Below are 115,557 nucleotides of genomic sequence, written 5' to 3'. Positions count from 1 at the left end.
GTGGTTATGGATATGGATTTGTCCCTTGTATTTGTGGTTATGGAAAGGGATTTGTCCCTTGTATTTGTGGTTATGAAAAGGGTTTTGTCCCTTGTATTTGTGGTTATGGAAAGGGTTTTGTCCCTTGTATTTGTGGTTATGGAAAGGGTTTTGTCCCTTGTATTTGTGGTATTGGAAAGGGCTTTGTCCCTTGTATTTGTGGTTATGGATATGGATTTGTCCCTTGTATTTGTGGTTATGGATAGGGATTTGTCGCTTGTATTTGTGGTTATGGAAAGGGATTTGTCCCTTGTATTTGTGGTTATGGATAGGGTTTTGTCCCTTGTATTTGTGGTTATCGAAAGGGTTTTGTCCCTTGTATTTGTGGTTATGGATAGGGTTTTGTCCCTTGTATTTGTGGTTATCGAAAGGGTTTTGTCCCTTGTATTTGTGGTTATGGATAGGGTTTTGTCCCTTGTATTTGTGGTTATGGAAAGTGTTTTGTCCCTTGTATTTGTGGTTTTGGAAAGGGATTTGTCGCTTGTATTTGTGGTTATGGAAAGGGTTTTGTCCCTTGTATTTGTGGTTATGGAAAGGGTTTTGTCCCTTGTATTTGTGGTTATGGATAGGTATTTGTCACTTGTATTTGTGGTTATGGAAAGGGTTTTGTCCCTTGTATTTGTGGTTATGGAAAGGGTTTTGTCCCTTGTATTTGTGGTTATGGATAGGTATTTGTCGCTTGTATTTGTGGTTATGGAAAGGGTTTTGTCCCTTGTATTTGTGGTTATGGAAAGGGTTTTGTCGCTTGTATTTGTGGTTATGGAAAGGGTTTTGTCCCTTGTATTTGTGGTTATGGAAAGGGTTTTGTCCCTTGTATTTGTGGTTATGGATAGGTATTTGTCACTTGTATTTGTGGTTATGGAAAGGGTTTTGTCCCTTGTATTTGTGGTTATGGAAAGGGTTTTGTCCCTTGTATTTGTGGTTATGGATAGGTATTTGTCGCTTGTATTTGTGGTTATGGAAAGGGTTTTGTCCCTTGTATTTGTGGTTATGGAAAGGGTTTTGTCGCTTGTATTTGTGGTTATGGAAAGGGTTTTGTCCCTTGTATTTGTGGTTATGGATCGGTATTTGTCGCTTGTATTTGTGGTTATGGAAAGGGTTTTGTCCCTTGTATTTGTGGTTATGGATAGGGTTTTGTCCCTTGTATTTGTGGTTATGGAAAGGGTTTTGTCCCTTGTATTTGTGGTTATGGATAGGGTTTTGTCCCTTGTATTCGTGGTTATGGATATGGATTTGTCCCTTGTATTTGTGGTTATGGATAGGGATTTGTCGCTTGTATTTGTGGTTATGGAAAGGGATTTGTCCCTTGTATTTGAGGTTATGGAAAGGGATTTGTCGCTTGTATTTGTGGTTATGGAAAGGGTTTTGTCCCTTGTATTTGTGGTTATCGAAAGGGATTTGTCCCTTGTATTTGTGGTTATGGAAAGGGTTTTGTCCCTTGTATTTGTGGTTATGGAAAGGGATTTGTCCCTTGTATTTGTGGTTATGGAAAGGGTTTTGTCCCTTGTATTTGTGGTTATGGATAGGGATTTGTCGCTTGTATTTGTGGTTATGGATAGGGATTTGTCCGTTATATTTGTGGTTATGGACAGGGATTTGTCCGTTGTATTTGTGGTTATGGATAGGGATTTGTCGCTTGTATTTGTGGTTATGGATAGGGATTTGTCCGTTGTATTAGTGGTTATGGACAGGGATTTGTCCGTTGTATTTGTGGTTATGGACAGGGATTTGTCCGTTGTATTTGTGGTTATGGAAAGGGATTTGTCGCTTGTATTTGTGGTTATGGATAGGGATTTGTCCCTTGTATTTGTGGTTATGGATATGGATTTGTCCCTTGTATTTGTGGTTATGGAAAGGGATTTGTCCCTTGTATTTGTGGTTATGAAAAGGGTTTTGTCCCTTGTATTTGTGGTTATGGAAAGGGTTTTGTCCCTTGTATTTGTGGTTATGGACAGGGTTTTGTCCCTTGTATTTGTGGTATTGGAAAGGGCTTTGTCCCTTGTATTTGTTGTTATGGATATGGATTTGTCCCTTGTATTTGTGGTTATGGATAGGGATTTGTCGCTTGTATTTGTGGTTATGGAAAGGGATTTGTCCCTTGTATTTGAGGTTATGGAAAGGGATTTGTCGCTTGTATTTGTGGTTATGGAAAGGGTTTTGTCCCTTGTATTTGTGGTTATCGAAAGGGATTTGTCCCTTGTATTTGTGGTTATGGAAAGGGTTTTGTCCCTTGTATTTGTGGTTATGGAAAGGGATTTGTCCCTTGTATTTGTGGTTATCGAAAGGGTTTTGTCCCTTGTATTTGTGGTTATGGATAGGGATTTGTCGCTTGTATTTGTGGTTATGGATAGGGATTTGTCCGTTGTATTTGTGGTTATGGACAGGGATTTGTCCGTTGTATTTGTGGTTATGGATAGGGATTTGTCGCTTGTATTTGTGGTTATGGATAGGGATTTGTCCGTTGTATTAGTGGTTATGGACAGGGATTTGTCCGTTGTATTTGTGGTTATGGACAGGGATTTGTCCGTTGTATTCGTGGTTATGGAAAGGGATTTGTCGCTTGTATTTGTGGTTATGGATAGGGATTTGTCCCTTGTATTTGTGGTTATGGATATGGATTTGTCCCTTGTATTTGTGGTTATGGAAAGGGATTTGTCCCTTGTATTTGTGGTTATGAAAAGGGTTTTGTCCCTTGTATTTGTGGTTATGGAAAGGGTTTTGTCCCTTGTATTTGTGGTTATGGAAAGGGTTTTGTCCCTTGTATTTGTGGTATTGGAAAGGGCTTTGTCCCTTGTATTTGTGGTTATGGATATGGATTTGTCCCTTGTATTTGTGGTTATGGATAGGGATTTGTCGCTTGTATTTGTGGTTATGGAAAGGGATTTGTCCCTTGTATTTGTGGTTATGGATAGGGTTTTGTCCCTTGTATTTGTGGTTATCGAAAGGGTTTTGTCCCTTGTATTTGTGGTTATGGATAGGGTTTTGTCCCTTGTATTTGTGGTTATCGAAAGGGTTTTGTCCCTTGTATTTGTGGTTATGGATAGGGTTTTGTCCCTTGTATTTGTGGTTATGGAAAGTGTTTTGTCCCTTGTATTTGTGGTTTTGGAAAGGGATTTGTCGCTTGTATTTGTGGTTATGGAAAGGGTTTTGTCCCTTGTATTTGTGGTTATGGAAAGGGTTTTGTCCCTTGTATTTGTGGTTATGGATAGGTATTTGTCACTTGTATTTGTGGTTATGGAAAGGGTTTTGTCCCTTGTATTTGTGGTTATGGAAAGGGTTTTGTCCCTTGTATTTGTGGTTATGGATAGGTATTTGTCGCTTGTATTTGTGGTTATGGAAAGGGTTTTGTCCCTTGTATTTGTGGTTATGGAAAGGGTTTTGTCGCTTGTATTTGTGGTTATGGAAAGGGTTTTGTCCCTTGTATTTGTGGTTATGGAAAGGGTTTTGTCCCTTGTATTTGTGGTTATGGATAGGTATTTGTCACTTGTATTTGTGGTTATGGAAAGGGTTTTGTCCCTTGTATTTGTGGTTATGGAAAGGGTTTTGTCCCTTGTATTTGTGGTTATGGATAGGTATTTGTCGCTTGTATTTGTGGTTATGGAAAGGGTTTTGTCCCTTGTATTTGTGGTTATGGAAAGGGTTTTGTCGCTTGTATTTGTGGTTATGGAAAGGGTTTTGTCCCTTGTATTTGTGGTTATGGATCGGTATTTGTCGCTTGTATTTGTGGTTATGGAAAGGGTTTTGTCCCTTGTATTTGTGGTTATGGAAAGGGTTTTGTCGCTTGTATTTGTGGTTATGGAAATGGTTTTGTCCCTTGTATTTGTGGTTATGGATAGGTATTTGTCACTTGTATTTGTGGTTATGGAAAGGGTTTTGTCCCTTGTATTTGTGGTTATGGAAAGTGTTTTGTCCCTTGTATTTGTGGTTTTGGAAAGGGATTTGTCGCTTGTATTTGTGGTTATGGAAAGGGTTTTGTCGCTTGTATTTGTGGTTATGGAAATGGTTTTGTCCCTTGTATTTGTGGTTATGGATAGGTATTTGTCACTTGTATTTGTGGTTATGGAAAGGGTTTTGTCCCTTGTATTTGTGGTTATGGAAAGGGTTTTGTCCCTTGTATTTGTGGTTATGGATAGGTATTTGTATTTGTCAGGTATTCAGGCTTGTAGTGCTTGAGTACCAGGTATTCAGGGTTGTAATACTAGAGTACCAGGTATTCAGGCTTGTAGTGCTAGCGTACCAGGTATTCAGACTTGCTGTGCTAGAGTATCAGGTATTCAGGCTTGTAGTGTCAGGTTTCGAGGTATTCAGGCTTGTAGTGCTAGAGTACCAGGTATTCAGACTTGTTGTGCTAGAGTTTCGGGTATTCAGGCTTGTAGTGGTAGAGTACCAGGTATTCAGACTTGTTGTGCTAGAGTATCAGGTATTCAGGCTTGTAGTGTTAGGTTTCAAGGTATTCAGGCTTGTAGTGCTAGAGTACCAGGTATTCAGGCTTGTAGTGCTTGAGTATCAGGCATTCAGGCTTGTAGTGCTGGAGTATCAGGTATTCAGACTTTTTGTGCTAGAGTATTAGGTATTCAGGCTTGTAGTGCTAGAGTATCGGGTATTCAGGCTTGTAGTGCTTGAGTACCAGGTATTCAGGCTTGTAATACTAGAGTACTAGGTATTCAGGCTTGTTGTGCTAGAGTATCAGGTATTTAGGCTTGTAGTGTTAGGTTTCGAGGTATTCAGGCTTGTTGTGCTAGAGTACCAGGTATTCAGGCTTGTAGTGCTAGAGTACGAGGTATTCAGGCTTGTAGTGCTAGCGTACCAGGTATTCATGCTTGTAGTGCTAGAGTATTAGGTATTAAGGCGTGGAGTGCTAGAGTACCAGGTATTCAGGCCTGTAGTGTTAGGGTACCAGGTATTCAGGCTTGTAATACTAGAGTACCATATATTCAGGCTTGTAGTGCTAGCGTACCAGGTATTCAGGCTTGTAGTGCTAGGCTATCAGGTATTCAGGCTTCTAGTGTTAGCGTACCAGGTATTCAGGCTTGTAGTGTTAGAGTACCAGGTATTCAGGCTTGTAGTGCTAGTAGAGTATCAGGTATTCAGGCTTGTAGTGCTAGAGTACCAGGTATTCAGGCTTGTAGTGCTTGAGTACCAGGTATTCAGGCTTGTAGTGCTAGGCTATCAGGTATTCAGGCTTGTAGTGCTAGGCTATCAGGTATTCAGGCTTCTAGTGGTAGAGTACCAGGTATTCAGGCTTGTAATACTAGGGTACCAGGTATTCAGGGTTGTAGTGCTAGAGTACTAGGTATTCAGGCTTGTAGTGCTAGGCTATCAGGTATTCAGGCTTGTAGTGCTAGGCTATCAGGTATTCAGGCTTCTAGTGTTAGCGTAACAGGTATTCAGGCTTGTAATACTAGGGTACCAGGTATTCAGGCTTATAGTGCAAGTAGAGTATCAGGTATTCAGGCTTGTAGTGCTAGAGTACCAGGTATTCGGGCTTGTAGTGCTAGAGTACTCTAGCACTACAAGCCTGACTACCTGATACTCTAGCACAACAAGTCTGAATACCTGGAACCCTATCGGCCCAGACTCGGTTTTTCAAAGAGAGGCTATCTGAACGACTACTGCATCGAGAGATGTGCAGTGTGTTGAGAAGATCAGCAACCCTAGAGAGTCCTTCATTGAATAAGGTCGGCTGGCCTGAAAAGTGAAACAGAAGGCTTTCTGTTTGCTGCTCAGAACCAGTCACTTCCAACACGAAACCGTCAATGTGTGATTTTGCATCAACATGTAAATATGAAATGTAGATTATGTAATTAATTTAATGAGACTGTCCAACTCATGGTCAGTGGATGCCCAGGGTTGGCACAAACACAGTATCGTAAGCGACATGATGGAGTGGCTCGATCGTTTTATTACCGTCTTCGCCATGATTGCGGTTTTGACACAGAGGTCCATCCATGGTACGACCCTGATTATGTAGAGGGCGTCATGGAAAATTATAAATACAAAAGTCTTTTGAATAGGCCCGTATACGCCTCAGACGTATCCAGGCCAACAAACCTGATCTTGTCCTTTTTGATTAAGCCAATGAAAATCATTTATATTATTGAATTTTCTGTTCCTTTTGACGCCAATGTGATTGAGGTGTCACAAGGTTGAGGAATACCATGGCAAATATGCGGACTTCGCTTTCGAAATGTCAAGCTTGCATCCCAAGTTCCAAGTTGTCCGACTCCCCATTGTTCTCGGTGCCTTAGGTTTGGTACCTCCCAATCTGTTGACTGACACTGGGAGAGTACCCGGGTCTGCTACCAGGAATACATCCTTATGACATTCTAGGTAATGCAGAAGGCTGCAGTGTTGGGGAGTCTTCACATTCTCCGAAAAATTCTGGGTGGATTTGACTAGGCAGCGCTTCCTGGACAGTCCCATTTGCTGTCTGGGCTGCGTGTAGAGGGGGCAAGGTCCTTGAGCTGACTGTGCCAGGATCCCCCAAACCCTCTTTGCTGCATTTGTTATTTTAATCTGTACAACAACAACAACAACAACAACAACAACAATAATAATAATAAAGCATTATAAAGCCTGAACAGAATATATTTCAGAGCAGCTTTAAATGTTGTTATAGAGAGATTGCTTGTTGACCATAGGGAGAAAATTCTGCAGTTTGTGATTAGACATCAGGTCCTTTACTTAATTACTTGGATTATTAGATGGGATTTGTTTCAATCTGGGCCGAGCCACTACTCTGACACAACGAAAAATTTAACTAGCCCTTAATGTACATGGAATACAGAGAATCATGTCCATGCTTGCTTGAACACTCTTGTGGAATTTCATTTGCAAGTGTAATCGCCTACACCTATCACACACATCCTCAAGAATGTTTGTTTGAAGTGAGTTGTGCAATATCTCTGATTTGGAAGTGTGGCCATTCCGATATAACGGACCCCTTCCTTGCCCCAGCATGTGAGTTTCCGTTTGACACAATGTTGGATTTGAGATCAGTTCACGTATCTTCAGATGTGAATTCACAAGGAAGTTCTAAATATGACACATTCACGAAACACACGTACATGGCAAATATTCACCAAGCCATGTTATACTAATAGGAATGTGTGTAATACCTTAGTGTGGGTTTCAATCATTAGATATATCATCACAGGATAATCGTTCGCATAATGCGCACACCCCCTTCCTAAAATATATTTAAATATAACCTCACTCAGTTAATTATTTCTAAGAGTCGTAATTATAACACACATATTGTTCGGCTTTTCTTTGTGGTACCCGGTAGATAATTATTTTGAGAAAAAAACAACAACAACATATGGTTGTGAAGTTGCTTGAATTTTTATTTCGATCTCGGACCATACAGTTTCAGAAAAAAAAATATCTGTAAATCTCGTATATTTAAAAACGAAACGTGCAATGTAATTAAAAGTTTAACAAGTTCTCCATCCTCGATATTTCGGTGGCTTGTAAGTTATAAATGTAGCGGCCATAAAATTTCCGAGTCCCGTGATGGGATTCGAACCACGGACCTTCTGATCAGAGGTCAGACGCTTTGTCCACATGACCAAAGAGGTTAACCCCGTCAGCAAGCTGACAAGGTAAGGATGTCATCTGTGGGATGACTCCACGCCCTGCTACATAAAGGCCTTTGCATGGAGAAAGGAGAAACTAATACTTAAAGTTCTGTAAAATAATTGAATTAATTTGCTCGTCATTGTTTGTTGATATTATGCGATTCCGATTTCTGAAGATGCATAGTGTTTTATACAGAGTGACACGTGAACTTTCCCCATGTCCATGCTGTTTGTCATATTTACTCCTGGAAAATGTTAAGCACTGCTACGTCGTTATTTTATACATCCCGAACTTCCTGGTCCCTTTTGGAAATATCTACATAGGACAGCGACCCCATTTTGATAATGTTTAAGCTATCTCCGATGAAACCAAACGTTGGTACAAGAATACTGTCCGTCTCTCCAAATGGTCGCACGAGTCATATCATTGACTGAACCAAAATTGCAAGTGAACATGAATTCTTTTCTTGATATTATTTTTGTAGTGAAATCTGAGATAACACCGATACCTGATGAAAAGATGATATAAGAGCACAATATGAGTCTCATCATATGCTGAACAAAAAAAACATTAGGGCTCAAAATTCTAGTGAAAACTGAGCACACAATTTCTAAAAAAATATCACAAAAAATCTCCATGATCAATGACTGTATTTGTTGAGTATATGATTCACAACAGCGGAGGGAGTGACTGAGGAAATGAATGAAGCATGGTCATGGAATAGTCACTTCAGTTTGTGTATTTCTGGATCAGTATGTAAATAATGTAAATAAATAAATGTTTTTCGTCAGAAAATAAATAGGAGGATACGTTTAGAAATTGCTATATATATGAGTATATGGAACTGTTTAGTTAGCGGCGCTTTATTGTTTTCAAGGTGCATAAGTGTTGGTGATTCAACATCAGTATGACACATTGTAAATAAAAATAATAAAAGGCTAGTTTATGTGGAAGTGTATAGTTAGCGGTGCCCTTTTTCCAGGTGCGTATGTGTTGACGAATCATGTGATAATTAAAGCTCCCCGTGTGTTAAGTCATCCGACACTCCAAATAATAAATTGTCATTAACAATGTCCACATGCGTGAATATGTTATTTGCACGCATACGTGTTTCTAGTCATGGGGGATAAACGTATGTCTGATTATTATTATCATCTTTATTCCTCCATAGGAGAGTTACATGCAATTCATTACGGTTATACAGATATTAACAAGAGAAATAACAAGATTAGGTTAAGGGTCAGGATATAGTGTCAAACACAGTTGGTGTATGTTCTGGATCACAGTTCTTGCAAACAGCTCATTGTCTTCTTCACTCGCTTGTACAGGAGGTGTGCATGACAACAGACTGCACACTAGGTCAACGTCACACATGGAGTGTAAGGTAACAGTTGACAATTTCACACCACATACGATCCCTGATAAATTCTGATGCTCTGCAGTGGCATGTCACATGGACCAGAAGATCATTATAACCTTTGTCACAACGTTCGCAGTGACCATGTACTTTGCCTGGCCGCCAGAGTGCGCACATGTCCACATCAAATTTGCAGGAGTCTTTTAGTAAGGGCCAATGCTTAACAACTTTCCATGCTTTGTGAGGTTTGATTTTGTTGTGTATTTTTGAAAAATGGTGTATGTCCGGGTCTGTTTGTAGACGCTGTTGCCACTCCGAGTCATGATGTTCTTCGATTTGCTTCTTGACCTTTTTCTTCCAGACTGATGGTTTGCAAAACTGCCCTGTGTCCATGAATGCTGTTGGATGCTCAAACATGTTGTACTTCTGTAGAATCTGAACAATGTTTGGTACAAAGCCACGAGACCTTTTGGAACATCCATTTCTTAGCAGGAATAAGCGTGTGGTGTCGGCTGGGTTATTACACCGTTGTCCCAGAAACAGCAACTTTTTAGCATCGATGTAAGATTCAATTGGATAGAATCCTATCCGAGCGTTACAGATATCTGTTCGCGTTGTTTTAGGTAGGCCTTGAACAAGTTTTACAGAGAATCTCTGAGCACGTTCTAGAGCAATTAATTCCGTTTTCTTTAAATCTGACCAGAGCTCGCATCCAAACATAGATTTGGGTAAGGACACCATTTTTAACAATTTCGAACTTGTCAGCGGATTGAGGCCTTTACAGTCACAACCTAGTCGCTGAAGGGCCATGGTGCTTGCTTTCAATTTGGAACAGGCATTTATGGTTCTGTCCCAAGAATTCATATTGTGATCCAGTTCTATTCCAACATGTTTGGCACAAGGTACCTCGGGTATATCTTTGCCGTATAGTGAAAGATGACAAGGGCCCATTGATTTAGAACTTGAGAATGTCATTCCTAAAATATATTTAAATATAACCTCACTCAGTTAATTATTTCTAAGAGTCGTAATTATAACACACATATTGTTCGGCTTTTCTTTGTGGTACCCGGTAGATAATTATTTTGAGAAAAAAACAACAACATATGGTTGTGAAGTTGCTTGAATTTTTATTTCGATCTCGGACAATACAGTTTCAGAAAAAAATATATCTGTAAATCTCGTATATTTAAAAACGAAACGTGCAATGTAATTAAAATTGGAAATTGGGATGGACGCGCTACCTACGTTTACTGCGCCCCCGATGCCCCGAAATTAACTATGCTAGGAGGGGGTAGTTGCAACAATTACTTGAAACAGGCTGACTGATGGGGGATAGACGGTGAATAAAAAAGAACAACTTGTTTCTTTGCTATCATCAGTTGTTATACAATGCGAATGGCCGAACATGTTTTAACACGTAGCCTTACAATTGGTTCCCTGTGGCCGAGTACGAAATCGCCGACTTGCGTCCTTCAGGCGAGCCAGAAACTTCTGACCGAGAGTCGGAATCCCAGAATCGCCCTGGTTATGTTTTTAAATTGTCAGCGCCTTATCGTCCTTGTGGGTATCCAGCCCAGTGCATGTTTGAAGCGTTCTCTCGTCACGCCGATGCCCGTTTTGGATTTCACGATTACAGCGTGTGAAACGCATTCTTGGTGATCCTGCAGTGTCGCCCCTTAAGCATGCCAGAAACCTATGATCCTGGGTTCGACTCCCGGTTTTCCCTGATTTTCTAAGTTGACAGCACAATACCCGTGCTCGTTGGTTTCACCAAAGTGGTAAACGTCTGAGACCAGCATCACTTCGGGATTACCTCCCACAACAACCGGACACGCCGTGATACAACTGAAATCCTTTCCAAAGCCACGTAAACCAAACAACATTACTTTCATCTGTAGGTCTTAAGCAACCCACGCTTGCTGTAAAAAGCGACTCTGCTTGTCGTAAGAGCATTGAAAATAATCGAGTCTGGACCAGACAATCCAGTGGTTGACATCATGAGCCTCGATCCACGCAATTGGGATCAATACAACCTGATTCAAAGAGCCTGACCACCCGATCCCGTTAGTCGCCTCTTACGACAAGCATAGTCGCCTTTTACGACAAGCATAGTCCCCTTTTACGGCAAGCATGGGTTGCTTAAGACCTATTCTACCCGGATCTTCACGGGCCGCGACTAAAGGGATCGGATCGGATGCTCGCTGACTTGGTTGATGTATGTCATCGTATCCCATTTGCATCGATCGATGCTCATGATGTTAATCACTGGATGGTCTCTATTATTTACAGAGCGCCGTCATACAGCTGGAATATTGCAACAATATTGTTGTTAAACAACAATTCTACCATTAATTTGGAAAATACTCGATTTTGATTGGTCAATCAGAAGTATCAATTGGGAGATAAACATACTGTGTAGAGCTGGGTTTTCTGTATATTTAAATTGAATTGAATATTTTAAAATTGAATTTGGAACCGAACGCGCAGTCAGAGGTATCAAATCACACAAAAAAATCTGATTGAAACAGCCGATTTGACGGCCGTATCACCACGAAAGCTAATATCCATAGAATAGTTCTTTTTTTATAGTCATTGTCGGTAGGCATGTTTAAATAGTTATATCTACAATTATACGTTACAAGATGCAAAGTTGCAGTTACTACAATATTCAAAGGATGTGTGGCAATACATTTCGTGCAAAAAAAACAACACACGATAGAAATCTACAAAGAGAATTACCTTTGGGGACAATTTATGTACTTCTTTCGAGGCTAAATGGCAAATTGGGACGTTCTCTTGTCATACCGTAGGCTTTCCAGTCACTGAAGGTCTTGTGTAATGCTTCCTAAAAGTCAGTCCCTGTTTGTAGTGTGAGTAAATCTGGTTTATCGCAGTTTTGAAATGTATATCAGTTATTTCACTGCGTGTTAGGTTGATGTGGAAGGAAGGAACGAAGTGATGCATGTCTTCGACTTCTTTGATGAAGCCAGCGGACACGGGTAATGTGACTTAAAATCATATAGGTTTCTGCACCCTGGAATGAAACTCTGTGAGAAAGTAAATGAAAAACATAAAAAGATATATACCTCAGTCAAATGCACCCAATGGTGCCATTGTTCAAAACAACCTTAGCGCTACGGCTGTCGTAAGTGTATGTTAAGGTATGGGAGGTACGATCACCTAAGCGTTTAATACGGCACCCCGGCACCCATGTCTCTGTTGCTGTACATTTTAAATCCATACAACACAGAGAGTATAAAGTGAGTGATTGGTTTTTACCCACGGTCATTCGGTGATTTGAAGGTGAGGGATAGTCTGTCATACAGACCCTGAAGTAGTCCTTCACCATGACTGTGGAATATATTTATTTTATTAAAAAAATAAATCTATAAATGTACACAAAAGCAAGTCTAGCCAGCTCTAGCTAGCACTATTCTTATGTAATCAGCAACGGGGAAAATTATTTGTTTAATTTAAGAGTCGAGAAGGATATTGTGTAATATAAGATTTCAAAGACTAAATGTTAGTCTAACCCTGAAAGACATATATTCAATACAGCCCTTGCAAGCCTATACTATTTGCCAAGTCTAGATTACTGCAGACCCTGAAAATGAAGAAACGTCTCTTGGCTCCATTTTATTATATTTTATTAAGATAATTTAACATCTGTATTTTCTGTAATAAAAGTTCATTTCAGAGACTTGAGGTCGGGGACACGGAATCGGTTTCACACAACGTGATGAATAAGAAAACGTGGCTGGCACTGACACTAGGCTAGATGATGATGATGATGATGAGAGCGCCAACAAGCACTGTAGGTAAAGCAGATCTTGAACAGAAACCACTTTGGTAAAACCCAGGTGAACGGAGGTGTGGTGAGGTGAATTGGGTTTAACGTCGCGTCCAAGATTATTGCACTTATATAGAGACGTGCATGCACGTGTGTGTGTGTGTTTGTTGCTTCTTGTACTAGTCCGGACTGATGCCGATTTATAGTGCTAGCCCACTGAGATACCATGCCGCAGTTTAACATGAATACCCCACTCAGACACAGTATACTGACTCCGAGCCAACCAGTCCTCGTTTTAGCCCCTTAATGCCGAGCGCCAGACAGAGTAACAACAAGTACAATCTTTTAACGTCTTTTTGTATGACGCGGCCGGGGATCGAACCCCGGACCTTCCGCTCTCCGGGAGGACGCTCTACCACAAGACCACGGAGGCGGCCTAGGTGAACGGATAGAATGTTGACAAACCTATAAAACATCATCAGGGACGATATTCCGACCCTCGAAAAGAGTTAGTTTCTTTTTCTCTAAAAATTTAGTTTTTAAAACGATATGAGAGTGACTTAATCTAGACATGTTTTAACCAATCACCTGTCACATTCTGTGACTTAGTCATCTTCGTTATGTAGATAATCCATGCAATTTGTCCATTTTGTTTTAAAAAGAGTTAAAAATGTTAAGAGGAAATATATCTCCTTTCGCTAAGTTAACTGGTCTTTATTTTGTAAGAATAAACTATTGCGCGTTGAGCGATTAATTCCTTTAGCTTTAACTGTAGTATAGAGCATTATCACGAACTGGCTTTGCAGTGCTGTACATTGTATCTTATTGAAGCTGTATCACTGAAAGTGAGTGATTATCTCCCTTACCCGAATAGCTCTATGGCGCACAACCTTTGCAATGTATCGTCTGTTATTCAGGCAACCAGCGAGAAAGGTTCCAGGGAGGAATTCAGGTCAAACATGTAACGCACACTCAATCTTTCTCCCTTCACACTGCTATTGCAACTTATTATTCAACACGAATAAATACCAGGCTTCTTCTATAAAGCATGGCTTTGTTAGAAAAAAAAAAAACACATGTGAAACAAAGGGTTTGATATGAGAGATTTGTAATCGGTTGTTTTCATAATCACATGTATGGTGCTTGCTGTGCTTAGCTGAGCACAGTATTGTTTCAAGTAGTTCATTGTTTGTAATGTATGACTCATACCGTTTCATGCGGCGGTTTACGGTTCTGCATGGTTTTTTTTGCATTGACAGTTTGTTTTTACTTCCGGCAGAGATTACAAACCCGTAATGTTCTTTGCTTCTGGATTCATTGGAAATCAACAGGTTGGTCTGTTGTTTGCAATTATTGTCCTAAAAAATAATACGGTTGCATGATATATTCCTGATGTTTGGGTTGAACATGGTAACATTCTTCTTAACATACATCAAATCTAAACCGGAAGTAATCACAACACAAAGCAAGATAACCAAACGGAACCATACACAAGAGTAATGAGTGAGTGAATGAGTTGGGTTTAACGCCGCTTTGAATTGTATTCCACCTATATCACGGAGTATCAGCTTGTTGTGGAGGAATGTCCGAAGTGATGCAGGTTTTAGACGTTCACCACTTTTGTATAGTGCTGATAATATAATCGGGGCTAACCGGGATTCGAACACACTGTCATAGGTTCCTGGCGTGCCCAGGGGACACAACTATTACAAACTATCATACAACAAAGATGTTTTAGAAGAGATATGTATTGCGTAACATTCCATGAAGAACCAGTGGCAATATTACACAATCACAAACTACAAAATATACTCAACAACAAAAGTTCCTGTGACACCAATATTTTAGTGTATTTTTCAAACAAGTAAAGTTTGGTTTTCAATATTGTAGTACATGTATGGAATCAAGTCAGAAAAACGCAACTGCTACAGAAAAGCATGCATTCCATGCAAAAGTGGACTTTTATGCAAGCTTCTTGCATTTCACTACCCAAGAATGGGTATTTAAAAAATGTGCGTTAACGGGACTCCATATGCATCGTTTAGCATCGTGCTGACAACAACCACTCAGAAAATCAACAAAATTACGCAATTAATCAACGTTACGAAATGCCACGCCTGTCCCAAAATGTGTGTCTGCGAGCCATTGGTATGCTTGAAGCAGGATCGAGTCAACGTGATGTTGCAAGACAATTTAACGTTCACAGAAACACCATTTGGTGTTTATGGCAACGTTGGCAACAGACGAATGCAGTCAGAGACCATCCTCGGAGTGGCAGGCCACGGGTAACCAATAATCGACAAGACAACTGGATTCGAACAACACACCTACGAAATCGATTCCAGCCGGCAACAGTGACTGCAAGAAGTATCCCTGGCCTTCGACGAATATCTTCACAAACCGTACGTCACCGCCTCAGATGTGCAGGGATTGTCGCCAGAAGACCCACCAGACGTCCCATTTTGACAGGAAACCACCGCCAAGCACGTCTACAGTGGTGCAGACAGCGTCTACTCTGGACGGCCATGCAGTGGGGACAAGTTCTATTCACTGACGAGTCTCGTTTTCACCTCAGCCACAGCGATGGACGGATTCGAGTGTACCGGCGTTACGAGGTGAACGTTACGTCAATCATTGTGTCATGGAAGAAGATCGGTTCGGGGGCGGCAGCGTTATGGTATGGGGTGGGATTACAGCAAGACAGAGGACCCGTTTGATAGTGGTAGAGGGAAATCTCAATGGACAGCGCTACCGCGACGAGATCATCGGCCCTGTTGTTCTACCGTTTTTGCGTCGTCATGGCCAAGGCATTACCTTTCAACATGACAACCCCCGGCCTCATATTGCTCGACTTGTTCAGGATTCTCTTCAACAAAACAACGTGAATGTCATCCCCTGGCCGGCTGGCTCCCCTGACCTCTCACCAATCGAGCACATGTGGGCCTTCGAAGTCAACGACCTGTTCCACAGACACTCCAGGAACTTCGAAACATGCTCCAGCAGATATGGACAGATATCCCACAGGACTTTGTGCGACGCCTGGTCCATTACATGGGACGAAGATGTGTAGCTTGCATCGCAACCAGAGGTGGACACACACGCTATTGATTTGTAAATTGATATTTTGGCATGTTTTTTTTATGAAATCACGCATTTACTAAAGTCAGTATGGCAAATTAAACCATTTGAACACTTACAGGAGTCTTTTATCTGTTGCAAACCGAAATTGTTTCAGATTTGGTAAAAAATATAGCTTTGCATTAAATATTATTCAATGTCACAGGAACTTTTGTTGTTCAGTATATATAGACAATAAAATGTGCATAATGCTCTTCATCTTCAAGACAACACATGTTTCACAGAGACGTTGTTCCAATGGGGTTGGTGTTTTGTATTTTTAGTTTAAGTTTTTAGTTTTGATTGTATTTAGTTTTGATTGTTCAATTTTGAACATTTTCAGAAATGTGACCTGTGAGCTTTGTTTTTACAATGTGTAAGATAATTCTCAATATTTATAGATAACTTGACCAACCTGTATATTCTTTACTTGCTGTTGGATAAATGGGAATCCCTTAATGAATGCGTCAACATATTTTTACATTTGGACTGATGTTTATTTACAGTGAATTCATTACATTTGTTTTGTGTTTACTATTTCAAAAGTTTGTTTTATTTAACCAAGCCAACATTTGTACCAGAAAGATTGATATTTGCTACCAAAGCATGTTTAAGAATAACATTTGTTGTGTTGTCTATATAGGACTTGTAATCAATAATAGTGGGTATATGTGGAGAATCATACCAAGGTGTCTTTTGATATCAAATATATCTACACGAGAAGATAAAAGTTTAAAACTCCGAGGCTTGCCGAGGAGTTTGAAACTTTTTTCGACGAGTGTGTCAAAAGACACAAGGGGGAGATTCTATTTATCATGCAACATCATTCTTCCAACTTTTTCAGTTTGCAGACAGTAATAAGCAGTGTCCTTGGTAAAATATACTACTAACAGCTTCAGTGGCAGAGCCATTAGAGTCATTTGATTGTGATTGCAATTTCATTGCAGCGATATCTATAATGTAGATATCGATTGTTCTCATCCAGTTATCTGTTTTCTTGCCTTGGTGTTCCTTGTGTTGATCATTTAAAGACATTGTTTCTTTTGTTGTGCTTTCCAAAGATAACTACATTGATAACAACCAATTTGTACTTTACATCAAACCTCTCCTCCCATTGCTTACACTTCCTTCCTCTGCATATGACATTATATGGCGGGGAACAATTGATGCACTGCAGCAATCTCTACTTAATCTCGCTAATTAACCTGGGTTATCAGTACATCCGCCTCAGTTAAGGATGTAATCATGTGTCTTTGAAAATTACGCTCTGTCTGTGTTGAAGGCAATGTTTCAAGAAATATCTAAAGAACCCCCATCCCCCGACCCCCCACGCCCCTCGAAATAACCACCTCCTCCAACTCGGCTCCCTCCCATCTGCACTCTCAGCCTCCAATGCATCCGTGTTTATCCAGCCAATCAGCGATGACCCAGTTCCGTTACTTGACCCGGAGATAAACTCAGACTCACTGGTATATACACGTCAACTCTGTTTATATTCAATTCGCTGTGCCAGACTACGCAGTATCCCATGTGCAGCTCGTGCCCGTCCAAGATGTGGGGCGCGAAAGCTTTCTTGGTGTTTTGCGTTCTCGGACACATTGGAATAACGAGGTAGGTAGATCTGATATCGCAACATGTATTTAGTAATCATAGCTGGATCATTTGAATTAACGATTATGATATTATTTTTCGGCTCCTCACACTATACAATATACCATTTTTATGTGAAATATAAATTATTGTTGTACATCACTACCGCTCTAATGTTAGCTTTAGAATTATCTATTAGAATATTATTTTTCGTTCCACTACAAATTAATGTACATGACTCCATTTTCATATGAAATATATCATTTATTGTTGAAATCATCGCAACATGACCACTCTCTTTTTGGAAGTGTGAAATCGTATCATCATCCGTCAAAAAATATATATGATAAACAAGTGTGATGTTTGCTGTGTATGAGAACAAGATGCAGGCGAGTATCCATTCTTTAACTTTAACGGTAATTGATCTACATTCTACAATGTTGAATGGCCAAAAATATCAGGTTGACAGTGTGTTTCGTTGTATACACGACATGCACTGTCATAATTGGTTATTGGTTTGACAACTAAACAGACCGGACGCATGTTAACTGACATGCCGAAGACAGGAATAAAGTCAAAGTTTAAAGCTAGTGGTAATATTTACTGTATATATTTTCATAATCTTAAACGATGTTTTTTTTCATTTCGCGTTTAAAGACTCACATAGTATATTCTATACAACAAAATTAAATATAATATTGTAGAATTGATCAAGTACTTTTACAGTTTATACCATGGGTGGTATACTTATCTGAGATAAGCATCACATACGCCTCACCTTATCTTGAGATGAATGCAAACAATAATCGCCATGTTTTGAAAACGGCAGAGAAGACGAAAACCAGCTGGTGTGGGTTATTCAGGTCAGTCCTGTAAAACCTACTTTGTGAGTGTTTCTCATGTTTCGCCCGTCCTAAATTACCATACCGCCTTACAATATTGCTTTTATATTCACCCATTCATGCGTTTGAATATATGTTATTGTGCCCCGTAATTTCTTTCAACGAATTTCACGATTCATAAAAAGTATTATTGCGTGTAGATATGAAGTTTCCCCTGTATTTTAGCCTTCCGACTTTCCGTCTTTAAGCTCCCCACAACCTAATAATTAGTCCATGAAAACGTTTCTAAGTAATCTATTTTTTCCAAAATAACCCTTCTTCGTCTGTTTTCGGATGGATTCAGGGAAACTAGATTTGGTTTCGTTTGATCTAGACTTGCCTTGGCTTTTAGCAAAAGATAATTGTTAAAATATAAATTCCACAGTCATGGATTACGATATCGAACCTAGTTCTTTATTTCGAATTGAGGTGAGGTGAGGTGAAAAGGGGTTTAACGTCACGTCCAAGATTATTGCACTTATGTAGCGACGTGCATGCGTGTGTGTGGCTGCTTGTATCGGACTGATGCCGATTTATAGTGCTAGTCCACTGAGATACCATGCCGCAGTTGAACATGAATACCCCACTCAGACACAGTATACTGAATCCGAGCCGACCAGTCCTTGTTTTAGCCCCTTAATGCCGACATCTTTTAACATCTTTTGGTATGACGCGGCCGGGGATCGAACCCCGGACCTTCCGCTCTCCGGGCGGACGCTCTACCACAAGACAACGGAGGCGGTCTTATTTCGAATTTAAAGTAATTATTTCTGTTTCTGAAATTTCTGTAATTATTTGCAAAACTGATTTACACAATAAACAAGAGGTGTCAGAGTGAAAAAAATGGTTTTTTTTGGCGGATCTGCATCAAACTTGCCATTTTGGCCGTGTCGAAGAGGTCTCTGAGTGCACATAAACTGTGACGTCACGATATTTCGTCCATGATAGTGTTGGCATATTCAGTGTTAGATTAAACATACTTTGGGATAGCAAAGTAAAATAGCAATCACCTTGGTATGCGTGAGATTAATTAGGTATTCATTAAAATAGTCCAAAATAGTCCAAAGATATATTTTCATGTACAACAGTGGCATCTATTTCTTTAAAGGTAAAGCCGCACTTTGTATTTTATGGTCACGCTTTCTTGCTACCCAATTAGTCGAGGTTAGAAAACCCTTCAATAAATCAGTATTTATATATATATATATATATATATATATATATATATATATATATATCTATATATATATATAGGTATTAAGTTGTTTGATAGCGTCAGTGAAGTTATAAAAATGACAATACCATTGTTCCCATTTTGACATTTTGCACATCCAACTTAACCTCGAAACAGGTGTGATGGGAAGTAATTAACAGTTACTGAATCATGAAGTACATGTATGTGTATTAAAACAGTCGTCTTATGGAAAGAAACCTCTGTGAGGCGCTGGGGTTAACTTTCACATGACCATCTCATCCTACCGGGTATCTATTTACTGCTGTGTGAACAGAGGCATATTTCAAACAAAGTCACTTGCCCGAGATGTGGGGTAGGACCCAAGAAGCTCTCAGGAGCCAAGCTGCCGAACAGAGTCAACCATCCAATGCTCTCCGCGCTGTTTTACTACACCGGGTTTGGTGCAGTGTACGTGTATTTCTATATGCGATAATTACATAGAATATAGGAACAACAGATGGAAACAATGATTGACTTCTTGTCAAACTAATCACGATGTTGTGCAAGCAGTGTTAACCCTTTCATTGTTAGTTACGAGAATAAGATTGGCCATGGAAGCTATCTATACATATTGTGCAATAGTGTAGATAATTAACGGAATCAGCCTAAACCCGACTGGCAATTGTTCTTTGTGAATTGCATAACTGTACCTATGGCTTTTTGCAACCGACCCGTGATGACCCGGGGTAGAATAGGTCTTCAGCAACCCATGCTTGCCGTGACAGGCGACTATGCTTGTCGTAAGAGGCGATCGGGTGGTCAGGCTCGCTGACTTTGTTGATGCATGTCATCAATCCTAATTGTGTCGATCGATGCTAATGATATCAATCACTGGATTGTCTCATCCAGACTCAGTTATTTACAGACCGCCGTCATATAGCTGGAATATTACTGAGTGAGGCGTTAAACAACAAACCAACCAAATAACTTTTGGCAACCATCGAGCGGTACCTTAAGACCTAAAGTAACACGTGACCGAAGTACGTCACAATGAAGTTCCCTTTGTTAGACAATAGTGTTAAAACTATACCAGTTAGGAATGTGTAGAAAAAAGTTCTATGCTGCCAAAACATGAGGGCTTGACCCTTGTAACCTTCACCTTTAAAGGAGGCGAGGGGCTAGCTAGTAGTTAAAGCCTTCGCTCGGACCGCGGCCCGGTTTCCATTCCCCTCATGGGTACAATGTATGAAGCCAACTCCCGGCGTCCCCACTGTGAAACTGCTGGAAAATTGACCAAACACTCACACTCTTTCAGTTAACACCTGGGCCCCTTCCATCATGCGAGCTGAGGGCTCAGACAAGTTTAATGCATGGGAGTTAAGAGCGTCGTAACGCTTGGATCATTTTGTTAAACGGGATCCTGAATGTTCTACGTAAGAAATAGTGTCATTAATGGTAAATAGTATTCACACATGTAGACGCATCCACGCGGAGTTGCGTCCTTTGCGGGTCTGTGCTAGCTTCAGAGTCTGGCTCGAATACCCGATTATGAGCCCTGCAGTGTTTTAGTGAGTGAGGGAACTATATTCCAAACCGAACTCAACAAAATGTCATTGATACCGCGGATTGTCACGTTATGGAGGAGAGCAAGTGTTGGTGTTAGACGTTTGCCAGTTGGGTGAAATCCATGGGCGCGAGTAAGGTCATGACCAACCAGCAATCAGGGCTAATATTGAATTCGAACGCACGATAACAGAGTCGTGAAACATCTAAGGGACGCAACTCTGCACAGCGAATTGCAGTGCCTCAGACGACTTGGTCACCCGTGTTGAAAGTGGGTCAAGATGTCAATCATCGGTCAGCTGGTAGAGATCTGGAGTTGGCTTCTTGTCAGTACTTCCCGTGAAAGAAACTACACCAATTTGACGTGGCTAGTATCTATCTTGATCATGCATTTTCATTGCTGAAGTGTTTATGTTCCGCTGCCCGAAGTAACAGGTCTCAAAATCGCAAGATAAGTATTCTGCCACTGCTGTTCGTATTCTTCCACAATTATTCCTTTTGTAACCTACATTGTACGTCAAAGATGAAGATCAGATTTGTAAGCAATTGATATACCAGTTACATTTCAGGAATGATTAACTAGTCTGTTAAATATTAAAAATCAACTCATTTACTTGTTTTGAAAGACAGCTATATACGCCCTATCTAGACTAGTTACAGTGACCGGAATGACATGTGTTTTCTATGACATTTTTTAATTACCGTTAGAACAGTACAACAACATCTGGGTGTGCAACTTTCTTTATGTTCTACTTTCTTTAATTTCAGCTTATTATTGCCATGGAGAAGCCAAATGAATAATCATAAACATTATAAAGTCACAAACAATTCATAAGGTACAATACTGTTACAAACTGGTTTCAGGGCGTTTGTCGGAGTTATCGCCCCTGGAAAAATTCGCCTTGGAACGAATCAGAAGATATTTATTCTAGGAATCGGTCTGAATGACAACGAGCTGGAGTATAGGGTGAAACTTAACCCTGGAAGCCCTACCCATACGTTCTACAGCCAAACACACACAATTGAGAATGGTGAGAAAACCTACACACTATATTCTAGAGATTTTATAGGCGCTTCTAGCTGATGCTTAATTTAGACAGACAGGATGCTGCTTTGTCACTTGAAATATTTGAACAATACATTTTCTATGGGTTGGTCATTTTAGGGCTGTCGCTAAGGAAGTTTATCGTGTCACTTTGCACCTCTAAGATATCCTTGTCATCATGTAGGTGTGTTAACGCCAATCGACATCATGGTCAATCCTAGCGACATCGTCCCCGACACGTCAAGTGAGGTAACTCTCATGGTGTTATCCACGCGACGAGGAGGGTTTAACAGAGAGGTTGGTATCGAGATCGACAGAAGTCCTGGCTATTTGTTCGTTCAGCTGGATAAGCCCATCTACACTTCCAGACAAAAAGGTGACATTTGTTTTTTTTTGTGTATGTTGTTTAACGCCGCACTATTTCAGCTGCATGACGGCGGTCTGGATCGGACAATCCAGTGATTGACATCATGAGCGTCGATCCACGCAATTGGTATACGATGACATGCATCAACCAAGTCAGCGAGCCTGACCATCCGATATCATGACTCGCCTCTAAAGACAAGACTGGGTTGCTGAAGACCAATTCTAACCGATTTAAGAGGGGAACAGAATCTCAATTTAGTTGATTTTTGTTAGTATTTTGCTTCCCTCCCGAGTTCAGTTTTCGATGGAAAACATATGTCGTCATACATTTTTCAGTCAGGCGTTACGTCATGTACATGTATGTCTCACATCGAAGTACATGTACAAAGATACTTCTGGGGAAGAACTGTAGTATTGTGTACATAAAAGGTCGATACACATAATGTGGTTTCAGATTTGAGGATTTTTTGGGAGGCTGAAATTATAACATTTGAAACCTCCGGCTTTAGTCATCTTTTCCAAATTCCTGGCATCAAATACTCAATAACACCCGACAATCTGAAAACACGTGATTTTGATCTCCAAATTGAATCACGATTGCAGTGAAGTACCGAGTGATGGCCGTGGACGAGGACCTGAGATGGGCGCCATGGCAGGTTCAAGTCAGCCTACTGGTCAGCAGCTTCTTGTGGTTGTGGTCAGGAAGTGAACTGGATGTTTTGTTTGTTTTTTAACGCCGCACTTAGCAATTTTCAAGCTATATGACGGCGGTCTTTAAATAATCGAGTCTGGACCAGACAGTCCAGTTATTAACACCATGATTATCGATCCACGCACTTGGGATCGATGACATGCATCAAACCAAGTAAGCGAGCCTGACCACCCGATCCCGTTAGTCGCTGAACTGGTTGTGGTGGAGGGTATTTTGTGGAATGATACTAGTGTATGGGTGGCGTTAGTGTTTGTTTGTTTGTTGTTTAACGCCGCACCCGGCAATATTCCAGCTATATGACGACGGTCTGTAAATAATCGAGTCTGGACCAGACAATCAAGTGATTGACACCATGAGCATCGATCCGCGCATTTGAGATCGATTACATGCAATCAACCAAGTAAGCGAGCCTTCACGACCTCCCGGCCCCGTTAATCGCCTTTTACGCCAAACATGGGAGGCTGAAGACCGAGGCTCGCTTGTGATCTGTGGCCGTTGCGTGGCGCAGTGGTGGTGTGTGGTTGTGTGGCGGGATGGTGTTTTGTGGTGGTTGTTGTGTGTGGTAGTTGCGTGGTCGTTGTTCTGTGGCGGGATGGTGTTTTGTGGTGGTTGTAGTGTGGTGTGTGGTAGTTGTGTGGCGGGATGGTGGTTCGTGGTGGTTGTGGTGTGTGGTAGTTGCGTGGTTGTGGTTATGTGGCGGGATGGTGTTTTATGGTGGTTGTGGTGTGGTGTGTGGTAGTTGTGTGGTTGTGGTCGTGTGGCGGGATGGTGTTTTGTGGTGGTTGTGGTGTGGTGTGTGGTAGTTGTGTGGTTGTGGTCGTGTGGCGGGATGGTGTTTTGTGGTGGTTGTTGTGTGTGGTAAGCGCGTGGTTGTGGTTGTGTGGCGGGATGGTGTTTTGTGGTGTGTAGAAGTTGCGTGGTTGTGGTTGTGTGGCGGGATGGTGTTTTGTGGTGTGTAGAAGTTGCGTGGTTGTGGTTGTGTGGCGGGATGGTGTTTTGTGGTGGTTGTGGTGTGGTGTGTGGTAGTTGTATGGTTGTGGTCGTGTGGCGGGATGGTGTTTTGTGGTGGTTGTGGTATGGTGTGTGGTAGTTGCGTGGTTGTGGTCGTGTGGCGGGATGGTGTTTTGTGGTGGTTGTTGTGTTTGGTAGTTGCGTGGTTGTGGTTATGTGGCGGGATGGTGTTTTGTGGTGGTTGTGGTGTGTGGTAGTTGCGTGGTCGTTGTTGTGTGGCGGGATGGTGTTTTGTGGTGGTTGTGGTGTGTGGTAGTTGCGTGGTCGTTGTTGTGTGGCGGGATGGTGTTTTGTGGTGGTTGTGGTGTGTGGTAGTTGCGTGGTTGTGGTCGTGTGGCGGGATGGTGTTTTGTGGTGTGTAGAAGTTGCGTGGTTGTGGTTGTGTGGCGGGATGGTGCTTTGTGGTGTGTGGTAGTTGTGTGGTTGTGGTCGTGTGGCGGGATGGTGTTTTGTGGTGGTTGTGGTGTGTGGTAGTTGCGTGGTTGTTGTTGTGTAGCGGGATGGTGTTTTGTGGTGTGTAGAAGTTGCGTGGTTGTGGTTGTGTGGCGGGATGGTGGTTCGTGGTGGTTGTGGTGTGTGGTAAGCGCGTGGTTGTGGTTGTGTGGCGGGATGGTGTTTTGTGGTGGTTGTGGTGTGTGGTAGTTGCGTGGTTGTGGTTATGTGGCGGGATGGTGTTTTGTGGTGGTTGTTGTGTGTGGTAAGCGCGTGGTTGTGGTTGTGTGGCGGGATGGTGTTTTGTGGTGTGTAGAAGTTGCGTGGTTGTGGTTGTGTGGCGGGATGGTGTTTTGTGGTGGTTGTTGTGTGTGGTAGTTGCGTGGTCGTTGTTGTGTGGCGGGATGGTGTTTTGTGGTGGTTGTGGTGTGTGGTAGTTGCGTGGTCGTTGTTGTGTGGCGGGATGGTGGTTCGTGGTGGTTGTGGTGTGTGGTAGTTGCGTGGTCGTTGTTGTGTGGCGGGATGGTGTTTTGTGGTGGTTGTTGTGTGTGGTAGTTGCGTGGTTGTTGTTGTGTGGCGGGATGGTGTTTTGTGGTGGTTGTGGTGTGTGGTAGTTGCGTGGTTGTGGTCGTGTGGCGGGATGGTGTTTTGTGGTGGTTGCGGTGTGTGGTAGTTGCGTGGTCGTTGTTGTGTGGCGGGATGGTGTTTTGTGGTGGTTGTGGTGTGTGGTAGTTGCGTGGTCGTTGTTGTGTGGCGGGATGGTGGTTCGTGGTGGTAGTGGTGTGTGGTAGTTGCGTGGTCGTTGTTGTGTGGCGGGATGGTGGTTCGTGGTGGTTGTGGTGTGTGGTAGTTGCGTGGTCGTTGTTGTGTGGCGGGATGGTGTTTTGTGGTGGTTGTGGTGTGTGGTAGTTGCGTTGTTGTGGTTGTGTGGCGGGATGGTGGTTCGTGGTGGTTGTGGTGTGTGGTAGTTGCGTGGTTGTGGTTGTGTGGCGGGATGGTGTTTTGTGGTGGTTGTTGTGTGTGGTAAGCGCGTGGTTGTGGTTGTGTGGCGGGATGGTGTTTTGTGGTGGTTGTGGTGTGTGGTAGTTGCGTGGTTGTGGTTGTGTGGCGGGATGGTGTTTTGTGGTGGTTGTTGTGTTTGGTAGTTGCGTGGTTGTGGTTGTGTGGCGGGATGGTGTTTTGTGGTGTGTGGTAGTTGTGTGGTTGTGGTCGTGTGGCGGGATGGTGTTTTGTGGTGGTTGTGGTGTGTGGTGGTTGCGTGGTTGTGGTTGTGTGGCGGGATGGTGTTTTGTGGTGGTTGTTGTGTGTGGTAATTGCGTGGTTGTGGTTGTGTGGCGGGATGGTGTTTTGTGGTGGTTGTTGTGTTTGGTAGTTGCATGGTTGTGGTTATGTGGCGGGATGGTGTTTTGTGGTGGTTGTTGTGTGTGGTAAGCGCGTGGTTGTGGTTGTGTGGCGGGATGGTGTTTTGTGGTGTGTAGAAGTTGCGTGGTTGTGGTTGTGTGGCGGGATGGTGGTTCGTGGTGGTTGTGGTGTGTGGTAGTTGCGTGGTTGTGGTTGTGTGGCGGGATGGTGTTTTGTGGTGGTAGTAGTGTTGTGTGTGGTAGTTGCTTGGTTGTGGTTGTGTGGCGGGATGGTGTTTTGTGGTGGTTGTTGTGTGTGGTAGTTGCGTGGTTGTGGTTGTGTGGCGGGATGGTGTTTTGTGGTGTGTACAAGGTGCGTGGTTGTGGTCGTGTGGCGGGATGGTGGTTCGTGGTGGTTGTGGTGTGTGGTAGTTGCGTGGTCGTTGTTGTGTGGCGGGATGGTGTTTTGTGGTGTGTAGAAGTTGCGTTGTTGTGGTTGTGTGGCGGGATGGTGTTTTGTGGTGGTTGTTGTGTGTGGTAGTTGCGTGGTTGTGGTTGTGTGGCGGGATGGTGTTTTGTGGTGGTTGTTGTGTTTGGTAGTTGCGTGGTTGTGGTTGTGTGGCGGGATGGTGTTTTGTGGTGTGTAGAAGTTGCGTGGTTGTGGTTGTGTGGCGGGATGGTGGTTCGTGGTGGTTGTCGTGTGTGGTAGTTGCGTGGTTGTGTGGCGGGATGGTGTTTTGTGGTGGTTGTTGTGTGTGGTAGTTGCGTGGTTGTGGTTGTGCGGCGGGATGGTGTTTTGTGGTGTGTAGAAGTTGCGTGGTTGTGGTTGTGTGGCGGGATGGTGTTTTGTGGTGGTTGTGGTGTGTGGTAGTTGCGTGGTTGTGGTTGTGTGGCGGGATGGTGTTTTGTGGTGGTCGTGGTGTGTGGTAGTTGCGTGGTTGTGTGGCGGGATGGTGTTTTGTGGTGTGTAGAAGTTGCGTGGTTGTGGTTGTGTGGCGGGATGGTGGTTCGTGGTGGTTGTGGTGTGTGGTAGTTGCGTGGTTGTGTGGCGGGATGGTGTTTTGTGGTGGTTGTTGTGTGTGGTAGTTGCGTGGTTGTGGTTGTGCGACGGGATGGTGTTTTGTGGTGTGTAGAAGTTGCGTGGTTGTGGTTGTGTGGCGGGATGGTGTTTTGTGGTGGTTGTGGTGTGTGGTAGTTGCGTGGTTGTGGTTGTGTGGCGGGATGGTGTTTTGTGGTGGTTGTGGTATGTGGTAGTTACGTCGTCTGGTGGTTGTGCTGTGTAGTGGTTATGTGGCATGGGAGTTTGTGATGCTTGAATGTCGTGGTGGTATGTGGTGTTTGAATTGCACAGTGGTGTGTGGATTTTGAATGGCGTGTTGGTGTGTGGTGGTTGTATGCCGTGGTGGCCCTTGTACTTTAATAACTTTGTTATTGTCATCCACAGAATCCCAGAGGCCATCTCATAGACAGAGTGACGACCAATGCATCTGAAGCTTTCACTGGCTCGGAATTCCCCTTGTCCAAAAACCCAATGAAAGGAATATGGAGATTAAGGGCTTCTTACACAAATGTAAGTACGGGGCTCTCCTATTGCAGGGTGCAGTAAAATGATTATAATTGTTTAATCATTGCGCGAAGAAAACATTGGTTTATGTATTGACATAGTGCAGCGGGCGTCATAATTTGTTGTGCAGAGTTGTGTCCCTAAGGCGTGTCATATGATCGTGGGTTAGAATCCCAGATTGGTTTGTTGGCACAATACCCGTCCTCGTGGGGTTCACGTGAAAACGCCTAGAACCTCTTCAACTTCGTATGCAGGGGCACGGGTGTCACAGTCGTCTATGCGCCTCGACTCGCTGTGCAGAGTTGCGTCCCTTGGGCACGCTAGAAACCTATGATTGTGGGTTCGAATCCCGGCTCGCCCCGATTATGTTTCTAAGTTTGTCAGTACCGTACCCGTGCTCGTGTGTTTTCACCGATGTGGTAAACGTCAGATACCTGCATCACTTCGGGCTTCCCTCCCACATTAAGCTGACACGCCGCGATATAACTGGAATACTGTTAAACATGTTAAAAGCGGCGTTAAACCCAACTCACTCACTCACTCGCTTTCAACATTCAGTGAAATGCTATGACACGAAGCAATAACATTCCAACTAAAAAAACCACTCACCCAGTGATGTTATCTCCCATGATTGTTATCTGTACAACCGCAACGTTCTGTGTTAGGAATTATGGTCTTATAAAACTTGATCAACATTTACACGAGTGGGTGAGTGGGTGTGTAGGGTTCCACACCGCATCGAAAAGTATGTTAGTTGCTAGTAAATCACGTCCTGACAGCTCAATGTGCGATGAAAGCCCGAAGTGGGGATACGTTCTAAGATTATATTTGAGACTTTAAACTAACCATTCCATAAATAAAACTATTTGTTTGTTTTGATTGTTGTTTAAGGAGGCACTCGGCAATATTCCAGGTGTAAGGTTGCGGCGTGAAAGTCTCGGCCAGACAATCCAGTGACTGATAATATTCGCAATTATCGCCGCGTGAGACACTTTGACACGCAGTCAACCCATTTAGTGAGTTTGACCACCCGTTCCCGTTAGTCGCCTCTTATGAAGACGAATTCTACCCCGGATTTTCACGGTAGTATGTTCAGTGAGGAGGTCAGTCAGGAAGCCACCCGTGAGAACTCCAGGTTATAATTGCCCACAGCGATCTACGCTCCTCGCCAGAAGCGACTTTAATGACCGGGTGGTCAGACTCGGCGACTTGGTTGATTGCGTGTCACAGTCCCCCACGCGGCGATAGTTACGTATATTCTCAATCACCGAATTACCTGGTCCAGACAAAATTATTTACAGGCCGCTGTCATATTGCTGCACCATTGCTAAAAACAACAAACACATTTATCCAAAAGATTGTATAATATATGTAAACTCTGATGCTTTTCAGGTTTCTACCGTTTCTGAAGCCACATTTGAAGTGAAAGATTATGGTAGGTGCTTGGTTTGCTTTGACATTATCCATTGATCGTCATGACTACAAGTATGTTACCGTGAATATAGTACACATGATCAAGCCCTCCTTTTCTTTCCTTTTGATATTATTTTCCTTTTTAAGCCCATGGGATTATATTAAATTTAACATTTTGGGTGGCCGGATCCTAGGTTTTGGGCTCGCCAGAGGAACACATCAAGAACGCAGGATTTTATCAAGATCACGCGTACCAATCAGATCTGACATGGATGTATGATAACCCCCATGTTACTCAAACGTCTCTTCCTGGCGGTGTAACTTAATTTCTTTAGAGTTAAAGGGTCGTTCTTTCATGGGTTACATCCTCGAAATGTTTGTTTTTAGGCCCAGGGCTTGAATTTAAATAAAAATAATGCTCATTAATAAAACACCGTAATTAATCAGTGGGCTTAAACATGTAAATGGGCGGTATTGTATACTCGGAGTGAGTAGTGAGGGAGTTGGGTTTGACAACGTTTTGAACGGTATAGTTACACTCCTTCCTTGTTATTGTTATTTGAAAATTAAGACATTCCATAAATAAGTTACCAAAAATTTACACAGTACAATTGATAAGAAACGTATGTATACACCAATTCAACTTATTCAATTGGATTATTATTAATATATGAAACCTTTGTCTTGCTTTGAATTTCTCAGTTTTGCCTCGGTTTGGAGTTCGAGTCAAGTCGAACCAGACAAGCATGGTCTGGGACAACACCTCGCCTCTCCTGCTGTCCATCAAAGCCGAGTAAGTCAGTAAAATCTTCGGTTATGTATATAATATCTTCAATTTATTACGTGCTCACGCAGAGACAGAAGCGAAATATGCCCCGAAACGAAACCATGATGGTATTTTGGTCCAGGGTACTTTCTTTCACAACGCAGTCATACATTTACGTGCTCGTAAAGTTTACTTCACAGTCTAAGAATTTGCACAAAGCTACACAAAAACTGACGTTAACCGCAACCACATCACACGCCCCAGAAAAAATATGAACTGGAGCTCATTCCGTTTTTGATGTAGGAACATCATTTAGAGTTATCTGCCGTGGCAGGAGCAGACGACTAAGCGCAGTTGAATGGAGGACGAACGCTCGAGCCAACATACTATTTTTGCTACCTCACACCCGCATTTAGCTCGAGCACTGTCTTTATCCCCGGCTTAAATGTTTTCATGAACGCGAGACTACAGTTGGTATTTCCAAGTTACCACAGTTTCACCCACTTAGACTGCTTTGAAACAGTACCCTGGGGAATGTATCATAATAGAATGGAGATAAATACACTTGATCATCGAGGATGGTATTCAGTAAATACCCATACTCATCAGGTATTTTATCCATCTAATCCCCAGGATATTGTATATGTGACAAATGCTATATTTGGGATTACGTTTTCTAACTAAAATACAAATTCTAGTACTTTTGGAGGTTGAGTCCCATCCCGGGTTTGAACCCACACTCTCAAGAGTGAGGTACCTAATCACAAGCACACAAAAGTCAGTGATCTAATCCACTCACCTACCGAGGCTTCCACAAAAGTGGAAGTCCGACAACTGGTAGTCTAGATCACGTACTTTGTGTACCCCTCTGATATTTGTCTGCAACAAACATCAACAGTGGAAACAATATATCTGATACACAATGAACAGTTTTTAATGTATTATCATGTTTTCAAGCATCAGATGAGATGTAGTTTGTGCTCAAGTCCATCACGAACGATGAGGATGTTTTTCATTATCTTATGCCTAAATTAGACAGAACAAAAGTATATATTTTTTGTGGCTATTTTGCCAAATATTGCAGTGTGTCAGTGTATTTTGTGGAACCTGCATATTGGTTGTTTCCATGAAGTTGTTGGAATTAGTGATTAAAATGAATATTTATATTAACAATAATAGAATGAATGAAATTAAAATGTGCTACTTTCTGCACAACTATTTCAGATACACATATGGCAAACCAACTCGTGGACGAGTGTCAACGTCTCTTGTGGCCCGACTGCTTGACTTGGAACTTCCTATCATGAATAATCTCCAGCATCAGGTAAGACATGTAATACGTGTTGATGTATTACGCATGGTATCTAAACATCTGATTACATCTGAGGTGATGAGCACCCTACCTGGCAATAAGCATTAAGGTGATAAAACTGGTCAGTTTGGAGTCAGTATACTGTGTTTGAGTTGAGTATCCTTGTTAAACCTTGACATGGTATCTCAGTGGGCTATCACTATAACACCAGCATAAGTCTGGACTAGTACAAGCAGCGACTCACACATGGATGCATGTCGCTATATGAATACTGACGATATGAATGTGACGTAAAACCCCATTTCACCTTACCCAACATATTGTGTCATATTTTGGGTGTTGGGGAGGCTTTTAACTGGTTAAAGCTTTCACTCGCCGTGCCGGAAGCCTGAGTTTGATTCCCAACATGGGTATAGCGTGTGAAGCCCATTTGTGGTGTTCCCTGCCATGATATTGCTGGTATTTTGCTAAAAGTAAAAGTGGCATTAAACCATACTCACTGTTTGAATGTAGAAGTCAGTGCCATGGGCAGTGATACGGTTTTTCTTCGCAACGACTGCTTTGAACCCAATCCCTACCTCCTATATGTATTTTTACCCTGATGTTTTTCACGATATCAATACCTTTCTTGTCTTGTAAAAAAAATCCCATGTTTTGCATTGTTTGTAGTTGAACGCCTCTGGACAGGTCGATGTGGTCCTTAATGACGAGGAGCTAAAAGATTCAGAGGCGTTGAGAAGTCTTAGAGATGAGGTTTGCAGCATCTACGTAAAGATCAACGTAACAGAAGATGGCACTAACAGTGTCGTGCGGGAAGAGTATTTAGTCGCCACATTGGCATCCTACCCTTACAAGCTGACTGTTGTAAACAAGAAGAAATACTACCAGGCTGGACTTCCCTATACTTTTGAGGTAATATTTCGCTCTGAGAACTGTCAATGATTACTACAAGGCACTGATATGTTTGTTTGTTTGACTATCCCAAATGCTTATAATTTTTTTGACCAAGTAGTCTGTAGCCCTGCAATTCACTGTGTACAGTTGCACGCTTTAGGCGCATAAGAAACCTATGGGTTCAAATCCAGGGTTTTCCCTGTTTATATTGTAGGTTTGTCAGCACCAGACCCCTTGCTCATAGGTATTATCAAATTAGTAAGGACCTGGATCACTCTGGCTTTCCTCCCTCATCAAGCTGAGATGCCGTGATATGACTGAAGTAGTGTTCAAAGCGGCGTTAAGCCAATCTCACTCACAACAGACACTCCCGTGACTCATTGTTGTTATATCTGTTGTACCGCTCTGTCACCTTACAGGGCTGTACCCGAGGAAAACAACACAACTGGCTCAAACGCCAATGACTACAAGTACCATAGTAGTAGGATGTAATAATGTCATAATGGGATATTATCAAAAAATTAAATTGTCCCATAATCTTTTGAGAAGTTTGAGTGTGCTATTGACTGTTGAAAAAAATGAAATTGTCAGCCAATCTAATAAAAAATAGGCTCATAGCTGTAAGTGGAAAATTTCTGATTTTGCCGATGTACTGAAAAAATAGCTTGTCTCCCATAAAATGGTTGGTCTCTGAGTAATACTTAAACAGCAAAGTGACAAGTTTCTCATGACAATTTAGACTTCACTTTGGCACAATCTAGAGGAAATAATACCAAGGAAAAAGATATACAGACTTGTCTGTAGACTTGGAATATCGGAATGCCGCAAGATTGTCTATTATCATCCATAGAGTTCGAGAAAAGCGAGTTAATGAAATTCATTATTCACTCTCTTTTGCTTTGTCCATGTGATATGAATTCAATTGTTGACACACTAGAGACAGCATGTTGTCCCTTTTTCAACATGCTTTTTCCCTTTTCTCGTACACCAGGAGGCATCGTCGATTTTTAGTTATCTATTCATGTAATGTTCACTGTAATTTTGCTTTTATGCCAGATGGAATCTCTTTCATCAGATAACTGAAACTGGTTATTCTCTGGCGTTGGTGTTTTTGTTTTATTGAAGACACCAATACTGCTCTGCAGTTAAACATCAAGCTTAGATAATAAGGATAGTAGTACCTCCATGTGTGTGTCATGTACACAATACAACTAAATTTGTACTAAATTTACACAAAACAATGTTTTGATAATTGTTTTGTATTATCAGTACAACATACAAGTCTCTCTAAATTTGTCATTACTTGAGTTATGTCCGACGATGTATCGCCATTTGAACCACTATTGTAGTAGAATCATGATATTATGTCATTGAGAAAGTGCTGGTATCTTACCCAGAGTGGTTAAGAGTAGCATTTCTGAAAATATAAAGTCAGGATTGTTAAAATTTAAAAATAAAAAACCCATCAAGTCATGATTTGGTTAGAAGTTTATATCTTGGGAAAAAAAATACGTCAAGTTTTTAATAGAGATGTTAAGCATTATCATTTCATTAAATCTGTTGATACCCTACTAAGTATTGAATCCATACATTTTACTAAAATATATTTTAATTATATTTAAATGTGTGTCCAACCTCAATGTGGGTGCCTTTGATTGATTGTTTTGATGAGTCAACTGTTTTCGTACGTTAGGTGGAAGTTACCAACATCGATGAGAGTATTGCCAAAAACGTGCCTGTCGTCGTCGTTAAGATGCCAGGGGAGGAGACGACAACCTTGACGTCCAATAACAGAGGCAGAGTGAGTCGCACCTACATCGCCCCTGACAGTGGCGACATGGTCTTCAGGGTATGTTTTCTTTTTTGCGATATCCTCTGGAGGCTGGTACAGTGGTTCCTGTACTGGCCCCATCACAAAGTTCAGGTTTAATTCTGCATGCTGAACCAGTATGTCAAGTTTGTCATTAGAGTCCTGATAAATACACCAAGCATTATCTTCCTTCAACCTCTTGTTGCCCACCCATTCACCCATTCACCAATGGATACTCTTTATACATGTGAAGATGATGTGCTAGTCATGTGTTTCATGTGACTGTCAGAAGATCATACGCTTTTGCGATATCTTATCATTTGATCTCACACTGTCAAAGTGTGTGTGCTTATCTTGTGACCATATGCATTGCTTACATATGACCACATGCATAGCTTACATATGACTATGTGCTTTGCTCACTATATGACCACATGCATAGCTTACATATGACCATGAGCTTTGCTCACTATATGACAATATGCATTGCTTACATATGACCATGAGCTTTGCTCACTAAATGACCATATGCATTGCTTACATATGACTATGTGCTTTGCTCACTAAATGACCATATGCATTGATTACATATGACCATGTGTTTTGCTCACTATATGACCATATGCATTGATTACATATGACCATGAGCTTTGCTCACTGTATGACCACATGCATTGATTACATATGACCATGTGCTTTGCTCACTAAATGACCACATGCATTGATTACATATGACCATGAGCTTTGCTCACTATATGACCATATGCATTGCTTACATATGACCATGTGCTTTGCTCACTATATGACCATATGCATTGATTACATATGACTATGAGCTTTGCTCACTAAATGACCACATGCATTGATTACATATGACCATGAGCTTTGCTCACTATATGACCACATGCATTGATTACATATGACCATGAGCTTTGCTCACTAAATGACCACATGAATTGATTACATATGACCATGAGCTTTGCTCACTAAATGACCACATGCATTGATTACATATGACCATGTGCTTTGCTCACTATATGACCATATGCATTGATTACATATGACCATGAGCTTTGCTCACTATATGACCATATGCATTGATTACATATGACCATGTGTTTTGCTCACTATATGACCACATGCATTGATTACGTATACCATGAGCTTTGTTCACTATATGACCACATGCATTGCTTACATATGACCATGAGCTTTGCTCACTATATGACCACATGCATTGATTACATATGACCATGTGCTTTGCTCACTAAATGACCACATGCATTAATTACATATGACCATGAGCTTTGCTCACTATATGACCATATGCATTGCTTACATATGACCATGTGCTTTGCTCACTATATGACCATAGGCATTGATTATATATGACTATGAGCTTTGCTCACTAAATACCACATGCATTGATTACATATGACCATGAGCTTTGCTCACTATATGACCACATGCATTGATTACATATGACCATGAGCTTTGCTCACTAAATGACCACATGCATTGATTACATATGACCATGAGCTTTGCTCACTAAATGACCACATGCATTGATTACATATGACCATGTGCTTTGCTCACTATATGACCATATGCATTGATTACATATGACCATGAGCTTTGCTCACTATATGACCATATGCATTGATTACATATGACCATGTGTTTTGCTCACTATATGACCACATGCATTGATTACACATGACCATGAGCTTTGCTCACTATATGACCACATGCATAGCTTACATATGACCATGAGCTTTGCTCACTATATGACCACATGCATTGATTACACATGACCATGAGCTTTGCTCACTATATGACCACATGCATAGCTTACATATGACCATGTGCTTTGCTCACTATATGACTACATGCATTGATTACATATGACCATGTGTTTTGCTCACTATATGACCATATGCATTGCTTACATATGACCATGAGCTTTGCTCACTAAATGACCACATGCATTGATTACATATGACCATGAGCTTTGCTCACTATATGACCATATGCATTAATTACATATGACCATGAGCTTTGCTCACTATATGACCACATGCATTGATTACATATGACCATGAGCTTTGCTCACTATATGACCATATGCATTGATTACATATGACTATGTGCTTTGCTCACTAAATGACCACATGCATTGCTTACATATGACCATGAGCTTTGCTCACTATATGACCATATGCATTAATTACATATGACCATGAGCTTTGCTCACTAAATGACCACATGCATTGATTACATATGACTATGTGCTTTGCTCACTATATGACCATATGCATTAATTACATATGACCATGAGCTTTGCTCACTATATGACCACATGCATTGATTACATATGACCATGTGCTTTGCTCACTAAATGACCATATGCATTGATTACATATGACCATGAGCTTTGCTCACTATATGACCATATGCATTAATTACATATGACCATGAGCTTTGCTCACTATATGACCATATGCATTGATTACATATGACTATGTGCTTTGCTCACTATATGACCATATGCATAAATTACATATGACCATGAGCTTTGCTCACTATATGACCACATGCATTGATTACATATGACCATGTGCTTTGCTCACTAAATGACCATATGCATAGCTTACATATGAATATGTGCTTTGCTCACTATATGACCACATGCATTGATTACATATGACCATGTGCTTTGCTCACTATATGACCATATGCATTGATTACATATGACCATGAGCTTTGCTCACTATATGACCATATGCATTGATTACATATGACCATGAGCTTTGTTCACTATATGACCATATGCATTGATTACATATGACTATGTGCTTTGCTCACTATATGACCACATGCATTGCTTACCATATGACCATTAGCAATGCTTTGTTTAACATATAACCAAAAGCAATGCTTTGTTTAACACATGACCACATACTTTTCGTGTGACCATTTGTTGATACATATAGCCATATGCTTAACAGTAAATCATGTGCTTATAACACAATCATGCATTGTGTGAGTTAATATGATCAAGCGATGGCAATGTTCCAAAACAGCCATTTGATTTCAGTACCAACCAGAAGGTCACCCCTTGGACGAAAGTACACTGAGGGTCAAACGAGTGACATCATCAAACAGTGGCTACATTGTCATTGAAGTTGAAGAAAAACCATCGGTATGTTTATCCTTGTTGTGTATGATTAGCGTTGGTGACATCACTTAATATCAGTGATCCATATATATTTAATTTCGACCACTCTTTTGCGATTTTATTGCGAATATCAGTTTTCCTAGATACATTTAATAGTCAATTTCTGAGAGAGAAAAATTCATAATTTTGCGTATAAAGTATTTAAATGTCTGAGTGAAAGTGCTGAAATCACACGGTCTGTAATCGCCTTCCAAAACTAACCTAATTGGGGGCATGGCCTAAAGCTACTGGCGCATAGGTGACAACTGTTTTCATTGCCTGATACATTTGCCACATTGTGATTCTTAACTGTTTTACATTGTGTACTGTTTCTGTTAATCCTACAAAAATAACAACATTGTATATGTAGCAGGATGTGGAGTCATCCCACAGATGACATCCTTTCCTTGTCAACTTGCTGAGGGGGGTTTACCTCTTTGGTCATGTGGACAAGGCATCCGACCTCTGATCAGAAGGTCCATGGTTCAAATCCCATCACGGAACTCAGAAATTTTATGGTCGTGACATTGTCGCACAACGTAGGGCTGAGAACATTCATATTAAATTAGAGGAAAATAAGTCTCGGTACCCTACTATGGGTAGGAAAGGGATGTGCCTTCTGTTGACGGAGGAGGTATGTCGCAGGATGTGGAGTTATCCCACAGATGACATCCTTTCCTTGTCAACTTGCTGAGTCCGGGTTAACCTCTTTGGTCATGTGGACAAGGCATCCGACCTCTGATCAGAAGGTCCGTGGTTCGAATCCCATGATGGAACTCGGAAATTTTATGGCCGTGACACATACATTATTGAATTTGTGAAACGACATTGGATCATGACATTGTGAATAATTTTAATAACAATTAACAATCGATAACTTGCGTTTTATTTCTAACATCCTGTTTGGGTAGTATTACTTCAATGGGTAGAATTTGTAAAGCCAAGTTCAGGTGACCCACGTCGTGATATTATTGGAATATTGCTAAGAGTGGCATAAAACTATACTCACTCAGTCTCTCCCCATATGCATTGCCGTATACAAATCTATGATGTATTAATAATGATGCGTGTTCTGGTGGTGCATAGTAAGGTCACGCTCAGATTTATGTCAAACAGCTTTCTTAAGAAATCTAAAATGATTTCGCTCTCCGTTTCAGTTGAATCAAGACTTGCCTGTCCATGTGAGGTACCATGGATCTCCTGGCCTCTATTTCATCATGGTAAGTTATACAACATAATCCTGATAATTGGTTTGAGCGTTCACTGATCAACAGACCAGGATATTAATAAACTAGCGCCAAGAGCATTCACTTGGTGAATGGAATCTGACGCATAAATGGACTTCTTCTTGTTATTGATATAATTATTAAAGTTCCATAATAATGTTGTTTCTGTTGCCAGGTGACCAGAGTCTTATTGTATGTTCTTTTGATCTTATTCACCATGTTTGATTCCAAAGTGAGTGAGTAGGTGAGCCTGATTTAACACCGGTTTGAGCAGTATCTTAGTTTTGTTGAGGCGTGTCAACTTGGTGTGGGCGGAAAACTCGATGTGAAGCAGGTCTTAGATATTTGCCACTTTGGTGGAACCCACTAGCATGGGTATGGTGTTGACAAACCTAAACAAATCATCAGGCGATCTTGCATTCAAACCCATGATCATTGGTTTCAGTCGCGCCTTGCTCTACACAGCGAGCTGCGGTGCCTTAGATGACTGGGCCACCCATAGTCCTGCACCATGACCGTGGAATATATTTATTTTATGAAAAAAACATAATCTAGAAATGCATACAAAAGCAAGTCTAGCCAGCTCAAGCTAGCTCTATTCCACAATCAGCTGAAATCAGCATAGGGAATTTTATTTTTATTTTTAGAGTCAAGAAGGATATTGTGTAATATAAGATTTCAGAGACTAAATGTTAGTCTAGGCCACCCATTACCCCCTTCGTTCCTGAACTGAATCTGGATCTTGCTATGGTGACCAGATACTGTCACTGTGTTTTTCTGAGGCTATGTAAGAAATGTTTCAACACTGATGATTCATCTCTGCTAAAACTGGATTACAAAATAAGAAAAAGTTATTATGTCCCCTTTTTTTTTTATTGCAGGTGTCTTCCCGTGGTCAGGTGGTTTTCAGAGAAAGTTACACTTCCGGTTCAAATGGCGATGACGTCAGAACAATCCCAAGACGGTTTCTGAAAGACATGGTGCCAAGCGCCCGGATTGTCGTGTTTTACGTTGCATCTGATCATGTGGTTGCTGACTCCACCCACCTTCTAATGAAGACTGCTTGTAGGGAGGAATTAAGGGTAGGTTAAACTGGCTCCATTTGTCTGCTACGCCAGACATGCCTGAATTTTGAAAAATGTCTTGTGTAGAGAATTATATTTCCCATCTTCCAAAGGCACCTGATGCGTCTGAGGCCACCTGTATCCTATAATTTACATGTATTTTTTACCAGATGAACATCTGCATAAAACAGCATTGACATAAACTATAACGTGTACAGATGTCACGTTCAATGGTTACATCATCTGGTTTGTTCTATGACGTTTCCATATTTGTAAAAGTGGGTCAGTGACATTCGTGTTGATTGCGGTAAATGTTTTATTGACCGGAGTTACATGCAACAGCCAGCATGGCGTTCACTCGAGTCCCCCCCACAAATCATGACGTCACCCGATGACGTAATACGCAAACATAGGGGAGCTAACTCTAACTAACCTAGACTGGGTTTTTACCCCGAACAGCAATAATGCTACATCCCCCTTTCCTTTGAGAACTTTCATTAATTAAAGTTCAGAGCCACCTTTAAAGTCAATTTGGCACAACACGAATTAGAATTAAACATTTACCATTTAACTTTGGCACACTTGAATTTAACTGAAAACTTTCCCATGAATTTTGGGACTTGAAACATTCAAACTTTAAAGTCTCCTTTGAACGTGTACTCAACAGTACATGAAGTAATGTTAACACATTAATGTCACAAATCAAGTCTATTTGGAGGCACCACACATCTTCCAGATCTTGTGGTAGAAGTCACACCGGTAGATGATGTTGTAGTTGTTGATGATGGTGATACAGGTACATCTACTGGAAGAAGTGCCGCCGGCGAATCTGGACATGCTGATACTGGCATTGGTGCCAGTTGTTGCCGGTTTCTATGGTAACTGCCTGAAGGGGTCTCAACAATGTAAGACCTTGGAAAGTCTGTTTGTTTTGCAACAACAGCTTGACCTAAGAACTTAGACCAGACTGTCTGTCCTGGTTCAAGCTTACATAAGTCTCTACCCTTATGTTGATGATCGAAGTTTCTCTTCTGGGCTGCTTTGCTTTGCTGCTCTTTGTCCCTAAGTAGACAAGGGTCTGGTAGCTTAGGATTCAACAATTCTGGTAGCACTGGAACTGTTGTTCTCAGGCGTCTTCTCATCAGAAGTTCAGCTGGGCTGTACCCATTCTGCAGTGGTGTAGTACGATACGATAAGAGAGTGAGGTAAGGATCTTTCTCCTTCTTGAGCAATAATTTGACAGTTTTAACTGCTCTCTCAGCTTCCCCGTTGCTTTGTGGAAATGTAGGGCTTCTTGTGACTTAGTCAAAACCAAACTCTCTTGAAAAGTCTTGGAATCTGGAAGTGGAGAATTGTGATCCATTGTCTGACATCACTGTCTCAGGGATACCGTGTCTGGAGAAGATGGACTTTAAGTGGTTGACGACATCCACGCTTGTTGTTTGTGATAGCTTCGCTATTTCAATGTATCTGGAAAAGTAGTCTATGACTAGCAGATAGTTGGTACTCTGTAATGTGAACAGATCCATTCCTACCTTTTGCCATGGATGGTCAGGTAGAATGGAAGGGATAAGAGGCTCAGGAGGATTCACTCTTTCCTTATGCACTCTGTACAGTTCTCTACAAGCTTACTCAACTGTTTCGACAATCCTGGCCACCAAACCGATTGTTTAGCTCGTTCACGGCATTTCACAATACCCTGATGTCCTTTATGCAGTCTGTCAAGCATTGACATGGGAATAACTAGTCTATTCCCTCCGAGCAAAAGTCCATTCTCTTCGCTTAGTTCATCCCTGAAAGCGTAGTATGGCTTTATGGCTCCATTCAGTCTTGGTCTGTCAGGCCATCATTCTTGGCAAAGTCTTTTAAGTTCTCTGCATACTTCGTCTTGTTTGATTTCAGTGCGAAGTTCATCCAGACGTTTTTCTGACGCTGGCATATTTTGTATGACTATGTCGACATACATATTTGTCTCTTGTCCCAGTTCCTGTTATGACTGCAAGACTTCAGACGTGATAGGTGCATGGGAGAGAGTGTCTGCGACTACAAGATTCTTTCCTGGAACATAGTTGACGGAGTAGTGGTATCTCATTAATCTCATGCAAAATCTCTGAACTCTGGGAGGGAGCAAGTCAAGTTCTTTGGATCCAAGCAAAGACACTAATGGCTTATGGTCAGTCTCTATGGTGAACTGTAGTCCAATCAGATATGTTGAGAATTTCTCACATGCCCATGTCGTCGCTAAGGCTTCCTTCTCGACCTGTGCATACCTCTGTTCTGTTGTGGTCAGTGATCTAGATTCATAAGCAACTCTGTCTCCAGTCTTTTCCATGAGTCTACTCTGAGAAGATCTCTGATTGGCTTGGATTTCTCTGCTAAATTTGGTGAGAATTTGCTCAGAAAATTGACCATTCCAAAGAAGCGTCGGACTTCCGAGATAGAGGTTGGTTCTGGCATGTTCCATATGGCTTGGACCTTTTCTGGGTCGGCTCTGATTCCTGATTCATCAATGATGAAACCTGGGAATTTGTGCAAATACACATTTGTCAAAGTTTATTGTCACTCCTGCTTTCTGTACCTTTTCTGGTACGTCTTAGAGTTGAGCATCATGCTCCTCAATTGTTTTGCCAGCAACTAATATGTCATCCATCTGACATGGCACACCTTGAATTCCATCTAGGATTTGGGTCATTAGTCTTTGAAATACCTCTGGAGCCGATGATATTCCAAATGGAAGTCTGTTGAAACAAAAGCGCCCGAAGGGTGTAATGAAGGTGGTTAGGTGAGAAGAGGTATCTGGTAGAATCCTGAGTTTGCGTCAAGCTTTGTAAAGTACCTTGCTCCTGCAAGTTGTCCCAGTGTCTGCTCGATTGACGGCAAGGGTGATTCTCTCAGCGAACATTCTCGTTCAGTTTTGTAAGATCTACACAAATCCTAACCTTATTTCTGAGGTTTCTTAGGCTTAGGTATGACAACCATTCCTGCACACTTCTCTGTAGGCTCTGTAACTGGTGATATAACACCAAGACGTTCCATTCTGGCAAGATCCTCTTAGATCTGCTTCCTGAGAGGCAGTGCAATTTTCCTTGGCGTAGACAAAGCAAATTGTTTTGCATCTGGTTTCAATTGGATCTTATATGTGCGCTGAGCATTTCCCAATTCACTGAAAAGTTTTGGACACTGTTCCTTGTAGACATTCTGTTTCTTCAAGAAGACTGCATCAAGTCTAGCATCCTAAGTGATGATTTCCATGGCTTCTATTGCAGGCCTTCCAAGCGGGGGTACATGTTGTTCCGAGTCCTCGACTACGTAAATTTTTAGTGTGATCTGTTTGTCCTGCCATTTTAATGTGGTCATAAACTGTCCACAAACTTTGAGTTTGTACTCGCCAACTCCTGAGAGCTTTCTATCAGGCGATTCATACTCAATGTCAGAATTACTTGCAATTTCTGCAAAGTTTTTCTCTGGTATCAAAGTTACATCAGCGCCTGTGTCAATCTTGAATTTCACATAATGCTTTTCAACCTTCACCTTGATCATCCATGGTTTGCTGGTCTCATCACGGACTGATTCTAACATTGCTTTAGTAACTGGATCCACAATGACTGAACCTAAGATTGTTTCCTCTTCAGATTCATTATCACTAACTACCTCATGCACGTTTCTGCTTGAAGACCTACACACTTTTGTCCAATGTCCTTTCTTTTTGCATAAAATGCAATTTGAATCTCTACCAGGGCATCTTGACTTGAAGTGCATGTTGCCTCCACAGCGTGGACAATTTTCTGAGGCCTGTTCAGGTGTGTGCTGGTTGTGTGGTTTTCCTCCGCTACCATAGTTAGGTCTTTTGTTTCCTTTCTGGAAACAAGATGAATGGGTTGGTCTCTGGTTGGAGAACTTGCCCTTTCGGATAACTGAATTAACTTTCCCCTCTGCGTAAGGATTTTGAAAGGTGTTTCTCATGGCCTCCTGTTGTTTGTATACAGTTTCTGACTGGCGAGCCTGTGTGATCGCTAAATCCAGGGTGAAAAGTTTAGTATCATGTAGTCCTACAACTATCCTGTCTCTGATCATCTCTTCTTTCAAATTCTGGTTATTGCAATGTTCAGCAAGTCCATAAAGTGCAGTGATAAAAGAATCAACTGATTCCCCCTCATCTTGTTTGTGACTGTTAAATTTGGCTCTTTCAAATATAACGTTCTGTTTCACAATGAAGAATCGATCAAACTTGCCCAAAACCGCATTATACTTTTTGGCATCATCATTTGACAAACGAAATGACGTAAGTATTTCCTCTGCTTCAGATCCCATCGTATACACAAGTGTATTAATTTGCAGTTTCTCATCATCTGCGCTTAGTTTTGACGAAATTCTGAATCTTTCAAAGCGTTTTCTCCACTGTTCCCACTTTTCATCGTTACAAAAGTCAAACTGCTCAGGTGGATGAATTTGGAATAATGTCACGTTTGTTTCGTAAGAAAATAAAGTTCAAAGTTCTGTATTTACTGGTTTGAGTCTTCAGTTAAGCATTACACCGCTGTTCACCCACTGATACTGTTTCTGTACTTCGGAATTACTCACTGTCTTTTCTCGCGGTTTAGGGGGCGGTCGGGTAGCCTAGTGGTTAAAGCGTTCGCTCGTCACGCCGAAGACCCGGGTTCGATTCCCGACATGGGTACATGGTGTGAAGCCCATTTCAGGTGTCCCCCGCCGTTATATTGCTGGAATATTGCTAAAAGCGGCGTAAAACCACACTCACTCACTCACTCTCTCGGTTTAGAGGCACACATTCTTGTTTCCGTTTAGTATTCACAGGAGAAATCCAACCTTTTTTGACACCCGCTCGTCGCACTCACAAAGTTCCGTGTCGAGAACGTAGTTAGACACTTCTGACACCATGTTGTGTTACGTTGACACTAAGACTAGGGTTCGTTTGAGTACGATTTATTGACCAGAGTTACATGCGACAGCCAGCATGGCATTCACTCGATTCCCCCACAAATCATTACGTCACCTGATGAGGTAATACGCAAACATAAGGGAGCTAACTCTAATTAACCCAGACTGGGTTTTTACCCTGAACATTACCCTTAAATTGTTCTTTCTTTTCATATGACGTCTTTTCGTAACATTTGACTATAATATTGTGTACCGGTACTTGACCTTTATTTCAACTTTGTATTTTTTAACCGGTGTCTGTTTGTTTTGTATTTTGTCTTTTATTAGTAAAATTTTATACTTTATTCATAACATTTGACTATTATTGTGTACTTTTGTCCTTTCTTTCAACTTTGTATTTTTGTGATCGAATGGCTGTCCATAGATTTATCAAGGATTCCAAACTAAAATTCAAGTGCCCTTGGCAGGCAGTTTGGGAACAAAATCATTATTTTGTTCAGATTGGCCTTTGAAATGCAAGTCACCTGTACAGAACCTTGACATGAGTTATTACTAGGAAACATGAATTGGGAAGTTTACTGACATTTGCTGCAGACTTGAGGACAAACATTGGCCTGTGAGCAGGTCCAGATATATTCCTGTTATGGCAATTAGACAATGATGTTGGACAACTGCATAGAATGGATGGGTTCAATTCTCCACATGGTAACAATATGTGAAGCCAATTCTTGGTGTCATCGTTTTGCTGTCGTCATGTTAAAATAGGGCTCTCTCACTCACTTATTTACATTTTTTAAATTATATTTTTCTTTTCAGATTCGCAGAGTTGGGAACAAAGATTCCTATCTGCCCAAAGAAACTGGTCAGATCAGCCTGTCTGGTGGGGCTAACATGAGCATAGGATTGCTGGCAGTAGACAAAGCTGTCTATGTACTAAAATTTGAAAAATCCCTGACAAGAAAAAAGGTATATATGGTGTATAGCCAATGCAGTGATACAAATATGAATCAATTATGATAGTGGGCAAAAGAGCAGATTGTACAGAAATCTAGTGTTGATTATTAAGATAACAATGCCCATTATGATATTGATGAACAGAGCGTTATCAACATAACCAGTTGACCACCACCTCTACTAACATCATCACTCCAAGTACTGCAACCATCACAACTACTGCCACAACTACATGTCATCAATCCCCATTGCGTGGATCGATGCTCATGATATTAATCATTGGACTGTCTGGTCCAGACTCCATTATTTACAGACTGTCGTCATATAGCTGGAATATTGCTGAGTGAGGCATTAAACAAGAAACAAACCAACCAACCACTACTACTACCATCACAACTACTACCATCACAACTATTGCCATAACTACTTCCGCCACTACCTTCACTTCCACTACTGCCACTTCTACCTTCACTGCTACTGCTACTACTACTACTACTACTACTACTACTACTACTACTACTACTACTACTCACAACTACTGCCTCCTCTACTACAACTACATCTACCACTACAATATCTCACTATTGCAATGGGGAAGCCTAGTGTTAAGGCGTTATCACATCACACTGAAGATCGAGATCCCTTCATGATATTGCATGAATATTGCTGAAAGGGGCAAAAGACCATAAAACCTCAATTCCTGACCACCACTACACTACCACCTACCACACCTACTACTGCCCATACTACGCTGTCATATAACTGAAATACACTGATGAACTCACTCACTACAGCTAACGCTACCATCGCCATCACTACAACTAACGCAACCATCGCAATCACTACAAATAACGCTACCATCGCAATCACTACAACTAACGCTACCATCGCAATAGCTACAACAAACGCAACCGTCGCCATCGCTACAACTAACGCAACCATCGCCATCACTTCAGCTAACGCAACCATCGCCATCACTACAACTAACACTACCATCGCCATCACTACAGCTAACGCTACCATCGCCATCACTACAACTAATGCTACCATCGCCATCCCTACAACTAACGATACCATTGCCATCACTACAACTAATGCAACCATCGCCATCACTACAACTAATGCAACCGTCGCCATCACTACAACTAATGCTACCATCGCCATCACTACAACTAACACTACCATCGCAATCACTACAGCTAACGCTACCATCGCCATCACTACAACTAACGCTACCATCGCCATCACTACAGCTAACACTACCATCGCAATCACTACAGCTAACCCTAACATCGCCATCACTACAACTAACGCTACCATCACCATCACTACAGCTAACACTACCATCGCAATCACTACAGCTAACCCTAACATCGCCATCACTACAACTAATGCTACCATCGCCATCACTACAACTAATGCTACCATCGCCATCACTACAGCTAACACTACCATCGCAATCACTACAGCTAACCCTAACATCGCCATCACTACAACTAATGCTACCATCGCCATCACTACAACTAATGCTACCATCGCCATCACTACAACTAACGCTCACATTGCCATCACTACAGCTAACCCTAACATCGCAATCACTACAGCTAACCCTTACATCGCCATCACTACAACTAATGCTACCATCGCCATCACTACCACTTATGCTACCATCGCCATCATGACAACTAATGCAACCATCGCCATCACTACAACAAATGCTACCATCGCCATCACTACAACTTATGCTACCATCGCCATCACTACAACTAACGATACTACGCCATCACTACAACTAATGCAACCATCGCCATCACTACAACTAACCCTACCATCGCCATCACTACAACTAACCCTACCATCGCCATCACTACAACTAATGCTACCATCGCCATCACTACAACTAACACAACAATGGCCATCACTACAACTAACGCTACCATCACCATCACTACAACTAACGCTACCATCGCCATCACTACAACTAACGCAACCATCGCCATCACTACAACTAATGCTACCATCGCCATCACTACAACTAACGCTACCATCGGCATCACTACAACTAACGCTACCATCGCCATCACTACAACTTATGCTACCATCGCCATCACTACAACTAATGCTACCATCGCCATCACTGCAACTTATGCTACCATCGCCATCACTACAACTAACGCTACCATCGCCATCACTACAACTAACACAACAATGGCCATCACTACAACTAACGCTACCATCACCATCACTACAACTAACGCTACCATCACCATCACTACAACTAACGCAACCATCGCCATCACTACAACTAATGCTACCATCGCCATCACTACAACTAACGCTACCATCGGCATCACTACAACTAATGCAACCATCGCCATCACTACAACTAACGCTACCATCGTCATCACTACAACTAACACTACCATCGCCATCACTACAACTAATGCTACCATCGCCATCACTACAACTAACGCTACCATCGCCATCACAACAACTAATGCTACCATCGCCATCACTACAACTAACGCTACTATTGCCATCACTACAACTAATGCTACCATCACCATCACTACAACTTACACTACCATCGCCATCACTACAACTAACGCTACCATCGCCATCACTACAACTAACGCTACCATCGCCATCACTACAACTAACGCTGACATCGCCATCACTACAACTAAGGCTACCATCGCCATCACTACAACTAACGCTACCATCGTCATCACTACAACTAACACTACCATCGCCATCACTACAACTAATGCTACCATCGCCATCACTACAACTAACGCTACCATCGCCATCACAACAACTAATGCTACCATCGCCATCACTACAACTAACGCTACTATTGCCATCACTACAACTAACGCTACCATCACCATCACTACAACTTACACTACCATCGCCATCACTACAACTAACGCTACCATCGCCATCACTACAACTAAGGCTACCATTGCCATCACTACAACTAACGCTGACATCGCCATCACTACAACTAAGGCTACCATCGCCATCACTACAACTGCTTTGCCCCTACACTTTTGTTGTCGGCAGATGTGTAATGACCTTGACAGTCATGACTTCGGATGGGGGAAAAAGACCGTACTAACTCACTTACTGACCACCACCACAGTACCAGTACACCTACTACTGCCCATACTACACCATCATATAACTGAAATACACTGATCAACTCACTCACTACAACTAACGCTACCATCGCCATCACTACAACTAACACTACCATCGCCATCACTACAACTAAGGCTACCATCGCCATCACTACAACTAACGCTACCATCGCCATCACTACAACTAACGCTACCATCGCCATCACTACAACTAAGGCTACCATTGCCATCACTACAACTAACGCTACCATCACCATCACTACAACTTACACTACCATCGCCATCACTACAACTAACGCTACCATCGCCATCACTACAACTGCTTTGCCCCTACACTTTTGTTGTCGGCAGATGTTTAATGACCTTGACAGTCATGACTTCGGATGGGGGAAAAAGACCATACTCACTCACTTACTGACCACCACCACAGTACCAGTACACCTACTACTGCCCATACTACACCATCATATAACTGAAATACACTGATCAACTCACTCACTACAACTAACGCTACCATCGCCATCACTACAACTAACGCTACCATTGCCATCACTACAACTAACGCTACCATCACCATCACTACAACTAATGCTACCATCGCCATCACTACAACTAGTGCAACCATCGCCATCTCTACAGCTAACACTACCATCGCCATCACTACAACTAACACTACCATTGCCATCAGTACAGCTAATGCTACCATCGCCATCACTACAACTAACGCTACCATCGGTATCACTACAGCTAACACTACCATTGCCATCACTACAGCTAACGCTACCATCGCCATCACTACAACTAACCCTGCCATCGCCATCACTACAACTTATGCTACCATCATCATCACTACAACTATTGCTACCATCGCCATCACTACAACTAACACAACAATGGCCATCACTACAACTAAGGCTACCATCGCCATCACTACAACTAACGCTACCATCGGTATCACTACAGCTAACACTACCATTGCCATCACTACAGCTAACGCTACCATCGCCATCACTACAACTAACCCTGCCATCGCCATCACTACAACTTATGCTACCATCATCATCACTACAACTATTGCTACCATCGCCATCACTACAACTAACACAACAATGGCCATCACTACAACTAAGGCTACCATCGCCATCACTACAACTAACGCTACCATCACCATCACTACAGCTAACACTACCATTGCCATCACTACAGCTAACGCTACCATCGCCATCACTACAACTAACCCTGCAATCGCCATCACTACAACTTATGCTACCATCACCATCACTACAACTATTGCTACCATCGCCATCACTACAACTAACACAACAATGGCCATCACTACAACTAACGCTACCATCACCATCACTACAACTAACCCTACCATCGCCATCACTACAACTAACACAACAATGGCAATCACTACAACTAATGCTACCATCGCCATCACTACAACTAACGCTACCATCACCATCACTACAACTAACCCTACCATCGCCATCACTACAACTAACGTAACCATCGCCATCACTACAACTACTGCTACCATCGCCATCACTACAACTAACGCTACCATCGCCATCACTACAACTAACGCTACCATCATCATCACTACAACTAACGCTACCATCGCCATCACTACAACTAATGCTACCATCTCCATCACTTCAACTATTGCTACCATCGCCATCACAACAACTAATGCTACCATCACCATCACTACAACTAATGCTACAATCGCCATCACTACAACTAATGCTACCAGCGCCATCACTACAACTAAAGCTACAATCGCCATCACTACAACTAACGCTACCATCACCATCACTTCAACTTACACTACCATTGCCATCACTACAACTAACGCTACCATCGCCATCACTACAACTAACCCTGCAATCGCCATCACTACAACTTATGCTACCATCACCATCACTACAACTATTGCTACCATCGCCATCACTACAACTAACACAACAATGGCCATCACTACAACTAACGCTACCATCACCATCACTACAACTAACCCTACCATCGCCATCACTACAACTAACACAACAATGGCAATCACTACAACTAATGCTACCATCGCCATCACTACAACTAACGCTACCATCACCATCACTACAACTAACCCTACCATCGCCATCACTACAACTAACGTAACCATCGCCATCACTACAACTACTGCTACCATCGCCATCACTACAACTAACGCTACCATCGCCATCACTACAACTAACGCTACCATCATCATCACTACAACTAACGCTACCATCGCCATCACTACAACTAATGCTACCATCTCCATCACTTCAACTATTGCTACCATCGCCATCACAACAACTAATGCTACCATCACCATCACTACAACTAATGCTACAATCGCCATCACTACAACTAATGCTACCAGCGCCATCACTACAACTAAAGCTACAATCGCCATCACTACAACTAACGCTACCATCACCATCACTTCAACTTACACTACCATTGCCATCACTACAACTAAAGCTACCATTGCCATCACTACAACTAACGCTACCATCGCCATCACTACAACTGCTTTGCCCCTACACTTTTGTTGTTGGCAGATGTTTAATGACCTTGACAGTCATGACTTCAGATCGGGTCAAAAGACCATACTCACTCACTTACTGACCACCACTTCAGTACCAGTACACCTACTACTGCCCATACTACACCATCATATAACTGAAATACACTGATCAACTCACTCACTACAACTAACGCTACCATCGCCATCACTACAACTAATGCTACCATCGCCATCACTACAACTAATGCTACCATCACATTCACTTCAACTTACGCTACCATCGCCATCACAAACAACCAACGCTACCATCGCCATCAATACAACTAACGCTACGATTGCCATCACTACAACAAACGCTACTATCGCCATTACTACAACTAATGCTACCATCACCATCACTTCAACTTACACTACCATCGCCATCACTACAACTAATGCTACCATCGCCATCACTACAACTGCTTTGCCCCTACACTTTTCTTGTTGGCAGATGTTTAATGACCTTGACAGTCATGACTTCGGATCTGGATCTGGATCTGCAGCGAATAGTTGGAAGATTTTTGAGGTGAGTGTTTCCCAGGTTGTTTCAATATTGGTCCTAGTATTCATCTTCACTTTTGACTTTCATGTTAGAACTGTGGAACCCTTCTATCCCGACCCCAGATATCCGGAAATCTCGCCCACTGGACGATATTTACCTGAAACAAAATATATTCAATCAAATCCTGTTCACCTGTGAGTATGTCGTATAAACAAAATTATGTAGCATCAACGTTCGCAATTGAAAATCAGACAATATCATGATAGATAACAGTACATATACATTGCTATAAAATAATTAAACAGGAAATAATCATATTGTTATGTTATATTGTCAGCAGAATATGTTTTCTAATTATGCAACCTCAAATGCTTCACACAGGGTATTCCGAATTACTGTTACAGGCTGTATGACTGATTCAAAATAAATTTGAGAGCCTAGTCGTCGACAGGTTGAAACTAATGCTGCAAACGTCAATAAAGCAGCTTTCTTAGTTGCTTATGTAAACTTCCTGTCAGTCATTTCATTGGTCCGGCTGGTATAAAACCTAACGTGGGACTTATTAAACCACATGTTCCCTTAGTGATACTGTAAGAGGCGACTATCGAGATCAGGTGGTCAGGCTCGCTGACTTGGTTGATGCATGTCATCGTATCCCAATTGCGTGGATTGATGCTGGTCCAGACTCGATTATAAACAGACCGCCGTCATATAGCTGGAATATTGCTGAGTGCGGCGTTAAACAACAAACAACCAACCTAGTGATACTGCTTCAACTTTTATGTCCCACATGTTAGAGGATAAGCGAGGTGCGACATTAAATTGAGCTGACGTTGCTGTTGACAGGCTGCAGGGTTCAAGTTGGTGTATGGAAACATCAGGAGTAACGTGCCTCTGTTTGGTAAATATACATCCCTATATCACTTGTATGTGATGACTTAACACTATATACATTCCATCACACAAGTACCCTTCATGTTTAATGAGAGACACATTGTATAAGAGTAAGTAGAGTCACCATCTCTCAAATGTAAGTAGTCACACTGAGACATCCCACACATGTAAGTAGTCACACTGAGTCATCCCTCACATGTAAGTAGTCACACTGAGACATCCCTCACATGTAAGTAGTCACACTGAGTCATCCCTCACATGTAAGTAGTCACACTGAGAGATCCCTCACATGTAAGTAGTCACACTGAGACATCCCTCACATGTAAGTAGTCACACTGAGACATCCCTTACATGTAAGTAGTCACACTGAGTCATCCCTCACATGTAAGTAGTCACACTGAGACATCCCACACATGTAAGTAGTCACACTGAGTCATCCCTCACATGTAAGTAGTCACATTGAGTCATCCCTCACATGTAAGTAGTCACATTGAGTCATCCCACACATGTAAGTAGTCACACTGAGACATCCCTCACATGTAAGTAGTCACACTGAGACATCCCTTACATGTAAGTAGTCACACTGAGTCATCCCTCACATGTAAGTAGTCACATTGAGTCATCCCACACATGTAAGTAGTCACACTGAGACATCCCTCACATGTAAGTAGTCACACTGAGACATCCCTTACATGTAAGTAGTCACACTGAGTCATCCCTCACATGTAAGTAGTCACACTGAGACATCCCTCACATGTAAGTAGTCACACTGAGACATCCCTCACATGTAAGTGGTCACGCTGAGTCATCCCACACATGTAAGTAGTCACACTGAGTCATCCTACACATGTAAGTGGTCACACTGAGTCATCCCTCCAATGTAAGTAGTCACACTGAGACATCCCTCACATGTAAGTAGTCACACTGAGACATCCCTTACATGTAAGTAGTCACACTGAGTCATCCCTCACATGTAAGTAGTCACACTGAGACATCCCTTACATGTAAGTAGTCACACTGAGTCATCCCTCACATGTAAGTAGTCACACTGAGACATCCCTTACATGTAAGTAGTCACACTGAGTCATCCCTCACATGTAAGTAGTCACACTGAGACATCCCTTACATGTAAGTAGTCACACTGAGTCATCCCTCACATGTAAGTAGTCACACTGAGACATCCCTTACATGTAAGTAGTCACACTGAGACATCCCTTACATGTAAGTAGTCACACTGAGTCATCCTACACATGTAAGTAGTCACACTGAGTCATCCCACACATGTCAGTAGTCACACTGAGACATCCCTCACATGTAAATAGTCACACTGAGACATCCCTCACATGTAAGTAGTCACACTGAGACATCCCTCACATGTAAATAGTCACACTGAGACATCCCTCACATGTAAGTAGTCACACTGAGACATCCCTTACATGTAAGTAGTCACACTGAGTCATCCCTCACATGTAAATAGTCACACTGAGACATCCCTCACATGTAAATAGTCACACTGAGACATCCCTCACATGTAAGTAGTCACACTGAGACATCCCTTACATGTAAGTAGTCACACTGAGTCATCCCTCACATGTAAGTAGTCACACTGAGTCATCCCTCACATGTAAGTAGTCACACTGAGTCATCCCACACATGTCAGTAGTCACACTGAGACATCCCTCACATGTAAGTAGTCACACTGAGACATCCCTCACATGTAAGTAGTCACACTGAGACATCCCTTACATGTAAGTAGTCACACTGAGTCATCCCACACATGTAAGTAGAGTCACATTGAGTCATCCCTCACATGTAAGTAGTCACACTGAGTCATCCCTCACATGTAAGTAGTCACACTGAGACATCCCACACATGTAAGTAGTCACATTGAGTTATCCCTCCAATGTAAGTAGTCACACTGAGACATCCCACACATGTAAGTAGAGTCACATTGAGTTATCCTACACATGTAAGTAGTCACATTGAGTCATCCCACACATGTAAGTAGAGTCACATTGAGTCATCCTACACATGTAAGTGGTCACACTGAGACATCCCTCACATGTAATTAGTCACACTGAGACATCCCACACATGTAAGTAGTCACACTGAGACATCCCTCACATGTAAGTAGTCACACTGAGACATCCCTCACATGTAAGTAGTCACACTGAGTCATCCCTCACATGTAAGTAGTCACACTGAGACATCCCTCACATGTAAGTAGTCACACTGAGACATCCCTCACATGTAAGTAGTCACACTGAGACATCCCTTACATGTAAGTAGTCACACTGAGTCATCCCTCACATGTAAGTAGTCACACTGAGACATCCCTCACATGTAAGTAGTCACACTGAGTCATCCCTCACATGTAAGTGGTCACGCTGAGTCATCCCTTACATGTAAGTAGTCACACTGAGACATCCCACACATGTAAGTAGTCACACTGAGTCATCCGTTACATGTAAGTAGTCACACTGAGACATCCCTCACATGTAAGTAGTCACACTGAGACATCCCTCACATGTAAGTAGAGTCACATTGAGACATCCCTTACATGTAAGTAGTCACACTGAGTCATCCCTCACATGTAAGTAGTCACACTGAGACATCCCTTACATGTAAGTAGTCACACTGAGACATCCCTCACATGTAAGTAGAGTCACACTGAGACATCCCTTACATGTAAGTAGTCACACTGAGAGATCCCTCACATGTAAGTAGAGTCACATTGAGACATCCCTTACATGTAAGTGGTCACACTGAGTCATCCCTCACATGTAAGTAGTCACACTGAGACATCCCACACATGTCAGTAGTCACATTGAGTCATCCCTCACATGTAAGTAGTCACACTGAGACATCCCTTACATGTAAGTAGTCACACTGAGAGATCCCTCACATGTAAGTAGTCACACTGAGACATCCCTCACATGTAAGTAGTCACACTGAGACATCCCTCACATGTAAGTAGTCACACTGAGACATCCCTTACATGTAAATAGTCACACTGAGACATCCCTCACATGTAAATAGTCACACTGAGACATCCCTCACATGTAAGTAGTCACACTGAGTCATCCCTTACATGTAAGTAGTCACACTGAGTCATCCCACACATGTAAGTAGTCAAACTGAGACATCCCACACATGTAAGTAGTCACACTGAGTCATCCCTCACATGTAAGTAGTCACACTGAGACATCCTACACATGTAAGTGGTCACACTGAGACATCCCTCACATGTAAGTAGTCACACTGAGTCATCCTACACATGTAAGTGGTCACACTGAGACATCCCTAACATGTAAGTAGTCACACTGAGTCATCCTACACATGTAAGTGGTCACACTGAGACATCCCTTACATGTAAGTAGTCACACTGAGTCATCCCTCACATGTAATTAGTCACACTGAGACATCCCTCACATGTAAGTAGTCACACTGAGTCATCCCTCAAATGTAAGTAGTCACACTGAGACATCCCTCACATGTAAGTAGTCACACACTGAATCATCCCTCACATGTAAGTAGTCACAATGAATCATCCCTCACATGTAAGTAGTCACACTGAGACATCCCTCACATGTAAGTAGTCACACTGAATCATCCCTCACATGTAAGTAGTCACACTGAATCATCCCTCACATGTAAGTAGTCACATTGAGTCATTCCTCATATGTAAGTAGTCACACTGAGTCATCCCTCTTGTGTAAGAAGTTACACTGAGAAATCTCTCAAATGTAAGTAGTCACACTGAGACATCCCTCACATGTAAGTAGTCACACTGAGACATCCCTCACAAGTAAGTAGTCACACTGAGACATCCCTCAGTAGTCAAATTCCCTGCAGCAGAATTGTTGACACCCCTGTAAAACATGCACCCGACCTGAAGTTGTTTACCTGCAACGAGAATAAGAATCTACAATTGCTGAAGAAGCCTTCTTTTACTTCATTAACACGTCCATGCTAATGTGAATATCATGAAAGAACTGCTGCAGCTGAGAAGGGAACATTCACACAGAAACCTACACTGAGGCATTAACTTTTGTGAAGCCACCAGCCCTTTGACAGGTGCAGTGGTTCCCACAGCAACCAGCCCTTTCTCAAGTGCAGTGGTTCCCACAGCCACCAGCCCTTTGACAGGTGCAGTGGTTCCCACAGCAACCAGCCCTTTGACAGGTGCAGTGGTTCCCACAGCAACCAGCCCTTTCTCAAGTGCAGTGGTTCCCACAGCCACCAGCCCTTTGACAGGTGCAGTGGTTCCCACAGCAACCAGCCCTTTCTCAAGTGCAGTGGTTCCCGCAGCCACCAGCCCTTTGACAGGTGCAATGGTTCCCACAGCAACCATCCCTTTGACAGGTGCAATGGTTCCCGCATCCCACCTGAGTGAAGCCTCTTGGGTTCTCGCAGCCTGCCAGGTTCACGCAGCCACCATGCACACAGAAGACCGTCTTGCAGCAACCAACACACCAGCCTTTTAACAGGTGCGGGGGTTTGTGCAGGTACTTCCCTGCTCGCAGCCTCTAGGGTTCATGCAGCCACCCTGCACGCAGAAGACCTCACACAGCAACCTACTCTGAGGCCGTTTCCTTTGCACAGCCACCACTCCTTTCACATTAACAGGGGTTCACAAAGCCCACCTGTTCAAAGCCTCTTGGGTTCACGCAGCCTTTCAGGCAAACTGCACACAGTCCCAGAAGTTCATGCAGCAGTCAATGGCATGCAGTCGCAAGGATTCATGCAACCCTCAAAGTTCTCACAGTTTTCAGCTTTCACGTAGCCTTTAAGATGCACGCAGCCTAACTTTTTGCAAAATACGATACCAGCTTCATATACTTATGCACATTAGTAATTTGTGTTACCTAGCAAGTGTTTACTTGTTATGCAGCAGCACACAGTAATAGATTTCAAGCCTTCATACAGTCACAGACCTTCACATAGGCAGCTTCAGACCTTCACATAGGCAGCCACAGACCTTCACATAGTCAACTTCATACCTTTACACAGGCAGACACAGACCTTCACACAGGCAGCCACAGACTTTCACATAGGCAGCCACAGACCTTCACACAGGCAGCTTCAGACCTTCACATAGGCAATTTCAGACCTTCACATAGGCAGCCACAGATCTTCACATAGGCAGCTTCAGACCTTCACACAGGCAGCCACAGACCTTTACATAGGCAGCCACAGACCTTCACATAGGAAGCTTCAGACCTTCACACAGGCAGACACAGACCTTCACACAGGCAGCCACAGACCTTCACACAGGCAGCTTCAGACCTTCACATAGGCAGCCACAGACCTTCACATAGGCAGCTTCAGACTTTCACTCAGGCAGCTTCAGACCTTTACATAGGCAGCCACAGACCTTCACATAGGAAGCTTCAGACCTTCACACAGGCAGCTTCAGACCTTTACATAGGCAGCCACAGACCTTCACATAGGCAGCCACAGACCTTTACATAGGCAGCCACAGACCTTCACACAGGCAGCCACAGACCTTTACATAGGCAGCCACAGACCTTCACATAGGAAGCTTCAGACCTTCACACAGGCAGCTTCAGACCTTCGCATAGGCAGCCACAGACCTTCACATAGGCAGCTTCAGACTTTCACTCAGGCAGCTTCAGACCTTTACATAGGCAGCCACAGACCTTCACATAGGAAGCTTCAGACCTTCACACAGGCAGCTTCAGACCTTCACATAGGAAGCTTCAGACCTTCACACAGGCAGCTTCAGACCTTTACATAGGCAGCCACAGATCTTCCCACAGGCAGCTTCAGACCTTCACACAGGCAGCCACAGACCTTCACATAGGCAGCCACAGGCCTTTACATAGGCAGCCACAGACCTTCACATAGGCAGCCACAGAGCTTCACACAGGCAGCCACAGACCTTCACATAGGCAACTTCAGACCTTCACACAGGCAGCCACAGACCTTCACATAGGCAGCCACAGACCTTCACATAGGCAGCCACAGACCTTCATACAGGCAGCCACAGAGCTTCACACAGGCAGCCACAGACCTTCACACAGGCAGCCACAGACCTTCACATAGGCAACTTCATACCTTCACAAAGGCAGCCATAGACCTTCACATAGGCAGCTTTTTAGCTTTTTTTTTAGGTACCCAAATTCTCTCATTATCATTCATAACTGTCATGATTCTCACCTCGGGATCCAAACCCTGCTAAAGTGATTGCAGTACATTATTGCTTCAGCGTATCTGTACCAAGAGGATCAGTCATTCATGGACATCAAGACAAGGTAGACATCAACTGTGTTATTCATCGAAACTTCACAAGTACGATCAGCAAAGCTTCGTCAAATATTGACAGTTTGCAGTTACCTACATGCAACAAATATCATGAAAATCAAATTGCTTCTGCACTGGACATGTCACAGATTCTACAGGGAACTGACTGTACGTACACCGTTATGCTTCAGAACTCGACACATCACTTTGTCTATTAACCATACAGTTCACACTGGATTGTCAGTGGGTGGAGCATTGGACCTCATCCGCGGCAAGAATGCAGTTTTCTGTGTTATCTGTGCATGTCACATGTCAAGATTTCACTGACTGTAAACAAACTATGTGACTATGCTGGAATTAGGTCAAACTGACCTAATGCAAGATATGCAGTGCACCTTCACATATTGGTTTGCATGATTACTTGTCTGATCAAATGCCTGACACTATACATCAATGTGAATGGGTCACTAACTTTAGTTGACCCCCAATGATGTCATGTGGTGTAATTTATACTGAGGCACCATCCTTCATTGTCAGCTTGATATAACAACGGGAGCACTTAAAGGGCACCCAGGGGATGGAATCCTTCACCTTTTCACCAGAACTACAAGCAGACATGGAGATAATCAACCCGGAAGAACAAGTCATCTTTCACTTTTGAGGATCGGTAATTTGTGAAAACAGATATGTTGATGCAGCATACCCTCCAAATGTTCTCTACGCTTCGTCAAGAGATGAACGAAATCACCGCATCAATAACTCAGAGGATGTCTTGGCAACCAGATTTCAAATGCAGGTAGCAACCTTTGTCTCACCAGTACTGGACCCTCTACCGTTGGCTGTCAACACGCTGGCATTATCTTGGGAAAGGCTGATTATCAGAAAATCAGGCAGACCAACAACCTACTACTGCTTTTGGTTGTGCCAGCAAAGACTTGGTTCCCAGAGCCTGTCACGCTAACAGGGAAACCAACAGTAAAACTCCCAAACTGGCCAGACCGTCTTCTTCATCCTCACACCAGAGGTTTACGAACTTCACATAGGGAACATACGTCGTACAAGGAATCTCATAGGTTCAACGTTCATACTTACAACAGTTAGTTCCATTCTAACAGCGCATAACAGAATCAAGCTCACCAAAGTTCCAGAATTATTAGCCTTACAAAGATCAAACAGGCTTGAAGATCAACAGAAGAAATTCAGAGCCTCCGCCTGGGATCTGAATGTGGTGCTTACCAGTGAAGCGAATTAAGCCTTACAACAAGCTGATTTTGAACATCTTTTGAACGTCATAGAAGATGTTATTTCTACTAGTATCAACCACGGCAGCTAGAATGTCAGAGATTCAGACAATCAGTTTCTCTTGTTCTCAATTTGCCAAGCGGTGAGAATGCATCAGCCCATCTCGGACCGAGACTGGTCGGACAGTTTATATTCCGCCACTTTCATAAATCTTAGGAGCCGAGGACACCAAGGATTTATTTATCCCTATGTCCAGTTCGAGCTTTAAGCATCAACCTAAACATATCAAGCTCCAGACGAGAAAGAGTAAGAAGACTGTTCATTCCATTATTGAGGATCCTCAGTATTCTGCAGAGCCTACAGGATTAGCCCCCCACCATCACCCTCCAACCCACATGAAGTAAGAGCCATAGCATCTACTTTAGCTCTATTAAGAAACTGCTCTATTATGGAAGGTTGTACCTGGAGATTTCACTTTCCATGACCTCAGAGATTACCAGTTTTGACCATTACTGGTCACGGAAGAATTATGATGCCAAACAGAAGGTAGACTTTATTACCAGGACACTCACCCAGTATTCACGTTGACTTATGGTAACTGTTCCATAACCAACAACTGAAAGTCCATGTTCCCCTGTTTTACTATGCAATGCTGAGCATGAGTCGTTCAAAGTAAGAGAGGAAAAGTCCCTTTCCTTTAGCGAACTTTACAAACCCACAAAATCTAACAGATTGACCCTTCTCTTTCAGGAGAAGTAGGTGGTTCACTGTTTGATACAAAGAAGAAATTAAGTAGAATTTTACATTCCCTGGAGTTTAATGGACAGATCTTGATCTGAACTTCGAACGGGTGGAATACACCTCAACTATAGGATTCAAGCAATAAGTATGAGTCAGGATACGATAAAAAATATTTTTTTAGGATAAAAATATCATTTATACTTATCCTGACTCATATGCTAAAGCCCCCATCCAGCCGCCCCTGTTTCGATCAAATTTAGTACGGGAAATGAGAGTGTGATGCATGCGCAGTCCAGGGGTGCGTTTCGGGTGAGATATTTTCCCTGTTCTCCGGGGAACACAGTTCAGAAAGTTTCTACCACTGTTCTCAAATACGTAGAGATAAGCAATAAGTATGAATCAGGATAAGTGTAAACAATATTGACCCTAAAAAATACATATGTATTTGGAATTGATAACAATTTCAGCCAATATTTAAATTTTTAACACATTTCTTATGATAATCAATAAATATACCATGTCTGCCACATTCACCTTGCACAGCAACCTTTGGGACATGATAACTTATTCGGAATGCAAATTTACAAAATCTAACATGAAATCGTTCAATAAATCCTATCTTAGAACATCCCCAAATTTCAGATGAATATCACAAAATAGGTTTTATCTAGGTATCTAAGACTGACACTGAATTATTTTTGTATTTGTATTATAATTACTTTGCAGCAAAAAATGCCTTATATGCTTTATGTACAAGTGAGTTATTTCCCTTGGACCAACACTTTGAATAGAAAACAACAACCAAAGACAGTTATAATAAGTAGATATTTTGACATCGACTTCACCATACAACATTTTTCTTTCCTCTTTACTATACCACCATTGGAGTCACACTGAGTCATCCCTCACATGTAAGTAAAATCACAATGAATAATCTCACACACTAAAGTAAAGTCATAATGAATAATCTCACACATGAAAGTAAAGTCCCTCACATGGATATTGAATCGTGATGCATGAAGACTGTCATGTGACCACCTCCATGGTGTAATCTAGAGTGTCTGCCCATAGAGCAAAAGGTCGTGGGTTTGATTCCCGGCCGCAGCGCACCAAAAGACATTTAAAGATGGTACTTGTTGTTACCCTGCCTGGCACTTACATTCAGTACAGTGTGTCTGAGTGGGTTATTCATATTTAACTGTGGCAAGGTATCTTATTAGGCTAGCACTATAAAATCGGCATTAGTCAAGACTATTACAAGCAGCCATGCACACACATGCACGTTGACATATAAGTGCAATAGTCTTGAAAGCAACATTTACCTCACCTCACGTGCACCTACCTCACTCTGCATTATTCCATACATGATAATAAGTGTTCAACTTTACGCACCTAACCTTACACAGAGTAGACTCATCACCTGTCTGTACATTACTTGTAGTAAGACCTCTATATTATTGCAGAGCACAACTTGTGGACCACCGCTCGTATGTCATCCCGCAATAGCGAGGACACCGTCTCTCCGATGGAAGAGCGCATTCTGAGATCCTTCTTTCCTGAGTCCTGGCTCTTTGAGGAAGCTATACTTGAGTACGTCATCTTTACTTCTTGTTAGCTAGGGACATGGGTGACTCATATTCATATTCATTTACTTTATACCACAGGAATCAGAAATGCCTCTTCAGACTAAGGACAAGCCTCAATCGCCTAAGGCGCTGCAGCCCTTAGGTGTGCCAGAAAGCTATGATTGTGGGCGCTAATTCTAGATTTGCCATGATTAGGTTTTTAGGTTGTTCAGTGCTCATGCTCATGGATTTCACCAAAGTCTGTAATGAAAGACCTGTATCATTTTGTGCTTTCTTTCCATGGACTGACACGTCATCATGTGGTATATAAATAATGGTCAATGCGAAGTTAGACCAAACTCACTCGGGACATGGTGGCCCAGTCGTCAAAGGCACCACAATTCGCTGTGCAGAGTTGTGTCTGTTGGTCATGCCAGAAACATGATGGTGGTTTATGAAACCCGGTTGGCCCTGATTATGTTTCTAGGTTTGTCAGCACCATTACCAGGTTCATGGGTTTCACCAACGTGGTAAGTGTCAGAGACCTACATCGCTTCGAGATTTCCTCCCACATTAAGCTGCTGTTAAAAGCGGCTTTAAACCCTACTCTCTCACTCACAATTTCACACCAACACTGGCGATCTGTTTCAGTGCAAGTGGAAATTTAGTCCGTGATGTGAAATACCCTGACTCAATCACAACCTGGGTCATGCATGCAGTGGGCGTGTCTCAAGACCAGGGTATCTGTGTCTCGAACGCCATACGAGTTGTAGTTTCACAAGACTTCTTTCTTGACGTTCAACTTCCCTTCAAGGCCGTGAAGCTTGAGGAGGTCAGGGTCAATGTCACAGTTTCAAGCTACATCGGCTACAATACAACGGTAAGAGTGATGTCTTGAATTGAATGAATGAGTGAGTTGGGTTTAATGCCATGTTCAATACTATTTCATTTTGTGAAAACAGGAATAACAAAACAAAATGTGTTTGAACCCTCTTTGATGAGTAGTAATAAAATTTATTTTGAAGCTCAGACTGAAATATATTTCGTCTCCAACAAATTTTCCAAACCGAAATTATAAATATTACTTTCAGTAAATTTGACAAAGAAATATAAAATTCTTTCATTCACCTTAGCCTGGTGTAGCCTCACGGTAAAAGTGTGCGCTCGTCATGCCAAAGAACTGTGTTCTAGTTCCACATGGGTACAATGTGTTAAGCCCATTTCTGTTGACACCGACTCAGGAATAGAACTAAGAGCGGCGTAAAACCCCAATCACTCACTCAACTGCATCTTCTCAACATTTACTGAATCCTTTCTACCACTTCCATACATCTTCCCTCCATCTACTAAATCTTTTCTGCAACTTCCTTGCATCTTCTCTACATCTTCTCTCCATCTACTACATCTTCTCTCCATCTACTACATCTTCACTCCATCTACTACATCTACTACATCTTCTCTCCATCTACTACATCTTCTCTCCATCTACTACATCTACTACATCTTCTCTCCATCTACTACATCTTCTCTCCATCTACTGCATCTACTACATCTTCTCTCCATCTACTACATCTTCTCTACATCTACTACATCTTCTCTACATCTACTACATCTTCTCTACATCTACATCTTCTCTCCATCTACTACATCTTCTCTCCATCTACTACACCTTCTCTCCATCTACTACATCTTCTCTCCATCTACTACATCTTCTCTCCATCTGCTACATCTACTACACCTTCTCTCCATCTACTACATCTTCTCTCCATCTACTACATCTTTTCTCCATCTACCACATCTCTCCATCTATGACATCTACTACATCTTCTCTACATCTACTACATCTTCTCTCCATCTACATCTTCTCTCCATCTACTACATCTACTACATCTTCTCTACATCTACTACATCTTCTCTCCATCTACTACATCTTCTCTCCATCTACAACATCTTCTCTCCATCTACTACATCTTCTCTCCATCTTCTCTCCATCTACTACATCTTCTCTACATCTACAACATCTTCTCTACATCTTCTCTTCATCTTCTCTACATCTACTACATCTTCTCTCCTTCTACTACATCTACTACATCTTCTCTCCATCTACTACATCTTCTCTACATCTACTACATCTTCTCTCCATCTGCTACATCTTCTCTCCATCAACCACATCTTCTCTCCATCTACTACATCTTCTCTACATCTACTACATCTTCTACATCTACTACATCTTCTCTACATCTACTACATCTTCTCTACATCTACGACATCTTCTCTCCATCTACTACATCTACTACACCTTCTCTCCATCTACTACATCTTCTACATCTTCTCTACATCTACTACATCTACTACATCTTCTCTACATCTACTACATCTACTACATCTTCTCTCCATCTACTACATCTTCTCTCAATCTACTACATCTTCTACATCTTCTCTACATCTACTACATCTACTACATCTTCTCTCCATCTACTACATCTTCTCTCCATCTACTACATCTACACCTTCTCTCCATCTACTACATCTTCTCTCCATCTACTACATCTTCTCTACATCTACTACATCTTCTCTCCATCTACTACATCTTCTCTACATCTACTACATCTTCTCTCCATCTACTACATCTTCTCTCCATCTACTACATCTACTACATCTACTACATCTTCTCTCCATCTACTACATCTTCTCTCCATCTACTACATCTACAACATCTTCTCTCCATCTACTACATCTTCTCTACATCTACTACATCTTCTCTACATCTACTACATCTTCTCTCCATCTACTACATCTTCTCTCCATCTACTACATCTACAACATCTTCTCTACATCTACTACATCTTCTCTACATCTACTACATCTTCTCTCCATCTACTACATCTTCTCTCCATCTACCACATCTTCTCTCCATCTACTACATCTACTACATCTTCTCTACATCTACTACATCTACTACATCTTCTACATCTTCTCTACATCTACTACATCTACTACATCTTCTCTCCATCTACTACATCTTCTCTCCATCTACTACATCTTCTCTCCATCTACTACATCTTCTCTCCATCTACTACATCTTCTCTCCATCTACTACATCTTCTCTCCATCTACTACATCTTCTCTCCATCTACTACATCTTCTCTACATCTACTACATCTACTACATCTTCTCTACATCTACTACACCTTCTCTCCATCTACTACATCTTCTCTCCATCTACCACATCTTCTCTCCATCTACTACATCTACTACATCTTCTCTACATCTACTACATCTTCTACATCTTCTCTACATCTACTACATCTTCTCTCCATCTACTTAATCTTCTCTCCATCTACTACATCTTCTCTCCATCTACTACATCTTCTCTACATCTTCTCTCCATCTACTACATCTACTACACCTTCTCTCCATCTACTACATCTTCTCTCCATCTACTACATCTACTACACCTTCTCTCCATCTACTACATCTTCTCTACATCTACTACATCTTCTCTACATCTACTACATCTTCTCTACATCTACTACACCTTCTCTCCATCTACTACATCTTCTCTCCATCTTCTCTACATCTTCTCTACATCTTCTCTCCATCTACTACATCTTCTCTACATCTACTACATCTTCTCTACATCTTCTCTACATCTTCTCTACATCTTCTCTCCATCTACTACATCTTCTCTACATCTACTACATCTTCTCTACATCTACAACATCTTCTCTCCATCTACTACATCTTCTCTCCATCTACTACATCTTCTCTCCATCTACTACATCTTCTCTACATCTTCTCTCCATCTACTACATCTTCTCTACATCTTCTCTCCATCTACTACATCTTCTCTCCATCTACTACATCTTCTCTCCATCTACTACATCTTCTCTCCATCTACTACATCTTCTCTCCATCTACTACATCTTCTCTACATCTTCTCTCCATCTACTACATCTTCTCTCCATCTACTACATCTTCTCTCCATCTACTACATCTTCTCTACATCTACTACATCTTCTCTACATCTTCTCTCCATCTACTACATCTTCTCTACATCTTCTCTCCATCTACTACAGCTACTACACCTTCTCTCCATCTACTACATCTTCTCTCCATCTACTACATCTACTACACCTTCTCTCCATCTACTACATCTTCTCTACATCTACTACATCTTCTCTACATCTACTACACCTTCTCTCCATCTACTACATCTTCTCTCCATCTTCTCTACATCTTCTCTACATCTTCTCTCCATCTACTACATCTTCTCTACATCTACTACATCTTCTCTCCATCTTCTCTACATCTTCTCTACATCTTCTCTCCATCTACTACATCTTCTCTACATCTACTACATCTTCTCTACATCTACAACATCTTCTCTCCATCTACTACATCTTCTCTCCATCTACTACATCTTCTCTCCATCTACTACATCTTCTCTACATCTTCTCTCCATCTACTACATCTACTACACCTTCTCTCCATCTACTACATCTTCTCTCCATCTACTACATCTACTACACCTTCTCTCCATCTACTACATCTTCTCTACATCTACTACATCTTCTCTACATCTACTACACCTTCTCTCCATCTACTACATCTTCTCTCCATCTTCTCTACATCTTCTCTCCATCTACTACATCTTCTCTACATCTACTACATCTTCTCTACATCTTCTTCAATCTGCTTTACATCTTCTCTTCACTGCAGGTGACTTTGACAGCAACTGCAGACGGGATATGTATGCTGGACTGTGATGGGGATGAGCTGACAATTCCGCCGTTCAGTGTGCCGAATGGAGGGAAAAGAACAGAATCTTTCTCCATCCTCCCCGTAAACCCTGGGACATATGTTATCCGAGTAGCAGCTGTCACAGCGAGTAGAGTTAAACAAGACATAGTTGAGCGACACCTGGTGGTGGTTGTAAGTGTTATGTGTGATCTGCATGGTTTCATTACATATTTGTGACTCATGTGACCCTGTCGTCAAACATGCTGCAATTTGCAGTGTAGAGCTGTATCGCCGATTCAACACGATTGAGATGGTTGGTTCATCGGCACCACACAAAACATTTTTGTTTTTTTTCTAGAGTGGTAAACGACTATGACCTGCAATACTGTGTTTTCTACATTTAGCTTATATGCCGTGATATGACTGAAGACTGTTTAAAGCGCCATAAAAGCAAACTCACTCACTAAGTACTTACCTATGGTGAAGAAGATGCGTCTCTCTCTCATCCACTACATAACCACAAGGCCATACTAGCCTAGTGGTTAAAGTGTTACACCTGTTCTTTGTGAAAGACATCTTCATGTTTCTGAATAGTGTAAGGCAGTGTAAAAACATATACATCAAGAACTACTGATCAGTGAGCAAACCAATCAATTGGTCACCATTCTGCGAGTGCTTTACGTATCAGTAGTACTGGCATGCCTGTACCAGTGTTTGTATTCCAGGTAATTAAAACATATTGGAGGTAGGTATTGGGTTCAATGCAGTGGTTGCAAAGACAAACACATACAGAGATTAGAACCATGTAACTGCCAATGACACTGACTTCAACTGAAGAAATAAACGACTCGTGGTCATTGTTGATCGTACAAGAAAACACTGCAGGGAGAATAAACCATGAGGGTTGCAGCCCTGAGTAGTTTATTCTCTCTGCATTGTTTCATGACTGCGAGTTGTTTATTTCTTACATGAGATATCAACATCATATACAGCCTCTTTAAGGATGATGATAAAATGTACAAGCTTTAAAACTATTTACAATATTTAAATAATGATGACTCACTCAATATTATCCGACCCCAGCAATGTTGGACCAGTTTGTTTTAAAGCCCTTTTTATGCATGCGTGGGTATTTCCCGCTTATTCTCACAATCCTCATATTGATTACCTGTGTCTTTTCTCCCATTACCGTGTGTCATATCTCTCCTGCTTTTGGATGCTATCGTTTGGCCATCGCGTTTATCTGCTTTGCCCAGCTATCCGTCTATGGGGAACAACTCATGAGACACTCCCCTCTCAAAAATAATGTCTTCCAAGTAGGAGATAAACCTACTGTGTTTTTGTTTGGAACCGAGCGCTAAAGCGTCAAGTTGTGAGCGGATTTTCGAATCTCCAGAAATGACGTCATGATAGAACATATATGAAATAACAATGCTTCGTTCTTTACGGTTCTTTGCGATTTATCACATAGCTATTCTATATATTCAAATATGACATGAGAGTGAGTGAGCATGGTTTTATGATGCTTTTAGCAATATTCTAGCAATATCACAGCGGGAGACACCAGGAATGGGCTTTATACATGTACCAATGTTGGGAATTGAACCTGGATCTTCTGCTTACAAGGGAACACTTTACCCACTAAGCTACCCATCCACCCCAAAGCTTTATGTATTAGTAGTACTGCACATGCTAGTAATATGTTTGGATTCTAGATGTGAAGTGACCAACAGTACAAGTTTGTCATAGGGCTGAAAGGGTATTAAGTGGATAGGTGACTTGGGTGATTGAGTGTTATCGTTCCCCATGATGTTGATAGTTGTCCACGCTTTCAGTCACTGAATTTCTTCAGTACGATCTTTTACAGTTGTCGTGGATCGTTTACAACATTTACAACACCCAATATCATGTTCATGATGTCAAATAATCTGTAATGAATGCAGTGTCAAATGATATTTATTCACTCCATACCATAGGAATCAATCCACAAGTATGGTGTGCACACTCAGTCGGCTGTTAACCGCAATGTCCCTGGGATATGGCAGAAACTTATGATCATGGGTTTGATTGTGGATTCACCCTGATTATATTTCTAGGGTTGTCAGTACTATACCTGTGATTGTGCCATTCACAAGATGGAAAATGTACAAGATATATGACAGGATAATTCTTCTATGATTGCATTGCCATTTCACAAATAGTTTTGAAAACAAATATCCTGTAGCTATGGTGTAATCTGTGTTATTTAATCAGTGTACCTCCACCTTGACTCTTACTTTTAGAGTGAAGGCGAACCAAACAAGAAAACAATAAACTTCAACCTTGACCCCAATGGTAAACCCAGGAATGACCTCACAGTCACACGTAAGGGTTTTAAGTCATACTTGTGACCAGTGCATGCAATGAGAGTCAGCGGGACTTGTTTTTGCATCAATAGGTTTTCCCTTTAAAGCAGGGTTAGTTTCTGGCTTACAAATGTCCAGGGAATGTGTATAATCAGTGATGTGTATAATCAGTGATGTGTATAATCAGGAATGTGTATAATCAGTGATGTGTATAATCAGGAATGTGTATAATCAGTGATATGTATAATCAGGGATGTGTATAATCAGAGATGTCTATAATCAATAATTTGTATAATCAGGAATGTATGTTTAATCAGGGGTGTGTATAATCAGTGATTTGTATAATCAGGAATGTATGTTTAATCAGGGGTGTTTATAATCAGTGATTTGTATAATCAGGAATGTGTATAATCAGGGATGTGTATAATCAGGAATGTATGTTTAATCAGGGGTGTGTATAATCAGGGGTGTGTATAATCAGGGATGTGTATAATCAGGGATGTGTATAATCAGGGGTGTGTATAATCAGTGATTTGTATAATCAGGGATGTGTATAATCAGGGATGTGTATAATCAGGAATGTATGTTTAATCAGGGGTGTGTATAATCAGGGGTGTGTATAATCAGGGATGTGTATAATCAGGGATGTGTATAATCAGGGGTGTGTATAATCAAGGATGTGTATAATCAGGGATGTGTATAATCAGGGATGTGTATAATCAGGGATGTGTATAATCAGGAATGTGTATAATCAGTGATGTGTATAATCAGGGATGTGTATAATCAGGGATGTGTATAATCAGGGATGTGTATAATCAAGGAAGTGTATAATCAGGGATGTGTATAATCAGGGATGTGTACAATCAGGAATGTATGTTTAATCAGGGGTGTGTATAATCAGGGATGTATGTTTAATCAGGGATGTGTATTATCAGGGATGTGTATAATCAGGGATGTGTATAATCAGGGATGTGTATAATCAGGGATGTGTATAATCAGGAATGTATGTTTAATCAGGGATGTGTATAATCAGGAATGTATGTTTAATCAGGGATGTGTATTATCAGGGATGTGTATAATCACGAATGTATGTTTAATCAGGGATGTGTATGATCAGGGTTGTGTATAATCAGGGATGTGTATTATCAGGGATGTGTATAATCAGGGATGTGTATAATCAGGGATGTGTATAATCAGGGATGTGTATAATCAGGAATGTATGTTTAATCAGGGGTGTGTATAATCAGGGATGTGTATAATCAATGATATGTATAATCAGGAATGTATGTTTAATCAGGGATGTGTATAATCAGGGATGTGTATAATCAGGGATGTGTATAATCAATGATATGTATAATCAGGAATATATGTTTAATCAGGGATGTGTATAATCAGGGATGTGTATAATCAGGGATGTGTATAATCAGGAATGTATGTTTAATCAGGGGTGTGTATAATCAGGGATGTATGTTTAATCAGGGATGTGTATTATCAGGGATGTGTATAATCAGGGATGTGTATAATCAGGGGTGTGTATAATCAGGGATGTGTATAATCAGGGGTGTGTATAATCAGGGGTGTGTATAATCAGGGATGTGTATAATCAGGGGTGTGTATAATCAGGAATGTATGTTTAATCAGGGATGTGTATAATCAGGAATGTGTATAATAAGGGATGTGTGTAATCAGGAATGTGTATAATCAGGGATGTGTATAATCAGGGATGTGTATAATCAGAGATGTGTATAATCAGGGATGTGTATAATCAGGGATGTGTATAATCAGGGGTGTGTATAATCAGAGATGTCTATAATCAGTGATGTGTATAATCAGGGATGTGTATAATCAGGGATGTGTATAATCAGGGGTTTGTATAATCAGGGATGTGTATAATCAGGGATGTGTATAATCAGTGATGTGTATAATCAGGGATGTGTATAATCAGGGATGTGTATTATCAGAGATGTCTATAATCACTGATGTATATAATCAGGGATGTGTATAATCAGGGATGTGTATAATCAGGGATGTGTATAATCAGGGATGTGTATAATCAGAGATGTGTATAATCAGGGATGTGTATTATCAGTGATATGTATAATCAGTGATGTGTGTAATCAGGGATGTGTATAATCAGAGATGTGTATAATCAGGGATGTGTATAATCAGTGATGTGTATAATCAGGGATGTGTATAATCAGGAATGTATGTTTAATCAGGGATGTGTATAATCAGGAATGTGTATAATCAGGGATGTGTATAATCAGGGGTGTGTATAATCAGGGATGTGTATAATAAGGGATGTGTGTAATCAGGAATGTGTATAATCAGTGATGTGTATAATCAGGGATGTGTATAATCAGATGTGTATTATCAGGGATGTGTATTATCAGGGATGTGTATAATCAGGGATGTGTATAATCAGGGGTGTTTATAATCAGGGGTGTGTATAATCAGGGATGTGTATAATCAGAGATGTCTATAATCAGTGATGTGTATAATCAGATGTGTATAATCAGAGATGTCTATAATCAGGGATGTGTATAATCAGGGATGTGTACAATCAGGGATGTGTATAATCAGGGATGTGTATAATCAGGAATGTCTATAATCAGGGATGTGTATAATCAGGGATGTGTATAATGAGGGATGTGTATAATCAGGGGTGTGTATAATCAGGGATGTGTATAATCAGAGATGTCTATAATCAGTGATGTGTATAATCAGGGGTGTGTATAATCAGGGATGTGTATAATCAGAGATGTCTATAATCAGTGATGTGTATAATCAGATGTGTATTATCAGGGATGTGTATAATCAGGGATGTGTATAATCAGGGATGTGTATAATCAGATGTCTATAATCAGTGATGTGTATAATCAGATGTGTATAATCAGAGATGTCTATAATCAGGGATGTGTATAATCAGGGATGTGTATAATCAGGGATGTGTATTATCAGGGATGTGTATAATCAGGGATGTGTATAATCAGGGATGTGTATAATCAGAGATGTCTATAATCAGTGATGTGTATAATCAGATGTGTATAATCAGAGATGTGTATAATCAGGGATGTGTATAATCAGGGGTGTGTATAATCAGGGATGTGTATAATCAGAGATGTCTATAATCAGTGATGTGTATAATCAGATGTGTATTATCAGGGATGTGTATAATCAGGGATGTGTATAATCAGGGATGTGTATAATCAGGGGTGTTTATAATCAGGGGTGTGTATAATCAGGAATGTGTATAATCAAGGAAGTGTATAATCAGAGATGTCTATAATCAGTGATGTGTATGATCAGGGATGTGTATAATCAGGGATGTGTATAATCAGAGATGTGTATTATCAGAGATGTGTATAATCAGTGATGTGTATAATCAGGGATGTGTATAATCAGGGATGTGTATAATCAGAGATGTGTATAATCAGAGATGTGTATTATCAGAGATGTCTATAATCAGTGATGTGTATAATCAGGGATGTGTATAATCAGAGATGTGTATAATCAGGGATGTGTATAATCAGGGATGTGTATAATCAGGGATGTGTATAATCAGAGATGTGTGTAATGAGGGATGTGTATAATCAGGGATGTGTATAATCAGGGATGTGTATAATCAGGGGTGTGTATAATCAGGGATGTGTATTATCAGAGATGTCTATAATCAGAGATGTGTATTATCAGAGATGTCTATAATCAGTGATGTGTATAATCAGGGATGTGTATAATCAGGGATGTGTATAATCAGAGATGTGTATAATCAGGGATGTGTATAATCAGGGATGTGTATAATCAGAGATGTGTGTAATGAGGGATGTGTATAATCAGGGATGTGTATAATCAGGGGTGTGTATAATCAGGGATGTGTATTATCAGAGATGTCTATAATCAGGGATGTGTATAATCAGAGATGTCTATAATCAGTGATGTGTATTATCAGATGTGTATTATCAGGGATGTGTATAATCAGGGATGTGTATAATCAGGGATGTGTATAATCAGGGGTGTTTATAATCAGGGGTGTGTATAATCAGGAATGTGTATAATCAAGGAAGTGTATAATCAGAGATGTCTATAATCAGTGATGTGTATGATCAGGGATGTGTATAATCAGGGATGTGTATAATCAGAGATGTGTATTATCAGAGATGTGTATAATCAGGGATGTGTATAATCAGGGATGTGCATAATCAGAGATGTGTATAATCAGAGATGTGTATTATCAGAGATGTCTATAATCAGTGATGTGTATAATCAGGGATGTGTATAATCAGGGATGTGTATAATCAGAGATGTGTATAATCAGATGTGTATAATCAGGGGTGTGTATAATCAGGGATGTGTATAAACAGGGATGTGTATAATCAGGGGTGTGTATAATCAGGGATGTGTATAATCAGGGATGTGTATTATCAGGAATGTATGTTTAATCAGGAATGTGTATAATCAGGGATGTGTATAATCAGGGGTGTGTATAATCAGGGATGTGTATAATCAGGGGTGTGTATAATCAGGGATGTGTAAATCAGGGAATTTGTTACATCAGGAATTTGTTACATCAGGAAATGTGTGTAATTTTGGGGATGTGTGTAATAAAGGAATATTTTTTTAGAAAAATGCTGTTAAATTTCTATAGTGTGGAAATTTTATTGTTAAGTATACCTATTTGGTTTGTTTCCATGTGCACAACATTATGTTACAGAATCGGTAAATAGACGTGTCCAGGAAACCCGCATACATATGGCGTTTCCAGATGAGGCTATCCCAGAATCAGAAAACATACATATCACAGCGTCAGGTGAGCTATCATACCCTTCTCTTCAGCCATCTTTCCACCAGGGTACTGTTGTACAAAGCTATGTTGACCCTAAGAAGGTGGTAACTACCATACCATGACATAGATTTACGACAGGTTGTTTTTGTACAGCTACACCCAGGTGAACTATCACTCCCATCTTTCCTCCAGGTGAGCTATCACACATATCTCCCCACCATGTGAGCTATCACACACATCTCCCCACCATGTGAGCTATCACACACATCTGTCCACCAGGTGAGCTATCACACCCATCTCTCCACCATAAGAGGTATCGCACCAATCTTTCCATCAGGTGAGCTATCACACATATCTCCCCACCATGTGAGCTATCACACACATCTCCCCACCATGTGAGCTATCACACACATCTGTCCACCAGGTGAGCTATCACACCCATCTCTCCACCATAAGAGTTATCACACCCATCTCTTTACCATGTGAGCTGTCACACACATCTCCCAACCAGGTGAGCTATCACACCAATCTCCCTACCAGGTGAGCTTTCAGACCCATCTGCCCACCAGGTGAGCTATCCACATAGTCATCCCTCCTCCTCCTCCTCCTCCTTTGCATAGTGCATGTTGTTTAAATGAGAAAGGAGTTCTCGCACAACTCAAACTGTTGTATATGGGACGAGGAGTGGTTTCATAGACATACTGCTTGGTGCATAAGCTTTCAGGAGCAGACTGGGAATTGCAGTGTCTACTTATTCATAACCCATAACATTCAAGAATTCCTAGAACTCACCCATGCTATAATATGTACTTGCAGAAAAAATTAACTGTACTTCATGTTGTGTAGATTTTATGTTATTGAAAATACCATCATAATATTTGGTAATTCATCTTATGAATATTTCATCATAACAAATTCCTTGACTGAACCCATACCTGGTGATAAGTGACAGAACAACAAGCCCTAAAAGATGAGTGGTGAGACCATTCGGTTAACAATGTCAATATTAGTGTGACCACCATTTGCAGCAACAGCACATTGAAGACACCATATGACTGAAAACAGCCTGGGGGATGTGGTTGCAAATGTCAACCAAGATTGGCCAAACGGAGCAAGCATAACTGGCTTGTTCTAGCCCTGTCGTGTGGGCGGGCATTATCTTGCTGCAACGTTTAGTCACATCCCTGCATTTGCACAAAGGGTAGAACATAATCTAACGATGTCCTGGTAGCGTACCCCATTCAAATTGCCTTTACAATGATGAGTTGTGTTCTCCAGTGAGTTGTGACCAGTACACTTCCACCTCTAAACTGACAAAGTTGGGTGTGTCCCTGAAATGTTGTGCTCCCTCAACCGGTTGCGTACAGCTTTGCCACTAATTGTCTCAACTCCGGAATTGGCCAACCTCTTTATTGGGCAGTTTGGTATCAATTCCGAAGATGAATACTGTTTTCTTGTTCAAGTGACGTCACACGTGACAACTGGCCTGTGGCAAGTCATGAGTGTTGTTCTGCTGTAAATAACATCTCCAAAATTTGAGAATAAATATATACTGAACAGCATTGAAAACGCACCACGATGAAAATGGATGTATTTTTATCTGGGCTTAAGTCATATGAAAATATATAAGTGAATGAGTAATATACAATGTTCTGGACAAAGCATGAAGAAGAACAGCTTGTCAAAACACATTCCTAAATTTTTTGTGCGCGAAATTGCCAAAACGCAACAAATTGCGTGCACATCATGGAAAACATGTTTTGTTTCACAGGAAGCATGCAGAGTAGGGCTATAAAAGACAGACTTTTAAAAGCCACATCACTTGTTGCTGCAGACGTAAAGGGTAAAGGGACAAGAAATGCCAAGATTAACAGCAGAGGAACGTGAACGTGCCTTGGGCATGCTTGGGTACGTCAAGTAGAGTCGTTGCACAACGGTTTCAATGCCATCATTCAACAGCCCTCAGGCTACTGAGCAGATACCAGCAGACAAGAACCACCAGAGATCGACCACGTCCGGGTCAACGTAACTACACCACGTCAGGATCGCCATATTGTTCGTCGGCATCTTTGTGATCGTACACTTCCGGCTACCAGGACTGCAGCAACCGTACAAGGCCGACGGAATTGATCAGTAGCAGGGCTACGTGCTCGACGTCCATATGTTGGACCCATACTCACTGATCGACATCGAAATGAACGTCTGCGTTGGGCCAAAAGGCATCGTCATTGGAGATTGCGGCAGTGGCATGGTGTGCTGATCTCTGATGAGTCCTGTTTTCATTTACGGAATGCTGACGGTCGACTGCGAGTGTGGCGTTGACATGGAGAACATTACCACAATGACTGCGTTGTACAGACAGATCGATTGGGGGGAGGGAGTGTCATGGTGTGGGGCGGCATCAGTCATAACCATCGAACAGAGCTCCATATTTGTCGTGGAAGAGTTAATGCCCTTTACTACAGGAATAACATATTGGCAAATCACGTCATCCCATTCTTTCAACAGCACCAGGATAGGCACACCTTCCAGCAAGATAATGCAAGAGCGCACACAGCACGTGTTTCAACACAGTACCTAGTGAACAATAATGTGCCTCTGCTTCCATGGCCAGCCCTGTCACCCGATCTATCGCCAATTGAACATCTATGGGATTACCTGGGTCAACGCCTCTCACGTCGTCCGCAAGTACAGAACCTGAGAGAACTTGAAGATACACTACGTCAAGAGTGGAATGCCCCAGAACACTATTCGCAGACTTATTCGATCAATGAGAAGACGTTGCATGGCCTGTGTTGCTTTCAATGGCGGACATACCAGATATTGACTTTTCATTTTAACCCTATGTGTCTTCCTTACACTGATGACGTAATTGTAATTACTGTGTGGTATTCCTGTTTCCTTTGTCCTCTGTCTTAATAATCCGTCTATGTCTGTTCTAATCAAAATCGGTCATTGCTTAAGTTGTTTTTGTAATATTTCAAGATTTATTGCTGGTGCGTTTTCAATGCTGTTCAGTTTATTTTTGTAAAACTTAACATGAAGCACAGTTACTTTGTCCGTCAGTAGAGTAAATCAATGAAGTAAATCATTAAGTTTAATTATCGATCAACAGGAGATCTACTTGGTGACGTCATCAGCAACATCGTTATTGGCAGCACATTCCCATCCATGTTCGACAGTGCCGACAGCCTGATGATGGAGTTGGCGCCGAGCTGCTATGGTTTACAGTATCTGTCAAGACTAAACTCGCTGACCCCTGAAGTGCTCAACAAGGGAAGACTCCACATACGATATGGTGTGTGTGTGTGAGAGAGAGAGAGAGAGAGAGAGAGAAAGAGAGAGAGAGAGAGAGAGGGTGAATACTTTCTTTAAAAATATTTTATTCCAATGAAATGGTAGTAACACTTAATTTCGACATAACATGATGGTGGTCTACGGAAATTGTCTGGGTAAAATACACATGTTCAGAATCAATAATGTCGAAATTTAATGTATCTAGCAAATCTGAATTCCCATTTGTTATACTGTATCTCCTATTCTAGAAAAAAACGGTTGGGTTTTACATGACAGAAATAGAAGACCCAGCTACAAGTTGACATATCACTATAATAACATGATCAAATTTGTGCCCATTTAGGTCGCAACAACCAAGTTGAAGTTTACGATGAGTAATCTGATTAACTCTAGTTCCATATATTTTGAATATGTGATTTATTTTGCTTGATATATTTTTATTATAAGTGTTTTTTAAGAAAAGACAAAAATTATGTTCATTGTAGAGTGGCATTCAACATATTACAGTCGAGTATAGCAAACATGAAAAAAAATGATGTTTTATATGTTTCTGTACAGCAAAATGGAATTTGGAGTATGTGGACCTTGCAGCATGTGTGGTACTGACCCACACATTTACTGGAACTAGATATGACGTTCTGTTAACATTTTATGAAAGACACACATTTTATTACCTTGGAGATGAAATAACTGGCCTGTTTCATTATATATTTTAGAATGAGTCACTCTTCTGACAAATCAACAATTGTTTATTAATGCATCTAAATGAAGGTTTTTTTTCTTATAGCATTTCTTGATTCTTTGTATAGTTATTTCTGATGTAATCCTTATGGTCATATGATTGTCAAATAAATGAGTTACATAAAGTTTGGAGGCTATTCCTTTGAAGACGATATGTCAAGCTTCTTAACAGTCAATCATTGGTCTAACTTTGACAATAATACTATCGATATGCATCTGCCACTGGCCATCATTCAACAGAATGATGTTTTTGAGAACTGACAGAATCAATCATGATATAACCAGATATGCATGATATGGTAGGTAGCATACCATGGTCCTCACCGCTAAAAATAGAATCACAAATCTCGTATTTTGATTATTAATTACACAAGGGTAGCTGCATGTTAGCTTATATTTATACAGTAAAAACAAGCCATTCCAGTTGGTAAGGACTCTTACTCACAGTAATGACAAAAAATGCAAAGTACGCCTTTAAAGAAATCAAAATAAAGAAATCCATTTTGTTAGCGATAAACATCATCATTGAGTTTTGATCACTTGGCTACAATACAGGTAAGGATTGGCAGTAAGGTGACTGTGAACAGTTATATTTAGCAGTGCATGCTTGTCCATCTTGGCCTCGAACCAAATTTATGTTGACAAGATATGGGATGTCGGCACATTTGGACTGCAAGCTTTATCGGATGTTACTAGCCCATGTTCTTTCAGGCGTTGCGGAGTTGCTGAAATATCGAACTAGTGATGGCGCATTTTGCCTGGAGGAAATCGACGAAGACTATACTCCCGAGCCATCTGTATGGTGAGTGAGTGAGTTTGGTGAAACCCACGAGCACGGGTAGAAACATAATCAGGGCGAACCAGGATTCAAACCCACAATCATAGGTTTCTGATGTGCCCAAGGGACGCAACTCTGCATAGCAAATTGCGACACCTTATATGACTGGGTCACCCATGCCCCCCTGTATGGTGAATGCAAGTAGCATTTACACCTGGGTCCAGTTTCTCAGAGCGATCATAGATCTGTGACTGTCGTAAGTCTATGTTAAGGTGCGGTTGTTACGATTGTCTTAGTGATCAATCTCATTAATATCAGACCTCAGTTCTCCCTACAGCTAAACAAAGATCTGAGGACATCTCATTTAGGGGTCACGTCAGAACGACCTTTCATCCGACCAATCAGAGCATCCCTTACCAGATTATGAAAGTGACAGTCGTAATGTGATTTCTGATCATGCAGCCTCGAAAACTTTAACTCCGAACGATAGTTACGGGTTTAACGACTGTATTCATACAATCTAGATCATCTATTAGCCATTCCAGAATGTTCTTTTGTTCAGGTTTCAAATTTGTATTTGAGAATTTGTAAAAATAAGTTTCAAAGCGTAGTCGCCAACTTGAAATTAATGCGGTAAGGCACGAGAAAGCTGCCTTCTGATTGGTCATTCCATTGGTCGGTCAAAGTTCGCGCAAGGTCGGTCTGATGTGACCCATAATGGGATGTCCTCAGATCTTTGTTTAGCGACAGCGAGAACTAAGATCTGATTTTAATGAGATTGTCTTAGTGATATGACTGTTTATGTTAAAGTATGCTTGTTGTAATAGGCGACATTGCCCAATTGCATAGATCGATGCTAATAATGTCAATTACTCGATTATTTACAGACCGCCATCATAAAGCTGGAATATTACTGAGTGTGTTATACAACAAACAAACAATGTTAAGATATGGGCGTTGTGATCGTCTTAGTATATCAACTGTTGTAATTGTATGTTAAAGTATGGGAGTTATGATCATCTTAGTGCTACGACCGTCGTACAGTATAGGAGTTACGATCTTCTGTGTGAACTGTGTGATCTTCAGGGTAGTCCATCTTCACATGCTAGACTGTACTGCCTCAACATACATAGTGGGCAGGTTTGTGGGATAGTGGGTAGGTGAGGTAGTAGATGGGTAGGTGGTTGAGTGAGTGAGGTGGTGGGTGAGTTTGTGAGACAGTGAATGGGTGAACCAGTGACTGTAGGAGTGAGGTAGTTGGTGTGTAGGTGAGTTTGTGAGATAGTGAATGGGTGAGCCAGTGACTTTTGGAGTGAGGTAGTCGGTGTGTGGGTGAGTTTGTGAGACAGTGAATGGGTGAGCCAGTGACTGTAGGAGTGAGGTAGTCGGTGTGTGGGTGAGTGAGATGGTGGGTGAGTTTGTGAGATAGTGAATGGGTGAGCCAGTGACTGTAGGAGTGAGGTAGTCGGTGTGTGGGTGAGTGAGATGGAGGGTGAGTTTGTGAGATAGTGAATGGGTGAGCCAGTGACTGTAGGAGTGAGGCAGTCGGTGTGTGGGTGAGTGAGATGGTGGGTGAGTTTGTGAGATAGTGAATGGGTGAGCCAGTGACTGTAGGAGTGAGGTAGTCGGTGTGTGGGTGAGTGAGATGGTGGGTGAGTTTGTGAGATAGTGAATGGGTGAGCCAGTGACTGTAGGAGTGAGGTAGTCGGTGTGTGGGTGAGTGAGATGGTGGGTGAGTTTGTGAGATAGTGAATGGGTGAGCCAGTGACTGTAGGAGTGAGGTAGTCGGTGTGTGGGTGAGTGAGATGGTGGGTGAGATAGTGAATGGGTGAGCCAGTGACTGTAGGAGTGAGGTAGTCGGTGTGTGGGTGAGTGAGATGGTGGGTGAGTTTGTGAGACAGGGAATGGGTGAGCCAGTGACTGTAGGAGTGAGGTAATCGGTGTGTGGGTGAGTGAGATGGTGGGTGAGTTTGTGAGATAGTGAATGGGTGAGCCAGTGACTGTAGGAGTGAGGTAGTCGGTGTGTGGGTGAGTGAGGTGGTGGGTGAGTTTGTGAGATAGTGAATGGGTGAGCCAGTGACTGTAGGAGTGAGGTAGTCGGTGTGTGGATGAGTGAGATGGTGGGTGAGATAGTGAATGGGTGAGCCAGTGACTGTAGGAGTGAGGTAGTTGGTGTGTGGGTGAGTGAGGTGGTGGGTGAGTTTGTGAGATAGTGAATGGGTGAGCCAGTGACTGTAGGAGTGAGGTAGTCGGTATGTGGATAAGTGAGATGGTGGGTGAGATAGTGAATGGGTGAGCCAGTGACTGTAGGAGTGAGGTAGTTGGTGTGTGGGTGAGTGAGGTGGTGGGTGAGTTTGTGAGAAAGTGAATGGGTGAGCCAGTGACTGTAGGAGTGAGATAGTTTGTGTGTGGGTGAGTGAGATGGTGGATGAGTTTGTGAGATAGTGAATGGGTGAGCCAGTGACTGTAGGAGTGAGGTAGTCGGTGTGTGGGTGAGTGAGATGGTGGGTGAGTTTGTGAGATAGTGAATGGGTGAGCCAGTGACTGTAGGAGTGAGGTAGTTGGTGTGTGGGTGAGTGAGATGGTGGGTGAGTTTGTGAGAAAGTGAATGGGTGAGCCAGTGACTGTAGGAGTGAGGTAGTTGGTGTGTGGGTGAGTGAGGTGGTGGGTGAGTTTGTGAGAAAGTGAATGGGTGAGCCAGTGACTGTAGGAGTGAGGTAGTTGGTGTGTGGGTGAGTGAGGTGTTGGGTGAGTTTGTGAGATCATGAATGGGTGAGCCAGTGACTGTAGGAGTGAGGTAGTAGGTGCGTGGGTGAGTGAGATGGTGGGTGAGTTTGTGAGATCATGAATGGGTGAGCCAGTGACTGTAGGAGTGAGGTAGTTGGTGTGTGGGTGAGTGAGATTGTGGATGAGTTTGTGAGATAGTGAATGGGTGAGCCAGTGACTGTAGGAGTGAGGTAGTTCGTGTGTGGGTGAGTGAGATTGTGGATGAGTTTGTGAGATAGTGAATGGGTGAGCCAGTGACTGTAGGAGTGAGGTAGTCGGTGTGTGGGTGAGTTTGTGAGATAGTGAATGGGTGAGCCAGTGACTGTAGGAGTGAGGTAGTCGGTGTGTGGGTGAGTGAGATGGTGGGTGAGTTTGTGAGATAGTGAATGGGTGAGCCAGTGACTGTAGGAGTGAGGTAGTCGGTGTGTGGGTGAGTGAGATTGTGGATGAGTTTGTGAGATAGTGAATGGGTGAGCCAGTGACTGTAGGAGTGAGGTAGTCGGTGTGTGGGTGAGTGAGATGGAGGGTGAGTTTGTGAGATCATGAATGGGTGAGCCAGTGACTGTAGGAGTGAGGTAGTTGGTGGGTTGGTGAGTGAGGTGGTGGGTGAGTTTGTGAGATAGTGAATGGGTGAGCCAGTGACTGTAGGAGTGAGGTAGTCGGTGTGTGGGTGAGTGAGATGGTGGGTGAGTTTGTGAGATAGTGAATGGGTGAGCCAGTGACTGTAAGAGTGAGGTAGTCGGTGTTTGGGTGAGTGAGATGGAGGGTGAGTTTGTGAGATAGTGAATGGGTGAGCCAGTGACTAGGAGTGAGGTAGTCGGTGTGTGGGTGAGTGAGATGGTGGGTGAGTTTGTGAGACAGTGAATGGGTGAGCCAGTGACTGTAGGAGTGAGGTAGTCGGTGTGTGGGTGAGTGAGATGGTGGGTGAGTTTGTGAGACAGTGAATGGGTGAGCCAGTGACTGTAGGAGTGAGGTAGTCGGTGTGTGGGTGAGTTTGTGAGATAGTGAATGGGTGAGCCAGTGACTGTAGGAGTGAGGTAGTCGGTGTGTGGGTGAGTTTGTGAGACAGTGAATGGGTGAGCCAGTGACTGTAGGAGTGAGGTAGTCGGTGTGTGGGTAAGTTTGTGAGATAGTGAATGGGTGAGCCAGTGACTGTAGGAGTGAGGTAGTCGGTGTGTGGGTGAGTAAGATGGTGGGTGAGTTTGTGAGAAAGTGAATGGGTGAGCCAGTGACTGTAGGAGTGAGGTAGTCGGTGTGTGGGTGAGTGAGATGGTGGATGAGTTTGTGAGACAGTGAATGGGTGAGCCAGTGACTGTAGGAGTGAGGTAGTAGGTGTGTGGTTGAGTGAGGTTGTGGTGGGTGGGTGAAGTAGGTCTAGTGTTACCGCTGATTTTCAGTTGTCCATCATCATAATTTTCATCACTATTTTGCATTTTAGGCCCTATGGCGGATATTTGAGAAGAAAAATTATTATCTGGGGTTGACATTTTGAATTATGATAAAGCAACAACTTGGGACTTGATTGAGTGTTATGATTCTACGAGGCGAAATTGAATAAGCTTAGAATATTTTGAGCAGTATACATTTACTAGATGTATGGTGCAAAAGCAAGGCAATTGTGTGGCAGTTTCCCCAAATGTTTATGAAATACACCATCCAACCGGAACACATCATCTTCTGTTCAACACTTCAGGTTTACAACGTTTGTGCTGAAGACTCTGTGTTCCACCCGTGCAGTGCTGAACATTGATGAACACATTTTGGAAGAAGGGTACGAGTGGTTGCTGAATCAGGTCACGGGTTCGCAATCAAGAGGCTTCGAGATTGAAGACGAGGATCCACGGGTTAGTGATGGGAGTTATGGTGTAACAGCCCTCATTCTAACTTTGAAACAAACCGCCTTCGTGGTCTGGTGATAGAGTGAGTGAGTGAGTTTGGTTTTACGCCGCTTTTAGCAATATTCCAGCAATATTACAGCGGGGGACACCAGAAATGGGCTTCACATATTGTACCCATGTCGGGAATTGAACCCGGGTCTTCAGCGTGACGAGCGAACGCTTTAACCACCAGGCTACCCGACCGCCCTCTGGCGATAGAGCATATGCCCAGTGAGCATTAGGTTGGGGGTTTGATCCCTGGCTGCGTCATCCAAAAGAAGTAAAAAGATGGTACTTGTTGTTACCCTGCCTGGCGCTTGGCATTAGTTCCGACTGGCATATGTGCATGCATGTATGCACACACCCCACAAATCAATGAGTTAGTGATGGGATTAGATCAGATCAGATGAGATCAGAAGGGATTAGATCAGTGAGTTAGTGATGGGATAGGATCAGTGAGTTAGTGAAGGGATAAGATCATAGAGTTAGTGATTGGATTACATCAGTGAGTGAGTTAGTGATGGGATTAGATTAGTGAGTTAGTGATGGGATTAGATCAGTGAGCTTGTGATGGGATTAGGTTGGTGAGTTAGTGAAGGGATTAGGTTGGTGAGTTAGTGATGGGATTAGATCAGTGAGTTGGTGAAGGGATTAGATCAGTGAAATAGTGATTTGATTAGATTAGAGAGTTGGTGATGGGATAAGATCAGTGAGTTGGTGAAGGGATTAGATCAGTGAGTTGGTGAAGGGATTAGATTAGTGAGTTAGTGATTGGATTAGATCAGTGAGTTAGTGATGGGATAAGATCAGTGAGCTTGTGATGGGATTAGGTTGGTGAGTTAGTGAAGGGATTAGGTTGGTGAGTTAGTGATGGGATTAGATCAGTGAGTTGGTGAAGGGATTAGATCAGTGAAATAGTGATTTGATTAGATTAGAGAGTTAGTGATGGGATAAGATCAGTGAGCTTGTGATGGGATTAGGTTGGTGAGTTAGTGAAGGGATTAGGTTGGTGAGTTAGTGAAGGGATTAGGTTGGTGAGTTAGTGAAGGGATTAGGTTGGTGAGTTAGTGATGGGATTAGATCAGTGAGTTGGTGAATATGACAGGCGGTGGGTCATTGACGCGGGTACTACACATCACAATCAGGGGACGAAAGTGTACATGTATCAATGTTGGGAGTCAAACTTGGGCTCAATGCCTTGTGAGATAACCTTGCTGCATGAACTGTATCACACTGAGGCTTCTTTGATGAATTTTTATGCTTATTGACAGAATATACATCGCAAATATTATGAGAGGTCAAGGAATTTCTTCTGTCAGTGCATGTGTAAATGAGTGAGTTTGGTTTAACGCTGCTTTTAACAGTATTCCAGTATGGGTGGGTGAATGATTGAGTGGAAACATAACAGTAGAAGCACAGTCCAACTGTCCTTGGTTCACATCCCAGGTTCATCCAAAAATTGTGATTTATCGCAATGTCTGTTGTGTTTTTCATCAAACTTTATTGCATATGTTTATGCAAAATTAATTGGGGGAGGTGTTGAATTGTGTTTAACACGGCTTTAAACATAATTTCATTCATGTCATGGTGTGTCAACTTGGTGTGGGATGAAAGATGAACATTGATGCAGGGAGATCTGAGAGACCAAAAATCATAACCAAGGTCAATCTTGGATTTTTTGTGCTCATGACATGCTTGCCGTAAAAGGTGACTATGCTTGTCGTAAAAGGCGACTAACGGGATCGGGTGGTCAGGCTCACTGACTTGGTTGATGCATGTCATCGATCCCAATTGCGTGGATCGATGCTCATGGTTTTAATCACTGGATTGTCTGGTCCAGATTCGATTATTTACAGACCGCCGTCATATAGCTGGAATATTGCTGAGTGCGGCGTTAAACAACGAACCAATCGTGCTCATGACTATTGGATTCTGACGCAAACTTTGCTCAGCCAATTGTGGTACCTCAGCCACTCACTCCAAGATTTACTCACTCACTCACAAACTCACTTGCTTCTTGATATGGTTAGATTCATGGCCACTGTGTACTTCTGTTCAGTACATTGATGGAGAAGAACAACAACTCTTGGCTGAGGTGCTTATATCGTCCTTCAGCTGTTCCCATCGGATATCTGTGAGTATAATGTCCTCATGTAGGGCTTTGTTATTCCGTATAAACTGTGTGAAACTTTCGTTACATGAATCTCTCTAAGTAAAATAGACTCACAGAGGGCCTGTTATTTTGCATAAGAGCCCTGGATGAGGCTGTCAATAACATGGGACCACTGTCTAGATTGATGTGTGGGAACTGAGATATGCTTCATACAACATTGTTGTTTTGTCGTATCTGTTGAATGGTGAGTGCATATTACTGCTGTACCTGAGAAAATGCTTTCATATTTCCATTTTGATTTTCTTTTCAATCAACAGATCATTTAATAATACAGAAACATTTTTTCAAATGGTAGGGTAAATCCTCAATTTTGGTGTGAAATCATTTTTTCGTCCAAATATCAATGAGAAATCCTTTCTATTCAAAGGAAGAAACTGTCAGACAAAGGGACAGCTTTAAGCAATGGTGGTCCAGGATGCGAAAATCAAGGCTACGAAATATGACCCCACTGACCTTGGCCAAGGTGACCTATGCCAGACAAAACCTGAACTATCTTGACTCAACGTGGGAGACTGCAGTGCGGGAACTGAAACAGAAAGGAACAACTAATGCAGCTGGTAAGTTAAACTGTATACTCCATTCTCCAGTGTACACTGATGGTTAAGGCCATGATGTCAATCAGCCATTGCTACATCATCATTGAGGTTGCAGAAACAGCACCGGTATGTTTTTCTCCATATTTTATAAGGAAGTGGTGCCTTTTGCTATTTACGGATGTTTGGCATTTTTATTTTTCTCGATTTCCATGGAAACAGTTGGTACTTAATTTCAAAAGGGGTGATGGATTTGTTCCAAGCACAATAAAAGAAACATTCAAAATCTTTCAACAAAACTTGGCAGATATATCAAACAGATCCTGAAGTGGTGCCTTTTGCTATTTGCAGATTTTTGGCATTTTTATTTTTCTCGATTTCCATGGAAACAATTTGGACTAGTTTCAAAAGGGGTGGTGGATTTTGTTTCCGGACTACTTGAAATCCATGAAAGACTTTTCACCCAAACCTGCTACATGTATTGACCAAGGGCTGAAGTGGTGTCTTTTGCTGTTTAGGAATTATTCAAAATTTGATTATTTTCCTCTTTCAATGGAAACAAGTTAGATTTAAATGAAATGGAGGTAGGTGTCGTTTCTGGAACAGAACTAAAAAACTATTCAACACTTTTTATCCAAACTTGGTGCATGTATTAATCAGGGGCTGAAGTGGTGCCTTTTGCTATTTAGGAATTTCAAAAACTATTAAAGATTCCTGTTTCTGCGGCAACAAGTTTGATTTTGACTCTGGTCATAGTGGTGTGGTTGTCCGGACCATATCTCTAAATCTAATAGGGTCTCTTTCTTAAAAGTGTGCACACTTTTGGCCCAGGTTGTCAAATTTGCTATTTAGGGGTGTTTAATATTTATATTTTTTATCCTTTCCATGGCAACAAAATTGATCGTGTACCTGACAAAGACATACAAAGTTCTGAATCCCAATTCCATGGTATTGTTTTGATAGCTCATTAACTACTCTTGTATACAGACAGGCAGATGAGATAGAAATTCTCTCGTCAAGTTGGACTTAATGTAACAGTCAGATGATTTGTTCTTTTTAATTTTGGGGGGCAGGGGGGATTTGTCATCTTCTGATGACTCTTGTTAACATAGTGAACAGGACTCGAAACGTGCATGTAGTTTTGGTGGAGAATCGTCCCAGGGCATTAATCATTGTAGAATTGAGATATGATACTCTGGATAATCAAAGAAGTTTAAACCAGGGATATTCTTTGGACAGTGGCAGCAGATGTGGGCTGAAGGACAATCATTGGCCAAAAGGAACATATCTGTGCCATGTTTTCTTGAAGGAGTGGGATTTTTGCCGTGGCCCCCAGTCGTGGGTTATCTGTATCCATTTGATAACTATGGTTTGAAAACTACTTGATGTAATGAAACAAAAAAATGTGTTAAAAATATGTGGGTTTTTTCAAGAAAATAGTCCCTTGAGATTTGTCACACAGGGTACTACTTTTGGTCTGATGAGTATCATGAAGCCCACGAACCAATTATGTACAAGACCCGTCCGTCTTCAGAGACGATTGAAGCCACAGCATATTCTCTGCTGGTGTTTGTCAAAGTGAGCTTGAAACTGCCATGCAGAACCATACAACAACAACAACGACGACGACGACGACGAGGAAGGGTTTATCGTCAATGTAGAAATATGTACATTAACCCTGACAAGATCGCTGATTGGCTGATACAATGGAGAAATGGAAAAGGATTGTTTGTTGGAGCTTCGGTAAGAATGAAGTATACTGAACAATTTAGGCAATCTCTTATTATTGTGTGTGTTTCTCACCTTCAAGGTGATGGGAAATATATATTTTTTTTAAAACGCAGAAAAAGCAGTGAGTGAGTTGGGTTTAATGTTGCTTTTAACAGTATTCCATCTTGGTGTGTCAGCTTAATGTGTAATACAGGTCACAGACTTTTACCACTTTTGGTCTCGACTTGATTATTTACAGAGCGCCGTTATATAGCTGGAATATGGCGGCGTTAGACAAACAACCCTAAAACCCTAAAAAATGGTAATTTTCATTACGTACAATGGTGTATTTTAATTCACTTGCTTGTTTTGAATACTGAAGATATAAATAATGTATTTCCCACCTCAAGGATACAGCCGTTGCCACGGAGGCTCTGGCCGCCTACAGGGAGTCTAAGCGGATCCGGGAAACCAATCTGGACGTCAATGTGACAGCTTCTCCCTCTGAAAACTTTACTCACAGGATGGTGTTTGGAGAAGAGGACGCCTTCCAACCCCAGTCACTCCAAGATGTAGGTATACTACCCACAATTACTTACCCCGTGTTTGAAAAATTATCTTGTGGTACGATACAGTGAGAACATCAATTCTGCAAACATAACGTGTTAATTAGTGCATAAACATCCCCTCCAGCATATGATTGTCCTATTTTCCTGCTTGCAGGTGATCACAAGGTTAAAAAACAAAATTCTTTTGTGGTAAATGTTGTTTCCTTCCGTAGTTATCTCCAATAACTCAGGAAACCCTGCCCTCAGCACAGTTGTAATCCCTCCAACTTCATTATTTCTCCTTGTAGACTGCAAGCAAGATGTGTTTATAGTTACTTGGAGATAGTGAAGTTTTCAATTTCATAAAATATTTACTGTTTTTTGGTGATCTATTTGACAAGGTTCTTAATTATGTCTTGATAAGAATTCCTACTTACGTAAATTATATCTGCAAGTAAGGAAGTTTTCTCATTGATAAGGTGACTGTTTACAGCATCACGCATGGCTGGTCAAGCTCAACCTGAATGCACCAAGTGCAAATTTTTAAGGAATAGGTCAGAACCACACTTGTTGGTTAGATATTGTTTTACAAAAAAGTGTTAAATTACTGATCATAGTTATCTCTGCATTAATTGTACGGTGGCAGAATTCAAAGAATTTTTTACGCATTGAAATAACCTTATGGTCAAGCGGAAACTATCAACAAGTCCGACCTCTTCTGATTCTTTTATCACGACAAATCAGCAAAGACCAAAATTAAGAAACTTTAAAAAAAGAGTCAAAAACATCCATGAATTGAAATTTCAAAATTGTTATCTTTAATGTTTGTGATTTACTCTAGATATTGCTAAAATAGATGACAGAGTTGAGCAAGCAGTCATTAAGGAAGCTTGATAAAATGTACGCCAAGCTAGTTAAGGCTTACAAAACTAAAGGGAATGGGTGGCCTGATAAAGATCCCGGAACCCTGGTGTGGGTACGTAACAACCGACAGACCGATCAGTCGATCACTGGGCCGTGGCACAAGCACTGGCACCCCTTCATGTACGGTGGGGTATGTGGCTTGACAAGCGGGTCAATGACCCGGGACCTGGATCTGTTTGACAAGTGTTCAAGAGTCCGTTCAGCTAGATCCATTCTGTTTATCCCACAGGTTGAGAAGCTCGTAATGCCTGATGTGGGTACAGAGTTACCGCTAGTCGGATCTGTTGGTTCATGGGGCTATGACATAAGGCATGGTGGGATCCCTGGCTTGCCAATCCAAGGGTGTTGGTCAATGGACAAGTATATGTCTTTTACCAATCACGGATGCCATGGCCATGATTTATATTAGGAACAGGGATCTCAACGGGGTGAAGCAGGATCGACTGTTTTCGGATCCATGTGCTACCTTGCCGGATCAATTTCATGGGAATCAAGATCATCAGTGGATGCCGGATTAGACTATATTTGTTTCACCAAACCTTTGTCCCTGTAGAAGCAATTTAGCAGATTAATATGTGATTTTTCAACTTACGCTATCTCACACTACTCATTTCTGGTTATTCTTCAATCGTCTTCATTATAGAACAAAGTTTCCAGGTTTTTCAAAAACACAACTCACTCCAACACATCCCATACAACACCACTGTGATCATGGGTCATGAACAACTGCTGTTACGATATGTAATATTCATCTTGTGCATCACGTCCCCGAATATGTCAATGGGACATCACGTGACTACATGTACGAACTTCCGGAGTAAAACCAACTTCAAGCAGACGCCTCCTGTGATCCTTAAGTTATGCATCATTCTCGAATACAACAAAACGCATAACGAAACAACTGCAATGCCATGGGACAATACTCCTGCGATCTGATCACCTGACACATTCAGTACACTCATTCTCAATTCTATCGCCTGGTGTTTTGATGTATACCAGAACAAAAAATACTTTTTGGCTTTGGTTTTCTCACAGAGTTTACTTCTATTTACATTTACCACGAAAATATGCTACATTATGGAGTCGTCACGCCCCCTCTGCATAGACTGCAATCGCCTGTGTTAATAAGTTGTATTAACTCTGCATTAATGTAAAGGATTATGTATCCTTATATTAAGTGTATTTTAGTTTTTAGTTCTAAAATATATGGTTTAAGTGGGGGTGTTAATGAGTTGTAAACCAACTTTTTTGTGTATGCACAGCAGAGTGAGGCTACCAGCTTAAGCAATAAACACTCCTGCCATCTCACACTTGTCGAACGGATTACGGAGCACATGTATGGCGATCTTCGTGTTCCAGGTTGATGAGACTAGATTTATTCACTTGTATTGCCCTCATCATGGCAGAGGCTTGAACAGCCTTTATTCTCCACTTCACCCCCATCCTATTAGTTGTGATCTCACCTCACCTCTACTGATGTCCTAGGTGCCACTGGGACAAAGTCTGCAAGTGTTGACAGCAGGACACGGCATCGGCCAGATGCATGTGGACGCAAGCTACAATATTCCTGTCGATGTTGATGCTGACTGTCAGTTTACCATGAACGTAAGACGGTTCTATCCTGATGATGAGAGGTTAGTTCATCTCAATGAAGTGTTTCATGAAGGGTGTTTGCCTTTGCTACTCAGGAATGTTGGAAATAAAGGCCCATGTTTGGTCCACAATATCTGCATAAATAGAGATAGGAGCAAAACATGTTCATAGGAATGAGAACTAAGCTTAGACAGATGCAACATTTCAACAGATGCAACCTTTGGACTTATAACATTTGTTTGTTTGTTTGTTGTTTAACGCCGCACTCAGCAATATTCCAGCTATATGACGGCGGTCTGTAACTAATCAAGTCTTGACCAGAAAATCCAGTGATTTACATCATGAGCATCAATCCACGCAATTGAGATACAATGACATGCATCAACCAAGTCAGCGAGCTGGTAAGGGTAAATATGTGGAAAAGGCTAGATTTTATGTGTTTCAGGAATTATTTTTCAATATTTGATTATTTTCCTCAAAAATGTAACATAAAGATGTGGTAAAAAGTTCATGCTGGGGCACAGCCTTCTCACAGTTAGATTTATCTGAAAATTGAAAAAATGTCTTTTTTCGCTCATTTCGGTCTTTCTCGAGTACTTGAAAATCCCAGAAATAAAAAACTATCATATGTCAGAACGAAAATGGGCTTGTTGTTGACCATTGCTATGTGTCTCATAATTGTCTTATCAATATTATCAAAGTTTTCCATGGGCAACAAACTGAATCTTCTTGCACCCAACAGGCAGCTTGTGTTGTACTCTCCCGAGGGAGCTGAAATTAAAAAAACACTTTAGGAAACAATGACCTGTGTAATAATTACTTGGCAATGTGAACATTCTTCCGGGTAGTCATACCGTCCAATTTCATTATGCAGTTTTATTAATGATGATAACTGTTTTATCTCCCTTCTCTTTCAGTCTGCGTGCAGGCAACACAGGTGTCTGTTCTGTGTGTGGTCCACGACTTACATGTCCAAAGGGGGACCGTTTCACCTGCTCTATTGAGTCAGGGTTTGGGGGCATCAGTACCCCTCTCACTTACTGTTTAAATGTGTGTTTGAAGTAAGTACCCAGCTTGACATGTTGTACATTCAACCTCAAAGGTTTTAATCGTCTTGGATATAGGCAGTATGTTCATAATAGAAAGAATATAATGGCAAAATGCAGGGTTATATTTGAAAATTAATGTTTGCTCTACACCCATGTCTTTAGTTGTATTTTTACCCTGTACTATTCTAGTCAACTCGGATATGTTATAGCCGGGGATAATTTTAACAGCGCCATGTCGTCCATGATGTGTACTATTTTTAATTATAAAGTACAGTCGGCACCTTTGATCTTATAGCGAAGCATCTTAGAATGTTACATAAAGATTGTGGCAACATATTTGAAAACATTCTCTTGTTAAACGTTTTACATATTTTCTTGAATGTTGATTTTTTTCAAAACATATTATGGAACATCAAAGTACCATGGAACATGTATTGGAATTTATGGCATCAGTGAGTGAGTGAATTTTATTTAAACACCGCTTTGAACAATATTAGTTATATCTACATGCATATTCTAAGGCGCAGTGGTTTACTGTGAAGAGATGGCTCCCTCAGATACTCCCTGATTATATTTCTAGTGTAACAGGACAGGCTTTGGGCACATTTAGACACCTAATGTTTTCATGACTTTGTATTGTAATTCTTTTATCAAGGAGATGTTGATGCCGAAAATACTAAAGAATGTGTCTATGGTCCCTACGTCTGTCCTTTACGACCTCAGTTCATTGGATGTAGGGAGGTGATTCACAACAAAATATAATCAAGTTTCAACAGTTTCTTACAGAAAATAAAAATAACCAAAACTGTAACAAAATATAAATACAAACTCAACAACAATTACAAATCAGTCAATCCTATTCCTAACTAAAATTTACATTATTAAGCCCCAAATCCTACTTACTTATACTTTAAGAATAAAACTCAGAAGCAGCCTAAAGCGACGAACAAACCCAATTTAATAAATAATCACTACAGCATCCTTAACACAGTCTACGAGGACAAACAAACGACCCTTCCAAACCTCCTAACACAATCGGTCAATGTAGCTACATCACATAGCTTACATTATTTCCTAATTAAATCCACCCGTGCAACCCACCTTTATAACAGTTTACTCATGAATGCTAAAGTTGCCACATAATTTCGATCTTTATTGCCGAAAATCACTAGGGGTAATTTGGTGTGGTCTCCCTCACCTGTATTGATCTTCCCGATCATGCCAGACGATGAGAGCATTCGCGCCAATCACTTATATACTCGCAAAGAGACGTAACCTCTGGGTCAACACGTCTAAACGGTGCAGCCACTGGCTAATCCAGTCTGTCACCAACCAATCGGGGCGCTCTTACCATACGACCCACGACTGAAAACACTAAATCGGCACGCAGCCGACAAACACACGTGCCCGCACGTGGGGCAAGATCTGAAACGTGCTGTCCCAAAGCGAACTACATATCCATAAGGAGCTATTAACCACGTAAATGCTACCATCTATCCTACATAATCAGAGGAATTTTCAATATTTCTACACTAGTTTCTATGTTTGTCAGCCCCATACCCTGCTCATGTTTTGCCAATGATGTGAACATCCAAGATCTGCATCACAACAGACTTTCCTCCCACATTAAGCTGACACACCTCAATGTAACTGGAATGCTGTTCAAAGAGGCTTTAAAAATGTATGTTATTCTGTTCATCAGATACAATGGTAATTACAACCATGGCAAGACCTATATCCGTGTACGAATGCTGACTGGCTATGTTCCTAATGAGTGTGATCTTAAAGAGGTAAGTATGACCTGATACAGGTGTGATCCTCGGCAGCTTATATGTGATAGACAGTGTATAGTAATAGTAGTAGTAGTAGTAGTAGTAGTAGTAGTAGTAGTAGCAGCAGACAATCCAGCGATTGATATCATGAGCATCGGTCCATGCAGTTGGGATACGATGACATGCATCAACCAAGTAGCAGAAGTTGTAGATGAAGTCATAGTAGTGGTAGCCCTAGTACTGGTTGATCTGTAAATCAAGACAATAATAGTCCTGAATCTTTATATGTTCATGAGGGATCTGTAAATATGTACACCATTCTAACATTGACATCATTCTAATATACCGTATTCAACGTAATAAGCGCCCCGCTCTAATAAGCGCCCACGGCGATATTTGCTCATATATTGGCTAGTGAACAATCCCAATTGGCACCCCTTCGGATTGATCAATGTACACAAGACTTATTTTTTCGCGAATAATACGCACTTGTGTGTTATATGCACACTTAATTATGGGCAATTAAATTCTGGAAAAATATATCTGTCGTACATAAACATTTCAGGCTGTCAGCATAAACCACGAAATTTATCTCTCAACTCTGTTTTTTTTCACCAAAATAATATTCTAATAAGAGCCCCCATTTCTAATTTTGAGAGCGCCCTGGGCGCTTATTACGTCGAATACGGTAAATGTTTTTCTGCCTTCTGTTTGCCAGCTCGAGGGGGGACGTGTTGTCAAAGCAGGGTACAACGACGACTACGTTGAAATACAATTAAGAACTGTGAGTACACATAAAACGCATGCAAAGGAGAGATATCAGAGAGGCTTGACATATTTGCCTTTTTATACTGCTGTGACATTTTTCTTAATGCACAGAGAGAAATATATAATTTTAAATCAAAACAGAAATTTTTATTGTTGAAATTAATAAGGCTGCAATTCTAATGATACTTTTCATCGTTATTGTTGTGGTATAGTTTTCATGTTTTTAATGGCCACAGTCACAGTGCAGTCTAATGCCCTCAACTGGCTGTTTTGAGTTACATCCTCTTGTTTGCCCTGATCCGCTGAATACACCCTTTGAGTGTCAGATTAAACTGAGTTTTTATCTAGAAAATGTCTACAACTGCGAAACACGTCCTTCCACATGAAACCACCTTAAAGATCAAGTGGATAGACCGTCTGCCTGGAGAGCGGAAGGTTTAGGGTTAGACCCTCGAACTTGTCGTACCAAAAGAAGATGGTCCTTGTTGTCACCCTGCCTGGCCCTCGGCATTAAGGGGATAAAATAAGGACTTGTCGGTCCTGAATATGTATTCTGTGTCTGAGTGGGTTATCATGTTCAACTGCAGCATGGTATCTCAGTTGGCTATCGCTATTGACCTTTTTCACACTTTCGCCATCTTGGATCGAAAACGAGGCTTGGAGAGCATAGCTCCATGCAATGTGAGTCTCATGACCTGATAGGGAACAGACAGCATGTTGTGCATTTCACTGATGGACATTTCAAAAAGAAAAAAAAATGGTATCCTCTGTATCTAATACAGAAGATATTTCACATTTAATCCTGAGGTCCAACTAAAATATGCCTGTAATACACTGGAATTAGCATTTTGCTGGCAGGATCCCGGAAGTGAATCAAAGGTGCATTTTGAGATACGTATTTCAGAAATAGATTGTTTTATCATAACCTCGTCGGCATATAGGTACAATGTTTCAGTACATTCAATGACAGAAGTTTTGTATCGTAAATGAACCGCATAACATGAAACACGTCAGTGTACTTTTGCAAATTTGCTCAGTCAATGCGTGGCTTGGCGAACTCGAGATCGTCGATCATGTTTATTTCACGTTTCACAGTGGTGTTTGCTGCACAACGCACTATCGTCCAGTTGACAAAAGACACATTTTCTGCTATGATTTTCATCTTAACATATTACGATGTAAATGAAATTAGTTCACAAAATAATTCGTGTGTCAAAATAAATATTCAGACGGGGCGATAACTCTATTCAGTGTGTACAATGACAGATGATACTTTACTTGTTCTTCAAACATCACTTACTTAACTGATTATTGCCGATTGAGATTGCAACGTCCACGACAAAAGTAATAATGTGTGAACTGTTTAAAATAAGTTAAAAGGAAACTAAAAATTGATAAATATAAATAATGCATGAAATTGAAGAAATATAAGAATTGATACAACCACCAACTTCTTGAACACCCTCACCTAATCCTGTATGATGATAGGTAATTGTATATCAAAAGGAAGCTACTGATACATTTATCCTGAATAGTTTGAAAATGTCTTGATCAGATATGAGTACAGATAAAATAACAAAAGATAAAAAGGAATCAACTTCAATCGGTAATCAAGTCAAGATAAAATATATGTATCGGTACAATTATGTTGATGGGACAATCTGGATTTCTCATATTTAACAAAGAAAAACAAACCGAAATTTCCGTGTCTTTATTTCTCACAATATAACATTTCAAAACTTAACATGGACCTGGTGTCTTTGTCAGTCAAAAGCTCCTAATTAAATTCCAGGAGAAAATAATTTTCTTGCTTGTAAACAAATGGTACAATGTGCTTTTTTAGTGTCTGATAAATATTGGCCATGTTGTTTTGTGAGTGAATAAGGCTTTTCACTTCCTCGTCCTATTTAAGTGAAATGTGACAGGAAACACATTTGTTGATTAAATGAATATGGCTTTTCACTTCCTCGTCCTTTGACAGGACGCACATTGTAACCGGGTGTGTTACTGTCAACAGAAAGCTCCTCCAGACACCCATCACCAGATACTAGTACTTCATTGTGTTGACTCGCTGGCCTGAAATGAATAATTCAATAATATTGTAATAATATTTCTACTTCAATAAAAAAATTTATAAACAATGCATATTCACCTTTTCTCAAAATATTGCTTATTTAGAAAACAACATTCTTCTGAAATAGAGAAATTTAAGGAAAATTAATCACAGTGTGTAACATTACATGCTACTTTAGAAAATCTTGAAGGCATCAATTCATCTGATATGTCTAAAACTCAAACAGTATATTCTGTGTAAACAGTAAGCTCAACAGATGCATCAATTTAATGACAGTGTACTACAGCTCTTTATATCAATGTACTACAGCTCTTTATATCAATGTCGCACAGAAATTCACACTTGTTTTAATGAACACGTTTTGATATTTGTTTTATCGGTATGTATTTAATCATGAAATACTTTGTTTAGCCTGACCATGCTGAAAACATACTTTCGCTAGAGTGAAATAAATAAGATTTTTGTTAAAATCAGGTGAAATATCACATTTTGTCACACCTACAGTCAGTCTGCCTCATTGACACTATGGTTTTCTGAATAAGGTCATGAAGATCACAAAGATAATATAAGACTTGAATTTTTTTCATCAAATGAAATGTTTATCACTTCTTGTGGTTTACTAAAGTTGATATCTTGACTTGACAATATTAACTTTGTCAGATCACAAGATGAGATAAATTCATGCTATCATCGTTATTTGACAAGGAAAACAAATTTCTTCTATGTATTTATATTTTTTATATTTCTCGTTTTGATTGAATTATAAAAATTATCAAAATGATCACACCACTTGACTTGATTGAAATAAACTAAAGTTCTAAAGATTGTTAACAATAGTAAAGTATTACATCATAACAATATAATATTGCCAAATGACACAGTAAGCACAACTATATTCTTACATATAAATTGATTTGATTAATAATCAATAATACATGGCAATTGCTTGCACAAAAGAAATAATTTTGTTATAAAAGTTTCAAAACATGTTTGTGGACATAAAACCAGATGGGTTTCACAATTAAACAAAGGGAATAAATGAGTAATGATTGCAATACGCATGGGAATTAAAAATAATTCTTTTATACTTTAAGTTTATTGTAATGTCAATATCAATTTATGCATTTGGAATATTTGAATACAAACTGTTAAAGAGTTATCTGTTTCTGTAAATTATATAAAGATCACATGTAGATTGAACATTTACTGGCCATTAATTAGTTGGGTTTTTGTTCATTTCATGACATGATTAATTTGGTACAGTAAGTAAATATAATTTTGGTAGAAATATTGTTTACAAAATTGCAGATCAAACTGTACTTTACTTCAAATATTTACACACCCTTTATGTAATAATTCAGTTGAAATATTACACCTCATGCTATCTAATCTGTTAACATTGACAATCAAAATAACAACTGTTCACAATCACAACAGCACAAGTAGATCTAGAGGTCTAATATTTTATTGGAATGCATTTGAGTCCATTACAATTTACATCAAATTCGCAACTGATGCAAAATTCTGATTTGTTACGATTGTAAATTTTCAGTAGGTTACAATTTGATACATCATATCAACATATCAATTTAGTTAGTTTCTGACATATATCTAGATATGGTCAAAAGGTCAATATTTCGACTTCAAATACAACCCGCAAAGTTATTTAAACTCACAATAAATAGTTTGGCTTAATGGTGTGTAAACAATGAATTATTCTTTACAAGATCTCAGTAGCATTTGTATTAAGTCTGTTCAGCTACCATAAACTGCACTGGGAGTTACCAGGTGGTCATTGATATTTTAAATTGAAATCACAACAGACTCAAATTTACATCGGTAAGGAGACCAGATAACAGTAGAATAGTTTGTCAATGATAAGAATAAGAATAATGTTCAATACTTATGATAAATGTACTGGGATGGTTAAATTGTCACAGTTTGTCCCGATTGTGTGCCTTGTTGACATCTCCATGTGTTTCATGTGCTATCCAGCCTTCACCTTCTGCTCTCCAAGCCTCTCTTTCAAACCGGAAGTAGCGAAGTGTGAAAAAGGTCAATAAAACCGGCGTTAGTCTTGACTAGTACATGCAGCCATACACACATACACGTAGATGCATAGCGCTATGAAAGTGTAATAATCTTGAATGCAGGATTAAACCCAAGTTGACCCGAACTCACCTCTTGGGGGCTGAACTACTGTTCAAAGCTTGCTGTGCATCATTGCGTCCCTTAAGCACGCCAGAAACGTAACATTGTGGTTCGAATCTCATTTGCTGTTATGTTTGTAAGTCTGTCAGCACCATACCCGTGGTCATAGGATTCACCAAAGTGGTAAACATCTGAGGCATTCATCACTTTGGACTTTCCACTGAAATTAAGCTGACACGCAGTGATATAACTAGATTTCCGTTCAAAATGCTGTTAAACCCAACTCACTCACTGTTCAAAATGGTGTAAACCTGACCCATTATTGTTTTAGGTGAGTGCGGAAGAAGAGGAGTGTGTCGGCTTCCGTATTTGGAAGATCCATGACGTATTCCGTATTAAGCCCGCAACAGTCACCCTACGGAGTTTCAATGTCGACAGTGAGTCCTTTTGAATATCTTTGCGTTCCTTGAAAGCTAGGACCCTTTGATCATGGGTTCTAATCCAAGACTGGTCCAAACTCCTATCCGTGGCACCTTCACTGCTTGTGATATTTAACAAAGTAGTAAGCGTCAGAAATCTGTTTCACCTTTGACTTTCTTCCAGCGTTAAAGATAGTCATCGGGTCATACAGAAAGGCTAGAAGGTAACACGTGGCCAAAATATGCCACACAGCCTACACATCTGAGTAGGGCATAATCCATATCCTTCATTTTCCCCGTGTTTTCATGGCCTCGCTTTGAGAATGGCAAATGTGTTATCTCAAACTGGCCCATTAGAGAGATAAGCACTCCTCGTCAATGAAATATAGCTCAACTGCCCCAGGAAGGCAGAGAACAACACACAAACATAGTATCCTGCTATGTTTGCTTAATTATTTACATTTAAGTTCAATCGTCAAAGAATAACCCCAAAATAATATAATTCAATATCTTGTAAATGTAGTTATCACAGTTTGTCAGGAAAATAATGATGTTTATGTTACATTTTTTAAATATACTCTAAAATACACAAAGATACCAACTTTTACAAACTGTAAATAACAGAGATATTGTTTTCATGCATTTACAAAGATGCTCTTATGTTACAGTTCAATTAATTTCAACAGAAATGAATTCAGTGATTAAAGAGGAAATATAGGTTAGTTACAGTGGATCATTATCAAGTTGATGCGTTTCACATATCATGATAAAAAGATCATGATATTGTTGGGACCAATATTCAATTTTAGTCAGATAAATTCCATTGACATATGTATCTGTCAATAGAATACATATTATATATTTAGTTGTGTCAACAAGATATTCCACACATGCACAAACCTCCACCTGAGTAGAAATTCCATTTTTGTTATCAAAATTTCTCTCCACTATCACTGAACAATAGGAATATTTAAGAAGTATCCATCAAAATATGTGTTAACATCATCCCTTTCATAGTCTAATGTCGTGTCTGAATCAAAGTCAGTACCAGTCTTGGTTTGGTCATGTGACCTAAACACTACATTTTGGGGGCAGAATCAACTTATGGCTTCTGAATGGTTTTCTTCATTTCCACATGATACAAGTGTCAGTATAATTTAATAAATTGTTTATTTAATTATCCCACAAAGGTGAAGCAATGACAGTTTATTTATAACACTTGTGAGATAGAAATATCCTGGATTCAAAGGATGTGACCTCCAGTCACATCATTTATCTGTAATGAAGAACTGTTCATTTGAATTGAGAATTTCATGATATTTAAACATAACAAAGGCGTTATACGTGCCCTACGGTGACTGGTCTTTCAACAAGATCACAGATACAAACTGTTGACATTAACTGACTTCCAGAACCAGCTATTTCTGAATGAAATGATTCAGAAATGGTGATGCTCTTTAACCAACCAGATTGCTACACTATACTAAAGCTCCACTTTTTTCTGTGATCGACTCTTTCCAAATTCACCAACAACCAATACAAATTGTAGAATAATACCTTATATGGCTTGAGATAGAAAGATCCCGGGATGAAACTTGAAATACAGGGCAAAACTTTACAACCGGAGGTGTATACACATAAATTGCAGGTGAATCTTTGCTCAATTCATATGTTAAACAGTCTGTGCTCTTCTTATTTTAGCTTTTAAGCAAATCAGATATGACAAAACTTTCTTGTTGATCAGCTGAATGGCAGCCTGGTATCAAATTCCATTCTCAATAGATGCCAGAACGAGGCGGGATTCCCCTGTTAAGCAGGCTGACGCTGGAAATCCCTTTTTGCATATGTCATCAGAACATCAAACATAAGTTGCAAAACAAACAAGTTATTCGAGAACACATTGTATACTTTACCTGCTCATTTGTAACACAAGGCCAACCCCAATGCTGTTTTGTAACATAAAACCCTTTATGAAATGGCCACTTCATGACTGCCTCTTAAAGAGGACACGCCATGATATCACTGTACTGAGCATAGATCGTGGGATTCACCAAAGTTGAAAATGTCAACTACAGCTTCGCTTCAGCTATCCTTTCACTTGAAGATGACTGTATTGATCTGTTGGGCATACGAATGTATACACTTAAAAACTATATTTGACCCACACATTTTTGGTATCAAAACGTTTCTAGGCTGAAAACTGTCGTCGAAACACTGCAAACTTAAGGTTGAAAGCACAAATATCATACCTATATCAAATACATCAACATCAAACAACCATCTCTAAACATCGATGTATTCTTTCTTTCAGACTGACATTTAGTCTCAGAAATAAAATTATGTTATTTAAAAATATATATCTACGAAAAAAAGAAAGAGATAAAATCCAAATGGAGCCTAGAACAATCCTTAATTTCAGGACTCCTGAAGCTGGGACAATCTAGGCTTGCCGAGTCATTCTAGATTGAGTTGCAACTCCTTTTTTAATTTATTCTCTGGGATCTGGTAGACAGACTAACTTTCTTTTGCCTGGCTGTTTAACTGAACTATTGTCCAAAGCAGCCTTAAATTTCAGTCACTAGTGAGGAACTTTAGGGCCAATATCTTACTTGTAAGCCTGGACTATGAGTTTCAAGTTTTCTTTTCAGAATGGACATGTCCACGAACATATGAGAGTGGGGAGAATGTGGTCAGCACGCCTTTCTACTGTCCAGTACAGGTCAATAACCAGATGAGAGGCTGCAGCTGTATAAACGGTCAGTTCCCTTACATTGGACACAGGAGATAAATGCACTGACGTTTTCAGCTCAACTGACTGATAGTCATAAGGGCTTTTGTTTAGGCATGTTGTTGGTCTGGTTGTCCATCTACATGTACATCTTTGACATTTATCATAAACAACAAGGCCTGAAACTTTGCATGCATGATTCCAGCTGTGAAGTATAGAAATTGCTGACAGAATTCTGACACCAACAATTGGAAGGCTGTATGATGCATGACAGATTAACTGTAGTCATATATGAAGGAATATATGTACAAGTTAATTGATCGTGGCTATTTCACTTTTATAACAATACTTTACTTCGACTTCTTTATCTCACTTTAATGTTTATATGCCAAATCTCATTAAAATCCGATCTTAGTTCTTGCTACCGCTAAACAAAAATCTGAGGACATCCCATTACGGGTCACATCAGACCGACCTTGCGCGAACTTTGACAGACCAATGGAATGACTGACAAGAAGTCGACATTAGCCAATTAGAAGGCAGCTTTCTCGTACTTTACGGTACCAATTTCAAATTGGCGACTCCGCTATGAAACATATTTCGACAAATTCTCGATTAAAAATTTGAAACCTGGACAAAAGAACATTCTGGAATGGCTAATAGATGGTCTAGACTGTATGGATTCAGCCCATAACTGTCTTCGGAATACCCCATGTTTAGAAATCACATCCCGACTGTCACTTTCATGATCTGGTAAGCGACGCTCGGATTGGTTGGATGAAAGGTCGTTCTGACGTGACCCCTAATGGGATGTCCTCAGATCTTTGTTTAGTGTTAGAGAGAACTAAGATCTGATTTGAACGAGATTAGGCAGCACAATATTTATGCTCATGGGTTTCACCAATGTGGTAAGCGTCTGAGACCTGCATCACCTTGGGCCTAAGGAGAAAGCATCGTTTCTCTGAGCAGCACATGTCCTCCCACATCAAGAGACATGCAGTTATAAAACTTAAAAACTGATCATAGCCACATTAAACCTGAGTAGTCATTGACGTTTGTTTATATGTCACATTTCGACTAACTTCAAAGTCTTCACCTCATCTTTACACTTTTTTTCATTACTTTATACTTCACTTTTACGTTTATACTACACTTTGTGGCCTGTACTTTACTTTAACGTCTTAACTTCACTCTACTATCTACTCATCACCCAGAGAATTATGTGTCATTTAATACTTCACTCTAACACCATAACCTGTCTTTATCATCTGTTCTTCACATTAACGTGTTTACTATACTTTAATGTATAGCCTTCACTTCCAACATCTTTACTTCACCATCATGTATACACATCAGTTTGAAAAGGAGTTTTCTTCAGAGTTCGACAGTACGACCAAATAAATGGTAATTAACACTGATCAGGACCATTAAGTACAAACTCCGGGTGAACAGAAATTGGTGAAATTGGTTCGCACTAAATGTGAGAAAGTCTTTCAAATTTAGTTTTGGTAGTTTGCAAACTGATATCGTCAGTCCAGTTAAGTTGGGGTCGGTGTGGGGCTGGTCCTGTTGGCTGTTATTATTTGTTCAAACACTGGTCTCATGCTGAATTACATTTTCCAGATAAGTGTGTGGACTGTGGTCGCCGAGCCAACCCAATTATGCGTCTACTCCGGGCCTTGGCAAGAAACTCGTTGTATGGTACGTGAAGAGGAATAATGAGTTGGGAGTTTCGAACATATTTGTGTATGCTGCGTATGTTGGATTACAAGCCAATTGTGGCCAGTTGGATCACTTGGTTTATTCTGTTACATACAAATTACATTGGGAAGCAATTGAGTGCTGATATTACGTGATTTCACCATTTTTCCTGTTGCATAAATTAATTCAACATGACAATTTTGATAGAAGATATTACTTTGGTTAAATTTAATTTAAAGTTGGTCCAATTGATGTCAAGCAAATGCCCCCAAAATGTATGAAATTATACTAGCCTTTGGGATACCTTTGGGGTAAACAAAACTGTTTCAGCTAGCGGGCGAGTGCTAATTTCCATCCCTGTAAGCTGCCGACCCATGGTGTTGTGAAATATGGTAGTCACATGAACGAGTGAAAGCATTACTGTTATGAATTCCTCCCAATGCTTGCCGAAATGATCCATTGGATTGAGGTAATTTGACTGCTTAAATGCCTTTGGATGTGGGGACATGCCTCATTATCCTTGACAACGTGAGGTGAAATGAATTTTTACATCGTGATCATAATTATTTCACATATATAGTGACATGCATGTACAAGTGGGTGAAGCTGCCTATTCTAGTCCAGACTTTTATCAGTTTATAGTGCCAGCCCATTGAGATACCATGCTGCAGTTAAACGGGGAATATTTCAGGGTGATTCATTCAGCCCTTTGCATTTGTGTTTGGCATTGAATCTTTTGAGTTTCTTACCTAAAAGGGAGGACTGCTACCATCCTAGACCTCCATAGCATAGATCCCCAACACCCCTTACTCATCTCCTTTACATGGATGAGATTGATATCCGAGTTAAAAGATCAGGTTCTCCTTGTCAAGTCTTTCTAAGAGATAGTTGTATGATGCTGGGACTCTACAAATGCATTCCCTTCCATCTAAAACGTGGCAAGGCTGTGGAGATTGGGTCAGTTGAGTTACAGAGAGTAGGACTGATTGAGCATTATTTGGAGGATCAAGTTCCAAAATGCCCATAATGATTCATAGATAAACCTCACGAAGAGTGTAAATCTTCTCTAAAGAAAGAGTTCAGAGTTTAATGCACAAAATAAGGTGTTATTTTGGTGTTATTGATTGGACAAAACAAGAGAGACAAGAAAGTGTCAGATAATAGATCCTATCACCTTGCTCTTCCCTCAATCGCTTATATTTATCAAACAAATCCAAAGGGTGTGGAGGCTCTTCATGATAGAATTTTAATGTGCACTTTTGCACACATTTATTTGTCTGATGATCCTCTTGAGAAGCTTTGTCAAGACTCTTGATGAAAATAAGTCATTCCACAGTTTCCTTAAACAAGATGTAGGAGAAAATCTCAATGTAATGGTGCTGTACCACTGGACGGTTCAGAAATAAGTGTCAGCCAAGTGAAGTGCCATTATCAAATCAGCTCACACTCGATTTTTCAAGAGGAGGCTTTCTGAATGAGTGTTGTTTACAGCAAGTCCTCTGGTCTGAAAAGCGAAATAGAAGGCTTTCTGTTCTCAGGCCCAATCACTTTCCACTTGAAACAGTCATTATGTGATTTTGCATGAAAATGTAAATATGTAATGTAGATTATGTAATAAATTTAATGAGACAGTCCAACACCTTGTCAGTGGATGTCAAGCTTTGGCACAAACACAGTATCTAAATGACATGATTGTGTTGCTTGATCCTTTTATTATCGTCTTTGCCATGTTTGTGATTTTGAATCTTAGGTGCATCCATGGTACAACCCATATTGTGATGGGGCATCATGGACAATGATAATAATGAAATCCTTGAATGCTCCTTGACAAGATTCAGGAAAAACATTACAAATATGAAGACCTTGCTTTTGAAAAGTCACGCTTCCATCCCAAGTACTAAGTTGATTAGACTATTTTTCTTGGGGCCTTAGGTTTAGTACCTCCCAATCACTTGACTGACATGGGGATAGTACTTGGGTTTTGCTGATGGTAACACAGCTCTTCTGACACTCTTGGTCTTGCAAAAGGCTGCAGTGTTTGAGAGTCTTCATATTCTCTGAAAAGTTATTGGTGGGTTCGACAAGGCAGCTCTTCCAGGGAGAAGACCCATTTGCTGTCTGGGCTGCGTGTAGATTGTGCCAGGATCACCCAAACACCCTTTGCTGCATTTTTATTTAATCTGTGAAACATAAAAGAGCAGCATAATTACTCCAGTCAATGGATTAGTGTACACTCAAATATCTTTCTCCTATAATCATGGTGTATTCAACCCAAGCTGGCTATCATGTCTGAGGCGATACAAGGTTAACAGCCACGTTACTATTCTCATCCTACTGGGCACCTATTTCTGCATGTTGAGCAGTGATATTATTCAAACAAAGTCACTGGCCTCAGGAGACACCAAATGTAACGTGTGACCTATTTGGACGAAAATAACTGGCCACAGAAGACACCACATATAACATTTGATTAATGCCCTTAATGAGACAAACTTGGTCAGACCGTAGTGCAAAACGGCATTGACTCACTCGCTCGCTCACTCACTCACACGCATAGCTCAATATGGAGCACTGATAGCTTCCAGGATATACATAATAGACATAGAAATAGCACAGTCTATAAGATAATATCTCTGTTTAAAAGGTGAGCTAATACCCAAATTCCATTGTTTCAGCATTCAAGTTACGAGCACTGTCTATGGAGGAACACCCTGGCTACAGACATATGCTGTTTAATGTTGAAGAAGACCTAAAACCATGTAAGTCTAACATGAACATGCTATACTCTATATGGGCTTTTTAAAATCGAGCCCCATGGTGATTCAGGGTTAGAACTGGTCCCAAGCAACCCAAAAGAGCTGACTTCAGGGATTGCATAGGAAGGCTCGGTGACTTGGTTGATAGCGTGATCATCGTATGTCCCCCGACAGTGTGGGACAATGCTTAAAATTTCACTCACTGGATTGTTTAATCCAGACTTGATACTTTACTTAACTGTGTGCAGAGTTAATCAACAAACACACACTGTTGAAATGAGCGTGCTCTTGACTCACACACTCTTGCAGGTATCGGTGAACTGGCCCAGCAGCACGTGACATTTGTGACGAGACAAGAGTGTGGCTGTCCTGAGTTCATGGAAGGAGATCTGTTCTGGGTGCTGGGAAGGGATTTCAACACATACACAGATCAACAAGGACGTAACAGGTACAATTTGCTGATTCTGAATTGGCAAACGTGAAGAGACGTTCACAAGCCTTGATTAGGAAAGGTGTCAAATGTTGCTTTCATATGTTGTAATGGGTGTCATGTATCACATCCTTGTGTTGGGAATAGGTGTCAAATACTGCATGCTTGTGTTGTAATAGGTGTCAAATACTGCATGCTTGTGTTGTAATAGGTGTCAAATACTGCATGCTTGTGTTGTCACAGGTGTTAAATACTGCATGCTTGTGTTGTCACAGGTGTCAAATACTGCATGCTTGTGTTGTTATAGGTGTCAATTACTGCATGCTTATGTTATAGGTGTCAAATACTGCATGCTTGTGTTGTAACAGGTGTCAAATACTGCATGCTAGTGTTGTTATAGGTGTCAAATACTGCATGCTTGTGTTGTTATAGGTGTCAAATACTGCATGCTAGTGTTGTTATAGGTGTCAATTACTGCATGCTTGTGTTGTTATAGGTGTCAAATACTGCATGCTAGTGTTGTTATAGGTGTCAATTACTGCATGCTTGTGTTATAGGTGTCAAATACTGCATGCTTGTGTTGTTATAGGTGTCAAATACTGCATGTCTGTTGTTATAGGTGTCAAATACTGCATGCTTGTGTTGTTATAGGTGTCAAATACTGCATGCTAGTGTTGTTATAGGTGTCAATTACTGCATGCTTGGGTTATAGGTGTCAAATACTGCATGCTTGTGTTGTTATAGTTGTCAAATACTGCATGTCTGTTGTTATAGGTGTCAAATACTGCATGTTTGTGTAGTAATAGGTGTCAAATACTGCATGCTTGTGTTGTAATAGGTGTCAAATACTGCATGCTTGTGTTGTAGTTGGTGTCAAAGGCTGCATCATTGATTGATAATACCTGTTCAGGAGTTATCAGATGCCCCTACTTGTTTAGTGATAGGTGTCATACATATCATGCTTGTGTTGGGAATAGATATCTTTAAACCATGGCTCCTTTGTCTTTGACCGTGGTCTAACTAACTGAATTGTAGTTAAACAGCACTTGGCAATGATGGAACTTCTTTTTTCCCCTATCATTTGTCTTGATGATAGAACAATTTCATGAAAAACATTTGTCGCCAGCGGGATTCGAAACCGCGAAGTCCGCACTGAAGGCTAACCAATGTTGTCTTCTGCCACAGTGACATGGGAGAAAGGGTATGAAATTAACAACTAAACATTTTCTTACATCAGTAAGAATTGCTTATCCCTTTATAAACTGCGAAATGTGTTTTATGCAATTTTTATACCGTTTGTTACTCTTTGCATTCTAGTATTTGTACCGTACTTGGGATTTTGTAGCTTTTCAACTGACTGGCTAGACTGATACATTGTTTTTCTTGATTTCAGTTCAAAGTTTTTCCTGAACTCAAATTCGTACCTGCTCTCCTCAAGACAGTCATCAAACTTTAGGACACATTCTAGAGAAATTACCCGGGCCTATCGTGGTAGTAGTGAAAGAACATGCAACTAAATATATCCGGTATCGTCACATCTTAAGATCTGATACGGCTATACTACATCTGTGTTTCCTTGACTACACTGTGGATCCAAAGAATGCGTCAGGAACTTTTGTTTGTACATGAGATGTTGGTGTAGAGAGCATGTTGAATTTACACAACACCGTGTTTCACATGACTTGTACAATATTTTACTGATGTTGTGTAAACTGTACAATGTTAATGATAATGCTTTGTGAATATAAGCTTCATCAACTGAATAAACGTTAATATTTTTGCCTCTTTGTGTTATATATATCATTGCATGTAATAAGGGAAAGTTGAATGACTATTGGAAAGTCGTCACTCTTGTTATACAGTCTTGTGGAGAGTGTTTTGTCACTCTAAATCTTTATGCATAGATGTAAGTGTGAAACAGACAAGGCAGTCTCACTCCTTTATTTCTAGTTCAGAAGGTGGATCAGAGGAAGGGAATGGGCTGTTTGACTGTGACAGAATGATATCAGATGGTCAATATACCAGAACCTTATGACATTAGCTAAATGAACTTGTTTTGACTATGCTAAAGCAAACAGAAATTCTGATTTATATACATTTAGAAAAAGAACAGCAAGAAGGGAAGCATTAATTGTGCACACCAGGATCACATGCCTGCCTCTGGCCTCACAGTCAAGTCAAGGCAGTCTGGACCATTTTTTCACTCAACTTGGAATAAATTGCAACAGAAGTTATTTCACCACAATGCATTTCTACAAGGTCTAAAAAACAACCTACTAAAAGCAATCCCATTTTGGGAAACATGTCTGATTTGCATAATCCAATATGGCCACCAATTATCAATATGTCTTCCATTAGATGAAGTGTAATTTATTGATGAAAAAAAGCATGTGGCATAAATAGCATATTACGTTTCTAAAAAGATAGTCACAACAACTGAACGTTATGACAAATCTACAAAAATTCAAGACAGCCGAAAAAATTCCTAAATATGTGTTCAGACTGGAATCTTTTATCTTTTAAACAGTATACTTGGACTTATTACAATTATCTACTTATTACAATGACAGTAAACACAATAAAAAGTTTCGTTTTCATTCATGTAAATACTCGTTGGAAAAAAGTTTGACCACATGAGGTCTCTCAGAATAAACCAAAACCAGTTTCACAAGAAGTCGAAAATTTATCTCACGAAAATGCGGAAATCCAACATAACCACCAAATACAAATATTTGAATATTAATCTGAAAAATCATGATCCACTGCTCATTCAATAACATAATTGTCAGATTCATGAACATTATTATGTGATGAACAGTGGAAAAGATGTCACGGTGAATGTTGCAGGAACATGTTGCAGGGTCCTTATATACCCCGAAAGTCTCAACCAGCTTGTCATCCTCTGAGAAGCCTGGTAGTTGTGCATTGGTCCAGCTTGTACCATGGCATTCCCTGCATGCAGCACTGCAAGTGAGACCATATTTCCGGCAAGTGCATCTTAGTGTGTGTCTTTTTTGCAATTACAGCAGATGATGTCCAGGAGTGCTCAAGATACTGCAGGCTGATCTGTCTGTATTGGTAAGCACCGTCCATCTATCATGTGCCTCCCTACTCCAATGTATTCGTTTCCAGCCCCTTCCACTCCATTATCTGGAAGTAGATACTTGGGCTGTGGTATCCTTCGTCTGTCAGAGGTTGGTGGCAGAGTTTGGAAGAGTTTAAGTCTCTATGTATTGTAAGCTATCCGGTCCTTCGTCCTTAGATCATCCCCAGTTTCTTCTGTTTTAAGCCTGTTGGCAGAACAAGGCATCATCCATGATCTTCTTCAATGCTAGACGCTTTCCAAAGCCAAGTAGGGGAGAAGTGGTGTCACAGCCAAGAATTGCATGTAACAAAGAGTATCACATATATCATTGCCCAGCGGCAGCTTTGATTGCACCAAATCCTGTTCTTTCTTGAAGTTTGCTTGGGTTCTGGTACCAGGAACAAGTCACATGGTTCAATTTCAACATGAAATAAACGGCAATGGTAGCAGCATATATCTGTGCAACATATACCTGATATGATGTAGAACCTCTTGGTAGGGGTAGCTGGTGAAGTAGAGCATCACCATGAAAAATGAACAGGACATTTCCACGTTCTCAGCAAGGGTTGCCTTACTGGCCTGCTGTAGAATGGAGGATGATTACGACAGTGCGTGTAGGTGACTACACAGTTCATACTTGCACAGTGCTGGTAGATAGCTCTTGTACTCAGCACGGGGAAATGGCCTATTGATCGAAGATGGAAACAATCTGGAAGAATGCAATAAACAAACAGCACTTTATTGCCCGTCTGGGTGACAAACTGGAGAGAGCTGGGTGAGGCACAGTCCATGCAAAACAAAACGAACATTAACTTGTGTCCTTATATGGCGGATGGGAGGAAGGACTGGATAGCTCATGGAACAAGCGATTTTGTATGATCGTGATGAAGAACCTACCACACATTGAGCCACAAACTCTGCCACCAACCACTGGTGCCACAAGATACCACAGCCCCCGTGTCTACTACCAGAAAATGGAGTGGAAAGGTTCAATATGAACCCACTGGAGAGGGGATGGTACATGACAGATGGACATTGCTTACCAATACAGACAGATCAGCCTGCAGCACCTTCGGCACTCCTGGACATCATATATGTCTTTCACAAAAACTTTTAAATCAAATCAAATCATTTGAGCTTTGGAGAATACACCTGGTATTAATTCCACTTGTCTCAAATACTTCTCATGAATATTTATAAAGAACATCATTCCTTGATTTTGTAAGGATTATAGTTAATCTTTGAGACAGGGATTTGGTGGTACTTTATAATGCAATATATCTCTTTTTGTACTGAAGTGGAAGGAATTGATGCTGTCCGTCCTTCCTTCACGTTTTGTTTCCGGAGAACTCAAAAAGTGTCAAAGTGGTGCACTTTGAAAGTTTGGGATTTCTGAAAAATGTATTTTTCGAGTCTCCAGGGCAACGACTTTGACTAAAAAATGCGGTTGTGCTCCTTTCCGGAGCAGATCTTGAAAACCGTACATTTCTTCCCTTGTTCACAACCCGACATGTGTTATTGGCGGGGAAAATGAGTATTCCATGCTTGTTGAATTTTGGAACCCATAAGAAAAGAAGAATTGGCATGTCTTCAGGTTTTAGAGTCATGGAAAACGTTAACAGGACTGATGCATGGTTTTGGCAGATTGCTTCCTCAGTTAACATACTGGGACCTTATGGGTTGTATTATTTCATATGCCACATTTAATGTGATGTTTACATATAGTGGTTATGTTATATAAGGCCCACTCAGTGGTAACAACTACAAACTATTCATTTTGGGCAGCAATTTGAATGGATCCATGGCCCGTCGCTGTGTGAGTGTAACAATCTTGAACACGACGTTAAACCCCATTTCGCCTTCACCTTCGCCTGGGACGAACCGCCCCTCCGGGCAAGTGTATGGAGCATCTGGCTGGAGAGGGGAATGTTTGTGCTCTGTCATCCTAGGAGATCCAGGTTGATACTGGTCTTCAGCATTCCATGCTGGTCGTAAGAGACGACTAACGGGATCCGTATTAGACTGAAGAAAAGAATTTCATAGGGGGACATTCGCAAGCCATGTGCCCTTTCTTAGATAATTTGATATTTAGATCAGAAGAGTTTAACAGAAACCATATCCATTGCAGGATATTTACAATAGCAATCAGGAAATGACCTGTCGGAGATGTGGGACTTGTGAGAGTATAGGGAGAAGGGGTCTACTTTAACCAACGTGTCTGCTTTAAATACGATGAACAGTGACATTGTAAAGTGGTATTTACCTAGATATAGTACGTTCCTATAAATATACTGAGTCAAATGAAAAACTTCACATTTTTAAAAGTAATCCCATATATGATATACAACGGACAAATGTATCAGAGAAGGTAATTTTTAATCATTAATGTCCAAAGAAGGATTTTAATTAACGGTGGTAACCATAACTTGTTCCAAGCACCTACGGTATTCGGTAATAACATCAACAGTTTAAATCATAAGTCCCAAGCACAAGAATCTGATGGCACACAAGTTCAGTAGCGTGTATGGCCACCATGTGCATTGAAAACTGCCACACAACGCCTCCGCATGGACCTTGTGATGCTTGTGAACACATGATTGGGAAGACGACGCCATTGTTGCTGCAAAATGGTGCCAAGATCTTGCAAATTCTGTGGTTGGTTCTGGAGAGTGCGCAGACTTCTGCCAAGAGCATCCCAGACGTGTTCGATTGGATTGAGGTCGGGAGACCTTTACTCCCGCATTCTGAAGGAAATTCCTTGTCAAAATTGCTGTGTGGCATCTGGCATTGTCGTGTTGGAAGATCGAACCGGGTCCATGTGCTGCCATAAAAGGCAGAAGTTCTGGTGCCAGTACTTGGTCGCGGTAAGCAGCAGCGTTGAGGTTGCCACGGATGACAAGAAGCCTGGAACGTGCATTGCCACAGAAAGCACCCCACACCATGACACTTCCGCCTCGAAATCTGTCAACTTTCTGTACACAACACTGGGCGTAACGTTCATGACGGCGCCTCCACACCCTCGCCCTACCATCAGCAAATCGAAGATAAAATCGGGATTCATCACTGAAGACGACTTGATTCCAATTCCTCTGAGTCCATCGTAAGGGTCGCTGTGCCCACAATTGACGTTGACGTCTGTGTAATTGAGTCAGAATCGGCCCGCAGTATGTCCGTCGTGCTTGAGGGTGAGCAGTTCTCAGACGGTTTCGAACTGTTTGCGCACTCAGTCTACCCCTAAACAGTTCATTTCTGGTTGATGTAGCCGTCAAAAATCGGTTACGGAGGTGACGTAAGACAATCTGACGATCCTCTGCATGTGACGTCATACGTGGTCGACCTGGCCGAGGGCGATCAGCGGTGGTACCCGTTTGCTGTAGACGCGTCTGTAAATCATAAACAGTCCGTCGACTACAACCCATCGTCCTTGCGACTTCAGCTACGGACGTTTCCGTCTGCAACATTAAAATGGCACGTTCACGTTGCACATTTAAAAGGCGCGGCATGACAAATGGCCGTAAAGACTTTTGTTTTCTTGTGTTTTTCCTTTTTTGTTAATGACTTCTAACAAGAAGGGCTGAAAACACGTGCGGTATTATGGCCACGTGACCAGTTGCACGTGAAAAACCACTTTTGCCACTATAGTGCTGTGCACGATTTTGATCGATTCACCTGCACAAAAACGGGTGTTATCTGAAGACAACACGTGGCCATTACTGTTTAAATACACAATAAGGGCCCACAATGATAACTGGTCAAAATGTTACAATTTTAGGATTGTGAAGTCTTTAATTTGGTTCAGTATATAAACAGATGGAAATTTGTATAACGATAGCTAGAAGTATTTGATACGTTTCAAATCGTATTTCGTTTAACGATTGCTCTTTTACATGTTACCTAGATCAGCGACGCTTACATACAGCTCCACTTTCTGGTTTTCAAGCGATTTACTCCGAATAACTTAATTATGGTGCCATTTTTTGTTTGTTGATTGTTCATAAATGTCATGTGTGTATCTTGCATCAATTATATGTAGGTATAATCGCCGATAATTAAGTAATTAGCCAAAAACACTTTTAGGCAATGCCCTTTTTTTAGATAATTTGATATTTAGATCAGAAGAGGTTAACAGAAACCATATCCATTGCAGGATATTTACAATAGCAATCAGGAAATGACCAGTCGGAGATGTGGGACAGAAACCATATCCATTGCAGGATATTTACAATAGCAATCAGGAAATGACCAGTCGGAGATGTGGGACACAGAAGTCAAAATAACAAAATGTACATTTTCTTTGTTCATTTCAACATTGCACCAACTGTTTCAATAGGAAGCCTGTGACTACAAGTTCTGAATCTAGTTACTCGTTTTTGTGTCACTCGAAATATGTGTAATCCCTGAAAAAATCCAGTGGATATATGCAATGTTTGATTCTCTGAAGGAAGTATAGATGTGTTACATAATGCCCAGACTTTTCAGGTTTTATAGGTATTCTTTAATGGTTTTTGAAGACATTCCCTGAAACTAGTTATGGGATACTATGGTCAAACTTGATAAATAACAAATGTTAAAAAATTCATGTGAATACAGATTTCTCTGATATATAAAAACAAATATAACTAACATGAATCACTACAATGGGCTGATTCTGGTAATAAGGTAATTAAGATAATTCACAGGCAATCAAGCATTGGTGACTGTTCACTCTGTGTGTGTGCGCGCGCGCGTTTATTTTTATGAATTTTGGACATTTAGGGACTATCATTTATTAGGGGTGGGTGGGTGATGAACTAAATGTTACTTTTAAAGGGACATACATTTGTGTTACATAAAAATGAGTGGGGTGTGTATGTGTGTGTGGTGGTCAGCAATTTCACCTAGAAATTAATTAAGCACCCCGATGACAACTGTCCAACAGAATAGAATCATTCGCGTCAAGCCTGAGCTATGTCTTGTGTAAGATGAGATTCTTGACTCATGAAAACACAGAATGATGCAAATGTTTAATTTTCGAACTGCAGTAATAACACAGCAGTTGCGATAGTATAGTATTTGAGCACAGTTGAGAACCACAACAACTATGGTTGGTTGGTTGTTTGGTTTGTTGTTTAACGCCGCACTCAGCAATATTCCAGCTATATGACGGCGGTCTGTAAATAATCGAGTCTGGACCAGACAAACCAGTGATTGACATCATAAGCATCCATCCACGCAATTGGGATCGATGACATGCATCAACCAAGTCAGCGATCCTGACCACCCGATCCCGTTAGTCGCCTTTTACGACAAGCATAGTCGCCTTTTACAGCAATCATGGGTTGCTGAAGACCTATTCTACCCCGGAATCTTCACGGGTCCAACAACTATGGATCTGGAAAGTTAGTCGCCTTTTACGACAAGCGTAGTCGCCTTGTACGGCTAGGATGGGTTGCTGAAGACCTATGCTACCCCGTATCTGCACGGGTCTTAGGCTATGTGTACCCAGGATGTTTGGAGTAAGTGGTACACAAGAGGTGATCCAGATATGCCTCTGCCCGCATATCTGTGAGGTCCACCTGAGCACGCCAGCTGAACTCCTCGCTGACAATAGGTTTAACTGCAGTCCCTTTTGTCGTTGGCCCTTTACGCTTTCGCTGGAAATCAATATACAGCCTATACAGTGACGATACCTTTCAGAAGATTCCCAATTTATAGATTTCGGCCATGGGAGCCTTGACAATTCACACTTATCAGAGTAAGTGAGCGA

At 41.0% G+C, this 115,557-nt stretch overlaps 1 protein-coding gene across 1 annotated transcript; it reads left to right on the top strand.

The window, feature by feature from the left end:
* The first annotated feature begins 17,342 nt into the window (after positions 1–17,342).
* Positions 17,343–108,509, top strand: LOC124152331 (complement C3-like). Its single transcript, XM_046525227.2, has 38 exons — positions 17,343–17,498; positions 21,960–22,126; positions 22,325–22,516; positions 23,110–23,180; positions 27,446–27,571; positions 28,958–29,000; positions 29,681–29,771; positions 30,969–31,068; positions 31,726–31,968; positions 33,644–33,799; positions 36,858–36,962; positions 38,135–38,197; positions 39,085–39,285; positions 44,983–45,132; positions 51,308–51,382; positions 52,205–52,259; positions 61,966–62,092; positions 62,719–62,947; positions 66,790–67,002; positions 69,093–69,174; positions 73,867–73,962; positions 77,054–77,236; positions 78,688–78,778; positions 83,214–83,364; positions 85,457–85,531; positions 85,938–86,127; positions 87,566–87,846; positions 88,224–88,385; positions 90,771–90,919; positions 91,796–91,939; positions 93,630–93,717; positions 94,418–94,483; positions 99,024–99,129; positions 101,760–101,867; positions 103,463–103,540; positions 106,216–106,299; positions 106,606–106,744; positions 108,120–108,509. The coding sequence occupies exons 1-38, from the start codon at positions 17,416–17,418 to the stop codon at positions 108,241–108,243; spliced, it is 4,887 nt and encodes a 1,628-aa protein (XP_046381183.2). The 5' UTR covers positions 17,343–17,415; the 3' UTR covers positions 108,244–108,509.
* The last annotated feature ends 7,048 nt before the right edge of the window (positions 108,510–115,557 follow it).

The sequence above is a fragment of the Haliotis rufescens genome, unplaced genomic scaffold (genome assembly GCF_023055435.1).
Source record: "Haliotis rufescens isolate VD_foot unplaced genomic scaffold, xgHalRufe1.0.p SCAF_13, whole genome shotgun sequence".
In the NCBI taxonomy this organism is placed as follows: Eukaryota; Metazoa; Mollusca; class Gastropoda; order Lepetellida; family Haliotidae; genus Haliotis; species Haliotis rufescens.
The sequence above is the reverse complement of the archived record's forward strand: the minus strand, read 5'-3'. Positions and strand labels throughout refer to the sequence as shown.

What these genes read in the sequence shown, in the direction of transcription:
- LOC124152331 (XM_046525227.2), top strand. Translation starts at nt 17,416, where the DNA reads ATGTGCAGCTCGTGCCCGTCCAAGATGTGGGGCGCGAAAGCTTTCTTG. An exon ending in AGCGACACCTGGTGGTGGTT is followed by an intron (nt 67,003 to 69,092) that starts GTAAGTGTTATG and finishes TCTTACTTTTAG; the next exon opens with AGTGAAGGCGAACCAAACAA. An exon ending in AAGACTCCACATACGATATG is followed by an intron (nt 77,237 to 78,687) that starts GTGTGTGTGTGT and finishes ATGTTCTTTCAG; the next exon opens with GCGTTGCGGAGTTGCTGAAA.